Raw genomic sequence first — 144,179 nt, 5'->3', positions numbered from 1 at the left:
TCCCTGTTGTGGTGGGGGAAGAGAGGCAGGTCTGAGCTGCGAGCCATATTTGGCTCTTACGTGAGCCGTATATGGCTCGTGAGCAATAGACTGCCGACCCCTGCTCTACAGCATTAACTGAGAAGTAGGTGGTTTTTACCTCAAGCTGTCAAGGCTCATGAACTAAGGTCCAGGGGTCCTAGGTTCTGTTCCACTGGTCAGCATTACACAACACCAAAATAAACCTTAAAAATCTGACCTTATGCCCCTTGGGGAAACCGTACCTTAGGGAATGGGATAATTAACTAATGCTAATTATAAATAACTGTGATAAGTAATAGTTGTGTAATAACCAGAGTTAGTTTTTAAAAGAAAAATAGTGAATTAATCTGTTCACTGAAAGAGAACAAAAAAACTGGCACAAGTACAGTCCAATGCTCCATGTGAATCACAACACCCTTTCCATGCCAGAACCTGGAGGGTATGTCTAGACTGCATTCGTCTGTCGGCAGAGGGTTGCAGATTAGGCAGATCCCTTATGCCTCCTGCAAGGAGGTTTACAGGATCTGTCAAAAAAGGCCTTCTTTCTCCACAGATCTCCCTCTAGACTGCCTCTTTTTGCCGACAAAGTGCAGAGTCAGCAAAAACGGTGGCCATTTTTATGTAAATTAAGCAAGGAATATTTAAATCCCCACTTCATTTGCAATGTCAACCTGCCTAATCTGTATCTCTCTGCCGATAGAAGGATGCAGTCTAGACATACCCAGAGAGAATGTGGAGCAAGTGTAACCACCGCCAGGTGGATCTGAACCTGGACTTCTAGAGCTTAGTGTAGGAACCTCTACAGCTTGTACTATAAAGCTAACTAGCTCTCAAGCGCCGTTGTTCTTATTTCTTACTGAAAGTGGTCTAAATGCCACTACATGGGACAGTGAACCACACAAGGGGTATGGCTAGACTGTGGGGGCGGGTGGGGGGAGTTGAGGATTCTAGAGGTATCCGGAAAAAACTCCATCACATCCAGGTAATGCATTTCCTCTTCCACTTTTTTTTGCAGAAGAGCAAACATGTTCTTTCGGAAGCCCCTGTATTCCTACTTCCATAAGGAAGAAGGGGGCTTTTGAAAGAGAGTTTTTTCCAAAATTTGGCCAAGTCTAGATGGGCCAAATTTTGGAAAAAGCCTCTTCCTACAAAAGTATCAGAAGAAGATATGCAAAATACAGTCTAGCCGTACCCTAGGTGTGTGGGTTACACGAGATGAGGCTGGAGTTTTAGCTCAGCTTGTAAAGATTCATGCTCTCAGCTCTAAAGGTGCGTGGCTTGATGCCTGGTGTGGTCTTGATCATTTTGCCATGTGTCCAGTGGTGATGTTCATCTAAGCACAATTCAGGCAAATCTGCTATGGGTCTGTCTGTTTGCATACAAAAGATTTACTACTTTACTTCAAATGGGAGAGTGGTAGCAGTATATCTCCCGGAGCATGGCTGCAGTTACACTAGTGTGAAGGTGCTTTGGGATATAAGGGAGAGGCAATATGATTGACATATAAGTCTGCACTATGAACTGTAGCAGCAAAATGAGGTACGTAAAATAAATTAGAACATTAACAACAACAATAATAACAATGACAATGAATATATTAATAAACAACCCACGCCCAACCTCAATAATATAAAACCAGGCGTAAACAAGGCATAGATCCATCAAACAGCTTTCAGCTTCACATCAACTTGAAACCCATGAATAATTCCCTTGACTTCACTTTCATGGCACTGGAAACGCTCACAAACTTGATGATCTGCCCAACTGCTTCACTGAATTAGGACTTAAAACATTTGAATAAATATTTGTCAAATCTTTTATAATGTTTGCCCAGCAATAGCATGTGCCACATTCATTTCTGCTTGAAGCAGGCACAATAAAGTTAGAGCCAGTGGAGTTGTCTGTCTCAATGCCAGTAGTGAATTCACACTTAATTCCCTTTGAGTAAATTTATTTTCTTTCAGAAATGAAATAACTGATAACTGGCATATTGCATCCAATTCTGGGTCCCTTGTTACAGAAAGGATATTGGGGAAAGTCCAGCGGAGGGCAACCAAAATGATTTGGGGCCTAGAGCACATGACTTATGAGGAGAGGCTGGGGGAACTAGGCGTCTTTAGTCTACAGAAGAGAAGAATGAAGGGGAATTTGATAGCAGCCTTCAACTAACTAAAGGAGGGTCCAAAGAGGATGAAGAGAGGCTGTTCTCAGTAGTGGCAGAAACAGAATGAGGAGCAATGGTCTCAAGTTGCAGTGGGGGAGGTCGAGGTTGGATATTAAGAAAAACTATTTCCCTAGGAGGGTGGTGAAGCATTGGAATGGGTTCCCTAGAGAGGTGGTGGAATCTCCATCCCTAAAGGTTTTAATGTCCCAGCTTGACAAAGCCCTGGCTGGCACGATTTTGTTGGGGTTGGTGCTGCTTTGGGCAGGGAGTCCGACTTGGTGACCTCCTGAGGTCTCTTCCAACCCCAGGATTAAATGATTCTATGATTTATCTTCACATTATGCAGGGGAAGGATTTTTAAAGAAGATAGGAGCTCAGTTGTATGCCTAGTGCATACCTCAATGACCTGCATTGCAATGGAAGAATGGCTAGCCATCATCACTGACGTACAAATAATTACTTTATTTACACACTCTACTGAATACTGAATAGGATACTTTTGTAAAGTAACATCCTGTGTGTAATGCAATAAGAGCTGGATTCGGGACTTCTATGCTGCCATTCAGAATGCATGAGAGTCATTCAATACCTCCATGGCAGGGAAGGGAATGGACATACAGGGTGTGTCTAGACTACAGGGTTTTGTTGACAAAACTGAACTTTTGTCGACAAAACTGTACCTGCATCTACACTACCACTGAGTTCTGTCAACAGAACTCGGCAGTTTTGTCGATGGCGGTAAACCTCATTCTACGAGGAATAACGCCTTTTGTCGAAAGAGTTCTGTCGACAGAAGGCATTATTGCACCTACACTGTCCTTTGCAACTACAATCTCATGCCAACAAAGCGGCTTCCTTTGTCGACAGAACTGGCTGTAGTCTAGATGCTCTTTGTTGCTCTTTGTTGTCAGTATCTGTCGACAAAAGCCTGTAGTCTAGACGTAACCGCAGATACATACTGTCGTTGGCTGAAGCTTATGTCTCCCTCAGAGCTGGCTAACCCTGCCTGGTGGAGGAGGACAGAACTGCAAAGCCCCCTTACCTTCTACCTACTGTGGAAGAACCTCAGGGACAATATCTTTAATCCTTTCCCATTCTAATGCACACCTACATGAGGAATGAACAAGGCCTAGGTGGAAAGTTGGCATCCAGCTCCCATTGTCTTTCTGGGTGAGTGCGGTTTCCTAATTATTTTTAAAAAGATCCCATCTCCCCCCATCTATTTTAGAAGTCTCTGAACTTCTGAACATTGTAAAAAAATGCACATTGGAAAAAATAATCCCAACTATACATACAATATGATGGGGATTAATTTGGCCACAACTACTGAAGAGAGAGATCTTGGAGTCATTGTGGATAGTTCTCTGAAAACATCCACTCCGTGTGCAGCGGCGGTCAAAAAAGCAAATAGAATGATTTAAAATAATTTCATGAGAGAATAACACAGAAAATATCTTATTGCCTCTGTATAAAACCATGGTACATCTTGAATACTGCATACAGATGTAGCCACCTCATCTCAAAAAAGATATATTGGCATTGGAAAAGGTTCAGAAAAAGAAAACAAAAATGATTAGGGATTTGGAATGGGTCCCATATGAAGAGAGATGAAAAAGATTTGGGCTTTTCAGCTAAGAAAAGAGGAGACTCAAAGGGAATATGATAAAGGTCTATAAAATCATGACCGGTGTGGAAAAAGTGGATAAGGAAAAGTTATTTACTTATTCCCACAATATAACTAGGGGTCACCGAATGAAATTAATAGGCAGAAAGTTTAAAACAAATAAAAGGAAGTTTTTCTTCACTCAGCACACAGTCAACCTGTGGAACTCCTTGCCAGAGGATGTGGAGAAGGCTAGGATTTTAACATGGTTCAAAAAAAGGCTACATAGATTCATGGAGGTTAGGTCTATCAATGGTTATTTGCTAGGATGGGTAGTAATGGTATCCCTAGGCTCCGTTTTTCTGGAAATGGGTGACAGGGGAGGGATCACATGAGTATTACCTTTTGTGTTCCCTCCCTCTGGGGCATCTGGTATTGGCCACTGTTGGCAAACAGGATACCAGGCTAGATGGACTGTTGCTCTGACCCAGTATGGCTGTTCTTTCTTATGTTCTTATGCTCTCAGATTCAGCAAAGATGAACCACCTGAATTTTTATATTTTGATTTTTTCCAGTCTTCAGGGTGTGCTTCTGGTCTAATGTTATTTTCATGAGAAATTCATTATTCAGTAATTCTTTGCATTTCTGTGTTTTTCTTGTTGAAGATGGATCTTAAAAGAGAGATCTGTTTCTGAGATATGTAATTGCTTTAGTATCTTATCCACTGGTATATTTATTCTTACTATTTGGCTAGCAGGATCTCATTGGGGGGCATGGATCAACGATTGTGTTTCCTCCCCAGCATACCTGGCCTGGACTGCTAATAATCCAACCAGTAGACCAAATTCGGTGATGAATCCTTGTCACGTGCTACCCAAGGCTTGTTGTGCATATACGAAGAAGAGAAGTAATTCATTCTGCATTTTGTTTCCCTTATTATCTTCCTACAAGCCTTATCTGATTTTCTCTCTCTTAAATGCATTGCTGGGTTATTATAGGATAACTTGATTTCTTTCACTAGTGGACAAGATATTAATGAGATTCACACAACTCTGCTGGAGAAGGTTGAAGGTGGATAAAATGAGTGTGGGAATCTGATTTCAACAGCATAAGGAAAATGGCCAGTTGCTATACAGATAAACCTTTTTTGATTTCTGAAGAACCAGGTAATGGTGAGACACTAGAAAAAACGTATGATTGGTCTGATCCAGTATTTCTAATCCCAGTATTTCAAATCCAATATTTCAAACAGAAAAGAGTTTTTTTAAAAGATGACTTGGTTGAACAAATGAATCATTTATGGTTGAATTCAAAAGGCAAAATGTTCTGTCTTTCCTTATAAACAACGAGAAGTCCTGTGGCACCTTATAGACTAAGGGTATGTCTACACTGCCACCCTAGTTCAAACTAGGGTGGCTAATGTAGGCATTCAAACTTGAAAATGAAGCTCGAGATTTAAATATCCCAGGCTTCATTTGCATGTTCCCGGGTGCCGCCATTTTTAAATGCTCCGTAGTTCAAACTACCTGCCCGCGGCTACACACGACACGGACTAGGTAGTTCGAATTAAAGCTCCTAATTCGAACTACCATTTAACTTCCTTGCAGGTTGTTGTTTATACAGATTCAGACTAACACGGTTACCCCTCTGATGCCTGTTTTACTTTGTACTCATGCAAAGAGGAACAATCCTGAATCGAGAGCAGTTTGAATTCTCCATCAGCTGTGACTAGCCTAAAGCTTCATTCCTCTCTCTCCATTCTCATAAACTATTTTCTTATACAGACACAGTTGTAGTCACAGCTCTCTTTAACATGGGTCCTTTCTCAGAAGGGCTTCCCGTTGTTTTCAGTCAACCTTTATTCCCCTTCTGGGCCATGACAAGGAGACTGAGCTCTGGTGACAGAGAATATGCCCAGAGTTAATGTCAGAAAGTTTGGAACTGCTGACTATAGGTGCCAGAAATAAAATCAAATCTACCCACAGAGCCAGAGCATGGCACATTTAATTTAGTAAACAGAAGAACTAGGGTCTATAGAAGTGCATAGCATTTGACTTCTGCTGTAGATGACTTTCATGACAGAGCAAGGTGATGGAGACAACTGGAGCGAGTCTAAACGGAAGGCTATTTCTCTTTGAAAAATGATATTATCAACTGAATTTAATGTTTGTGACAGGGACTTGATTGACAGCCCTGGAGACTGAAATCCTCTGATAACCTCAAGTCCAACTACTCTTCTAATGCTGAAATTTCAAGAAAAGCTGTTATAAGTTTTTCTGAACCTTTGTAACTGAGGGCTTGTCTACCTACTATAGATAGGTCGGCCTACTGCAGGTGGACATTTGTAGATACACTTCTTCCAACTTCTTCAACCTTGTCCACCTGGTCTATGCTGCATGGAGGTCAGCCTATCAATGTCACTTAGGGGTGTGAACAATTTATACCTCTGAGGCTATATCTAGACTATGGGAATTAATCAGCTCTTCCAACTTTTTTTTCAGAAAAGCAGACACGTGCTTTCAGAAGCCCTGTCTTCCTCATTTCACGAGGAAAAAGGGCTCTTCCAAAAGAGGAAGTTTTTCCGAAATTTGGCCCAATGTAGATAGGCCAAATTTCAGAAAAGCCTCTTCCAAAAAAACAATTGGAAAAAGGTATGCAAATTGTGAAGCAAAATTTGCATACCTTTTTCCAAAAAAGAAAATGTAGTGTAGACATAGCCCAAGAGCCAACCTAACTCCCGGGGTAGACAGAGTCAGGTTGATGGGAGAATTCTCCCATCAACCTAGCTACTGCCTCCAGGGGAGGTTGATGAAGTACAGTGACAAGAGAACCCCTCCCATTGCTGTGGGGAGTGCCTATACGGAAGGGCTACAGTGAGAGATAGGGCGGAAGCCACAACGCTCCTATCAAACATTCCCACTGTGTGGAGTTTTGCTGCGGAACCACCATGCCTCCTCGTGAAGAGTTTGGACCAGAGTGCAGTTTAAAACAGAAAACTTTTGCTACAAAAGGATGTGCCTGTTTTCAAAAACTGAGATTTCACTTTTATCAGACAAAGACTTATTTTGTACCATCAGAAAAAGGCACTAACATGATTCCATTCTCCAATCATTAATCGGAATGGCAAAGACAGGAACTTCCTTGAAGTCCATATCTGAATCCTCTCCTACTGAGTTCTTGTTCATTAGAAGTACAGGAATTAAAAAAAAAAAAGATAAGGGGTTGATTCTGATCTCAGGTATCTAATTGATGTCAAAGCAAAGTCAAGACCAACCTATTATTTCACCAAAGGTAGCCTAAAATTCCAGCTGGAAGAACATTACCAGGTGAAGCCCACAGACTGCATCCTATTTCATCCCTTCACAGAAACAGATTTAAGTTTTATGATAGCTATCCTCATAAACTAAGACCCTCTACATGTTGGCACATGACCTGGCTCTTCCAAATATTAAATACAATGTAGTCGTGTCTTTAATGTCACTCTCTGAATCACAAGCTTGGGAAGCTGGCACATCTCTTCTTTTATTCATTCTAATTACAATTGCCCTGTCACTGAGATGCCAGCCTGACTAAGAGCAAATCAGGTAGCATCTCCCCAGGGTCTTCTTCGTAACAGGAAGGTTGTCTCCAGTGGCTTCAAAATGACAATTTCCTCTCTTCTGTTTTAAAGTGGCATGTTTCCCCTGGACAATTTCACATCTGATTATTTTCACTCGCCTCTCTGTCTTGAGTTTCTTGATTAGCATCGCAGTCACCTAAGAAATTAGACTAAAGTTTGTGATTGTAAAAAAGAAAGATTGAGGGGGGAAAAGTGAAAAATTATGCTTCCTGCACGGGAACATAGGTGATGAGATACAAGAACGAAGCTCTGGCAGATTCCCATCCCTAGGACTCATCTAGACCATGCTAGAATTTGAATATCTTCTTCCAATCTCACTTTCAAAAGCGGAGGTTTTTTCAGAAGCCCCCCTCCCTTTTTTGAAAAGCTGCGTAAACCTCATTTTTTGAGGACGAGTGGCTTTTCAAAAAAAGGGGGGGGGGGGTTGCCGGAAAAACCACATCCAGACTACTTTCCCTTTCAAAAGCTCCACTTTGGAAAGTGAGATCGGAAGATGATCCTCTTTTGACACTTCAGTGTAGTCTAGATGAGCCCTTAAAGTCCCATTCCTATGGCAGGAAGGCAGTGACCTTTTTTCAGGAAATTCATGATATTCAGTGGTATTTCCTCAATAGGGTAGGAATTCCCCTGTGGGAATTTTAAAGGGAGAGCACCATTTTAAAATTCTTCTCCTTGATCTTACTCTCTCTTCATCCCTACACCCCAGTGAAATCATTGGGAGCTGTGAGTCTGGCAGTAGCCCACTTCTGCAGATGCATAAATATGGATGTAGGTACCTATCTTTAATCTCAGGGATAGCAGGACATTCCGAACATGGCCCACGTGCAAACACATCGACTCTGATGGTGCAGGGAATGGTCATCCTTGCCTTGCAGAGGAGGGCTGGGCTTCACCCACTGGGTGTGTCTAGACTACATGCCTCCGTCAACGGAGGCATGTAGATTAGCCAGATCGGCAGAGGGAAATGAAGCCGCGATTAAAATAATCGCGGCTTCATTTAAATTTAAATGGCTGCCCCGCTCTGCCGATCAGCTGTTTGTCGGCAGATCGGGGCAGTCTGGACGCGCCGCGCCGACAAAGAAGCCTTTCTTGATCGGCACAGGTAAGCCTTGTGAAACCAGGTTTACCTGTGCCGATCAAGAAAGGCTTCTTTGTCGGCGCGTCGCGTCCAGACTGCCCCGATCTGCCAACAAACAGCTGATCGGCAGAGCGGGGCAGCCATTTAAATTTAAATGAAGCCGCGATTATTTTAATCGCGGCTTCATTTTCTTCTGCCGATCTGGCTAATCTACATGCCTCCGTCGACGGAGGCATGTAGTTTAGACGTACCCACTGTGTCCCCAGGGATAACTGACCACTTCTGTTTCTCTACAGCCATATCAGCTGCGCGTGCAGGGTACACCACCCTGCCCGGGACATACTCCTGCACCCGAGGGATCCACAAGCCCACCCATGCCGTGGAGGGATACCAACAGCAGCACCTGGGGGCACTGCGAGCCCTGCAACACACCCTCCAGAACTGGGTGCAAGAAGACCTGCAGATCCAGTGGGAGCAGCTTGCTCAGGTCCGTGCCATTTGCCAGCACCTGCAGACCCTGGTGCTGAGCGTGCTGCCGCCTGCCTCTTCAGCGCCTGCTGTCTTCCCATCTACCGCTCCTCCTCCCACTCCTTCTCCCCCTTCCGCTTCTCTCTCCACCTCCTCCCCATCCCCCCGTGGATGCTGAGGCCCCTGCACCAACGGTGCTGGGAGACAGTTGACCTGGCGAGACACCAAACTGTGAGCCCTGAGCTTCCATTCCCCCTTCTTCCCCTTGCTTCCTCCTTCCAGCTCCCTCCTCCCAGGTTTCCCCCTCCCCTCTCCCACCCTCTCTCTCCCTTCTCCTGCCTCCTTTCCCCAGTCTCACCAGAGTGTCATTCTTCCTCTCCCCCATTTTGTTAAATAAAGAGAGTTTGTATTTATGAAAATATGTGTATTTTATTTTACACCAGGAAGGGGGTTCGAGAGGGATAAGTGGAAGGACGTGAAGGAGGAATGAGGCACATGCCCCCAGTGGGGCAGACCAGGGAGACTGTTAGGGTATGTCTACACTACCCTCCTATTTCGAAGTAGGAGGGTAATGTAGGCATACCGCACTTGCAAATGAAGCCCGGGATTTGAATTTCCCGGGCTTCATTTGCATAAGCCGGGCGCCGCCATTTTTAAATCCCGGCTGGTTCGAACCCCGTGCCGCGTGGCTACATGCGGCACGAACTAGGTAGTTCGAACTAGGCTTCCTAGTTCGAACTACCATTACTCCTCATTCCACGAGGAGTAACGGTAGTTCGAACTAGGCTTCCTAGTTCGAACTACCTAGTTCGTGCCGCATGTAGCCGCGCGGCACGGGGTTCGAACCAGCCGGGATTTAAAAATGGCGGCGCCCGGCTTATGCAAATGAAGCCCGGGAAATTCAAATCCCGGGCTTCATTTGCAAGTGCGGTATGCCTACATTACCCTCCTACTTCGAAATAGGAGGGTAGTGTAGACATACCCTTAGAGCTTCTCAGGGTGGAAACTCTCCCGCAGGGCCTCCTGAATACTGACAGCCTCCCCCTCCCCCCCCCGATGAACCTCCTGAATGGCAGCCAGGCTCACATCAATGCATCCAAGAGGAGCACCAGAGCACCCAGGGACATCTCTGGCTCCATGTTGCAGAGTGCTGTGAGGTCCCAAGTGAGGGCAACCAGAGCACTCCGAGACAAAAATGCTTTGCTGTCCTTCATTGAGGAGATAATCAGGGAAACCTGAGAACTGGCTGTCTGGGCTGGGGGGGCTTTAAGCACAGACCTCAGTTATCCTCAGGCAGCAGCCCTGCACAGTAAGACCTGACCTGGTGCCCTGCCGGAACTGGTTCCGGCCAGCCTTAAATGCAATTCATAGTCCACTCTGTGTGGATGAGCTATTTCAAAATGCATTTTGTGTGTAGACACGTTATTTCGAAATAAGGTATTTTGAAAAAGCTATTTCAAAATAAGATATTTCGAAATAACGCTGTAGTGTAGACATACCCTATCTCTGTGGATGAAATCGTACCTGTGAAGTGAAGCCAAAGCAACATGTCTGGGCTTGATCTAAAGCCAAGTGAAGTCAAAAGGCTCCATTTACTTTGGTAGGCATGGGATCAAATTTCTACAGAGTGCCTAGAGCTTCAGTGTTTTAAGATCTCATCTAAAAGAGCTATACTCCCTTTCGGAGAGAACTCACTGGGTTCTCTCTCTCTCTCTCTCTGTAACCTGGGTTGGTACAAGACCATAAATATCTCCTGGTCAGATGTGGCCCGTGGCAAAATATAACCCCTAGCCCACGATGCTCAGGTAAGCTACACCGAGCTCAGTCTATCAACCTCAGGCCATGTCAACCCTACAGAGGTACAAACCGGTGGTTCTGCCTAATTGATGGGTAATGCCTTGTTGGTGTTTCTATGCTTGTTACCTTGACTCCTCTGTGCCAAATACAAGAATTGCGGTAGCACTGCTGTTGCTCAAAGATATAGCAAACAATTTACTCCTCGGAGATTCTCTAGTATTGCTGCATTCTTTCGGTTTGCCTTTGTTGCATTTTTCTCTCACTTAGCACAGCCATGAAACAGCAAAATTCCTGGGTGTATGTGTCTGAAGCTGACCTTATTTTAATGACCATCTGGCTAGGGTTAAGTTTAGCATCCAATCCTAGACTTATTATAGTTAACAGGCGTTGAACCAGTTCTTTATATAATTTGTACAGTGTTCCAGGGTGTCTTGTTATTTCATCTCTCCAGCCAAAAAACCTAAAGAACAAAAATGGAAGAAGTTATTATTTAATCCCTCCCTAAATCCTGACGTGAGAGCTAGGATAATTTAGTGTCCAGTTACACTTGATCAAATGATTAATGCTATTCCATCTGTTTTCTAAATATTCCCAGCTTTCACTAATTCCTCTGAAATGTGCTATTTCAGTCAAACTGGAATTTATTACTGCCCACTTATCCTGATCTGCTTGTGAAATGATTTGCATGGGTTCCGTCAATGCTATTTGCATGCTTTTTTTTTTTTATTTTAAATGCCGTTCATTTCAGGGCAGATTTGATGGATGAGTGTTTGGCACGGGGGCACCATTATTTAGTTTTCATTTCTGATTTATGCTGGGGGAAAAGAATACACTGCTTGATCTTGCTCTCATAGTTCAGTTATATATCCAGGCTGGTAATGCTTAGATAAGAAACTTTTCTGTTTTTTTGCCTTTTAAGGCTGAATTCATCTCGAACGCAAATAATTATAGGTTTGGTTAGGCATTTATAATAAATCAGAATCAATCTCTTTCACTCAGCTAGATGAAAATACCGGCATAGAACTGTTAAAGGGAAAACATAATTGTTGAAACACATGGGCTACGTCTACACTGGCCCCTTTTCCGGAAGGGGCATGTAAATTTCTCTAGTCGTCGTAGGGAAATCCGCGGGGGATTTAAATATCCCCCGCGGCATTTAAATAAAAATGTCCGCCGCTTTTTTCCGGCTTTTAAAAAAGCCGGAAAAGAGCGTCTAGACTGGCCCCGATCCTCCGGAAAAAGTGCCCTTTTCCGGAGGCTCTTATTCTTACTTCAAAGTAGGAATAAGACCCTCCGGAAAAGGGCACTTTTTCCGGAGGATCGGGGCCAGTCTAGACACTCTTTTCCGGCTTTTTTAAAAGCCGGAAAAAAGCGGCGGACATTTTTATTTAAATGCCGCGGGGGATATTTAAATCCCCCGCGGATTTCCCTACGACGACTCGTGAAATTTACATGCCCCTTCCGGAAGAGGGGCCAGTGTAGACGTAGCCATGTTGGGAAGAGAAGGGAAAATGACAACAGGAAATAAACCACCATTTCTGCTGTTGTGAGATCTTGCTCCTAGCTGAGGAGATATACTATGTGGCTTCATGCACACACAGAGCAGCATGCTTTATGGTGCTCCCTTTGGCTCAGGAAATCCAGAACTACTTCCATTTTAAAGCCCTGGTTCTCCTTGACTTTGTAATGCAGGATAGCTGGACAATATTGCAGGAGGCAAGTTGATAGTGTTTTGCTAATCATGCAACTGCATGTTCATTCCTTCTCAAACGCCAATATCCTTCTCTGCGAATCTTTCGTTATCACCCGTGTCTCACAACTGTACAACATTCTGCTAAATACACACGTTTTCAACATGTGTTCGAGAGGCGTTGTTATAGAAAGATCCTGAGAATACGATGCAGAAGGTCACCAATGAGGAATTATATAGGAAGATACGGCCGAACGAGAACTACTGCAGAAGGTTATACAATGGAAGTTACGGCTTTTCGGGCATATCTGCAGAATGAACGACGAGTGAAAAGCTAAGACTCTGGTATTCGGCATAATGGATGGTCCGAATAGGAGAGCAGACCCCACAGAGAATAGGTAGATGATATAGTAGATTGGGATGGAGCTAGTCTACAGAAACTATGCCACTCAGCATTGGACAGGGAAAGATGGAAGGAAATAGCGAAGGAGACATCGGACACCAACGGGCGTTGAGCCCATGGTTGTTGTTGTTGTTGATGATGATGTTCATTCCTTCCCTCTCCAGAGAGCCCCAGTTAGCCCCTCCCCCACTGGACAAGTGGATGCATTTCACAGGACAGCAACCTATTTCTACACGTCACTAAACAGAGATGGCCTCAAGACCCAACATTAGGGCTCAGAAGCTGATTTCAAGGACCACAGAGCAGAGGGAGACAATATCTAGACTAGGAAATTATTTCAAAATAACTATATTTGAAATAATAACTCCCAAAATAACAAAATTGAAATAGCGTGTCCCCAGTATGAGGGAGCCTCGAAATTAGTCCGAGGCAGGCTCTGTTATTGCGGATGTGCTACCTCAACTTAGAGCCCCAGGAAGCACTGGGGAATAATTACTTCAAATTACTCTGGGGAATAACTATTTTAAAATAGCAGCCGCGGTACATCCACAATAATGCTATTTAGAAATAACTGTTTTGAAATAGTGATAGAAATGTAGCCGTGTTATTCTGGTGTAGCTGAAACAAAATACAGGACTATGTAGCACTTTAAAGACTAACAAGATGGTTTATTAGATGATGAGCTTTTGTGGGCCAGATCCACTTCTTCAGATGGAAGTGGGTCTGGCCCACGAAAGCTCATCATCTAATAAACCATCTTGTTAGTCTTTAAAGTGCTACATAGTCCTGTATTTTGTTTTGAAATAAGCGTTTTTCCCCAAGAGGTACAGATTTTAAAATAACCAGCCCATTATTTCAAAATAATGGGTGTGGTAGTGTGGGGTTGGGGTCTCCCTATATTTCTAAACCATTTGTCATTGCAAGAAACAGCACACTTCCCACAATATGTGCTGTATGTAGCCTGTCTATGAACACTCCTATCTACAGTATGCTGTCCTATTCACATGTAGGAAAATGGGTGGGCTGCTTTCCAAACTCATCCATAGCCAGGTACAGTGTCATTCAAAAGCACGAGGATCTCATTTTTTAAAAGGTAATTTTCTAGCCCTGATGGTTGCCTAGAAAAGCTTGCACATGTGAACTCTTCAGGCTGGAAACCCAGAAGGCAAATAAAAAGACACTCAAATGTATTTTTTTACTTAAAGCCCATGGGTTTGGCTGCAGATTTGGTAATTGTCAGAGAATAATGCCAACATCCGAGCCAAGATAGCTGCAGGTGCCAGGGAAGTCCTGAGGATTTATGGGGCTCTACATAGTACTATTAAACTGGTGCTCCTATAAACTAGGCAAATATAACTTAGATAGGGCCACGATAAGGTGGGTGCATAATTGGCTGGATAACCGTAGTCAGAGAGTTGTTGTTAACGGTTCTAAATCCTGCTGGAAAGGGATAACAAGTGGAGTTCCTCAAGGGTCTGTTTTGGGACCCGTACTATTCAATATCTTCATCAATGATGTAGATATTGGGATAGAGAGTACTCTTATTAAGTTTGCAGATGATACCAAACTGGGTGGGGTTGCGACTTCTTTGGAGGATAGGGACATAATTCAAAATGACCTTAGCAAGTTAGAGAAATGGTCAGAGGTAAACAGGATGAGGTTTAATAAAGAGAAATGCAAAGTGCTCCACTTAGGAAGGAACAATCAGTTCCATACATACAAGATGGGAAGCGACTGTCTAGGAAGGAGCATGGCGGAAAGGGATCTAGGGGTCATAGTGGACCACAAGTTGAATATGAGTCAACAGTGTGATGCTGTTGCCAAAAAAGCAAATATGATTCTAGGTTGTATCAACAGGTGTGTTGTAAGCAAAACTCGTGAAGTCATTCTGCTGCTCTATTCTGCACTAGTTAGGCCTCAGCTGGAGTACTGTGTCCAGTTCTGGGCGCCACATTTCAAGAAAGATGTGGAGAAATTGGAAAGGGTACAGAGAAGAGCGACAAGAATGATTAAAGGTTTAGAGAACATGACCTATGAAGCCAGGCTTCATGAACTGGGCTTGTTTAGTTTGGAAAAAAGAAGATTAAGGGGGGACATGATAGCGGTTTTCAAATATCTAAAAGGGTGTCACAAGGAGGAAGGCGAAAATTTGTTCCTCTTGGTTTCTGAGGACAGGACAAGGAGTAATGGGCTTAAAGTGCAGCAGGGGAGGTTTAGATTGGACATTAGGAAAAAATTCCTAACTGTCAGGGTGGTCAAATATTGGAATAAATTGCCAAGGGAGGTGGTGGAATCTCCCTCTCTGGAGATATTTAAGAACAGGTTAGATAGACATCTGTCAGGGATGGTGTAGACGGAGCTTGATCCTGCCTTGAGGGCGGGGGGCTGGACTCGATGACCTCTCGAGGTCCCTTCCAGTCCTATTATTCTATGATTCTATGATTCTATGCCCAAAAGCAGCCTGAGGTGAAAGGAGCATGATGACGGTTTTGGAGGTGTGATTTTATAATCGTCAGCAACACACAAATTAAATATTTGTTAAGGAGATTTGTTGTAGTCCTGTTGACTAACACGGTAAATTCAGGACCTGACAGTATATACCTGAGACTGGAAAATGCCTGTTGAATGGTTCTTTCACAGGTTTCATATACTAATAGGTATAGCCAGCTTTTTCACTTTTAAGCTAATTAGATCATCTCCTGAGTAAGAGGAGCCACAGAACAGGGAGAGGTGCGTGGGTGGACATTAGGACCCAGGGGTGCCCCAAATTTTTTGGTGCCCTACACAACAGTGTATTCTGTGTCTGGGTAAGGATGGCCCTGCCAGGAGTCTACTGAAACACATCACTAAAACAACTGGACAAAAAGGAATTTCCCTACAGGATCAGACCCTGGTACTTTTAGTCCAATCTCCAGCAGGTGTCCGCATCAAATTATCAGAGGATCGTTCAAGAACCTGCAGTTGGCAAATGTGGAATAATCTACATGAATGTCTCAACCTAACCTCAGTTAGCTGAAGCCCTGAAACATGACTTAAAAAAAATCCCTTCCAAGGCTCTTGGTTTGCATTTTAATGACACTGGTTAATTTTGTTATCCAAGAGCATGGGGGGAAATGGTTTTATTCTTACTAAAAGGAAGATGTGACTGTGACACGTTGTGCCAATTTTGAGTGTGTTCTATGTATTGCAATACCTTCTGACTGAGGCCAAAAGTTATGACAGTTGAAATGTGTTTCCATTTTGCTTTAATATAGTGGGACAAATACGGCAGCCCTTGATCTGACAAAACTTTTATCTGTCCCTTAAGACAGATGCTTGATCAAAGTACGTTGTTTGATCATCAAAGTATGTTGTTGCTTGATCAAAGCATGTTGCATTTTATAATCCGCCCTATCACAATAGTATCTGAACCCATGAAAATCCGTCGTGGATTTTGTGCTCTCATCTGTCCTGTGGGGTAGGAAAAAACGTCATCATGGTCATCATTGTGTGGCTAAGGACTTGTAACAGAGATTTGTCCAAAGTCACATTGTGGACCGATGGCTGAACTGGAATTAATCTGAGTTCAGTGGTCTCGTCATGAAACAATCCCACCTACCATCTACAAAACTCACCTCTGCCATACAACCTCCATAACACTACCGTCTGGAAAAAGTGGGACCAGTGTAAATTGGGATCAAAGCCCATCTTGATAAGTCATGGCTGTTTCTCTACTGCCTCATCTTCTACTCCCCCCCCCCACCATTGTGGTCCCTAGATAATCTGTGTCACCTAGATAGTAGCCTCACTGGGACAAGTTATGTCTTTTCACTACGTGTGTGTGCAGTGTCTAGAATTTGGAGATTTACTGTAATAATCCTAATGAAAAGGCACAGATGGAAGCTACTGCTAACTTGCTGAAATCAATGGGCATTTTGCCTACAGCAGGAGTGCAGGATTAAACCCACAATTAAACCCAAATCCATCTCCATTTAAAGATTAAATGAGGATATTGCAATAAAGTTGCTTGTCACACTTTGGGCTTTTAGTCCATTCATTTTAGAATAACACTGTGGAAATTCTTCACTCTCATTAGCTGGTCCCTACATCGTTAACACACTATAGAACCCCCATAATGTCCCATTATACTGCACTTTCAAGCTTTTGGTTGTTAATTAAGCATGGAACATTCTCACTGATTACAGGGCTGAAATTAAGGGAAGGAAAACTTAAATTATGAATAATACTGTTAAAAATAATAATAGGATTACTGGATATGCAACAATGTACATAATTAAGCTAATTCTTGGAAAGGGTGATGGTGAATATTTTATCAAGACCCCACAGCATAATTACAGACCTATTTGTTCAATGTTTAGTGTGTGCTATTCATTATATTACACGAACAATTGAGTGTCAGGGATTTCTTGGAAATGCACGTCCTTAAAACCTGCTTTTAAAAATGGAATATATACATCTATTATACATATTCCATGTTTAAAACCTCAGAGAAACAATGAGTGATGTTGCTTTCTTTCCATGGTGAAAGTAAAATGAATTTCTTCCTGGTACGGGCAGGAGCACAACAGATAAGGGGAGCAAGGATCATGTGACCTTCTCATGTGACTCTCCATGTGACACTGCCCGGCCCCCATTTCAGGGCCTCCATGCTCTTCCCCTTCATGTTACCTGGTGAAGTTGGTACAACAGTCAGAGGAGCTGTGGGTGTTCTGCTCCATTCCCCACGTACTGCTTCCCCTCACAATGGGGAAAGGAGTTACCCCCTACACTTCCACAGAGCTGTGTCTCCTTCGGCTCTGTACAGCAGCTGCCCTGCCATAGGACAGGGCTATGAATGGCAACAGCGCATGGGGAAAGGAGAACGCCAGCAGCTACTCCAGCTGCTGTACTGCTCCTAGCAACCCCTACCCCTAGCCCTGTTCTCCTGAGATTCAGCTCTGTGGAGGGGTTGGGGTTGGTACGGTGTCTTTCCAGTGGCTATAAATAACTTTCTTGGGGTATGTCTACACTAGCCAACCTAGTTCGAACTAGGATGGCTAATGTAGTCATTCGAACCTGGAAATGAAGCCTGGGATTAAAATATCCCGGGCTTTATTTGCATGTTCCCAGGCGTCACCATTTTTAAATACTCGGTAGATCGGACTCCCTAACCGCAGCTACACGCAGTGCGGGCTAGGTAGTTCGAACTAAAGCCCCTAATTTGGACTACCGTTACTCCTCCTGCAATGAGGAGTTTTTAATCCCGGGCTTCATTTGCAAATTCGAATGACTACATTAGCCACCCTAGTTCGAACTAGGGTGGCTAGTGTAGACATATCCTTGTACAGCGTACCTGACTTTACTGGCCTCCTTGCACAGTTTTGGGCCACTTTCTTAGTGGCAGGCTGTACCAACCCATACAGACTGTACCGACCCATACTTCCACCCTGCTTTCTCCTTAAATGCACCAAAATAGCTTCCTGCACCACCCTTGTGTGATGGGCCAATGTGACTAATGGCTCAATTCTGAAAGCTGCTGAAAGCATGCTGGCCCTGATCCAGAAAAACATATCAGCACATGCTGAACTTCAAGCACTAGCAGCCCCACTGAAGTCAAGGGAATTATACTTAAAGTTAATCACGTTTCCACTGTTTGAGGCACTGAGACTAGAGTGCTTGGTGCTTTGCAGATCAAGCTCCATGTGCCCTGCTTTTACCAGTTTTCCCACAGTTTTCTGCTGTCCTGAGAACTTCTGTCACAGTACGTAACAAGACCCAGTTGCTCATTCTGTCAACTAGGATGTTTGCTTTTTCTGAATAAAGGTTGAGTCTCTTTCGTCTGTCACTCTCTGCTCCAGTGACCTCCGTGGTCCAGCATGATTTTGCTTAGCCAGATGTCCACTTATCATGGATGTGGCCAAGTTTCCTGCAGTCCCATAAAGTTTGTTTACAGCCACCAGTCCTGGCTCTCACTGATCAATGCTGTTATTTACCCCTAAATGTCTTCTCAGCTCCCAATAAGCAGTGGAAGTATTGGTAATGCTGCTAGACAACATTGATCTTCTGTGGTTCTACAAATTCTCTGGTTCGGCACCAGTCCCAAAGGTGCCGGACTAGAGATGTTCAGCCTGTAGCTGCAAAATGCTTGCTTGAGGGGCATGGATCTACTAACCAGTTTTTGCTTCATATGGACCAGGAACAGTCTGCTTGGAGCAAATATTCTGTGTAAAGTGCCCGCATGCAGCAGTGCCCACTGGAACACCTTTGGACACATTTTCCAGCCCTGATAACACAATGCTCTTCTCTTTGGAGCTGTCTCTGCTATGGAGCTAGTTGCATCATTCTCTCCCCCGTTGGGAGTCTCGGAGTTCAGCTCTTAGAAGTGTCACACCTTTTACCCCTATCTGTGTCTCAAGGTAGAATTTTCTGCTCTGAGGCTTTGTCTGGATCAGAAAAGCTTTGCTAGCAAACCCACCTTGACTTCTACTAGCCATAGAGTACTCTTGCCTCTACAGCAGTTCCCTGAATGAAATGAGCTCCATGGACCAACTCATATTCTGGCTGATATAACTGTATTTAACTGAGGTGCTTTGCCTCTCTAGAAATAGTATTTTAAAAAATTACACTCCTAACTCACATTACTACAGTGGCAGAAATGTCTGTTAACCACAACTTGGGACTCCAGGACATGTCACCCTGTGCACCAACTACTTACCATGGTACAGGCCCCTCACAATCTGCACACCTGTGGTTTTCCCTCTGAGAGACTGTGACTATGACCATGACCTATTGTCCTTTAACTGTGTCCTGGACAGGCTTGGCTTCTTCCATTGCCTCCATGGATTCCTGTGTGTGAGTGTGTCTTCTGGTCTCCTTTGTGCTTAATTTCCCTTGAGAGACTCTTTGTCTTTCCATCAAGGATCCTTCCTACTATGCTCCTCAGGGTTCTTTCTCAAATATGGGCAGCTCCTGATATCACCCTGATGTGACCAATTCAGGGGTTGCCTAGGAAAGCAGCCTAGATCAATCTAGTCTATTGCTTTGTCATTGTCTCTTCAGGACCTTTAAGTGGAAGCTGTAAGATGACTATTAGAGAGGGTCTTCTCCTTCTTGCTCTGGGCTCTGTTACCTGAACAAGCCCTTCCATGTCCCTGTATATGATACAGAAACACCATTCCAATGAGAGAGCCACACTCAGTGATAGCTATTTATGAGCACCCACATATTTGTCACAATCGGAGCTGAGGTCTTTGGAAAATCTAGTCCTTAATGCTTTTCCTCTCAAGGCGGTAGATATAAGGCATGGTGTGTCTGTATATGCTGCTCAAGAGTATTGTCTTTCTTTATTGCCATATCACATTGCAAGGTCACATCCAATTTATTAACTGCTATCATCCCAAGATACTCTTCAATATTACTTCCAAGATACCCTTACAAGATTCTCCCTCCTACTGAATATGTGTTTAGTATTTTTTTCCTTTTTGTGTTAGTAGTTGCAATTTCCAAACTACATTATATAGTATTATTTTCAGCCCATATTTGTAAACCTTGGAGGTACCTCTGCTTTGTGTTTTGGAGTACGTCTATACTGCAATGATATTTTGGGATACCAGAGGTATCCTGAAATAGCTACCCCACGTCTTTTGAATGTGTCCGCCATTGCAAAATATAGCAGATGCACTATTTCGGCATATCTGTAAACCTCGTTGCACGAGGGATAAGGGCTGTCTCCAAATAGTGTGTTATTTTGAAATTTGGTGCTGTTTAGATGCGCCAAATTTCAAAATAGCCTAATTGAAGTAAGATACAGAATTCGAAATAGAATTGAAGTAAGATATGCAATTTGGATGGCGCAAATTACATATCTTATTTTGAGCTAAGGTTGCAGTGTAGATGCACCCTAATTTTTCAATTTTTTTTGCACCTCTGCATTATTTCTCAGTTTTCACTTTTTTTGCACTCCCCAACCCCCAGTTTAATCCCATCTAATTCAGGATCTCAAGGTCTCCACCCCCACCTCAGTACAGCAGCCTTTTAAACCAGGATAATATTGTTTGATTAAGAAGAGATTCAAGTTCTAAGCTTTGTTCGTGTGTAGTAACAACTATGTATAGTTAACATTAATGTTTTGGTATATTCATTATTATTAGCGCTGCTGTATTTCCGTGCCCTGAAAATAAATGATGTTACAAAATGCAGTTTATTTGCAGATTAAAATTCTGCACTCTTAATTCTTTGAAGAGAGCAGTAGGGGGAATATATATCAGCAACCAAAACATCCATTTAAATTCATTCAATCGGTCTAAAAGTGCCAAAATTAATAGCGCCATTCAGACCCTTCTTTTATTTATCATGATAATAGCAGTCACTTATTTTTTTATGGAATTGTGTTCCATGAAACAATGTATATTAAATAGGACAATAATCCTTGTCCTAATTTTTGTAACAGTTCAAACCATTCTTTCAAGGAATATAAAGTGTCTTCTCTTTTTATTGCCTCTATTTTCACCTCCCTCCTTCAACCTTTCTCTATACCCATTGGCTGTGTCTATATTGGCACCCTTTTCCAGAAAAGGGATGCTAATGAGACAAGTCTGAATTGCAAATGCGGCGGGGGATTTAAATATCCCCTGCGGCATTTGCATGAACATGACTGCCGCTTTTTTCCGGCTCGGGGCTTTGCCGGAGAAAACCGCCAGTCTAGACGGGATCTTTCGGAAAATAAAGCCTTTTCCGGAAGATCCCTTATTCCTCTTAAAATCAGGAATAAGGGATCTTCTGGAAAAGGCTTTATTTTCTGAAAGATCCCGTCTAGACTGGCGCTTTTCTCCGGCAAAGCCCCGAGCTGGAAAAAAGCGGCAGCCACGTTCATGCAAATGCCACGGGGGATATTTAAATCCCCCGCGGCATTTGCAATTCCGACTTGTCTCATTAGCATCCCTTTTTCGGAAAAGGGTGCCAATGTAGACACAGCCCACCTCTAAAGACTTCTCTGTTTTTGGCATTCAGTGACAGGTGTCCCTGCTGTTCCAGTTTTTCAGTACCAATGGCTTTTTTAAACACCAAAGCGGGTTTCCCTCTGAAATCAGTGCCACTGAATTCTTCTTCTGGCTATGGGGTCACTGATTTTCATGAAGAGGAGCCCCCTCATCTGGAAGTACTGGACTAAAAAAAAATATTTTCCCCAGCTGGAAATCTCCTGCACACAGTGATGGCACTGATTGTATAGTACAGTATCTGAGAGCAGGAAATTATATGCAATCAACAAGGGATGCCAGTCACTGATCTTGGAAATAAAGCATCTCTTGTTTAGGGGTGCTCACTCCCAAAAGAAGCTGATGGTCCATGTATAACCCCTCCTATCATATTCTGTCACAAGCCGTGCTATCAAGTCACACAACATCTCCCCAAAAAGCAATGCTCCCACAGTCTACCATTGGTCAACTGATCTATCAGTAAAATCAACTGGGTACCTGATTTTGGACCCTGTGGAGAAAAATATCCAAATGTTTCCTGATAGGTGCTGAGTTCCATTCGTTTACATTTAAGTCAATGGAAACTGAGGACACTGCTGTGGTTTATTAAACAATAATGTTCCTGAAAGCTTCCCACAGCTAGTGCTAAATAGGTCCCTTGGGAGACTTCAAATTTAAGTCCTTAATCATAACACAGGAGGTCCCAAACATTCTGTCTTACTTGCCTTGATCATGGAGAATTGCCAGTCAGAGAACTGAATTTTTTTTCAAACTCTCTTCATGCAATTCACTGAGTTATAACAAGAATTGGAAGCTCACTCAGGGTGTGTCTACAAAGCAGAGCTTAACCAGAAATAATCTATGCAATTTGAGCTATGTCAATTGCATATATTATTTCAAAATAGTTTATTTTGAAACCAGGAGCATCTACACAGCACTTATTTCGAAATAGAGCACGCTTTCTCTGACTCCCAAGGAACATGTCTGCTTTTCTGCAAAAAAAATCGGAAAAGTGGATCCGTTTTTTACCATCCCTGTAAACCTCATTCTATGAGGCATAAGGGATTGTCAAAAGAGGAGGTTTTTCCAAAATATGGCCCCGCATATATGGGCCAAATTTTGGAAAAAGCCACTTCCGAAATAAAAGCAGAAAAAGATACGCAAATTGTGGTTTGCAATTTGCGTATCTTTTTCTGACTGTTCTTTGCAGTCTAAACATAGCCATAACCTCACAAGCCTCAAGTTGAGAGAAAGCAGCGGCACTAGGCATGACTGCCCCTTTCGTCTGGAGTTAGATAGTGGTTGGAGGGTGACTGTCATGCTCTTCTATCAAGGTGATTCATCCCTGGACTGTAAACACATTCTCAAGCTCATCCCAAGCATGAATTCTGTTTTGCATCACATCTTTACATAAGAAGGTGGGGGACAGCAGCTTTCTCTCCTCAAAATATAATTCCATTCTGCACATTCAGCTAATTCTTCATTTGAAAATATGGTCCTGTTCCTGAGAGGAGTCTGGAGTTTCCTGGCAACCTTGTAGGCTTGCTCTCCTGACTGTCTGTCATTGGATGCCCCTTTCTATAAAATCTTTGATTTCCATCAGTGGCTCTTTTGAAACTGATCTAAAGTGCAGTATGTTAATAGAGTTACAGTCCTGACGGCCTTCCCTCACCTTCCTTGTAGAAGATGGGTATCTACAAACTGTGTGGGGTGTTAAATAACTGCCGCACTTGTCATGGGCAGTGTCTAATCTCTGCTGAGGAGAAGCGTCGACATCAACATCTACTACTATCTCCTTAGAGAACTAAGAAGCAGAGGCAGAAGGTTTGTCCAATTTTAGGTGGTGCTCAGAGCAAGCACAAGTCCCGCCCCCACACACATACCTTGTCAAGTTATGGGCGGTGAGGACTCTGGGGATGCGTCTAGACTACAGGCTTTTGTTGACAGAGGCTTTGTCGACGAATACTGTCAACAAAGCCTCTGTCGACAAAGAGCGTCTAGACTACAGCCAGTTCGGTCAACAAAGCAATCTGGTTTTTCAACAGAGAGTCTAGATGCTCTCCTTTGAAAAAGCACAGTGTGGATGCAATAGCACCTTTTGTCGACAGAACTCTGTCAACAAAAGGAGTTATTCCTCATAGAATGAGGTTTACCGCTGTAGACAAAACTGCCATTTTCTGTCGACTTACTGTCGACAGAACTCGATGGTAGTGTAGATGCAGGTAGAGTTTTGTTGACAAAAGTCCACTTTTGTCGACAAACCCCTGTAGTCTAGACATACCCTGGCTGTGGGATGAAGCCAGGGATAAGGGATTTGGGGCATGGGAGGTTATCAGGGCTGGGGCACAGGGTTAGGGTGCGGGCTCCAGGGTGTGGATGAGGGGTTTGGAGTATGTGATGGGCTCTGGGATCTAGCCAAGGGAACCGCCACCCTACAGTGCTGGGCTTTTCTCTCTTCCCTGAACTGCTTTTGAGAACACCTGGTTTCCCTCTTTGCACTGAATGTGTTAGCTTCCATATCCTACCCTCTCCTCCCAGGAACTGAGTGCCCTTTACTGAAAAACGAAAGAACGAATGAACGAAAGAACGAAAGAAAGAAAGAAAGAAAATTATTAAAAGGAATCAAACACATGCATTAATTGCAAAGTTCTTGTTCAGGCTTGTAGCAGAGGTGGAACAATGTGCTGTCTGAAATGAAGTCTGTGGAATGCACCTGCTGTTAGGATGGGTCATCATTCCTTTCCAACTACTGTTCATAGCAAAGTCGTTCCCAAGGTGAGAAGCTGGATCGAAGGAAAAATGGAGAAAGCTTCAGCACACTTTTTGCATTCTTGGAAATGTGGCGGGAGTCCCATTGTTCTCTGTGGGAAACACACTGCTACAAAATGGAGTTTGTCACATGAACACATGAACTGTCCGTGTATGATTTTACAGGCAGACACCATGGCTTCCATTCCAGATTGAAGGTTTGCAGGAAAGCCCATTCAGTGTAATTGGATGCCTTCCATGCTTCATTTTCTCCCCCTAGACCTCCCGGCCCTCATAGGGCTTTAACAGCACAGTGGCCAAGAGCTGGGGAGGTTTTGGAATAGGCGTACAACTTACCTTGCCTAGTGGCAGGCAAGATGGTAAGTATCAGACCTTCTGGCCGCTCTCTTGGTGGTACAGCTGCCCTCTGCAGGTTCACAGACCCCAGTGGCCACTCTGCAGTATAGCTCTTCTCTGTGCTCACTGCCCCCAATGGCTACTCTCGGTATTGCATCCCTCCTTTCTCTCTGCCTCCTTCCTTTCCATATTATGGAAAACAGTTCCATTCCCGGAACCTCCCATTTTCTTGGCACAACCAACCTCTGACCTTGCTTTAAGTTAGGATAAGAGGAAGTTGCCTACCTAATATGTCCTAGCTCTTACCATTTAGGAGGAGTTCTTCAACAGATAGATAGATAGATAGATAGATAGATAGATAGATAGATAGATAGATAGATAGATAGATAGATAGATAGATAGATAGATAGATAGATAGATAGATAGAGTCAAAATGATGCAATTCAACTTTCTAGAACTGAAACGTTTCAATAATTTTTCATTGAAAGTGTCAATAGGTGTGATACTGGCCTGCAAAATATTCTGAGTTCCCCCAATCAGTCTCTTGCAACAGGAAAACTGTTCCCTGCACAGATTTTCAACATTCTCTTGAATAGTCCATGCTCTCATGATTACTCCTTCAGAACACAAAGGGATTCCAGAACACAAAAGTTCCGTCCTATCAATCGAGTTTGTTGTATTGGACCCAACACCCTCCTCTCTGCACATACCCTTCTATTCTCTCCTGCTAGCATTGTGCTGCATGATTTATAAAACCCCCACATATGAATTGTCAATGTGGTGGTAAGATGCCACAATTGCCTGGCTGGGTCTGTGTGTGTCCCTGAAGCTGCTTGAAACATCATTAAGTTTTTTCAAGCCTTGGTACGAATTCGCAATGAACTTCCACTTACAGAGTTTACAATCTTAACTGTCTGTTTTATGTTATTGGAAGGAGGCAGAGAAAGGACGGAATTTATGTAACAATACATTTCTTATATAGACAGTCACCCATGGACAAGAGAATGATTTTTACACAACCTCCTTGTCTTTTTCATTGAATACAATTCTCTCCCGGCTTTATTAAATAGCATCCTCTGATAGGCAACCAGTTTTCCTTTTTCTTACATTTTTTACTTTTACTTACAGAAGTGTACTTAAGGCAGGTTTCATTGTACACTATAGGCCCTTGAGATGCTTTCTGTAGCTTTTACTGTTAGGTAAGGGATTACCAAAATGAGCAGATATTTCCTGAATTATTGATGGGGGAAAACCATTGTTATCCCTTCTTTAATTGGTGGAGGGGAATAAGAAAATAATTTTTTAGGACTTGTCCACACTACAGAAAAGATTGAAGCTGTCTCAGTCAATCTTGTGGGGTTCAGATTACCAGGTCTAGAGAAGACACACTGATTTGAACTGAGAGAACACTCCCATTGGAGGCGGTAGTCCGGCTCCTCTGAGGAGTAAGGGAAGTCGAAGGGAGAGTGTGCTCCCATCGACCTACTGATGTGTGTACAGCGAGAAGATGTGATTTAAGATACTTCAACTCCAGCTACATTGTTAATATAGCTGGAGTTGTGTATCTTAATTTGAACTTATCCCCTAGTGTAGACCTAGCCTTAAAGGCATGCAGCTCCTACCAAAGAAGGATCACAAAAGATAGCATGAAACACTAATTAATACTCAGAATGCCACTATAAAGCATGTAATTGCTTTTATTTTCATCTTATCAATTGTTCACCTGACACAAAAAATATCCTCTTACCTAAGATTGCACAAGACAGGAATGGAACAGAGGTGTTTTGATGCACAGTTGCATTGTCTAACCAGAAGCGACCACTCCTCTAACCACAAAGGACCAGATTCCTAAACCCTTCAACCCTCTTAGGCCATGTCTACACTAGGAAACTATTTCAAAATAACTAAAATCGATTTAATAACTCCCAAAATAACAAAATCAAAATAGGGTGTCCACACTATGGGGAAGCCTCGAACTTAGTCCAAGGCAGACTCTGTGAATGTGGAAGTGCTACTTCCACTTAAAGCCCCAGGAAGCAATGGGGAATAGTTATTTTAAAATAGTGGCCCCAGAGCATCCACACTGCCATTATTTCAAAATAACTATTTTGGAATTAGCCTTATTCCTGATGAAAAGTTGGAATGTAGATTTTTAATTCTGCAGCAGGTTATTTCAAAATAACGGGTTTGGTAGTTTGGACACTCCACTTATAAATTTGACATTGGGTGGGGGAGAGGATATTTCAAAATAAAGTTCTAGTGTAGACCAAGGCCATGTGACACACAATGCAATATATTATATATGTGACCATATGTACATCTCAATGTGCTGGTTATTACTTAGTAACTTGTCCTTTTGGACAAGAGTTATGTCTTCATACAAAACTATAGTAACTGTGCTGAATAAATAATAATGACTATCCCACACTTCCCCATTCCTGACACTTTACGCAGGAAGTTTTTTTTAAAAAAAGAAAAAGAAATTGCATTTTCGACGAAGAACAGGTTCATACTAATAGGGGAAGAGTTAGCCCTGGAAATGCATACATACATAACTCCTTGTGTGGCTCAACGGAGTATCAATGAAGTTAGATAGAATATGCTTCATTATTAAAGTCTTGCTTCAGAAACCACACAATGACAGCTAAAACTTTTTTATTATTATTATTTGAATGCTCGGAAGTGATAAGAAAAGCGCAAGAAGAACAGATGTGTTAGAAGTGTGAAATGGATTAACATCAAAGTCCCCTGGGAAAATCTGAAACATGAAATGAAGACCCCTGAATGACAAGAGCTATTCAGAATGCATTAAGAGCTCCGCAGTGAATTTCTCTGCTGTCTGTGTGAGCCTCGCAAGGCCCTGTGTGTTAAGGGAGAGATGCTGATAAGAAAAACTCTGTGAACTTCAGGGAAACGCGGTGCATGGCTGAGAACTCACCTTGTGCCATCATTCAAATGAGATGGAAAAGGAACCCAGACTGATGATTGCCAATGTTTGTCACCTTCAATGATACGAAAGGAAGACACAATTCAGAGGTGGAATTAACGAGGCAACAGGTGAGCCAGTAACGATTCAAAAATAGAACCCTTCTGAGTTATATATTCACAGAGTGTTTAAGTCTCTATATTAATACTAATCAGCCGATGGTTTGGATATCGATGGCATATTCCGAGAACCACATAAACCAAAGGCCAGATACTGAGACCACTCCGCATCTTTGTGTTTCTATCCCATTGGTCCTTTTTAAGCAGCTCTCTACTGACCTAGTTACATTTGCATTCACCAAGGGCCTCCTGATGGCATGTACCACTAGCTATATTGTAATCAGTCCCAGGGACCCACTGGTAGTTGTAAAGTGAACCTCAAGGCCTGCAATATTATTCCCATGTTTGCCTCCATCAAATCTCACCGAAACAAAAGGAAGTTTGCATGTGTCCAAATGAAAAGACTTCAGCATTAAACTCCAGGTCTTAGATTAACTTAATTAACTACTGTTTCTGAGTATAAATCTCTGATCATTTTTTGTACCAATGGCATAAAATTCCCCACCCTCCAGTTTTCTATGAGTGTGGGCCACCGGTGGTTGGGTCAGGGGCAACTGAGGGACTGAGAGTCAGCCACTGACAGAGTGGTCCCAATTGAAGTCCCAATGTCATGGCGGCAGGAGAGCACATGGTCATTTAAGGCAGGCCACCTCTTGTGGTAATTATACTAGCAACCTGCAATAATTGAACTAAGGATTACAGGGTCTACAAGTAGGAGATCCTTCTACTTGACCTAAAAAGAAGGCCTTCAGGTCTTCGAAGAGTAAGCCAACCTCATTCAGCCCTTGTCATGTTGTCATGCATGTGAAGAAGGCTTTGGATGAACCAGTGTATTATGATTAGTTAAGAGCCTCTGGGCTAGTACAGTTCGAGCCTGAGTCTGTGAGCTACTGATCTCCTTCCAATTTCTATTGAATCCTATTCAATGGGATGTGAAGGCATTAGGGATGTAAAATCCCAGTTAACTAGTTAACCAGTTAAATGTTAGGTTTAATTGATTAACTGTTTAAATGGCAGCTGGAGTGGGACCTGCCATGGACGGGGGCTGCTCCGGCAAGGCCGGAACACCCTACCCCTCTGGCTAACAATAATCAGTAACCATCACCCTGTAAGAGTTATGCTTCCCAGTTAACTGGTTAATCATTCACATCCCTAGAAGACACATAGCTTTTTGCATAGTGCTAATCCATTCCTAGAAGTTCAGGTGCTATTCTATTTATGAGCCACATGCCTTTTTTATGAGAGGAGTCTCTTTGGCCATGTCTACACTATGCAAAAGATGGAGGCTGCCTCAGTCAATCTTCTGGGGTTCGATTTAGCAGGTCTAGTGAAGATCCACTAATTTGAACTGAGAGGGTACCTCCATCAGCACCAGTAGTCCTGCTCCTCATAAGGAGTAAGGGAAGCCAACGGGATAGTTTGCTCCTGTCAACTTCCCACTGTCTGTTGGAAGTAGTTGGAAAAAACACGATTTAAGATACGTTGACTCCAGCTATGTAATTAACGTAGCTGGAGTTGCTTATCTTAAGTTGATCTTCCCTTTTAGTGTAGACATAACTTTTAGGCTCAGAAATAATTGTATAAATCACTTCATAACCCAGCTGGTACGCTTCATACAAATTACTGCAGCAAAATTCTGCCAACCAGGAATATGTTGGTAGGCACACACTCAGTTTCTTATTTGGCAAAGTTTTTATCTATTTATTTGAGTTGGAAAGTTTCTGCCCATATTGATTCCTGCCATTCTCAGGAGTATCAACGTTTGACATAAGTGAATGTATGAAACAGACTATTTCAATTTTTTTGTACCTAGCTGGTAGTGAAGTTCATAAATTGTCCAAAATATGTCATGAGCTTTACAGACTTTCCAACTTAGTCTTATAGTCTGTCAACAAAGCGCATGACTCATAGATTGGGACACATCCAGTGCCATGTCCATAAAGGTAATTGACTGATTCTTTTTAGCTTCTTTTTCTACCTCTTTAAACAGCCAAAGCTTATCTTGAAATTACATAACCTTCCTCTCTTCTAGAATGGGAGGGCTTGTGAAAAATCTAACTTTGAGTTCTGTTTCTTTTCATTCTTTTTAAAGGAAATACAGAACATCTTCCAGGCTGAAAGTTTTGTAGTCGGAAGAATCTATTAGAACAGAATCTATTAGTTTGTAAATCAATATGCCCTCTTGATTAATTTCATGATGAAAAATGCATATGCCTCTAGGCTCTGTTCCACTTAGAGTCTGGCTTCATTATTGCACTAAATAGCATGGGCTTGACTTTGCCAGCCTTCCTTATGTTCTCTACTACTTACACACATAAATATTTCCATAGAAATTAATGTTTCTCCTGGAGGGGGGCAAGACACTGTTCAGTGTAAAAGTGATGGAGCTTGACGATGTGAGTAAACATTCCAGCACAGAAAATGTTTGGTAAGATTTGCAGAGACCCACACATGATTTGGACAACTGGTATCCAGCAATGTTAAGGGGACGTGAGCTTGCCAGTCCCATAAGCAATGTTGTTAAGTCCAGGCTGGTTGCATATGTAATAAAAAATATCCCCCCGTCCTCCGCAATCCCTTAAAATACTTTCAGCGATGTTCTAAGAAGATTGTGGATCATTGGTGAGGCCTGGGATAAAGAGTGTGATCCTGCACAGCTGATGGCAGGGTGCTGCATGATTTATCTGTGGATACAAAATGATAAGCAGCACAGGAGAAAGTTATCCACTGCTACAGCTCTGCCATGTGGCTGACATGTGATGATTTCCTAATTGCAGGAGTTAGGCCTAAGTGCATATCGAAGTGCCTCATTAGCATGCTAGGGGGCATATATTAGCCCTTGACTCCATAGACACCCCCATACGCATTTTACTTATGTGAGCAGGCGAGTGCACACAGAGAGGTGTTGAGATTTACGAGCGCCGAGCATGGAGGATTTTACCTGTGTTTAACTTTCTTTTCTTCGTTAGTTTCTACTGGCTCTTGTGCTGGGGTAAGAAAAACATGTTTGGCCGGTTGTGTGTCATGTCAAAACTCATTGGTTAAGGGCGTGGGTGGTGGGTGATGGTAGGGCTGAGGGAGGCAAGCCCCCGCCCCCACCCAGTCGGCTGAGGTCCCACAATCAAGGGAGCCAAGCCTCCCCCTCGCTTCTTCTCCCTCCATGGGGAGGTGGAGTAGCATTCCATGATAGTGCATCCCTCCAGGATGGGGCAGACATACATGAATGCACAGGCCCAACCTCTCTGGCTCCACAGCATGGGGATGGCAGGCGGCATGCAGCCCCAGCCTCCCTGGCCCCAGTGCATGGGGAGAGTGGGCACTCAGATGCAAGAACACTCCATCCCCAGTGCATCTACAATAGATGTTCTGGGGGTGGAGTCTTGGCAAGCCAAGCTGGCAGTTTGGGGAAGATAGTGCCTTCCCCTGCCTAGCATACCAGCCATCCGTGGATCAAGGAAAAAGAATGGATCAAATATCAACCCCTATGAGAGCTACCCGTTATTGTTCAAGTTTAAATATTTTCACAAGTGTCTAATAATTTACAGTCTCTCTGTTTTTAGATGCCCAAGTAGATCCCCCTACAAGGGATCTTTGCTGCGGAAAAATGTTCAAAGTCTGGTGCTTCAGCTTGTGGCTTTCTTCCGAAAATCTTGGTCCACTTGCGTCAAACACATCAACCAGTGGAGAGCTGAAGAAATTATAAGGAACCAAATGCAGTTTGGATAAATTATGAAATAAATAGTCATAGTGCAGCTTAAATAATGTGTAAAAAACTTTAATTAAGACTTCTAATTGGTAGTTGAAAGATTAATTAATCAATAATTATAACTATGATTATAGGGTGTAATTGTGCTTAATTGAAGGGGCTGATTAATGATCAGAATAAACCTTTCAAAGTTTCCAACTTGAAAGGAAGTGATGGATTCCAGTCCACAGATTTAACAAGGAATCCTGGAATCATCGAAGATGAGTATGCAGCTGCTTAGTCACAAAGGGCAAAACGTGATTGAAGTGGAAGAAAAGATTCCATTGTTAGGCATATAAATGATTGTATTACTAATCCGTGAACGTTTTTGATTAGTACAGGAAAATATTCACCTGAAGAAGCTGGCAATCCTGCTTCTGAAATAAGACTTTATATCAGGTATAATGGTTTAAGGAGACATTTTGGATCTGACCATTCCTCAAACTTTTGATGGTCAGGAGTAAAGGAGACCGGCCATTATTCTAAGCACAAGTCTGGAGCTGTATTTTGAAAAGAGTCCCTTATTTTTATAGTAGGCAGAATCAACCCCTTTGTTTTTCCCCACCACTTCCCCCCCAGAATTTAAGATCAAAATGAAGATCCAGGTCACAAGTATCTAGTGCTCAATTTGAAGGCCAGTCCATAGAAAAAGTTTCAAGACCCAGACAATGAAAAGCCAAGTTTTCTGAATCAGAACCTGGTGTTAAATTGGCCTCCTTCCTGATCGGATGCATATGGAACATCTCCACTGAGGGATGAAATGACTGGGAGGAGCGTCAGAAGAGACTTTCAAAAGGCATATCTCCGAATCTGGACACATTCAATAATAAATGCAGAGCCTGTAGCTACAGCTACACAGCAACCGGAGGTGTTACTGCAGCCTGTGTGGAGATACTTGAGCTAGTTTTGATCTAGTTAGATCACACCTCCAGGCTGCAATGCAGACAGACTCTCATCTGCTTAAGCATGGCTCCCATTACCAACATCTGGGCACCTCCACACCTATAAAGTATTTATACTCACAACGGGGGGAACGTGCTATCATCCTTCCTTTACATGCACACACAAAATGCTGTTCCCAAGATGGTAGTAAATCAGTGAAACTAACCAAAGGTTGCCTTAGCCATGAATCCAGCCACTTCAGAGTCTATTTCTAGCCTCTGAAGGGCATTCGGTTTTCCATGGAAAATGAGATGGGTAGTTTCCATCCAGTCTCTATTGGACAGAAATCCATATCACAAATAGAAACCTTTTCAGCACTCACAACAGAGCGGGAAAATAATTAAATAAGGAGGAACCCAGGACTCTCCAATTTGTCTCTAGAGGTTGTCAGCCTGGGTCATGCTAAAGACATGGCTTAGGCAAGGGATGAGCAGTGTCTTCTTACTTTTGAACCAGACACTGTTTGTTCTACTTTTATCATATCTTTTCCATCCAGTCCTACTGTGTTTGCTTCATTTGTCTATTGTATTCTATCCTATGGATTGTGAGTCCAATGAAGTGGGACTGCCTTCTTTGTTACGGTGTCTCCCACAACTGCTCCCTGATTCACAGCTCCTGGGCAATACCGTAATATCAACAGCAACTCTCCTTGTTGTTGTCATACAAGGGGCAACGCCAAGAAAGCTCGCCTTGCCGCTGCTTATGTTCTGCCTTGCTTTGACAACAGATGAAGCACTGTGGCCTTCAGAGCTGTCATTCACAAGCCGTTTACATTTACATAAGTACCTTTCTACAAGCTTTCAATGTAATTGTCAATGCAACATGGACTTTACAATGATGAACCCAGAATCATAATACATGCTTACTCACCCTGCAGTACACAATCAATTTCAGCTCTCCCTTGGTAAAGATCATAGGCCTAGTTCCTTCTAGCTCCATCTTGCAAGGAGAGGAGACGAGAACTCTGGTTTTGCCCCGGCAAAGTAATTAATCGCATGCTTAAATTTGACCATGTGAATGGTCCCATTGACTCCAATGCAGCTATGCCTGTTTACACCAGCAAATAGCATGGCCCACTGTATTGAGACTTGGGCTGCTCAGGAAAAAAAAAGGCCTCTGGTCCTTAATACAAAGCATGTCAATGTGAAGGTGGGAAATATGTTTCTTAAAAGCACACTGGTGTAATCTCACTATGCCGAAAGGACCCCACTCCCATCATATGAGCAGCATGCATGGGCACCAATGTTTACATTGAGGCTGGGTCAGGGGATGGAATTCACAGATGACTACTGAAAAAAGTTAAATCATATCTGGAAATATTTCCAACTAGTCTCCATTGAGGTGAACTGTCCAGTTCCTGACAGAAGCCGTTTTAATAGTAATTCCCACAGGAAGCACCTCCTGCTGGCCTGTGTCAAGATAGGCAGGTCAGAGCTGCAGCAGGAGACCTAGCGAACCAAAGAACATTTCTGCAGCAAATGTTCCTCGTTATTTTTGCGATATTTTTCCAGAATGCAAGAGAAAAGCTGGGAGAAAGTACTGTCCCTCAGGAACAATTCTGTCTGAAATACCTAGAATTCCCCCTCGGGAAAACTGGGAAGAACTGGTACTTCCTCTACTTCTGGAGAAGACTTACCAAAAAGTTTGTTCTGGATTTAGCCAGCTGTGATTGTGATTACAAGAGGGTAGGATTATGGCTATACCTTCACCTAGCTGCTCCCTGACCGCTTTCAGATAGGTAACACACCCGGTCCACTAGCAGGAAGCAGTGCCAATGTTCAGCAACGGAATTCTATCTGTGCTGTACATGGGGCTCAAGGAGAAACAAGTTATCACCTTGCAGCCTACTTCCTGTATCCACCCCTTAGCAGAGGCCAGTCAAAATCTACCCCTTATCCTAAAATGAAGGGCGATCTTGTGGTTAAGGGACAGGAAACCTTCATTCAGTTCTTGGCTTTGAAACACAATTCCTGTTTGACTGGTGGCCAATGACTGGGCCTCCCTTCCACATCTATAATACTAAGCCATGCCCAGTCCCTATGGCACCCTGTCTCCTTTATGAAGGCTAGACTTAATTTGCTGTCTTTCATCCTTTATTCAGAGGTGAAAGGAAGCAAGTGTGCATTGGTGTACTGCTCCACCAAGAGCTAAGGCAAAAACCAACAGGAAACTTACTTAAAAAGTTGGCAGAGGCTCAGGCTGCAATAGGACAGTACCTGTAAGAAATGTTAAGTTGCATTCACCACTGCCTTTATTTATTAACACGATAAGTCATTGAGGACAAGGCTGTCTCTTACTAACTGTATATGGAGCTCCTCATCAGTGAAATTATGAGCCCATTTGGGGCCCCTACATGTGAGATGTGTAGCACTAGGGAACTGATAAATAAATGTGTCATCAAAGAGAACATGGACAACAGGTGAAGAATAGGCAGGCAAAGCAGATTAAATCTTAACATGAAGGATCTTTTCTGTCCTCCAAGCCTTTTGGAAATTTTCTCCACCATGTTTTAGCAGCTCCTCTACAAGCTTCAACTTTTTTGTCTTCTTTACATAAACATCTTTAAATTAATGCAGATTGCCTATCTCTTAGAACGAACCTTGAAAGGTCATCAAGTCCAGTCCCCTACCTTCACAGCAAGACCAAGCACCACCGCTGACAAATTTTGCCCTAAATGGCTTCCACAACAATTGAACTCACAACCCTGGGTTTAGCAGGCCAATGCTCAAACCACTGAGCTATCCCTATTGGTAAAGCTCATGGCAGTGAAAGACAAGGGGGTTGACAATCTGGACCTTTTCCTTGTGTCCATAGAAGAGAAAACATGTATCTGGAGCATCTCATCCAGTGAAGTTCTGATCACAATCGGGGCCTAGGCGGAATAGATGCAGGTTTCTTCTACACCGAGATATTGGTGCCTTTGTTTTGTCCAAGAAGGACATCTCCAAGAAAGGAGGGCTGTTCAGACTAATCCATTTCCATTTTACAATCATGAACTTAAAGTTGGGATATCAACATGGAGGTTGTCTTGTTGTGGTACGTTGGCTTATGTATGAAATGGCCATTTGTTCCTTAAACACTGTGCTGAGGCTACACAACTGATTTCACAAAGCCCAGTGCACAGCCCTCATCTTATTATCTCTTCCAGAGTGCAATTTTAGCTTGATTCTCAATTGATGGAAGAACCCATAGGAGATAGTAGCCTCTGAACAATTCCTCCCCATTCCTTCCAGGAGACCCACCATTCTATAGCACTGATGACTTGCCATACCATGGCTGCTGTGCCATATTTTGGAAGCCTCACAGAAGAGGTGCTTCACAAGGGTCAGTAGCCCTCTCTGTTGTCGCTGTAATACGGCCACTACATTACCAAAGACAATAGTACCACACATCATCTCAGATGTGCATCAGGCAGTAGAATGATCCCATAATCAAAAAACGAGGTCTTTGAGGACGAGTTTAATTACTTTAATCTATACAGCCTGGAAAACATAATGGTTAATGGGGTAATCTACAGAAGCATTTGGAATTTTAAATGGTATAGACTGTGCCCTGTATGAGACAACTCTCAGCACAGCAGAGATGATAAAACCAGGAGCATAAATGGTGACAGAAGAAAGCCTTAGTTGTTCATAAATCAATAATTGATAAAACGTACTCTGGTGTAACTAAGTAGAATTTTATGTGGCAGGTAGAATAAACTGATTACATGATACTATGGTGCTCAGTGGAATTATGGAATGAGCTTCATTCATTCACTCTAATTGCTACATATTTGTATACAAAGAGCTTAACTGGGTCGATCAGTTTTGTAGGCTATAAACCTGCAAGCAATGCCTCCCTTTGTGTCCCAACAGTACCCAATGCCGTGCTACTGGGCAAGCTGCAGAACAACAAACACGCATAGAAACTGGTGTTCTCCATACTTCTGGTCATTACACAGTCCGAAACAATTGTCTCTTTCCTAGTCAATTTCCAATGTAGGTCTCAGATCACCAGGGATATGTGGGAATTTAAGAATGACATGAGCAAGCTGCTAAAATATGTACTCTACCATTAACACGATGTACTGGAGGTGTTATATCTGTCTTGAAAAAGGAATCAGCGGTGAGCCATGCATGGTACTACAGACCACTGATGCTCATCTCAGCAAATGGATGAAAACAATATTAAAAATAGGATTATAAACCACCTGGACGATCGCAAAATGTTAGAGACAAACCCATTAGGTTTCGGTGAAGAAAAATTATGCCTCTTTAATTTACTACCTCTCTTTGAGAATGGAGGTTCAATATGGATTAAAGAACCAGTTGACATAATCTTTTGGGACTTTCGAAAAGCTTTTGGGAAATTCTCCCACAAGTGGTTGTTAAGGAAATGAACTTATCTGGCAATAAAAGGCACCACAGCACAATGGAGGAGAAACTGCCTAAGAAATAGCAAGCAAAGATGGGAATAAAATCACAATTTTCAAAATGGCATGGGAAAGCTGGATAAATATTGCCTTTCAGGTGAAATGGAAATTTGTCTTTAAATGTCTGTTTTTATCAAAGTTGTAGGGTTTCTGTTAAAAATTTAAAACCAGATTCTCCCTCCACCCCAGGTATATGACAATGAAAATGAAAATAAATTTAAAATAAAACACTTCTTGATGGTTGAAAACTGAAACACAATTTTCCCACAGAAAGCTCAACAAAATATATAAACACACATACCTTGTATTTAGACGAAAATAAAAACAAATGTTGGGTTTTTTTTAAAAAAAATAGGAAATAAAAATTTTCTGGACACCTCTTTTTACTAACAAAGCCCTTAATATTGCAAAGTTGAGGCATCTGTTAATCTCCTTAATAAATATATACGGTTATGGACAATAAAGGGTTTCAAAGAGTATGCCCCTTTGATAATACGGATTGGTCCCTTGTTGTATAGTACCAAGTTCTTGGTATGAAAGGTTTAATGAATTGAATCCTACAGTTTTGTTTCATAGAAACATCCGCACAATGGAGAGGTGGAATAGGCTGCTAAATTGGCTATTGTCATACTAGGTCAGAAGATGTAAGTTCCAGACACAGGTCAACCTCTGGGCCATATATACAAACTAAGTCAACGTGATTTACAAAACTAAGTCAACATGTGCCGTGATTCCAAACAATTTTTTTTATTGTGATCAGTTCTACTATCAAGTATAAAGTACTCCTTTCTGAAAGGCATTGATTTGTCTTGGTAAATGGTTCCACTGCTGTTTACATTCAGAATCACATGTATGCAGCTGTGTTGCTCAGATTCTCTCTGGTCTTGTGGAGTTCTTTTCCATACACTTTTTGCAGAATGGCTTGCGTTGTGCTTCCGATTTTGCTCTATGCTTTTGTTTTCCTGAGACAATTGTAGTCATTCCCATACTGAAAGTCTGCTGAGAACAGGACGGGGAGAATAACATGGTCTCTGTGGCTCTAGACAGAAAACATTCCGGTGAGCTTTTTCACACCTTGTAGAATTTCAATGTTCCCTTCAAAATGTGGATTAAACAACGTAGCCAAAAAACATATGCTTCTCTGTCAAACATTTCACTTACTTGGGCGTCTAGGGGCAGCTGGAGAGCTCTCACTGCCAGAATAACTTCAGCAATTGACTTTCTTGTTTTTAATTGGAATCATGTTTGTTCCAGGAATAGGTGCGGCTAACTGGGATGTGGCAGTGCTAATTTCCCCAGTCAGTCAATGCACACACTTCCTAAGTGACCATTTTTAAAGAGCTGGAAGAAAATAACCAAAAGGAGCTGCCAAACTGGCCTGTATTCATACTGATCCATAATAGCTGCCATTCTACAGATTTTTAAATGCTAAGTAGAGACATGGTGAGATGGGAGACCACCAAGAAATACAATGAGGCATCCCATGAAAGAGGGTCCCTTCTGGCCAGTGTACCTATGTGTACCTATGAAGTCAGCACTAAACCAGGATGTCCGGGGGGTTGATGTGCTCATGGATGAGATTTCTATGAAATTTGACACCGAGGCCCTTACCGTGTGTACTCTAAAACATCTATGCAAGTCTCCAACACGTGGCATTGACCATGCTCAGCCCAAACTCCTAATCACGCTTTTGCTAGAACATAATAAAATAATGATGAATTACTATTAGTTTGAACCTCCAGCCTCTCCCCACAAATATGCGTTGATAACAGTCATGCCCCTTTTTATTGACTCGTGATCCCATTCCCTCTTGATTATTACGGCCATTGTCCTGTATTGGGCTACCCATCACTCTGCTTTAAAACATCTTAAAAATATCAGAAATACTACACCAGATCCACCTCGTCTAGCTTCTTCAACAATGGCCAGCCACCCTGCTATGATGAGGCATTCTGTTCTCAAGGGAAGGATCCACCTTATCTCCAATAGCTTGAGGGAAGAAGGACAATCCAAGGAACTACAGACCAGTCAGCCTCAGTCCCCAGAAAAATCATGGAGGGGATCCTCAAGGAATCCATTTTGAAGCACTTGGAAAAAGGGAAAGTGATCAGGAAAAGTTAACATGGATTCATGAAGGGCAAGTCATGCCTGACCAATCTGATTAGCTTCTATGATGAGGTAACTGGCTCTGTGGACATGGGAAAGTCAGTGGATGTGATATATCTTGACTTTAGCAAAGCTTTTGATATGGTCTCCCACAATATTCTTGCCAACAAGTAAGAGACTATGGATTGGATAAATGAACTGTAAAATGGATAGAAAGCTGGCAAGACTGTTGGGCCCAACGGGTAGTGATCAATAGCTCGATGTCAGGTTGGCGGTCGGTTTATAGTGGAGTGCACCAAGGATCTGTTCTAGGACCGGTTTGGTTCAACATCTTTATTAATGACCTGGATGAGGGGATGGATTGCACCTGCAGCAAGTTCACAGATGACACTAAGATAGGGGGAGAGGCAGACACGCTGGAGGGCAGGGATAGGGTACAGAGTGACCCGGACAGATTAGAGGATTGGGCCAAAAGAAATCTGATGAGGTTCAACAAGGACAAGTGTAGAATCCTGCACTTGGGACAGAAGAATCCCAAGTATTGTTACAGGCTGGGGACTGACTAGCTAAGTAGCAATTCTGCAGAAAAGGACCTGGGGATTCCAGTGGATGAGAAGCTGGATATGAGTCAACAGGACGCCCTTGTAGCCAAGAAGGCTAATGTCATATTAGGGTGCACTAGGAGGAGCATTGCCAGCAGATCCAGAGAAGTGATTATTCCCCTTTATTCAGCTCTGGTGAGGCCACATCTGGAGTATTGTGTCCAGTTCTGGGCTCCTCCCCCCACTATAGAAAGGATGTGGACATATTGGAGAGGGTCCAGCAGAAGGAAACCAAAATGATTAGGGGGCTGCAGCGCATGGCTTATGAGGAGAGACTGGGGGATTTGGGTTTGTTTAGTCTGCAGAAGAAAAGAGCAAGGGGGGATTTGATAGCAGCCTTCAACTTCCTGAAGGGAAGTTCCAAAGAGGATAGAGAGAGGCTGTTCTCAGTGGTGACAGATGGCAGAACAAGGAGCAATGGTCTCAAGATATAGTGGAGAGGTCTAGGTTGGATATTAGGAAAAACTATTTCACTAGGGCTATGTCTAGACTGCAAGCCTCTTTCGAAAGAGGCTCTTTCGAAAGATACTTTCGAAAGAGCCTCTTTTGAAAGAGAGCGTCTAGACTGCACACGGAATTTCGAAAAAGCAAGCCGCTTTTTCGAAAGAAAGCATCCAGTGAGTCTGGATGCTCTCTTTCTAAAAAGCCTGTTTGCTTTCAAGAACGCCTTCTTTCGAAAGAGCACTTTCAAAAGAAGGCGTTCTTCCTCGTGGAATTAGGTTTACCACCGTCGAAAGAAAAGCCGCATTCTTTCGATTTAATTTCGAAAGAACGCGGCTGCAGTCTAGACGCAGGTGAATTTTTTTCAAAAAAAGGCTACTTTTTTTGAAAAAACCCCTGAGTCTGGACACAGCCTAGGAGGGTGGTGAAGCACTGGAATGGGTTACGTAGGGAGGTGGTGAAATCTCCATCCCAAGAGGTTTTTACGTCTCGGCTTGACAAAGCCCTGGCTGGGTTGATTTCGTTGGGATTGGTCCTTCCTTGGGTGCAGGGCTGGACTTGATGACCTCCTGAGGTCTCTTCCAGATCTGTGATTCTATGATTAAATCCTGAGGGATAGGGAACTCACATGAATTTTGGCAGACAGAACACGCTCCTTTTCCTATGGAGCTATGTATGTTGGAACCCCTATACTAGAACTATTCAACACATGGCCCATGGCCCGTTTGTTTGCTGTCCACAATGCGGTTTGGGTTTACGTGGGGCTCAACATGTGGTCTACAGGTGGGATCTTTTGAACACGGCCTCCACTGGGAACATGCTCCACAATGGCGAGTCAATATCATGGTGTTCTGTTGATATGCGTTTTGGTAGTTAAATTCCTGGACTGTCATTGATCATTAAAAGTGCTGTCAAATGGGTGGAAATTGGGTAAATATTGCATTTTATTCATATCAGCATAATTGACTTAAATGGGCTCTGTTTGTTGTGTAGCCATGCCTTAAAGTTTGTATTCATGCCCGTTAATGTGAAAGAAGCTATTTGCATATATTTGCATACAGATTTGTATGGGTATGCAACCATACTTAAATTCTGGCCCTCGGCATGTGCTTTGAGTGTCATTGCGGCTCCTGGGGCTTTCAAAGTTATGTAGTGTTGCTCTACACTGAGGTCTGGGGGGGAGGGGATATCTCAGAGGGACAAGTTGCCATTGGGGGGCAGATGGTCCTGCAGAACTGGCCATGCAGGTGAGGTTTGACATAAGGATGTGCATGGAATGCCATTACCCTGGCTTTCCTTCCAGATACCCATAAGCAGAGCCCTAGTATACGGCTTATTATTCAGCGATGTCCTCTTGGTTGCTGGACCATAACAGAAGCATCCCACAGAAGTGCATGTTGATTGACTTTCTGTCACTGGGTTTCTATGTCACTCTTGCCTCCGTGCATAGCCTCCCATGCATCATCCTTTCTTTGTGCTGTGTCTGCTACACAATTTGGTTTTCCTGCCTTCTTTCGGATGCTTGCATGCTTGCTGGGCTTTGTGTCATAGGTGTTGATTGAGCCCTGAACTTTACTGGCCTGAATAGTTTATTGTAATTTGTTTATCCAATATCCAAAGCGTGAGGAGCTGTTTACACAAGGATAAAAGACACAGCCCACAAGCCAATGAGTTTGTTGTCTAAACAGCTGCAAGACATATCCAGGGAAAAGAAAAAAAAAGCCGAGGGATTGAGCAGGGAGACTTGGAGGGCAAAGAATGCAAACACAGGATCATATGTCGATTCTGCAAACTCTACAGGGTTTTAGTTCTGTTTTGAATGTTATGCTTCTGATACTACCAGTGAGCAGGTTTCCACGGCCCTCCTCTGTTATTTGCTGCTCTGAGCAAAACCAGGTTCAATTGCCTTTTAATAAGCCACAATGATTGAGCTGGTGAATGCTCTGGTTCTTCTTTACCCTTCAAAAAAAAAAAAAGCATCTTGCCTAATCTCACGTTATTACAGATGGGTAGGAAATGATTTTCCCATCTTGTGAAAAATAAATTGGGATTTCATTTTCTTTTCTCCATCCTGAATCAGGATGACAAGTAACCAACCTCACAAATGTTCACAAACTGGAAATCGAGGAGGGAGGGGACAAGATTCAGGTCTGCCAGAATATTTTCTTCTCCGTCTCCTTCTTTTTAAAGATAACTCATTTTGTTTTGAAATGAAAAGACATTTTGGACTGGAACTCAGAAATGTTAGTTTAAAACCCCTGAGTTGGGATATTTCAACAATTTCTAAACCTTTATCCCCAATGAAGAAATTCATTTGAACTGATCCTTTCACTCTCTCTCTCTCTCTCTCTCTCTCTCTCTCTCTCTCTTTCTCTCTTTCTTTCTCACACACACACACACACACACACACAGACATACACACACACACACACGTTTTGTTGGTTATGATGAATTAACATTTTTCTATTTTACATTGAAAAATACTCACTCACTCACTCACTCACTCACTCACTCACTCACTCACTCACTCAGGGTATGTCTACACTGAAAAGTTAATTTGAAGTAACAGCCATTATTTCGAATTAACTTTAATAGCATCTATACGTGCAAACCGCTATTTCGAAATTAATTTGAAATAGCAGAGTGCTTAATTCGAATTTGGTAAACCTCATTCTACAAGGAGTAATGCCAAATTCAAAATAGCTATTTCGAATTAAGTGCTGTGTAAACACTTAATTCGAAATAGGGGGCCTCCAGCCTTTCTCAAGGAGCCCTGGTGGCCACTCTGGGCACAACCAGGAAAACTTACTCTCCTCTCCCCCAGCCCCGGAGACATTAAAGGGGTAGACTCTGGCCACAGTGCCTGTGCCAGCTCCAAGTCTGCCAGCCCAGAGTCAGCAGTGGCCTCTGGGGCCCCTGACCCAGTGACCCCAAAATATGAGGCAGCAAACCACTGTCAGCCAGACCTCCACTGCTCCCCAGAAGCAGTCTGCCAGCTCCCAGGAGCCTACCAGGGGCTGGAGAAGGTGGGCACCTTCCTGGTCCAGGGTGGAGATCATGGACCTTATTCAGGTTTGGGGGGGATGCCCCCAATGTTCATGATCTCTGCACTAGACAGAGGAATGCAGCCGTCTATGGCAGGATAGCTGCCAGCCTGGCCACCAAAAGCCAAATGCAAACCCAGGAGCAGGTTTGCATGACAATCAAGTTGGTCCAGCGAGACCCCCAAGCCTGGGCCCTGAGCTTCCCCTCCCTCTTCTTTCCCTTGCTTCCCCCTTTCAGCTTCCTCCTCCCAGGTTTCCCCCTCCTTTCTCCCACCCTCTCTCTTCTCCTCTCCCACCTTCTTTTCCCAGTCTCCCCAGAGGTTCATCCTCCCCCCAGTTTTGTTCAATAAACCCAGTTTCTATTTTTGAACATACGTCTCTTTTATTTGACATCAGGAAGGGGGGCTAGGGAGGGGTAAGTGGAAGGATGTGAGGGAGGCATGAGCCCCCAGTGGGGAGGACCAGGGTGGCTCTGAGGGCTCCTCGGGGTGGATGCTCTCCTGAAGGGCCTCCTGGATCCTGACAGCCCTCCGATGGATGGCAGCCCACAGCAAGTGCATCCAGGCTGATAGCAACGATCCCATGAGACACACCAGCCTGCCCAGGGGCATCTCTGGCTCCATATGGCCGAGTACTGTGGTGTCCCACGTGTGGGTATTCAGGGCACTCCAAGACAGGACTGCTTTGCTGTTCTTCATTGAGGTAGACAAGTAAGCGGGGAACACTGAGAACTGTCTGGCCAGGGTGGAGGAGGGGGGGGGGGTCTATCACACTAAAAACAGAGCTTAGCCATAGCCATAGAAAGGGCAGTGGGAAAGACCACCTCTCAGAGTACATCCCTAGCATCTCAGACAGATACATAGCTGGAGTCAGTAGCTCCTGCAATGGCTGCACTTTATTTTTAGAATACTAGCTCAATCAGAGCTAGCGTGGTATATCTCCTTAAGCCGGGACCTACCCCTTCCAGCTTGAAGTGTAGACATACCCTAGGTATACACTGTAATACTCCAGGGTTTGAATTCAGGCTCCTGCCTAACCCCCCTTCCATCTACACACAAATTGCACTAATGAAGAATCCCAGGATCCCCTGGGGATCGTGAGTCCAAGCCTGAGTCAAGCTGGGACCCCAGGTTTAAACCCTTTTGCCTTTCTGTGCAGACGCAGCCACATTGGACTTGTGCTCTGGGACTCTGCCAGACGGATTCCACAATCCCATGGGACAACTGTCTTTGTCCTCTGGACACTCGAGTTTGGTGGACTGTTGAGTTTTCACAAATTACTCCATGAATGAATAGCTAGAGCTCTCCCATTCTGGAAGGGCACGTGGAAGTCCGGGCTTTGAGTAGTAAGGCTTGGCTTTCCAAATGAATGCAAATGCTCAAGCCCTGGTAATTTGACTCCTACTAACTCTGAGGTTACACAGCAGTGTACATATACTCATAAGAGTGAGTGAGTGATGTAGAACTCAGTGGACCCAGGAAAATAAACATCACACGTATAGCAGCTACCAGAGTTCTCCTTTATGAGGGGGGCAATATATGACTCCCTTTCTCAATTGTTTTGCCTATCCAATGCTCATCAATAGGGGAACGTGTTCTGCTTCATGGCAGTCACGATCTATGTAGCTTTCATTGGTGGTGCTGCACTGTGAATGACAAACAATGGCTGTCCAGATCAGGACTGACGTGATCCAGAACTGTCTCCCCATTGATGAGCGACAGATATGCCCTGGGCTGCAGCCCACCCACTTAATATCCTGGCCCAACCCCCCTCTCATCCCAGTCCTGGCTCTGCTCCTGCCCGAATGCTTGCCACCCACCGCCCACCCAGGGCTCCAGCTGGGGACTGCAAGCCCCTGACTCCCTCCTTCCCCATAGCCAGAGCAGGACAAGCCCACGTGTCAGGAGCACTGGGCAGGCAGAGTGGGGCGAGCATCTGGGCCCCAATCCCATTCCCAGGAAGGAGCCCTGGGCAGAGCAAGGCGACCCCTCATGCCTTGATCACGTTCCCAAGCAGGACTGAGGATGTCCCCACATTTCCATCCCTCTCCTTGGGGGGAGCACTGGGTGGGAAGAGTGGGTCAAGCCCCAAGCATGGAACAGGTTGGGGTGCAGAGGTGCACATATTTACAGGGACCCCCATTTTTCTGGGAATGCCTGGCCCCAGCATCTATTGTTCCTACTTAGAATCATAGAATCCTAGAGCTTGAAGAGACCTCAGGAGTCATCGAGTCCAACCCCCTGCCCAAAGCAGGACCAAGCCCAACTCTATCATCCCAGCCAGGGCTTTGTCAAGCTGGGACATAAAAACATCTAGGGATGGTGATTCCACCACCTCTCTAGGTAACCCATTCCAGTGCTCCACCCCCTCCTCAGGAAATATTTTCCCTAATATCCAACCTAGACCTCTCCCACTGCAACTGGAGACCACTGTTCCTCATTCTGTCCCTCGCTCTGTCATCTGTCATATTTCTCTGCCCCTACCCCGCCATTGCCCACCCATGCAGCACTCACCCAAGGGTCCCCTCCTGCCTATGCCACTGCTGTACCAGCAATTCCCCGGTATATGTCCTTTCGGTGTCAGTCGCCCTTTTCAGGAACACAGCCCCTACGTAAGCCAGGATCTCTCTACTTCACGTCACATAGGGGCACGCATTTGGGGAGGAGAAGGACCATCTGGATTTTAGGCCCAGCTTTCCAGGCTTGTGCGTGTGAGATTTACCTCAGTTTGCATCAGTGCTGCTGCCGGCTGCTCTTGAACTAGTCACTAGGTTCCTCCCTCCAATGGCTGCCAGCTTCCCGCTGCGACAAGCCTTCCCTTTCTTCCTTTAAAAGCCTCCGTGGGCGGCCATTCAGCTGCATGTCACACAGCTGAGATGGACTTGCTTGGTAACAGGCCTCCGAGCAATCATCAGGGCCACATCCCAGAACGTCAATCCACCTAGTTTTAGCTAGTCTGGGATGTGACGCCCGCTGGGCAGTGAGAATTCGCCAAAAGTTTATTCTTAGCTCTTCCTCTCAGCAACATGTTGAACAGCTTTTGCTTTTCGTAAGGCTTCCTTCCGTCACCATGGCAACCACTAAAACCTAAGGGGTGTGTATGACTCGCACACACGTAATGCTGCTAGCAAAAAGAAACCTAGCCTGTACTGCTGCCAGTTCCTATTGATTTTAAGGCCCTAAGTATGCTGAGAAGGCAACCAGAACAAGCCTTTGCCAAGTACATGGGCCGCAAGATTTGACTGGTGTGATTCGCTGTTCTAAACAGGTTGAAACTCTAATCTGTCTAGCTAGCTAGTCATTCAAACTAGGGTACAGGAATGATTACTTCTGATTGAGTTACTCCTCCCTGAGATACACTAAACCATATTTGTCAGAAACGGTATGTATCCCTAGCCTGTTAAACTCTATCTGAAGCAGACACTCAAATACTATAATAATGCGGGCTATATAAATACTGCCGATAAACAGCTTCCCCATGATTTTGTCCGGAGAATTGCACAAGATTGCACCAAATGGCATATCCAGGTGCCATTTCTCCTCTGAGAGTTTTGTCTCCCACCCATGAAAATCATTCACATTCAGCACAGGAGACTGGCTTTCCATTCAGTTATCACAGTTTAGTGCTGGAATAACCCTGTAGTGTTGCATCCATGTAAAACTGTTGTAACAGAGCGGGAAAACAGATGCTGAACTCCAACTGAATCTCTTATTGTGAAGTCAGGTCTCTTCCAATCGCCCCAGACAACCTCACTGTGAATCCAGTTCTGCAGTAGCTAATACTGCTCTTATGGAAAAATCCTATAGAATGTAATAGTGTTGAAACATATAGGCTGTGTCTAGACTGGCAAGTTTTTCCGCAAAATCACACGATTTTGCGGAAAAACTTGCCAGCTGTCTACACTGGCCGCTTGAATTTCCAGAAAAGCACTGACGTTCTCCTGTAAAATCATCAGTGCTTTTCCGGAAATACTATGCTGCTCCCGTTCGGGCAAAAGTCTTTTTACGAAAGACTTTTGCGCAAAAGGGCCAGTGTAGACAGCATAGTACTGTTTTCTGCAAAAAAGCCTCAATGGTGAAAATGGCGATCGGGACTTTTTTGCAGAAAACCGCATCTAGATTCGCCATGGACTCTTTTCCACAAAAAGTGCTTTTGCGGAAAAGCATCCTGCCAATCTAGACGGGCTTTTCCGAAAATGCTTTTAACGGAAAACTTGCCAGTGTAGACGTAGCCATAGGGTACTACAGTAATTATATTGGAGTATGTCTAGACTACATTGTTTTTTCGAAAAAACGGATCTTTTTTCAAAAAAAAACCTTTACCTGGATCCACACTACAATCATGTTGTTTTGAAATTAAATTGAAAGAAAGCGGTGGGGGGGGGAGGGGGTCGACATTGGTAAACCTCAAATTACGAGAAAGAATGCCTTTTTTGAAAAAAAGCATATGTGGATGCAAAACAAGGACATTTTTCTAAAGAAGAGGCAATCGAGGCAAATCTGTGAATAGCAATGAGGGCTTTCTTTCAAGACAGTGTCTATGTAGTCTAGATGCTCTGTTCTGAAAAAGCAGATCACTTTTTCAATCTGATTTTGAGGTGAGAAATGCTCACTTTCGAAAGAAGCCTGCAGTCTAGACGTACCCTTGGAGTCTATAGTGACGCCTCCAAGGGCGTATCTAGACTACGCTAGACTTTCGAAAGAGGATATGCAAATTCCACGGGAATTTGCATATCGTCTTTCAAGCTCACTTTCGAAAGCGGCACTTCAAAAGTGAAAGTAATTAAGATGAGGTTTTGTCGGCAAACCCTCCCGTTTGTCAACAAGCCGTGTAAACCTCATTTTTTAAGGAAAAGCGGCTTGTCGACAAATGGAAGGGTTCGCCGACAAAACCGCATCTTAATTACTTTCACTTTTGAAAGTGCCGCTTTCAAAAGTGAGCTCGAAAGAAGATATGCAAATTCCTACGAAATGTGCATATCCTCTTTCGAAAGTCTAGTGTAGTCTAGATATGCCTTAAATATCCACATAATTGACTATGGAATGCAACTATTTCACACCATCCTATAGCTATTGATGGATAATCATATCCCTGCAGTTAAGAGTTATCTAGATCAGCTTAAAAATTCTTTTGCTAATTTACCACTCTCGGAAACACTAGGCATTTTCACAGATCTCAAAGCACTCCACAAAATGACACAGGATTATGATCTCCATTTTACAGGTGGGTAAAAAGGGTATAAACAGGCCAGGAACATCCAATAATCTTGCAGCACTATGTGCCTTGGAAAATAAATCCAGATTGCCCTGTGTTGTGAGGTCACCCTTTCATATATGCTTTGCTAAAGCCGTTCCTTGCCATTTGGAAAGGACTCATCCTTCTCATGACAGGGGCCTTGTAGGCATTTCCTGTTTCTTTTTTGACCACGACTTCAGTCTGACACTATATCCTAGAACCAACAGAGATTAGATCCAAATTATGCTCCCGTATAAAATCAGCCTCAGTCTTTGTACGTCAAAAATCTTGTTTAGTGTACTACTATTACAAAAACACATAGATGTTCAAAACCAGTCTCAAACAAATGTGTTCCCACCTGTACTTCAGTTTATTTGTGTTTTCAGGTGCCGACTAGAGCTGGTTTGCGTTATTTTCAGATAGGCATATTCAGCTGCTTTATAGTTGGCAGATAATAATGTGTCCCATTAGCTTTCGAATTGTGCAGATTTTTGCCTGCTTGCAATGATCTGCCAGTTACAGAGAAGCAATGGTTAGGCAGTGTTTCGCTTTTTATTTTCTGTTGCAGATATAATGTATGCAAGATTGAGGAAGCTGCAGGTAAAAATTCAGAGATAATGTGGGTGAGTAATAACTTTATTGGACCGCCTTCTGTGGGTGAGAGAGAGAAGTTTTTCAGCTGCACAGACCTGAAGAAGTGCTTTGTGGCTTTCTCACCACCAGAAATTAGTGCAGTAAAAGATATTTCCGCTCCCCTCCCCACCATCTCTTTACTATCCTGTGGCCTACAGAGTTACAACTACAGCACAGCACTCATTGCTTCTAGCTTTAGATATTCTAAGGCCGAGTTTTGCCTCTTCACGTCAGCATAGCCTGGGCTTTGATAGTGTTACTTCCATGTGCATCAGCTCAGGGGTCCGGCCCTTTCTTTTTCAGTTCTGATCATCTTTATGGAACACAAAGGAGTGCCAGGGCAGAAGTTGTGCAGAACACAAAGCGGCGTGAAGAGAGTACAATATGTACCCTACTGTCCCATAGCCAAGTGCTCTGATCATCACGTTTGAAGGGTTTCCTCAGCACTTGAAAGCTATGGGAACTAATCCGGGCTGGGATTCAGCCTTGGAACTGTTGACAGCAACATTATAAAGGCACAGAGGCATCTGTAGTAAGGACAAATGCCAACCATTTCTGCCTGGGAGGCAGGATTGAGAGAATAGGCTGCCGGCAAACAAGACACCTGTAACAATCATATTTTAATGAAATCTTCCAAGGATTGCACCCCCTCTCCTTGAAAACACCCCAGCCATCCCCTCCCAGGAACAGAGGTCAGGTTCTGAGAAAAAATTACACTGAACACCCCGTATAAAATGGATAGGTCCACGTTCTCCTGCCTTGCACCCCTGTAGAAATGAAAAACAAAAACTCGCTGTACTAGAGCGTGAGCATAAAATCCTGTTGATATGGGCAGGTTATTCTGTAGGGGTGAGTCTAGACTACATTCCTCTTTTGGAAGAGGAATGCAAATGAGGGAAATTGAAAATGCAAATGAAGTACAGATTTACAAATCTCGTACTTCATTTTCATAATTGTGTCCGATTGCTTTTTCGAAAAAGGTTTTTTTGAAAAAAAAGCAGTCTGGGTGTGGTTCTTTCAGGAAAAAAAACCTTATTCCTGTAACAATGAAGTTTGCAGGGTTCATTCAGAAAAGGGTGTTTTTTTTAAAGAACCGTGTCTAGACTGCTTTTTTTTGTCCAAAAACCATTTTCCAAAAGGCAATCGGATGCAATTATGCAAATGAAGCGCGAGATTTGTAAATCTGCACTTCATTTGCATTTTCAATTTCCCTCATTTGCATTCCTCTTTCGAAAGAGGAATGTAGTCTAGATGCAGCCTAACGATCCATTATATGATTTCATAAATGTTCCTCTGAAGCATCTGTCACTGGCCACCATCAGGGACCTGATGTTTTCTTAGGGTTTTCCACTACTTCTTATCACCATAGTATCCAAGTACCTGGACTGGATGGACTGAGCCCTGATTCAGTAAGGCAATGCTGGTCATCATATCTCCCTAGAGAGATGCAGGGAGAGAAAAAGAAGACATGACATGTTGGGGGACAAATATTTGCTCCCAGTACCTCAGGTTGCAATTTCACTGCCTTACTGGTCCATCTGGGCCTCTCTGTCTGAAAGGCCTAAAGTCACAGGACACAGGACGCTTGGGCCTGGTCTACATTAGACCTGGAAGGGCGACTTAACATATGCAACTCCATATGGAGTACCTAGCAGGTGTCATCTTAACTTAAACCGAGAAAACGCTCCCATCGGCCTCCCTTACTCCTCACGACTGCCAGGAGTGCAGGTGCTGGCTGGAGCGACCTTCAGTGTTCAATTTACGTGTCTATACCAGACCCGCTAAATCGAACACCAGAACATCACTCTCCAGTGCGGCGAGTGCAGACTGTAATCCACCTCTGATTATGCTCTGCACCACTGGAGACCATTTCTACCTAATCTCATCCAGAGGAAACCTGAGGATTGGGTGCTCTTCTATTGAGTAGCCTAGCTAGCGGAACGGCACAGTGTTCCTGCAGCTATTCTAAGACATCCTGACATTTAGGGGTAATGTAACCAACCAGACTCCTTTATGGATGGTGCACAATAGCTCTGCATTTATTTTTCTTGGTTTGTCTTGACTTCTTCCCCCGGGCACCCCTGCAGAGCTGCTATTTTGAGACTAGTTCAATAGTAGTAACTGGAGAAGTCCTAAATTTGAGACTTGATCTTGAAAGTCAGTGGGCATTAGAGTTGGTGAATGCCTGTCAGTACCAGTTCCTTACAGTGCAAGCTTTACAAAGGCAAAAGTATTTTTGGAGTTGATGCCTGAGTAAGATGAGGATGGTTGTTCTTGTTTTGTTTTGTTTTAAATCCAAGAGTAACACAACCCGGACATCCTGTCATCAGAGAAAAGAGGAGCCACCTTAAAACCTTGACAATCCCAAGAATCGTAAGTTTAGATGCCCAGCTGCTGTAAATCTAGTAACAAGAGTAGCTAGCATTTATAGAACACCATGAGGCTATACATGTCTTTATCATGTTTTCAGCTGCATGCTGCCAAGCAAGAGAATATGGATGGAAGTTGCATGGGTTAGAAAGCAAGCTATCTAGACTACACTGAAGTCAATGAGACTATGTCTGAGATCTGACCAATGGGGGAAAAAAGGTAGTAGTAGCTTTCTTTGGACAAGAAGGCAGTGTAAGTATAAGGAGACAGTCAGAAGCCAGGAAATTCTGCAGTCTAATTATGGTTCTGCTACCGCCTGCCTATGTGGTCTTTAAGCAAGTTGCACCCCCTTTTAAGCTCAGTTTTCCCAACTGCAAATTCTATGCTAGAGTGACACCTGGCAGGGTAAGGAGGAAGATGAGGGTTACTCAGGGAAGTAGTTCTGATTCTATGATTTTGAGGGCGGGGCCTGATACTAATTATTGCTTCTTCTGGGCAGTTCTCTTATGGACCATTTGCCAGTAAAGCAAAACCACATGTGGTATGCCTCCCACACTAGAAGAAAGTAAGGTAAGATGTTCCGGCAAGAAGTTCCCCTACACCAGGGATTTTCTGCTGGCAATTTGCATCAGCATTATGGCCCATTTACTTTCCCCAGATGGTCCAAAGGGTCTTAAAACCAGACTTGGGAAGCAAACTCATTTGCAAAGTGTTAGTTAGTTATTGTCTGTCCACTGCATTGGGCATGCAAAATGCATCTCAAAATGCTAATTGCAGTTATTGAACCCCCTATGTTTTCCAGTGCTGCAATAACTCGTACAAAGCTTCCAACTTACAAGTATGCATGCTGCAATTGTGTATCTTCCTCAAGGGATATTTATCTTCACAGCATGATTGCCAAGATAAATGCTAAAGTTTGAAATTCAGAAGTGCTTACTGCAGGGCATTACGACAAGACAAAAAAAAATAAACTTGACAGACAAAAAGCTTACACACATAAATTATTTAGCCTTTTAATTGAAATATATTTCATAATAGATTTCATAGCCAGCAGATTATTTTTTTTCAAGGCAGGATTTTTTTTTCTGAAATAATAATTTTTAAAAGGCACTTTGGGGCTCCCTGTAGCTTTACAGAAATATAGACAAAATTCTTGAACAGCAGAGTGATGCAATTTGAACAATAACAGTCAACATAACAATTAGAACAGTTTGTTACAGGGACGGGGAATAGAACGATCTTCAAGGAATATGCTACAGACAGAGCCATTGAGTCACTAGCATTCCTAGCTGCTTTTCTTCATCTGAAGGAGAGCAATGCCACACAGCAGCTACTGCAGGAATAGCAGCCAAAAGAGGCATTGTATTGAGCAGCAAGAAGTGAGGCTGAAATGATTTTCTTTTGTCCTTTTTTTTTTCTTTTCAATTTTCAGAAGCCCCATGGATGAGCTTTAAATTCTCACTGGCTCCCTCCTCTTGAAAGAAAAGTTTTGGAAGCGTTTGATGATAATGCAGTCCCAATTGCCCCCTAATCACACCCTCCTCTGTTGTCACAGGTCACTCAAAAGAAAAGATTCACCTGTAGTCTCAGAGGCAGCAAAAAAGCTGCAGCCACTAAGATTTCTTTTAGAAACTTAAGTGAAGAGCATTTTGCATTGGAGTTGACTGCTCACAGTTTTTCCAGAGGTGTTATTTAATCTTATTAAATTTGCGCTACACAAATTGCATATCTTATTTGGAATCTATTTTCCGCAAGTGATCTAGCAAATTGACACTGTTCCAAATTTCAAAATAACAGGCTATTTCGAGCCTTCCCTTATCTCTCGTGCAACGACGTTTACCAGGATGGTGAAATAGTGCGCCTGTTATTTTGAAAAATATTACTGAGTGGCTTGTGTAGACGCAGGATAGTTTTTTTGGCATACTTCCAGTATCCCAAAATAGCTGTGCAGTGTATATATACCCTGAGTTACATTTGCTGTTCTAATGAATGTGGGTATGTCTTTTTGTTGTTTTTGTTTCATTTTTTGTTTAGTACCTTTGCACAGGAGACTCTTTAGAAAATATTCTTATTCTTATTCTTAAGCACGATAGGCCAACTCCTGATTTGGGTTAGATCACCGTAGGTTTGTAATGACTGCAGCAGGGAAATTTTATCTTTGCAATGATGTCACTGAGAGCCAAGTTCAGCTTAGTGTATTTGTAGACACTTGATGTTTGGGAAGCATTCTCTAAGATTTAGTCGTACTCTTATTTCTACCGAGCAGCCAGTTTGTTAATTGCAAAAGATTCTTTTATATTAATTTTTCATAGCAAAACCGTGCTACTTGAGCTTATTGTGTAGTGTCGCAGTGTTACACACTTATACTTGGTGTCTTCCATTGGACATTTATAGCATTTTAACATGTGCTGCTTCCTAAAATAAAATTGCTATCCTCTGCATGGTCTTGGTATAAGGAAATAGGTAGCACAATGTATGTACTGAATATAACCAAGAGCCCAATGACTTTTGAAAGTATTTTATTCATTCTATGTGAAGAATAAATTCTTAGATCCAATCCTCAGCTCGTATATACAGGCAGTCCCTGAGTTACGCGGATCCGACTTATGTCGGATCTGCAGTTATGAACGGGGTTTTTCTCGCCCCGGAGGACGGGAGTGGCGGAATGCCCAGATGCGCCGCGGTCCCGCTGCCCGCATCCTCCGGAGTGAGAAAAGCTGCTCCGCGTCTCCCTGGTCTACTGGGGGGGGGGAGCCCCCCCCCAGCAGACCAGGGAGACGCTGAGCATGAATGCAAAGCACTTCCCACAATTCCCCAGTGCTCCTGGCATCTCCTGGGGGGGGGGGGCTAGAAACACCAACACCGTGTACCTGTTTGTTCCAGCCAGCCCATCTGCTTGTGTCTTTCAATGCTCACCCCGCCTGGGAGACACCTCGCCGTTGTCGAGCGTGTTCCCAGTGGAGGCCATGTTCAAAGGATCCCACCCGTGGGCCACATATTGAGCCCTGCGTAAACCCAAACCGCACCACAGGCCATGTGTTGAGTAGACCTGAACTAGATCATCCCTGACAGGTGTCTGTCCAACCTGCTCTTCAATATCTCCAGATATGGAGATTCCACACCCTCCCTAGGCAATTTATTCCAGTGTTTAACTATCCTGACACGTAGGAAGTTTTTCCTAATGTCCAACCTGAACCTCCTTTGCGGCAATTTTAGCCCTATTCTCAGAGGTTAAGAATATTTTTTCCCCATGCCAGAGGTAGGGATCAGGAATCCTCAGAAAGTCAGGAGCCAGGACAAGATAGGACAGCGGGGTTCAGGAGTCAGTCAAAACGGCAGGGTCTGGTGGAACCGCCAGCTAGGAACTCATCCACTCAACAACTTCCTGTGTGTCTTTCCGATTTAAACTGCACAACCAGCCCAACGAGTGGGACTGGGCTGTCCCGCTGCCGGCGTCCTCTGAGGCTTTGCTCCCCATCTCCCTGGTCTGCTGGTCTCCAACAGACCAGCAGACCAGGGAGATGCAGAGCAAAGCCGCGGAGGACCCGGGCGGCGGGACCGCAGTGCGTCTCGGTCCGCCGCCCGCGTCTCCCTGGTCTGCTGGGGGGGGCAGCTAGTGCGCCCCCTCCAGCAGACCAGGCTTTTCTCTGGACGCCTGCGGTAGAGCAGCTGGGGCGCTGCCGGTTGGTCCCGCAGCGCCGCTCTGGGCGCTACTGGACCAACCTGGCAGCACCCCAGCTGCTCTGCCACAGGTGTCCTGATTCAGCCGCTGCTGGTCAGTTTCAGCAGCGGTTGAATCAGGACGCCTGGGGCAGAGCAGCTTGGGTGCTGCTGGGTTGGTCCAGTAGCGCTGAGGAGCGGCACTACTGGAGCAACCCAGCAGCACCCCAGCTGCTCTGCCCCAGGCATCCCCACGTCAGCCACTGCTGAAACTGATCAGCGGCTGATTCCAGGAAGCCCGGGGCAGAGCAACTCTGCCTCGGGCTTCCTGTAGTCAGTGCTGGTCAGTTTCAGCAGCGGCTGACGTCGGGACGCCTGGGGTTCTTAAGTTGAATCTGTATGTAAGTCGGAACTGGCGTCCAGATTCAGCCACTGCTGAAACCGACCAGCGGCTGACTTCAGGAAACCTGAGACAGAGTTGCTCTGCCCCGGGTTTCCTGGAATCAGCTGCTGATCAGTTTCAACAGGCTGAATCTGGACGCCAGTTCTGACTTACATACAGATTCAACTTAAGAACAAACCTACAGTCCCTATCTTGTACGTAACCCGGGGACTGCCTGTATTGGGATAGCCACCTACAAATCTATGCTGGCTGAAGATCTGACCTTGTCTATACTGACATCCTCACACCAGAAAACATGAGACAAAACTTCATCTTTGTTTCATCAGTATAAATCCAGATTGGATCAAATCCTCAATTTCTGTAAATTGGTCTAATTCCATTATGGAACTATACAGGTTGAACCTCTCTAGTCCAGCACTCTGTGGTCCGGCATGATTTTAGTGAACTGGATGTCCACTTATCATGGCAGTAGCCAAGTTTCCCCAAATCCCATAAAGTTTGTTTACAGCCACCTGGCTTTCAATGCTCTTATTTAGCTCTAATTGACCCCTAAGAGTCTCCTCAAGAGCCCAGTAGGCAGCAGAAGTGTTGGTAATGCTTCTAGACAATATTGATCCCCTGTGGTCTGGCAAATTTTCTGGCTCACATCAGTGAAGTCCCGAGGGTGCCAGACAAGAGGGCTGTGTCTAGACTGGCCAGTTTTTCTGGAAAATCATCCGCTTTTCCGGAAAAACTTGCCAGCTCTCTACACTGGCCACTTGAATTTCCGCAAAAGCACTGACTTCCTACTGTAAGAAATCAGTGCTTTTTGTGGAAATACTATGCTGCTCCCGTTTGGGCAAAAGTCCCTTTTGTGCAAAACTTTTGCACAAAAGGGCCAGTGTGGACAGCTGAGATTTGTTTTGCGCAAAAAAGCCCTGATTGCGAAAATGGCGATCAGGGATTTTTTGCGCAAAAGCGCGTCTAGATTGGCTACGGATGCTTTTCCGCAAAAAGTGCATTTGCGGAAAAACGTCTGTGCCAATCTAGATGCTCTTTTTTTTTTAAATGCTTTTAACGGAAAACTTTTCCATTAAAAGCATTTCTGGAAAATCATGCCAGTCTAGACGTAGCCGAGAGGATTAACCTGTACCAATTTGTTTTAGCTGAAGCTTTGGTGCATCAACTTCACTAGGCTTGCTCCAGATTTACACCAGGGAAACTCCCATCATAATCTTGTCCACACTTCTTTCAGTTGTAGAACAAGTTGCACTTTTTCAGTAGTTCTGCCCATTGCTATTCCTATTTACACTCCTGCCTGAAAGCATAATGAAAAAAATGCTGATGAGAGTCTTCCACCTTTCCCAATGGCAGCACTATTCCTGAGATTCATAAAAGAAGATGGGGGTGATGGTGGCATTGGTAAAAGTAGAGAAGAAGCAATCTATTCAATCTAGAGGCCATATCTTCAAGTCTCAACTGAAGAATTCATTCTTCCCAAAATCCCACAAACCTTGTTATACAGGGATTTGGTGTAACCTTTTTCCCCCCTGAGTCACAAAGGACAAATTCAGCAACAAAGCTCTTAATATCAGCAAGCAGTACATAAAGATGCATGTGGCAAAGGTCTATTTAGTTATTAAAATCTGTAGATAGGCAGAGATTTTCCAACAGAGACTGGATGATCTGAAAGATCTGAAAGAGGCTGAGATGTTTGTTCAGGGAAATGGTTGTAGCAGAAGTGAAAAACAAAACAAAACCAAAGGTTGCATTTGGAATGACTTCATTATAATTCTCAGTTTGAATCTCACCACCTATATTGGGGAGGCTTTACTGCCAATAGAAATGCATATTTTGATTTTGAGAAGTATATGCAGCCCCTGTTGTTTTATAATAATAAGGATGTATAACGTCTACGTTAGGTTTTCAAATGTAATTTATGGTGATAAGACTTTTAGTCCGTGGCTGGGTGTTCTGATGGATGAAATTTGTACTTGTAGCTCATGTAATGACTCTGCCATGTTGTGCATTAGGTGGTAATATTAGTATGAAAAATAATAAAAACTACAGAATGCAGGGAGGGAAATTTCCCAAATGGAAGATTGAGTTGCAATTGCCAGCTGTATTCTGCCTGCAAGATTACACAACTGTAGAACTCAAGCTTTGGGTGCAGTACTTACACTTATGCTCAAGCACAATGCTTTAAACGACATTAACAGTCTTTTTTAGATCCTTGCACAATCCTCCTTCAGGATGTTATCCAGCTTGGTGGGAGCAGAGACCAATGTTCCCGCTACATTTTATTTCATCCATGTATGGAATACATTTTCTTCTGTGCACCATGGCATGTGTAGATGTGCACCACAAATAGAAACATATGCTGTTGACAGTGGGTGCTGTGGTTGCTCTGCTAATCAGCTGGGCGGTATTTGAATCTCTCCTGGGTGGCCACCCAAGTGCACAGATTACGGGGAACTCTGTTAGGGCAGATGCTTGGGACAGACGAAACAAAGCTGGCTCTGAAAGAGGTGAAAGTTTCACATCCCTTGCACCAGTAAATGCCTCGGAGCTGGAGGAAGAATTCATCCTACAGGGTAAACAGCACTACTGATACCATTCCCACATGGGGTTGGCCAGAGAGGCATAGAGCTCTAAAAGAGCTAAATCAATGGAGTCTCTTGATTCATCCTCTTTTTGGCCATGCAACCCACTTCTCTGCACTGACCCGTTGTGCCCATTGCATCTGAAGAGCACTTGTGGCTGCAGTTCAGTTCCCGATGGTTACAGCTATCCGAGGAGTCACCACAACGTAAACGAGCTAGTCGTGAATCAGGCCTTTTCCTTTTTGCTGTTGTAGCTCACCGATCATCACCTGAGGGCTGTGCTTTTGAACCTGTGGTCTGCAGACCCCCAGGGTTCCTCAGACTATGTCTAAGATTTCCAAAAATGCCCACACTGCATTCAAAATTGGTTAGGTGTCCTCAAATGAAAAGAAAAAAAGTGGACAATTACAGTTCTACAGTTTAAGCTAGGGATGTAGACGGAGTAAAGGTTGAACTTCTCTAATCTAGCACTCGCTAGTCCTGCATGATTTTAGTTAGCCCGATGTCCACTTATCATGTGTATGGCCAACTTTCCTGTGGTCCCATAAAGTTGGTTTACAGCTACCAGTCCTGACTCTCAGAATTCTATACTGTTATTTAGCTCTAATTAACCCCTAAATGTCTTCTAAGCACCCAGTAAGCAGTGGAAGTGTTGGTAATGCTGCTAGACAATTTTGACTTCCTGTGCTTAGGCAAATTCTCTGGTTTGGCACCGGTTAGGTCCCGAGGGTGCCGGACTAGAGGGGATCAACCTGCATTGGGACCTTTATGAAATGTTAGAAAAGGGCTTTGTGGAGGACAGAGTCATATCCATGTTAAGGATTAGTGTGAGTGACATTTATTTAAGAACATGTTCTGAGCAGCGGAATCACATCAGTTAAGATTAAATTAGCATTATGAATCCTGCATATGTAACCTACACACCTAGCGTGGTTACTGAGCAATGCAAGTGGTACCTAGACCCGGGGCGGCCCGTGAGCCTAGGCGAGCTAGGCAGCTGCTTAGGGCGTCGCTGGCCCAGGTGCCCAATGATGACATCACGGGGTCCCAGGGCACCCCATGATGATGTCACAGCCATTGATGGCTGTTCAGGCAGGGGCGCCGATTGCACCACCCCGCCTAGGGCACCAGCTGCTGCAGCCAGCCTCAGACTGCTCCTGCCTAGACCACAGCTAAGCTCAAGAGTCCTCTGTAGCATGGGCTGGGAGCCAGCTGGCTTTTAGCTCAGAGGGTAGAGACTCCTATACTCTGCTCCAGAGGTCCCAAGTTCAAATGTGCCCAGTGGTGGTTTCACTTGCATTGCCACAGGTCCCTTTGCTCTATTTCTGTAATGCATGGAGTCACGTAGTTTCTCTCTTTCTCCCTCCATCACCAGAAGAGCCCAGTGTTTGAACTGGTGGAACAGGGACCGGATTATCCCTCTTACACCTACAGAAAGTTGGATCCCTTTGGGTTGGGTATTGTAAGCTTGGCCAGAGCACATGCTGTAGACCAGGGCTGGGCAGGTTGTGGCCCAGGGGCTGGATGCGGCCCTCCTAACACTTAGATCCATCCTGTGGACTGCATCTGGCCACTCTCTATTTATGTCCTACTTCCCATGCCATTGATTTCCAGGAAGTGGCTCAGGCAGCAGGATCCTATTTAAATTGCTCAACCTCTTCAGTGTCAGCTCCTAGTCGTGGTGCTACCCCAGCAGGGGCTGGAGCTGCGAGGCCTTTAAATAGCTGCAGCACCCCCAGGAAGAGGCCAGGCAATGTGGTAGCAACAGAGCTGGGAGCCGCGAGCCCTTTGCTGTGTCTTTAATTCAAAATCTCCGGTCCCAGACAACTCTTGAGAACCCCAGCCTTGCCCCTTCTGGGGGTAAGGAGCTGGCCCGTGACTACCAAAATTCATGAAGTGGCCCCCTGCAAAAATCATTGCCCACCCCTGCTATAGACTCATCTTCCCTCTCCTGCCAGCTGTGCAAGCACAGATTGTCAGTATGCTTACTGCGATCCTTGCTTAGGAAAAACTGCCCGTGGACTCAGTGGGTAAGGGGCTGCTGAATTTTGTTTCAAAAGATTTGGGTTCACTCTACCCTCCTCATTGGAATTGAAATTCCAGCAGGAGTGAATACAGCTGGGAATGCTCACCTCGCTGCAGCTTCCGCGGAGTGTCACAGTGAGTGACCCCAGCCAACGGCAGTCTGCTGTCACACACACACACACAGCCACACAAAGGATGTGTGTGCGATCATCATGAATAAGAAAGAGGATGTCAGCTGTTCTTTCCTCTGCACTCATTACAATTTTGCTTTTGATTGCATCATTCTTAAGGAGGGAGTATATTGTAGGATCAAATGACTTTTCAGAGCCTTTTTATCTTTCCAGTTCTGATTTGCTTTCTTTTCCATGTATAGAGCATATTTACAGTTCACTGGATCTCTTCTTTACATTGTTCTGGTTTTTTTCACTTGGCGGCATATGGTTATTAGTTGCTCTTAAATAAAACAGCAAACCTTCAGACTAACAGTAGCTTATTGCCACTCCTCATCACTGTTTCAAGCAAAGGTATAGAAATAAATAGATTGTGTCCATGCTTATAATAGCATCAGGAAGGTTGTTTAGGGGTATAGCTCAGTGGCAGAGTGCTTAACTGTAGCTGAAGCAGTCCGTGGCTTGAATCCAATGCTCCTGTAAAAAGCTGTCCTTTTAATGGAAACATTTGCCAACCTGGCTTTGGCCACTGTCAGAAAATAGGATACTGGGCTAGATGGACATTTTGTCTGACCGAGCATAAATGTTCTTATGTTATGTTAATGTTTCCTACCCCGTACAGGAATGATTAGACAGGAGCAGACCTTATTTCCATGCATTTGGAGGTAAACATAGCGTTTCACTTTATTGCGTCACATAGTAGTATAGGATGGACTTGCTTTTTCCCCTTTTTCAATGCCTTTTCTTTTAAAAACTGATGTTTGATTTGCTGGCCCAGAAACTGCTGTACTCCGTGTCTCTATTTCTTCAACTGTTGACAGCACTGTTACTTTCGTCTCCATTGCAGACTTAACTCCAGTAAGGCAAATGAAGCAATTTTGAGCTGTGCCTGGAGATGGCACCCCAAATTGTTTTCTGCAGACTTCCCTATACATTGTCCTGCAGTTTCACCTGGTCTGTTTGCACTCACTTTCCACAAGTGATCTAGCAAATGGGCTTTACTTAGAGCTAAGACTTTTGCATTTGTTGCATCAAACACAAGCTTACTGACCTAGAGATGAAAAACCTTACAATTTACTTTGCTTACACATATTATTTTATCCCACATTTGTTTTGCAGTGAGAGCCAGTATTAATCACTTATTTTCTTCCCATTCAGGCACCTTTGCATTTTGTCCCATGTCTTCCCATGGGGAAAAATATCACCGTCAAATCTGTAAAGCTACAATTTTGTGCTGTTACAAGTCCCTCCTTAAAACTCACTTCTGCTGCAGTGCATACTGAAAATGAGCAGACTGCAAGGAGACAAATGGCAAGTCGGGTTGGCCCTATAGATTGACTGCAAATTTTGCACACAGCTAATGCATGATAAAACTTTGTACTATTGTTGTTACCCTGAAGAGTTACTGTGCAGTTCTTACCAGTAGGGAGCCACATTTCAGTGGTGGATGTGACTCTTGTGTGTACTTTGCAGAGCAATTTCAGTTTTTTGGGATGAAAGAAGCTGTATGCCGATACTATCACAATGACAACGATTCTCAATTCAATTTCATTGGAAATTTTGTTTTCCACTTGCACAGAGAATTTAAACTTTTCATTAAAAACCTGAATTAAAAAAATGCGTAATGCTAATATTCTGTTTCATTCTCCTGGTCTGCACAATAGGCTGATCAGACTACATCTGTCATGATGCAGTTTGTCATTCCTTATCGTGAGGGGAAGTATTGCATCATGGAAATGCCTGGCCATGGTGCATCATGGGAGATATAGTCCAACCAGGGAGTCTAGCCTATGCAGGAGAAATGAAATAGGATACATGTGAACTACAAATCCCATGAAGTACCATAGCAGCAGTTTTCAAGTGTTCATGTTTTAATGAAAAATCTAAATGTCTTTTTGAAAGCCAACATTGTTTGTGAAAAAATCTTCATTTAGTGAAAAAAATCCCACAATTTTCAGGTTGGGAAACAATCTCAACTTCCTGAAGAGCTCTCTTCTCTCATAGCTTCAGCACAAAGAGGATGCCTTCTGAAGACTTTATGCATATAATGCAAAGTTAAAGATTTCTGGTGGGGTCTGGCTGTGAAATTTGACCCTTTCTCCAACTAGTGTCCGGGAGTCTGTGGAGTACCAAATCCTGCATTATTGTTCTTGGCTTGTCCTGCCTCCTTTCTGCTAAAAGTACACATGGCTTCAGTTTGCACAGAGCAGGATTACACGGGATCTTGCATTGGGGCTCCCTGGACAATATGAAAGATTGGACATTAAGAAAAACTTCCTACCTGTCAGAGTGATTAAATGCTGGAATAAATTGCTAGGGAGCTAGTGGAATCTCCATCACTGGGGATATTTAAGAGCTGGTTGGATAGACATCTACCAGGGACAATCTAGATGGTGCTTGGTCCTGCCATTAGGGCAGGGAGCTGGACCTGATGACCTCCTGAGGTCCCTTCCAGTTCTAGTAGTCTGTGATTCTATGACTTATTGTTGGTGCAGTTGATCAAGGAAGGAGGAAATTTGCATCAGCCTGGAGACTCATTTTCAGTGAAATACTCTTCTGGAACTGGAGTTAAATCTTAGCCCATTGAAATGAGGGTGATGGAAAAATATTAAACTATCTGTTATACATATATTAAACTTTTACAAACTTTTTAGGTATGTATCCTTAATAGAGAGTGTGAGTAACACATTTGAAACTTTAATATTAAATTTATTTATAGGTAATAATTATTATCCAGTACAAACAGCTATTTGGTTCCAGTGGTACGAAGACCATCTAGTGTAAAACCTGGGGAGGGGACACATATTAATTAATTAGCTTTTCTCTCCCAGTTTTTGTATGCAAATAACTGTCCACCTGTCTAGGTTTTTATACCTTGTCCCTTACCTTTATATGTGAGCACTTGTGTGCTAAATGGATGGATACTGGCTAAAAGAAAATGGTACCTGTGGTCAAGTGTCCTCTTTGAAATTAAATGGGAAATCTCAGTCCACTTCATATTAAAAAATATTCTCCACCACAACTGGTGCCTATATTGGCCAGGTATCCCAGGAAAGAAGGCACCGGAAAGAAGGCCATCGAGACAGAACTAATGTGTTCCTATGTTAGTGAACCTGCCAGATTAGAAGTGAAGCCCATTTACATGGGAGAAGTTTTCTGGCTTGGTGGTAGGACCTGGATTCAGACCCATCTCTGCCATGAACTTGTGTGACCTTAGGCAAATCCCCTACCCTCTCTGTGCCTTGTTTTCCTTCTATAAAATGGCATTAATGCCACTTCCTTACTGTACAAGTATATATTGAAGGTTGAACACATAAAAGATTGTGCGGTGCTCAGATACCTCAGCAAAGGAGGATGATATAAATGCCTGATGTCTGGTCTATACTAGATCAAGATGGTCAGCTAAGGTACGCAACTCCAGCTACACAAAATGTGTAGCCAGAGTCAGCTTACCTTAAGTCAAACAGTGGTGGTGTCCACACAGCGGGAGACTGTTGAGAGTAAATGCTACCATCCGCTTTTTTATTTCTCACAGAACTAGGAGAACTGGATACTGGCAGGAGTTGTCCAGTAGATTCGATTTAGAAGGTCTATACTAGACCTGCTAAATCGAACGCTAGTAGATCAACCTCTGGAGCTTCAATTTTATCGTATAGATGTGCCCTTAGATAGGTTGATATCTTCCAATCTTATAGCTCTTCTGTAGACAGACTTCTCTCTCTGAACCTGGTAATCTGGTATATTGTGTCCAGCTCTGCCCCCCCCCCCCCCACCCAAAGTATGGGGATGCATTGGAGAGGGTCCAGCGGAGGGCAACCAAAAGGATTACGGCACTGGAGCACATGACTTATGAGGAAAGGCTGAGAAATTTGGGCTTATTTAGTCTGCAAAAGAGAAGAGTGAGGGGGGATTTGAATGCAGCCTTCAACTTCCTGATGGGAGGTTCCAAAGAGGATGGAGAGAGGCTGTTCTCAGTAGTGACAGATGGCAGAACAAGGAGTAATGGTCTCAAGTTGCAGTGGGGGAGGTCTAGGTTGGATATTAGAAAAAACTATTTCCCTAGGAGGGTGGGGAAGCACTGGAATGGATTACCTCGAGAGGTGGTGAAATCTCCATCCCTGGAGGTTTTAAGTCGCAGCTTGACAAATCCCTGGCTTGTTTGATTTAGTTGGGGTTGTTCCTTCTTTGGGCAGTGGCTGGACTTGTTGACCTCTTGAGGTCTCTTTCAGCCCTAGGATTCTAGGATTCGATGAACCTGTCCTTTCACTAGCACTACATTAATTGAATATGTTTGTAAAGATATTAATGATGAACAGTATATATTTCTCAAGTATAAAATTGCCTCAAAGAAAAGGAATATGACAAGGCAGGTCAACCACTCCTGATCTTCTTCCCCACCTTAGGGCCAAATACTCTGTTAGTGTAACTCCACTGGCTTCCAGGGAGTTCTGTCAACAGAGAGTTTCACCCTTACATTCAAAATCCTTGAATTATTCACTTATTATTTTCACATACAGTACTCTATACTTATAAAAAATGTTGCATTTTTGCCACACCTGGAATGAACACAATTCCTTTTCCTGCCTATAATACATAAATGCTCAATTGTGAGACTGTCCTTGGGGAAAGTTTGTTTGTTTTTTAAAAAGAAGAGGCAGAGAAATAAATGGTTATTGCAATTGTACTTGTTTTGCTCTAATACGCAAAATTTAATATGACTGGGTGGTGTTTGTAGACGGATATTCATGGCAAGAAAGAAGGCTTGAAAAGAGGTTCTATTTGGAATGGTATTCTGTTGCTAGTGCAAGAGGTATTCCTTTATATCGTGTGTTCGTTTGGTGCACATATGTGAGATTGTTTTGTTTATTTGCTGAGAAAAAAATAAAGCTATTGTCATTTACATGATTTCATTTTCTCCGAGCAGTGGTCCTTGTTGTACTAAATACTGTACAAACATGTAGTGAGACACGACGGCTACCCTGAAGAGCTCTTAGCCGAAAAAGGCAAAGGCTGGGAGGGGAAAGAGCGAGGAAAATGACTAAGCCAAGGTCACACGGTAGGTCAGAGGCAGAAATGAAAATAGATCCCAAATCTCTTGAGTCCTCATCTAGGGCCCTATCCACTGGACTCTGTTGCCTTTCAGAATGGGGAGATGTAGCATACAGACTATTAACTGGATCACAGATCTGATCATGGCTATTTCTGATATTACCTGGCAAACACTCAGCTTTTGTTCCAGCTGAGAGTTCTCATTACAAATAAATATAAGGTGATCCTGACTGGCATTCATGGGCAGCTAGTGTTCGAGGCGGGGGGAGGCATTGCCTTCCCAAACCACCAGCCTAACGCTCCCACACTCCACCCCCCAGAATGCCCACTGTAGGGGGTGGAGTGTTGCTGCCCCCAAGTGCCTGCCCTCCCCCATTTCTGGGGAGGCTGGGGCCACATGCTCTCCTCCGTCCCCATGCTCTAAGATTGGTGAGGCTGGGGCCATGCACTGCCCACCCTTCCTGTGCTCCAGCCCAGCTGTGGTGCAGGGGTGGGGGAGGAGGAGGCAGCTTGGCTCCTGTGGGCTGCGAGGCCTCGGCAGAAGGGACAGGGACAGGGGGTGGGGTTGGGGGTTGCCTCTGCCAGCCCTACCTTCATCCACTGCCCATGCTGGCACTCACGAGAATGGAGGAAGGGAAGGGAAGGAGCCAGGAGCCTTTTCCCTCCACCCCTGTACAACTGGGTGAGACAGTATTGTAACCCCTGCATCCCGTCGCACAGGACGTGTTCCATCTTTGATCGTGCAAAAACATGGCAGAGAAGAATATTCAATGGGGTGAAACTGGTATAGCATGGCAACTCAGAAATACCGCACGAGGAAGGGTAGATGCAAGTGGGGTCTCATTCCTCAGGGATGTGGAGAGGCAGAATTCTGCCACTTACCCCCCATCTTCTCTTGAGTTTGTGCATTTCTAACAGTCATGATTCTGCACTTCACAACAGAGTATCAAGTGAGACTATTGAGAGTGGTTTTATAGCCTACGTGGGTTTCTTCCAGACCTGCACATGCAGTCATCTCCAGCACGCAACTTGCTACCAGAGAATAATCAGGGATGCGGAGGAAGAAACGATCCAGGTCCAAAAAGAATCAGATAAACAAGCAGAGATAAGTCAAGAAAATGGTAGATATTTGGGGAAAGGGAATCAGAAAAAAGAGACAGGGGAGGGGATCGGACAGAGAAGGAAGAGAGCATGCTGTAGCACATCCATATGGGAAATCATTTTGCCACCTTTCAAATGCAGCTGCTTGAGGATGGAACGCAGCAGCTGTAGAACAGCACACAATAGCTAAATGCAAACGTTTAAGAGGACTTTCACAAAGGTGGGCCAAAGCTTCAAACACGAGCACCTGAAATCAGACCCCTACATTCACATTTAGGCTTGTAAGGGTAAGTCTACATAGCAATGTTACTTTGGAATGACTGCAAAAGCAACGAGGAGTCATGTGGCACCTTATAGACTAACAGGTGTATTGGAGCATAAGCTTTCATGGGCAAAGACCCACTTCATCTTTGTACGGGGGGTACTTATGCACCAATAAACCTATTAGTCTGTAAGGTACCACAGGACTCCTCGTCGCTTTTGCAGATTCAGACTAACACGGCTACCCCTCTGATACTTGGAATGACTGATGTTATTCCGACATAACATAATATGCATCTATACTGCCAGCCTTTATTGTGAAAAAATGTTGAGTTGGAGGACTTCTTATTCTGACTCCTGTAACCCTCATTTTATGAGGAGTAAGGGAAGTTGAAGGAAGAGAGTTCTTCTTTCGACTTCTTGCTGTGTAGACAGCATCAAAAGCGGAATTAAGCTATTTCAGCTTCAGCTACACAATTGACCTAGCTCGAGTTATGTAGCTTAATTCGACTTTTGCCCTTCTGTGTAGACGTACCCTAAGTGAAAACAGCCTGATATTCACAGACACCGAGCAACTCACGCGTCCATTGATTTCATAATCAGGCCACTTAGTACTTTGAAAATTAGGGTGTTCTTATTTTAGACTAATTTTATACTGGAGCTAAATAGAAGGAAAGAATTGGCAACCTCTTCCATTTTATTATTGTTCCAGCACATGTAATATTTAAGCCTCTTTAAATATACAGTAAAAAACAAAGTATTGGCAATCAAATTAAAAATTAATCATCATAAAATAAAAGGGGGTAATGACAAACATTTATTCTAATAAGCACATTGTTTAAGCCAGTAAAATAAAAAGAATTAATTGCTGTTCTTCAAGTTGATTACAAGTGGGGTGGCTTCACTACTCAAAAAAAAAATAAATAAAAAGGAAAAGGAAATTGTAATGCTAGAAAAATCTAATGTCAATGCTTTAAAGAAGGAATGGGAAACCTCAGGTCTGGGAGACGGATGTGACCTCTCCTTTCCCCAGATCCGGCCCCCAAAACTTAAGGGTTTGGGGAGCCCTCCCTGTTACCGCACCACTGGGCTGGGACACAGAAAATCTACTAGCCTGGACTCCATGGCTATGTCTAGACTGGCATGATTTTCCGTTAAAAGCATTTGCGGAAAAGAGCATCTAGATTGGCACGGACGCTTTTCTGCAAAAGCACTTTTTGTGGAAAAGCGTCCGTGCCAGTCTAGACGCAGTTTTGCACAAGAAACCCCAACTGCTATTTTCGCGATCAGGGCTTTTTTGCGCAAAACAATACCGCGTTGTCTACACTGGACCTCTTGCCCAAATGGGAGCAGCATAGCATTTCCGCAAGAACGCTGACAATCTTACATGAGATCGTCAGTGTTCTTGCGGAAATTCAAGCGGCCAGTGTGGACAGCTGGCAAATTTTTCCGCAAAAGCTCTTGCTTTTGCGGAAAAACTTGCCAGTCTAGATGTAGCCCTTTAGACTATGGTGTGTCAGGGGAATATGGGGAGTGTCTTTCTCCTTCTCATTCAGGGATCACATCAGTGAGGGTTTGTTTTGTTTTTCTTTTTTGTTGTTGTTGTGCTGCTCACATGTGTGCGGCCCCCGACTGATTTTTCTGTGGGGCAGCAGCCCCTGACCCAAAAACGGTTCCCCATTCTTGTGTAAATCAAATGCACACACATTATAGCTGGAGCATGCTTTGCCATTAATACAGTGTAAGAACAAAAAATAACCCATCCCCCAATTATGTTTTTCTGATGCTTGTCTGCATTTCTGATACATTGTTTAAATGGGTTTCGTCTGCCTTAATAAGGCACATCATTTGAACAGAAACCTCTCAGTGTGGTAACAGACAACACACAGGGAAAAAAAAGTGCCTCAAGGTTTTTTTCCTTGCTATATTTGGCTGTCTGGCCTAAGTCGATTTGAGTTGGGGCTGATTATAATAAGCCAGAAAGTCACTATGAACTAATTATTTTCTGTTCATTTGTGTGATTAATGGTGAAAACTTGGATAACTTTTACATATCTTGAGTCCCATATAATTAATCATGTTGAACTTTCAAAAAAAAATAAAAAATCTCAAGGTGCCCCTGGACTTTCTTCACAGCACTGGATTATCACCAGCATTAGTTCATGCGACCGACCAAATCCAGGGAGGTTTTACCGATAACTCTCATGTTTCTAGAAGTTCTCAAAGGCCTCGTTAAATCCATTTGGCCACCAAAAGAGAAAGGGAATAATGATATGAAGTAGTACATTAAGCCGCTGGGGTAGCCACTAGCCACATTCAAAATAAACCACCTCTCCTCCAGAAAGATGACACATTGCTGAGGATTTGTTAACAACAGGACACAGAGTCTTTCACCACTGGATCAACATGGGGGAGGGATAGCTCAGTGGTTTGAGCATTAGCCTGCTAAGTTCTGCAGTTGTGAGTTCAATCTTTGAGGAGGTAATTTAGGGATCTGAGGCAAAATCTTCCAAGGATAGTATTTGGTCCTGCTGTGAAGGCAGTGGGCTGGACTCCCTGACCTTTCAAGATCCCTTCCAGTTCTAGGAGATAGGTATTTCCATTCTTTAATGGACAAAAGTTGAAAAAGACCTGAATCCCTGTGAATGGTCTGTGGAGACAGGTTGAGAAGACTGAAATAGCCTACTTAAGCATTCAGGATGTGTATTCTCTTGCCTCTCATAGCCTGCAAGCAGACCCATGAGTGTCACTTGAGTGGCATGCCTCCAGTGCGAATGCACCCAATTCAAGTGACTTCCTTGTTCAACTAACCAGATCAGTTCTACAGTCTGGAGAGCTCCTGCTTCTAAATGCAGGGGGAGGACATTGGATTTGGCACCTTAGAAATTTGCATCAGTTGCCTAAGCACCCATTTACGGCGCAACAAACAAAATGCAGGCTTTCCAGGTTACCAAAGGGAGGCAGTATAATCTCCATCCCTAGAGGTTTTTATGTCTGGGATGATTTAGTTGGGTTGGTCCTGCTCTGGGAAGGGGATTGGACTCAATGACCTCCTGAGATCACTTCCAGTCCTAGGAGTCTATGATTCAAAGGGACCTGTACTACAAGCACTGTTCCATAACAGGACAGCTCAATGTTAGGTTTTGCATTTGCTCTGAAACTTGCTACATCCCAACATGGAGGAGACCAAGTTCCAGTTACGCATGTGGTCTCCTGCCTTCCACAGAGAGCTCAGCGCCCGCAGCCAACAAAACAATCCAGCAGAGACCTCATGAGAAGATGTAGGACTCTCAGATGCCAGCTTACTCTCTGGGGGTATGTCTACACTAGAAAGTTAGTTCGAACTAACGGACGTTAGTTCGAACTAACTTTAATAGGTGCTACACTAGCGCTCCGCTAGTTCGAATTTGAATCGAACTAGCGGAGCGCTTAGTTCGAACTAGGTAAACCTCATTTTACGAGGACTAACGCCTAGTTCGAACTAGCTAGTTCGAACTAAGGGCTGTGTAGCCCTTTAGTTCGAACTAGTGGGAGGCTAGCCCTTCCCAGGTTCCCCCTGGTGGCCTCTCTGGGCACAACCAGGAAAACTCTTCTCCTCTCCCCCAGCCCCGGGCCCTTAAAGGGGTAGACTCTGGCCAGACGGCACTTGAGACAGCCAGCCCTGCCAGGAGTCTCTGCCCCGAAGCAGTGGCCCCACCATGAGCCAGGCAGCCAGTGGGAGTGACATGTCCCCTGCCCAGTCCCCCAGCACCCAGGGGCCAGCCAGGGGCCGTAGACGGCGCGCGGCCTCCTGGACTAGTGCGGAGGTCATGGACCTCATTGAGGTTTGGGGGCAGGCCCCCAACGTCCATGATCTCCGCACTAGGAGGAGGAATGCGGCCGTCTATGGGCGCATAGCAGCCGCCATGGCCACCAGGGGACACAGGCGCACCCAGGAGCAGGTGCGCATTAAAATTAAAAAGCTGCGCCAGGCGTACGCCAGGGCCACTAGGGGTGGCGCCACAGCAGGGGCTGCCACCTGCCCCTACTTCTCTGCCCTCAACCGACTCTTGGGGGGCAGGGCGGTCCGTGCCAGCCTGGGGGACAGCGAGCCGGGACTGGAGGGCCCTGACCCGGGCACACCGGAGGGGCCACCGCAGGATGTCCCAGCACCGGAGTCGGCAGGGTCGTCCAGGGAGACCGTACCGGGTAAGTAGTTTGAATTAAGTAGTTCGGGGGGGGAGGTGGCAGGGAGACCAGGGACCGCGCGCGTGGGCCATGCCTTCCACGGATCACGCAGACACCTGTACACGTGCGAGCACGTGCCATGCCACCCTTGGGCAGGTGGCTCCAGCTGCGTGACACCCAGGGGCCATTGCCCAATAGGCACATGCTTGTGCAAAGAGACGTGACATGCTCCCGACCCCGGGGCAGGACCCAGCAGGATGATTTCCCTTCACATGTCCCCTCTACACGGAGGCAGGGGACATCTCCCCTTTCCCCCCACCGCCCCGGCCACACTATACATGGCACAGGGACATGGGTGCGGTCTTGGGGCAGCTTCCAGTCCCGGGGAGAGCCAGACATCCTGACCATGGCCTCTGTACAAGCACAGCGGCTGTGACGGTGCAGGACATGGTCACCCTCACGTTGCGGAGTTGGGGAGGGGGCTGGGCATCATCCTCTGCGTCCCCAGGGAGAACTGACCCCTTCTCTTCTTTCTCTACAGCTGCACCAGCTGCTCGTGCAGGGCGCACCACCCCGCCTGGGACATGCTCCCGCACCCGCGGCCTGCTCCGGACTGCCAGCACGGAGCAGGAATACTGGGACCAGCACCTTGGGGCCCTGCAAGCCGTGCACCGCACACTGCGGTCATGGATGCAGGAAGACCTGCAGGTCCGCCACGAGCTGCTGTCTGAGGTCCGAGGGCTGAGCACCAACCTGCAGCTCCTGCTGCAGAGCATGGTGCCCCGTGCTGATCCTGCACCAGCTGTCCCCCCAACTGCTGTCCCTCCTCCCACTCCTGCTCCCCCTCCCACCTCTCCCTCCTCAACCCCCACAACCTCTTCCTCAATGTCCACACCCCCCACCTCAACCTCCGCACCCTCCACCCCATCGCCCCGGGGACGCCGAGGCCCCCTCCCTCGCTGTACTGGGAGGCGGTCGGCCCGGCGAGACCCCCACCCCTGATCCTTCAGTTTCCCCACCCCCTCCTTTCCCTTGCTTCCCCCTTTCAGCTCCCTCCTCCCAGTTTTCCCCCTCCCCTCTCCCAGCCTCTCTCTTCCCCTCTCCCACCTCCTTTTCCCAGTTTCCCCGAGTTTTGTTAAATAAACAGAGTTTCTATTTTTGAACACATGTGTCCTTTATTTTGTACATCAATAAGAAGGGGGGCTAGGGAAGGGTAAGTGGAAGAAGGTGAGGGAGGAATGGGGCACGAGCCCCCGATGGCGAGGACTGGGCTGGCTCTGCGGGCTTCTGGGGGTGGAAGCTCTCCTGCTGCCCCCCAATTACCCCCTCTCCCCAGATGGCAGCCTGTGGCAAGTGCAGCCGGGGTGATGGCCGAGTGGTGTGATGTGCTCAGTGTGGGCACTCAGGGCACTCCAAGCCAGAACTTCTTTGCAAGCGGGGCACCCCTGAGAACTGTGTGTCCGGGGTGGGGGTCGGGACCCTTTAAGCGCAGCCCTCGGCTAGCCTGAGACAGCATCTCCATGCTCTAAGTCCTCCTTTTATGCCCTGCCGGCACTGCTTCCGGCCAGCCTTAAGCCCTGTTCAGAGTCCACTCAATGTGGACTTACTAGTTCGAACTAGCAAAACGCTAGTTCGAACTAGTTTTTAGTTCTAGATGCGTTAGTTCGAACTAGCTTAGTTCGAATTAACTAATTCGAACTAAGTTAGTTCGAACTAGCGCTGTAGTGTAGACGTACCCTGGGAGAGGGGAGGGCTTGTTTTCTGAGAGGTGGGCTTAGTAAATGTGTATCCAGTGAGTGGTCTTCTGAAAGCGTCAGCTGCTGGAGTCATAGGACTCAATGAGACTCTCAGCTTTCTTAAAAAAATAAATAAATCCTACATGACGAGCCTCCAAGGTTGCAAAGAAAAAGGGTCCAAATATTAAGCCCTAAAGCCCCTCAAAACAGGAGGCAAATGGTCCTGCCTTGAGGGCAGGGGGCTGGACTCGATGACCTCTTAAGGTCCCTTCCAGCTCTATGAGATGTGTATATCTCCATATTTAACCCCACATGTTTTATTTTATGAAAACCCTTTGTTCTTAAGCCAATCTTATGAATTTAGGGGGGCTGACTATAAGGACTAGCATCTTTTGCCACTGTCCCAGCAAATAGGCAATGGAGATTCCACTCACCTCACCTTCACCAGGCAACTCACTGGTCAGCATGTGTTACAGGGCTCCCTCTGTGCCAACATATACATGACTCAAGTTTGTTAGGAAGTCTTAGCTAAGCTGTAGTCGCTTGTACTTTGAGCGCTGGAAGTCCCTGGTTCAATGGCTAGTAGATCACCCAAGATGGCCGCTGTTACAATTGCTCCAGCCCAGGTCAAGATGAGAGGCACAGACATTGCTGTGGACTTTTGAGGAAATGTACGTTACAGTCCCTGTTCTCTGAATAGAGTAAATGTTTCTCTGGATTTATCCACAGGGCACCATTCACCTCCTCTACTGCACTGCCATAGGCTTTGTAAGTGGGCAGGCGGATCTGGGGATCTGTGTGAAAGTTGACTGTCATTTCATATGTTTAAAATAGAGATGTCCGAACTGCCTGTGTCAAGCAGCACCATGCTCAATGACATGGCTGTATCTGCGTCTGTTAATGGCCGTTCGGCATTGATTATTATGTGCTCTATTATTTAGATGATAAGGTACATATTGTTCCACACCGGACTGTAATCTCTCACATAATTTCAGCAAAGAAAGAGAAAAGAAAAGGTGGCACGCCGGCTCCTTGACAAATGGCTCCTTTTGTCAGAGTCCATATCTTCTCTAAGGAAGGGAAGAAAAAAGAAAACCAAGTGAGAGCGCTGGGAGATAAGCATGAAGTGACAGTAATTACTTGAAGGGGGCCTCACAGAAATTCTCTGAGATCATACTCCTGTAGGGAATACACTGGAGGATTTCTGTATTGTGCTGTAATTACTACACCCTTCCCAGTCATTCCCTTTGCTTCACAGCTGCATGAGTGAAAAGTGACATCCTTTTGTTTAAAAAGCACAGGGAGGCAGTGTGGCTAAGGGTTAGGGTAGGGGAGTTTCAAGATGAGGTCATTTTACCCTGGGCATTAATCAAACCTCTGATCCAAAGCCTGTGGAAATTGACAGCTCCTATTGACTTCAACTAGCATTGGCTCAGACTTTATGGCCTGGTCTACACTAGACCAGGTAGGTCAGCTTAAGGTACACCATCCAGCTACCCAAAATGCATAGCTGGATTCAGCTTACCTTAAGCTGAGCCACCACACTGTGTCTACACTGTAGGAGGGTGGTGTGTCTACACTGTGGGAGGGTGATGGAAGTACATGCTACCATCAACTTCCCATACTCCTCACAGATGGAGGAGTACAGGACTCCAATGGGGGCTGCCCTCAGCATCAGATTTGGGGCGGTCTACACTAGACCCGCTAAAACGAATACCAGAAGATCGAACTCTGGAGGGGAGATGTTCTCCGTTGTGTAGACATGCCCTAAGTGACCTGAAGCAAGTTAAGCATTGAAACATGAAGACAAGCACAGTTTGGGAAAGCATCTCCATATGTGGCAAATTTGATTCCCATTTGACTTCAACGGGTTTTAAACACGTGCTTTAAACCCCTTTCTGAATGGGGTTTTCAAAGCTGCCCAATTGTCATTCATTTTAAAACCTGTGTCTCAGGGGTGTTGTGAGGATTAAATAATTCAGGCCTTTATTCAGCAAAGCATTCATGTGCTTCAAGTTAACCACGCCTTTAAGTTCTCTGCCGAATTGGCACCCGAGTGCTTCCAAAGCTTTGTGAGTTCCTCGCATGAGAAGAGCTATATAACTACACAGTGCTTTCAGCTTCAGAATGTCATCTCTGCGTTTTATTTATATTCTATAACAAATGACCACAGAGAAAGACACACCTTTCAAACACTTTACAGATGTAGGCCCAGAGTCTCCGCGCACACCAGTGTAAAAAAGGAATAAATCAATAGAGTTACACTGCTGAATATGTGGTTCAAAAGCGCCTGTCAATTTCCTGCTGTGTGGATGGGGATTTAAGACACGTCGACTCCAGCTATGTAATTTATGTAGTTTAAGTTGTACATCTTACTTTGACCTTTGATCTTTGACCAGGCCACAGATACAACAGAGATGGACATCAGTACAAACCCCTAATCTAACTGGGTACATTACCAATGTTCCCTCTTTTCCATCCACGTGACGATTTTTTTCAGTTGTGTGTGGAATATCTTTATGTGCACTGAGGCATGAGTAAATGTGCGCCACGGGTAGAAACACAAAATCTAGTTGTGGGCACTCTGCTAATCATCTGGGTAGCATTTGAACCTCTCCTGAGCAGTCACACAAGTGCACAGCTTACAGGGAACACTTCATCAGCCATTTCATGGTGTTAACAACAAAAAGGGCTGGGTTCACTTTCCTACAAGTTCCTTCTGAAAGCTTCAGTAGCACCAGCTTCAATAACCCTCTTCGCAGAACATAAAGAAACACCCCCTGCGGTGTCCCAGTAGTCAACACAGCCCCTCTCGCAAGCACCAAGTCCAAAGCTTTAATACAAAAATAATTTTGCTGAAGGGAGGAAGGCCACCAAACAGAGTGACCTTAAACAAGTCAGCAATCAGCAAATTAGCAGTATATTTTAGGTAAGACTCCATGCCCCAGGATGCCTTATGGGAAGTCCCTGCCTCAGTCCTCCTCTTGCATTCATGAGTGGTTAATACAGTCTATTCACTTTCCTCTTCCTCTTCCCAAGCTCCCACACTGCTTTTCTGGAAGAGGATATACAAATGGCAGTCTCATATGCATATCGTCTTTTGATTCTTTTTGCAGAAGAGGTTTTTGCACAAAAAAGCCACATATAGACGGCACCCTTTTGCTCAAAAATCCTTTCTGCACAAGATCTCTTCTTCCTCAAAAACTGAGGTGTACAGGATCTTGAGCAAAAGGGTTTTTTGCACAAAATGGCGTTGTCTACACGGGGCTTTTTTGTGCAAAAACCTCTTCCGCAAAAAGAATCAGAAGAAGATATGCAAATGAGTGCACCATGGCTGTGTCTAAACTGGCAAGTTTTTCTGCAAAAGCACCTGCTTTTGTGGAAAAACTTGCCAGCTGTCTACACTGGCTTGAATTTCCGCAAGAACACTGACTTCCTACTGTCTGAAATCAGTTCTTCTTGCGGAAATACAATGCTGCTCCTATTCGGGCAAAAGTCCTTTTGCGCAAAGCTTTTGCTCAAAAGGGCAGGTGTAGACAGCTCAGATTTGTTTTCCGCAAAAAAGCCCCGATCGCGAAAATGGTGATCGGGGCTTTTTTGCGGAAAAGCGCGTCTAGATTGGCCATGGATGCTTTTGCGCAAAAGCGTTTTTACGCAAAAGCATCCATGCCAATCTAGACGCGCTTTTCCGCAAATGCTTTTAATGGAAAAGTTTTCCGTTAAAAGCATTTGCGGAAAATCATGCCAGTCTAGAGGTAGCCATATATATCCTCTTCCGGAAAAGCATGGCAATGTAGCTGTAGCCTGAGTTTGTTGTCCTGTGTTGGGGGAATACAAGGAGTCTGCCAGCTTAGTGTAACCCACACACCTACTACGTCTAACCTGCAGGCTTCTTGCACAAGGCTTCTTGCTGCAAAAAGTTCTTGAACAAGAGCGTATCCACACTGCCATGTGCTTTTGCACAAGAGTTGTGCTTTTGCACACTGCCATGGACACTCTTGTGCAAGAAAGCTCTGATGGGCATTCGCAGAATGGCCATCAGAGCACCTGTGCTTTTTCCGATTGGGGTTTCTTGCGCAAGAGGAATAACTCTTGGGTAAAAAGCCCTGTCTTCTGATAATCTACCATACTTTTTCTTGCACTAAAACTCTTCAGTGTAGACAGAGCTCTAGTGTGGTTCACTGACCACAGCAAGCAATAAGCACAAGAGACCTCTACAGCATAGGCTGAGAGCCAGCTGGCTTTTAGCTCAAAGGGTAGAGGCTCCTTTATTAAGCTCCAGATGTCCTAGGTTCAAATCCTGCTGGTGGTTGCTGACTTGTTCAAAGTCATCTGATCCAAGTAAAATGATGTCAGCTTTGATTTCAGATAGGGAGGCTAAACTAAAGCAGCATGCTGCCCTCTGCAGCTCCAGCCCAAACTTCCTCAGCATTACTGATGCCCCTGCACTATCTGTCTCCCCTACCTCTATATTCATTTGTAAGTGCCTGGGACAGGGTGAAGCAGCCCCGCACTGAACTTGCAGGGATACCTGGCTGAAGAGGCCCTGCCCCCGCAGCCCTACTGAGCATGCCCGGGCTGCAGCTCAGCTATAAAGGCCTGGGAAGAGGCTCAGTCTAGACTGGCAGCCAGAGCAGGACCTAGAAAAGGAGCATCTGACCGGCTCCCGAGACCCCAGGAGAAGCTAATGGAGGTACCTGGGCCAGTTGGAACATCGCTGGGGCTGTCCACGGAGGAGGAGTCACCCCAGTGAACGTGGCGGACTCTGCAATTTTGTGAGAAGAGGCCCCATCAGACCAGGTAGGAAGTGCCCCAGGGCAGGGGTGGGACCAGTCTCTCCCACTCTGGGAACCTTCGCCTGTTTTGGTGGGATTTCCCTGTCGAGGGAGTCGTGGGCTGTCCTGCCACTCACAGGGCCCTGGGCTGGGACCTCATGGAGTAGGGTGGGCCTGGGTCCCCAACCAGGGTTGTGGCCCCACTTCCAGTGGGTCTTGGCTTAAAGGGCCAGCCAATGACTTTACTTATTGACTCGGGGTCTTGTCCCCGCCCACCGGGGAGGAGAAACTGCCCCATGACAGTGCCTCAGCTCAGCCATACACCGGACCCTAAACTGAATCCCCACCAAGAGGCGCAGGCCCTCCCATGAAAAGATTAGAACCCTTAAAAAGAGCTAGATAGATTCATGGAGGTTAGGTCCATCAATGGCTATTAGCCCGGAAGGGTCGGAATGGCGTCTCTGGCCTCTGTTTGTCAGAGGCTGGAAATGGGTGACAGGGGAGGGATCACTTGATGATTCCCTGTTCTGTTCCCTCCCTCTGGGGCATCTGGCACTGGCCACTGTTGGGAGACAGGGCACTGGGCTAGGTGGACCTTTGGTCAGATCCAGTGTGGCTGTTTTTATGTTCCCATGCTCTCTCCAGTGCTGGGAGGAAGGGAGCAGGAACAGGGGGCAAATCAGCAGATTAATGATGCTCCAAAAGTGCTGGGAGGGAGGGAGAGAAGGGTAAGAGGAGGAAGTGTGGTGCTCCCATGCCCCAGTGTGTGAGTTGTAGAGGAAGGGGGAAGAACAGAGTGTGAGGGCCACAGGAGGAACGCCACTGGGCCGCAGGTGGCAGGTTGCCCACCATGGGGCCAACTGAGATGAAAGAGGGGCTGCATTCATGCAGCCTCTCACTTGTCTTGGTTGCCTGTCACTTGCTTTGTCTCTTCTCTCCCCTCTCTGGTTCCAGGCTCCCTTGTCCAGTGGGGCCTCCCTGTGTGGTCCAGTCAGGATGGGCCCTCAGCCTTTGCACATTTGGTGCCGTTCTTCCACTGCTTGTGACAGGACATCTGCCCTGCGCTGGCCCTTTAAGGCGTTAAAACCCAGCCTTGAGTGAGGGCTGGAGCCATGAGCAAGCAGCTGCAGCAGATTAGGGCCCAGCTGAGGGGAATATAAATAAAGGCTCGTGGAGCAGAGCAGAGACATGCTTGCTGGGGAGAGGAGAGACCTAGGTGCTAGGGAAGTGAGAGGTTTCCTGATTTAGAGCTGGGCTGGGGAAGCTCTGGCCAGGCAAGCTCCCAGGCTGCAGGGCCTGAAGCAAGGCCTCAGGGTACTAGGGCTGCAGGGAGGCAACCAGGGCAGCCAAAAGCAGCAGGTCCACACCCCCTTGCCAATGAGTGGCCATTTCAGACTGCATTTCTGAACGAAAACTGGCAGTGGGTCACTGAGGCAGGGTGGGCAGAGGGGGAGGACTCCAGAGTACGGGGGCACTGTGGTAGGGCAATGCCCAGGTAGGAGGGTGCCACCGTCTGGGAGATGTGGACCCTGGCATAGAGTGGTGGAGAATAACAAGTAACAGCGGGGAGACACCAGCCAGAAGGGGTCACTCCAGCACCACTATGCTAATTCCCTGAGTGACCAGCAGGGGGCGCTCTTGGGGGTGAGGCCTGCCATGTTACCATGCTGCTGGGAAAGGAAGGGACTTCAGCCATTTATTGCCCCAAACTCAAAACCTCAGTAGGTTTTTAACCAAAATGCCCCAAATGGTCACACAGCTGAAATGCAAATGAGGTCCACCCAACCTGTTGTGGTATTTCTCCCTGTCACCAATAGATACAAAGAGAGACCTTCTCCCTCCCCAATGCACCTCTGTCTCTGCTGTGTTCCCAAGCAGCCTGTCTCCTCCTATTGTACCAAAGGTGTTAAGAGTGAGCTCCCTCCTCCTGAGGACTTCAGACCCGAGGGCTATTGAAGACAGAGAAAATTGGAGGCAGAAAGGGCAAGTGACTATACTAGAGAAGTGGGAGATTAGATGACTCCTCTAATACTAATTTGCTGGTCTCTCCTGGGTATCAGTCCCGTGCTCACACTACTAAATCCTGAAAAAATGACTTTCTCAAACACAGCAAAAGCAGTAGAGTTTTCTAGGAAATATTCAGTTTGATTACTGAAGAAGTAGGGGAGAGACCCTGGAGGTTTTTCGCCTTCCTCTGTGGCATGGGGCACAGATCACAGCTGGAGGATTCTGTGCATCTTGGGGCCTTCAAAGTATTTGAAGGCTTCAATATCTGAGATATAGGTGAGAGGATTATTTTAAGAGGGGTGGGTGAGATTCTGTGGCCTGCACTGTGCAGCGGGTCAGACTAGATGATCATAATGGTTCCTTCTGACCTTAAAGTCTATGAGCAGAACTCTCGTAAGCTTCATTTGTTTCTCCTGAGAAGGAAATGAGGGAAAGAGGAGTCTCAGATCACCGGCCCCTCACGGTGATTAAACCAGTTTCATTAGAAAGGTCATACCACATATAGAGGAATCATGAAATAAAGAAAAAACCACCCTGAAGAGTCACTGTGATTGCTACTATGGATAGATCCTGTGTGTTATCGTTGCCAGAAATCTAGTGAGGAGGCCTCTCATGGTTTCCTAGGCAGCAGCTCTTTCAGGGTACGTCTACACATCAATTGCGTTGCTTAAATTGAAATAGCTTATTTCGGCTTTTGGCGCTGTCCACACAGCCGTAAGAGCACTCTTCCTCCGATTTCCCTTACTCCTTGTACAATGAGGGTTACAGAAGCTGGAGTTAGAAGTCTGTCAGCTCGATCTTATTTTGACATTATGTCAAAATAACTGCTTGCTGTGTAGACGTGGAGTGTGTTTCAGAATAACGCTGTTGTGTAGACATAGCCTTAGATATCCCCATTAAGCCAAGTCAGCAGGAGTTTCCATAGCCCACCTCAGTTACCATACTGTAGCTGAAAAAACTTTAAAAACAGCAAGTAGTCCTTAGAGACTAAGAAAAAAATGTAGATGGTATCATGAGCTTTCGTGGCCGCAGCCTACTGTAGCTGTTACACAAGGCAGTAGTCTTGGGATGATGAGACATGTTGATGTTCAACTGAATTCAAGTTTCTCTTTAAGGAGTTCAGTTTTTAACGTGTGTCAGCCCTCTTCTCTTTGGCTATGTCTACACTACAAGATTTTTGCTCAAAACCAGCGGAGCATCCACACCTCAAGTGCATTTTTGCACCAAAAAAATACAGTAAATCGACAGGACAGAGGTCTTTTGCCAGTAGAGTTATTCCTGTGGACACTCCACAGGGGTTTCTTGCGCAAAAAGAGCCTATGAGAAAAAACACAGGTGCTCTGATGGCCATTCTGTTATTGGCAATTAGCGCTTTCGTGCACAAGAGTGTCCGTACATGTCGACGCTCCCTTGCGCGAAAGCACATCACTTTTGCGATGCACTTTTGAGGTGTGGACACGCTTTTGTGCAAGAAGTTTTTGCAGAAGATCTCTTCCGCAAAAAGCTTCTTCCACAAAAACCCTGCAGTGTAGACAAAGCCTTTCAGATTTGTTTGCAGCATTGACAAATAAAATGATCTACATACATATAGGCCTTTTTCTCTAATTGGTTATACGAATCATACACTGGCGTAACTCCAGCAACAGCAAAGAAAATAAGCTGGCATTAAAAAAAAAATCCACCTCATGAAAAGAATCAGGACTATTACTTAAATTTGTAAGGTGCCAGTATAATCCGTATACTCTCATTGAAGTCAAAGGCAATATTGATTTACACTTGCTGAAGATCTGGCCTTCTATTTATTGGCTTATTGCCTCTTCACCCCCTGCAAGGAAAACAGCAGGAAATGCCAATGTATCATGCATACACTCCATTTGGTATTTATTGGGACTGTGATTTTATTGGTTTTGTAAATTTCAAAATACCAATAAAAACAAAATGTGAAGAAAGTTGGGTTGCCATCAAATTGTTCTTTGGCAGCACTGATTTTGCAATAAGATTGGATTGTACATTAATGTTTAATTTGGCTTTTATTGTATTTTTAATTGCCTTTTTATTGTATGTATATTTATTATTGTGAAGTGCCTTGGGACGGCTTTTCATGAAAGGTGCTATATAAACAAAATGGTATTGATCTGATGATAAGTGGAACAACAATCAAAGAAGTGAGATATTTCCTAATAAACTTTCATGTTGCTATAAGCCCTTAATGTACACTTTTTTTCCTTCATATTTTTATTGGCTGAAAGTTATGTTGGCTACCAATTACTACTCGCTGTTGGATCTTTGATTGACAACTTTACTTCCATTGGCCTTCTTCTGCAAAGTACTGTAAGTTTAATTATGTTTGCAATTAATTGGATTTTAATCAGACTATATAAAAGAAATTGCAGAAGGTTAAAAGAAAACCCTCTTGTACCATATTGCTAGGGAGGCAAAATATTAAATGCTACAACATTTTGAATGGTGAATTAAAATGCATTCATGACTCAATAGAAAACTGGGTAGATTAGTTAGCATTTGAAGAACAATTTCATATTTTCCATAGGAAAAAAATAAAAGGAAGCTTGGTTTATTTTAAACTGAATGTCTGTCTTCCTGAATTGAACTCTCAAGAAAGGTATCTCCCCAGCCCTTTAAATTGCTAGCATTGAAACTTGTAAACATTCGTTAATAACATTCTACAGGAAATAAATTTCTTCCCCTTTTGCACAACACTGAAGCATCTATTGAAATAATATTTGCCATTATCAGAAAGATAAATCCTAATAAGGAATGCAATTAAAGCCAAGGGGAGAAACAAAAAGTTCCTTAATGTTATCTCTAAGTACCAACTGGTAATGAATTGAATGCAGAAATCTATGTGGGAGTTCAGTCTTTTTCAGCATCTTTGGAATGAGGATGAGCAGGCTGGTCCTCATTCCCCAATTCACTACTTGCCTGCTTTTTTCATCTCCCAAGTCCGCCCTAAATATGGGTCGGAAGTGTTTTATGAATTCAAAAAGGCTGACCTAAGACTTTAACACAGCTGGGAAGAGAGAAACTTTGCCTGCTCCAGTAATGACTATTTCAAGCCATTAAAATGGAGAAGAAAAAGTGAGACACAGCTGAGCATATGAAGTTGCTTCAATGGACACAAGGGGATGGGGGGAGAATGCTAAAGCAGCTGCTCAGATGTTCCCCCTTTTACAGTTCCAGTTTGTCCAGACAAGTTTTATATTAGACACACTGATTACATGAAGCTCTAAAAGAAAGGCTAAGAGGGGGATTGCTTTATGGGTTTCCCCTATGAATTCACCTGATACTGATTTCATGCTGGGGATGGTCAGGGCTTGTCTACATGTCACAGCTGCATTAGTTTAGCTGAATTTAAACCAGTTTATTTCAATCCTGTGTACACACTGACTTCTCTTTTACAGTGGAGATTGTTGCTTGTTTGTTAATTTAATTGGAAACCATTTTCCGCTAAACCCAAAGAAGGCACTAATCCATGAAGCAAGGGCGTGGACAATGGAAAAACCAAATCAGTGTAATCACTAGTGCAGCCACAATGTGATATTGTCTGTGACATTTACACTCTTAACATAAAACAACAGGCTACAGTCTCCTCCCCACTTAAAAATATATATCTCCTTAATAAAGCTGTGATGTTCTCTGTTGCCTACATAATGGGCCAAACTGAAAACCCAGCAACCAGGCCAAAGAGCTGGTCCAAGAGCTGAGCAGATATAAAAGTGGGTGAAAGGAGGCATCGTCTGTATCATAGTCGTCAACAATGACGTGATTCATAGCAACTGAGGATCCAGTCAAGGACTCTGATTTCACAGATTTTAGGAGGTAGAACTTCTAGGAAGACAATTCCAGGTCAGATAGTGATTGGTGCAAGAATAAACAATTTGCCAAGGTGTGATGAATTCCCTTTTAGCCAAATGGTGTCTTCCAGCAAGTTTGCCCAAGTTCAAAAGTTCTTCTTGAAGTTTTGTGCTCTTGCTTCCATGCCATTACCTGTCACCTCCACTGCAAAGAAAGAATGACTCTTCTCAGACACATCTCTGGTCATGTGTACTGTCAGGTCACCCAGGGAAGAGTTCGTTGTACATTAAGTTATACCTTGCTGATAACAAGATGGATGTAGAAAGTGATGAGAAATGGCAGGGTAAACATGTACCTTAAAGCAGATGACAGGAAGTTGAAAACATTACTGTAACTTATTAAACATTGATTTTCCAGGCATTCCTTGATATTGTTTGACAAAAACAAATGTAAACTGTAACAAAAGCTGAAACCCTTGGAAGGGAGAGTGGTCTAGGGGAGTGAGAGGAGAGATTAGAGGGGATGAGAGAAGACCACGTGACAGATGCTAGGCCCGTTGCGTGACACACGAGCAGAAGGTGCACTGTTACTGCAGGAGGGCTGGTGACAGATGTCACGGGCTCTGGGAAATGTAGGAGGCTTGGCTCCAGCCCCCCAGAAGAGGCAGGGTCTCAGGCAGAAGGGATAAGGCTAGAGGACATCAGCCCTCTGCATTTCCTGGACTGTGCCTCGCTTCTTCCATACCACACAGGGCTCTGACAACAATTTAAAAGGCCCAGGGCCAGTGCTACCAGGGCAACCCCCCATATTTTCTGCCTTTCCCACCCTTCAGCATCCCTGTTGATGAGAATGGTATAACAACCTATATGGAATAAAAAGGGCTCCTAGATCTGTTCTCAGAACAGCCACTGTCTGGCTGAATGACCTTAAGAAAAATTGTAGTGCCTCCTGTGCTCTGCCTGTACCATCATGGCTTAGTCTCCTGAAGGCTGCAATTCTTTCATCTAGCCCTGGTGGTTGGGCTCCGAAATAGAGGTAGCCAGGCTGTGTAGCCTCTTCAGGCTCTCATCTCTATGACTAAAAGTGAAAAAATGGTTCAAATGCCTCTGTTTTAAATAGGCACCCCCAAATCACCAGGCAGTGTTGATTGCAAGTGAATCTACCTTTGTTTGAAAATGTGTTCCAATATTTGCTGTGAGTATTAAAGAACTGAGGGCCACATCTGAAAAAACAGCTCCAAATAATCCCTTTCCTCACAGGAGTAGCCTCAGCCTTAATTACATTGTGCCACCTCTACTCACGTGTGACTTCTGCTGGGCAAAGTTGGCACTGCCACACCCTTTTCTGCAGGAAAAAAAAAATCTGCCTCCCTCAGAGAAGAATTCTGTATATGCTGAAAACTCCACTGAAGGGGAGGGGAACAACATGCCAGAAGCAGTGTGTGAGTGTCTCATCGAAGGGTGGAGTAGACCAGAAGGCTCCACATTCCTGAAAACTCCCAGCCCATGTAGCCAGCAGTAGGACAGCAAAACAGCCCAAAATACAACTCGCAACTGCTAAAAAAAAAAGGCACCCCAGCAACTGACAACTAAAAATAGCCCAATTGGCATAGTTGGCAACCTCTGCCCCGAGAACACCAGTACCCCGGCCATGTGTCAGATTGGAAATCCAGCCCTCGTGGAGTATAGCATTTATCTCAGGAAGCAGCCCCTGCCAAGGATCACTCCAGCGCTGTGGCAATTTCAGTCAGTGACTCAGTCCTTTCGTTGGGTGAACCTCTTACGTCCACTTTTCTGGGGTCATAATTGTCCAAACGAAGAGTCCCAGGAGCGTCTTACATTAACAAATCTCTCCCCTTTTTCTGGAGCTGCCTCTTAGCCTGTTTTCAACTCAATCTGTAGCCTTCTTGCTGGCCTCAATAACCCTTTTGGGGGGCTTGGAGGCCCCCAATCCTTGGGATCAAGCAGGGAACGCTTCTTCCGCAAAAAGGATCAGACGAGGATATGCAAATGAGAGCACATGATATGCAAATGAGAGCTTCATTTGCATACCTTCTGCCAGAAAAAAAACACGCAGTGTAGACATAACCTCACATTACTGCAACCATCATTTGCTCTTCATGGGGCGTTAGCCTGACTCCCCTCAGCCAGGGTTCATTCTGTCATCATGTTGGATTAGCCCCAAGCTCTCCAGCCCATGGACCTACTATTAAAGATTCTGTCCATGGCAGTGGTTCCCAGTCATGGGTCTGGAGCCTGCTGGGGAGGAGCATGATTAGGTTGCAGGGGTCTACCCAAATAAACCAGAGAGGAGTCAAATTCACTGGGGCCCAGGGCAGAAAAATGGAGCCCGAGTTCCACCGCCAACGGCTGAACCCAAAGCCCAATCAACTTTGGCAGCCGTAAGGCTTTTAATCTACCAGCTATGCAGAACAACCAGTTGCTGTGGCATGGGCAGGCCGTATGTTGGGGGGAGGATAGGCACCACATGAAAAAAAATTGAGACTCCTTGGTTCAAGGAACCATGCATCATTTCCAGTTCACCTCAAAGCCCCTTTCATACATTACTGAAGTAAGCCTTACCCACCAATTAAATACAGTGAATTATATATTGTTTTGTTGTGGAGGCAGCTTGTATCCAAAGAAGTTAATGACCAGAGTCATTAAACGAATTCTAGACTCCAGTTTTCCTGATTCTCTGAGGCCCATAATGCTTTCCATTCAGTCCCCCTGCTTCCACATTGATAGGGAATAAATATTGCCATAGCTACTCCACCAAAGCCATCAACCACATCCTGCTATTTCTAAGTTTTTCTCAAGCCCTAGCCTAGAGCTAATTTAGACACACTGACCCTTATCTCTTCACGACAAGGTGTTTGCGCAAAGCTAGCACAAGAGGTAAACTTGCAGCAATAATAATTCATGCAGGTTGAACCAAGTGGTATAGGGATGAGCTTTCCATATAGAATAGTTCTTCCTAGGAAAGGCCAACTAACATTTTAAAAGTGTCAGAGGGGTAGCCGAGTTAGTCCGTAACAAGAAAAACTTTAAAAAACAACAAATAATCTAGTAGCACCTTAAAGAGTAACAAAACATGTAGCTGGTATCATGAGCGTTCATGGGCAAAATCGAAGAAGTGGGTTTTGCAAATGAAAGCTGATGATACCATTTTAAAAGTGGTCAGTTTTGGTTCTACCAACTCCTTCTCAGATGCCTACTGTTGTGAGTTGTTGATTAATCTGCATAACTAATGAAGGTATGCAGCTATACTTTTTATGCTAATAATACATATAGGCTGTGTCTACAATGGCATGAATTTCTGGAGCTGCTTAAAATGGAATACTATTCCGTTTTCAGTTTTTCCGGAAAAGGAGCGTCTACATTGGCAGGCTGCTTTTCCGGAAGAGCCCTTTTTCCGGAAAAGCGTCTGTGGCCAATGTAGACGCGCTTTTCCAGAAAAGAGCCCCGATCGCCATTTTCGCGATCGGGGCTTTTTTCCGGAAAAAACTACTGGGCTGTTTACACTGGCCCTTTTCCGGAACAGTGTTCCGGAATAAGGAATAGTGATAGAAATGTAGCCGTGTTAGTCTGGGGTAGCTGAAGCAAAATGCAGGACAATGTAGCACTTTAAAGACTAACAAGATGGCTTATTAGATGATGAGCTTTCATGGGCCAGACCCATCTGATATTTAAATCCCAGGCTTCATTTGCAACTCCACTTGTCCTAATTACCCTACCTAGGTTGAACTAACAAGCTAGTGTAGACATACCCTCATAGAGCTGGAAGGGACCTTGAGAGGTCATAGAGTCCAGCCCCCTGTCTTCACAGCAGGACCAAGTACCATCCCTGACAGATTTGCTCCAGATCCCTAAATGTCCCCCTTCAAGGGCTGAACTCATTATTGTGGGTTTAGCAGGACAATGCTCAAACCATTGAGCTATCCCTCTCCCTGTAAATGCAGATGTATTAGGCTGGGTGACATGCTCAATGTGAAGGCAGGTGTCTCAGGGCATGTCTACACTAGAAAATTATTTTGAAATAACTAAAATCAAAATAATAACTCCCAAAATAACAAAATCAAAATAGCATGTTTCCACTATGGGGGAACCTCAAAATTAGTCCGAGGCAGGCTCCGTTAATGTGGACATGGTACCTCAATTTAGGGCTCCAGGAAACACTGGGGAGTAATTACTTCAAACGACTCTGAGGAGTAGTTTTCTTGTAATAGCAATAGTGGAGCATCCACACTACCGCTATTTCAAAATACCGGGCCTGATAGTGTGGACGCTCTGCTTCTTATTTTGAAATAAGGGGATTATTTAAAAATAACTCCCTAGTATAGACCAGGGCTTACAGTTGAAACCCAGCATGGCTCAGTACAGATCACTTTTAACTCTAAGGAGTAATGTCTTGGGCTCATGAAAGCAAGTGGGAGAGGGAGCCATACAATTAACAGGCACATTTCAGTGGAGGAAAAGGGAGAGGGTGCTGCATAGTTAACAGAGCTGCTTTGGGGGTCCTGATTTAGCAAAATATTTAAACCCAAGCTTAAATCCATGTTTATGTGGCAACACACATAGGCACATGCTTGGGGATGGGTTATCAATTCTAGGTCTGGGAAAGTATCTTTAGCTGTTGTGAAGTGGAAGAAGTTAGTTTAAGTGCTGTGACAGCATTAACAAAATAGAACCCTTGAGCCAGACAGTCTTACAGCCAAAGCAGTGTATGAGTTGGTTTTGAATACTTAATAGTTATTCCAACAGCCTCCTGTACACATTGTCATTGTGCTATTAGTATCACTGCTTTCGAGAACTCTTTGAGCAACTTTCCAACTGAAAGTCTATTGTCTATTTTAGCCTGTAAAATCTTGAGGTAATTAACACTGGCCCTGTTTGGAGAAAAACAAATAGTCCTGTGGCATCTTAGGGTATGTCTAGACTACATGCCTCTGACGCCAGAGGCATGTAGATTAGGCTACCAGACATAGGAAAATGAAGCAGCGATTTAAATTATCTCCGCTTCATTTAAATTTACATGGCTGCCGCACTGAGCCGACAAACAGCTGATAAACTATTTGTCGGCTCAGTGCGATAGTCTGGATGCACGGGTGTCGACACCAAAGGTATTTGTTGACCACCCAGGTATGCCTCCTGGGTTGAGGTATACCTGGGTGGTCGACAAATACCTTTGATGTCGCCACCCGCGTGTCCAGACTATCGCGCTGAGCCGACAAACAGCTGATCAGCTGTTTGTCGGCTCAGCGCGGCAGCCATGTAAATTTAAATGAAGCGGCGATAATTTAAATCGACGCTTCATTTTCCTATGTCTGGTAGCCTAATCTACATGCCTCTGACGACAGAGGCATGTAGTCTAGATGTACCCATAGAGACTAAAATAGGATCATGAGCTTTCATGAGTAAAACCCACTTCATCAGATGAGTTGGAGTGGAAATAACTGATATAGATATAGATATACAGGCAGTCCCCGGGTTACATGGATCCGACTTACATCGGATCCCTACTTACAAACGGGGTGAGGCAACCCCACACTAGCTGCTTCCCCCCAGCAGACCAGGGAGACACAGAGCGGCTTTTCTCAGCAGACACCTCAGCTTGAGAATAAAGGACTGAGGGAAGTGAGGTGTGGGAGAATAAAACTGAGCTCTGGAGAAATGTTTGGCTAGAGTTTCCCCTACAATATGTACCAGTTCCGACTTACATACAAATTCAACTTAAGAACAAACCTACAGTCCCTATCTTGAACGTAACCCGGGGACTGCCTGTACTGTGAAAGCTTTGTTATCTGGCACTCTGTTAACCCGAAAACTTTGTTAACCAGCAAACTTTGTTAACAAGCATTGTCCCCAGCCACAATATTGTCACATCTTCAGGTGCATAGGCCTGGCTTGGTTTACCATGATTGGCTTAACAATTTTTTATTTAAGAAGTACTAATAAACTTTAACTCAAAATAGAAATGTGAGACCAACTGCCTCACACTACAAAACTACCAATATTAAAAACTTGAGTTTTACTATTATTGTCCATTGGTTTTTCATAGGTTGATGGGACTCTCAAATAACCGGAATTTTTAGATAACCGGAACACCCTAATCCCCAAGCTTTCCGGATAACACAGATTTTACTGAAGATATAGATATAGATGTAACAGCAGAAGAGGTACCTGTTAATTGTCAGACCCTTGTTAATAAAGCTAATTAAGTGGGCTGAATATGTGCCATTCATTGTTTTTTATCCAAAAATATGAATGTCAAAGGCAGGCTTTGTAATGCATTAACCTGTGAATATCTTTATTCGAGCCCAGGCAAACAGAGTCAAATTTGTAAATGAATTCCAGCTCTGCATGTTCTCTCTGTAATTGGGTAGAAAAATTCCTTGTAGAAGAATGGCTACTTTTAAATCCATGACTGAGTGTTCAAGTAGGTTGTTGTCAGTTTGAGTGGCTAACCTGCAATAGCACTGCAAGATGGTATTTGATCAGAAGTTCAGATTGACAACAATTCAGAGATTCATAAATGCCTTCTCCTAGCAACACCCCAAGCCACTAGAGTTACGGGAAACAGAGATAACCCAGCTGGTGCTACTTGTTTCCAGGGCTATCACCCTAATATAATCCAAGGGGAGAAAGCAAGAGAGATTTGTTACTTGTATTGGACTCATCTTCAACCACAGGCAAAATTCTATGAAGCTGATGCCAAGGAGACACAGGCTGTCCAAACAAACAAACCACAGCCTGCAATATGCAAGGGAATTCCTGAAAATTGTTTCCTTTTTTGTTAGTAAAGTGTCCCTCATGGCTGCTAGTACTGCTGCAAGACCATCTGCTAATTGCATTTCTGCCCTCACAAAGCAATTGACAGTCATGTAAAACAAGTATTAGAAGAATTAGAAAAACCAGCCATTTCCAAGGTAATTTTATAAAGCAAGTTTACCAACCCAATTCTTCTCTTTTCCAAACCATTGAATGTTTCTATAGACACCTCACCAGGCACACTTTGTACAAGGCTTGGTAGAACCCCCCTGCAGAGGTGGCTGAGCCTGGGATGTCCCCCGAGTCGAACCACCTGCCGAGCAGAGGCAGGTGCCTCCATCCTTAAGGTGAAAGTGCAGTACCCAGCTCAGCCACAAAACTGCAGCTGGAGATTGCCCGTGCCAGCACTGGATCTCTCCAGCTGTCAGGGGCAGCCCCCAAGTAGAGGAAGGAGAACCCAGCTCAGCCCAAAAGGAGAACACTTCCAGCCTTCATCTGGGTTGCTTCGACACAGTCTTTCCCTAGCTTCTGGCAGGCTCAAAGTGTCCCTCCCTGGGAGACAAAGATGCAGGCCCTGGATTCAACATACTAGTATCCGAGGGCTGTAAAAAAGGAGGGATTTCTGGGGGCACTTATGGAAGGGTCAGTTTATGGCAAGTTGCTTAATGACAGGTCTACTTACAGACTGGATATCCTACACTATCAGGAACACCGAACAATCACAAAGAGCACTTCTGCATAGCTAACATGGCAAGCTATTGTGTTGCAATAAAGATTTGTGTGTTCATACCACAGTGCAATAGCATCACAATGGTATGCAGAGAGACTGTTACCTAGGCTATTGTGGCAAGATAGGAGTATCATTTAGAGATGAAGTGTTACAGGTCGGTCAGTCTTGGGCCAAAGTTTCTGAGGCATGATGAGGAGCAGGAATGATAAAGGTAGCAGCAGGATTCCTGCTCATCTGGGAATTCTAACAGAGACATCTCTTCTGCCCATAGCAAGGCCCATCTAAGGTTGGCTTATTGACCTAGGAGCATGCTTCTTGCTTTGGGTGTTGAGCGATCCTGGTTTCCAAGCCCTGGGTGTTCTTTCTGTGCTGCTGTACTTTACATTCAGTGCACTGCATATTGCTGCTCTTCCTTCCTATGGCTTAGTGTGTGGGAATTATCCACTCATGATCACATGATCCCTCCTTTGGCCTGGTGTTGGGCATTTGTGGGGTTGGGCTGACGCCACAACCCGGGGTTAGACACAGTCAGTTTGTCCTCTGTAGCCCCTTTCTTGATCTCTGGAGCTGCAGCTCTCCTCTTGGTGATTCAGCCCTCCGGCTAGGTCACCATGACCATGTCTACACTAGGAAACTATTTAGAAATTAGTAATTTGGACATAATAACTCCTGATTTAACAAAATTGAACTAGCGTGTCCACACTACGGGGAAGTCTCAAAATTATTCTGAGGCAGGCTCCATTAATAGATGTGCCACCTTGGACTTAGAGACACAGGAAGCACCGGGGAGCAATAAGTTGGAATTACTCTGGGGAGTAGTTATTTCAAAATAGTGGCACCAGCACATCCACATTACAGTTATTTCTAAATAACTATTTTGTAATTAGTGTTACTCCTGATGAGAAGCAAGAGTATAGATTTTGAATTAATCGGCCCATTATTTAAAAAAAGACAGACTTGGTAGTGTGGACGCTCTGCTTATAAATTCGGTGTCAGGGTGGGTTATTTCTAAATAAAGCCCTAATGTAGACCAGGACTGTCTGTACTACTTGCAAATATAGTCCAGCAAGGTTATGCTCCCCGGTATGAAACACCGGAGAAGGTTTAATACTCCAGCTATAGCAAAAGGAAGGGACGTTCTCTAATGGGCATACCAAGGATGTATACCCGCTAAATCAAATGCTGAGGATTTCCACATTGACTCTGGAATTCCTCACTGTTGTGAGAAGAGAAGTTGTTGGGAGAGTTTCTTTCCTTAATTTCGCACTGTGGGGCCTCCAGAGAGATTTTTCTTAAGGTACATTGACTCCAGCTACATTACTTATGTAGATGGAGTTGCCCTGATAAATCAGTTTAATACCTCCATGGTAGTATCTCATTCCTATTAGGTCTCCCCCTTACCATGCAAGTACTAAAATGTGTGCCCAGATAGCCTGGAGAGGCACGGACTAGGTAGTTCGAATTAAAGGTCCTAATTTGAACTACTGTTAAACCTCCTTGCAGGAGAAATATCCCGGGCTTTATTTGCATCTTCCCGTCTGGGAACATCATGAGGTTAATACGTGCTATCAGTCAATAAGGCTACATCTAGACTACATGGCTCCGTCGACGGAGTCATATCAAATAGTTTATTCAGCATAGTCAAAGAAGCGGGGATTTAAATAATCCCTGCTTCTTTAAAATAAAAATGGCCACCGCGCTGTGCCGACGATAAACCCATACCGATAAACCCATACTGGAGCAGTCGACAAAGGCTTCCGCATCTAGACTTCTGCGCTGTGCCGGATCAGCTGATCATCGGCAGAGCGCAGTGGCCATTTTTATTTTAAAGAAGCAGGGATTATTTAAATCCCTGATTCTTTGACTATGCCGAATAAACTATTTTACATGGCTCCATCTATGGAGCCATGTAGTCTAAACGTAGCCTAAAGGAGGTACAATACATTAACAGATCAAAGACTCAAAGCCTCAGTATAGTATATGTTGTTTACTATATAGATATATCAAGGACAGGCAATATGTTTTATCTTCACAGTATGTAGATAAAAGTTATGGACACATTGAGAATATAGTTTTCCATTTCACAGCTGTATACATTTTGAAAAAAAAATAAACAGAGAAATTATATAAAATGGCCTAGAGAGATGAGAAATATGGACAAAAAAACACCACCATGAGATTCAACTTGGAATATTCAAGCTAGTATATCTGGGGACAAAATAAACCTGAAACATAGATCCTTAGTGGGAGAAAAATACCCGATAAGCATTCATGCTGAAAAAGACTTACAGGTAAAAGTGGAAAGCAAATGAACCATGAGTTTGCAATAAAACATGTCAGGCAGTCAATAAATAAAATAGTCAATGCAGCTAAGGCATGTAAGTACAGGCATAATTTCATAAAGGTAGGTAGGAAGTTTCCTACCTGTTCAGTCTAGTGAAATTTCATCTGCCCATCACTCTGTGCAGTGCTGGTTGAAAAAAATGCACCCAACAGAAAACTTTTTGTTGGAATCCTCCCTCCCCCACAGGAAAATTTAAAAATGAAAATATTATTTATTTTCAAATGCAATGTGATTTCTAAGGGTGCATCTACATAGCACCCTAAACTCGAAATAAGATGCACAATTTGCACTACACCAATTGCATATCTTATTTTGAATCTTTCAAAATAGCTTTTTTTGAAATTTTGCATGTCTACACAACACCAAATTTCAAAATAATGTGCTATTTCAAGAAATCTCTTAATTATGGGGATGCCGAAATAGCATGGCCATTATTTCAAAAAAAAAAATTTGAAATAATGGGTGGCTTGTGTAGATGCAGGATAGCTATTTTGGGATACCTCCAGTATCTTGGAATAGCCATGCAGTACAGATGTACCCTAACTGAGTTTTTGGCAACTGAAAAAAAATGGATTTTTATTTTCACACCTTTCTCTCACTCTTTTCCTTCTTTACTACAGGAGCCAATAGAATGAATGCAAGACTTGTTTGTTTTTCCCTTCACTTCTCTTTCCTCCCCACCCTGCTCCATCCACTCCATGACTTTTATAAATCCCCCTGCTTTGGAAAAGTCACAAAGTGGCAAATGGAAAAATGAAATAGGGAACATTTGTCAATCATTGATCAAAATGTCTATAATTATCGAGTGGAAAATTTGTATTTTTTTTTCCCACTCTGTTTTTTGACAAAGCCAGAAAAGTTATGAAAAGCTATAGAGTGGAAAAAAGTAAAAGGAACAAGTGAAGGGAAGGACAGAAAGGATGGAATTAAATCTTAGAAAACTGAAATTTCAAAATTGTTTTGCTTTCAAAAACCAAACCAAAAATTTTACGTCAAAAGAATGCAAACTGAAGGAGCTTCATTTAATTTTTTATTTTTTCATCAAAAATGAAATGTGCCTTTAGAAATTACATTTGCTCAAGACAAACGTGCTTAAAAAAATTTCCACCAGTCCTACAACTGAACTGCCAGAAAAATACAACAAAGAAGGCCCAAAGAGCATTAGTTTGTGAGGAGAATTTTAAAGAGTTACACATCGTCCAACTGATTTCTATAGAAGGAGAAGAACTTATTATAAAAGTGGGTGGTGGCACATACTAGTGATGAGACAGAAAAGGGAAAATTAAGTTTCAATATGAATTTTTAGGTCAGTTCTCCCCTTTTTAAGTCAGTTTTCTCTTGACTGCATTTCTGTCATTTAGCATCTAATCCATCTCCTACGGAGGTTAACAGAAAGACTCACTTGAATTTAATGGGAGTTGGAGCAAGCCATTTGATTATTACATCTCTTGACTGTGTCTTTTTTTTTCTGTCTCTGTCTTACTAGCAGATGTACCCAGCATTACTCAGGCATTTAAGTGAAGTAAGGCTTTTTGGAGGCAATTTTTGGAAAATAAAAGGAAAACATACATGCTTTATTTAAATGGTCGTACCTTTTCAAAAAATGAAGGGAAAAAGAAGTTTGTATTAGTAAAAGACAAAAAGTGATTCAAACATTAGAGCTTGTTGACAGTATATTCACAGGGTTTTTTTTCCTTTTGTTAGAATAAAAAGGGGAGGGGTGCGGGAGTAAGGACAGGAGGCTGAGAGAGTTTGGAGGGTCACAGGGCAGCAGGTGGAGGGTGCTGAAGAGCAGGGGATGAGGAACTGAGGGCACAGGATTCAGTGAAGGGGGCTCAGGGCAAGGGGTGGGGGAGTGAAGAAGCCAGATCAGGGGTTTTCAAAAAAGCAAGCAGTTTAGACACGGTTCTTTCGAAAAAAAATACCCTTTTTTTGAAAGAACCTGTAAACCTCAATTTTTGAGGAAGAAGTTTCTTTCGAAAAAAGAGTTTTTTTTTTTTTTTTTTTTTTTGAAAGAACCACGTCTAAACTGCTTGCTTTTTCGGGGAAAAAAAAAACCCTCTTTTGAAAAAGCGAACAGAAGAAAATATGCAAATTACTGCCAAATTTGCATATCTTCTTTCGAAAGTGAAAGTAAGTCTAGACATACCCAAAGTGTAGACATAAGAGGGACAAATGAAAGGTTCACAGACCATCTTAATTCTGTTATTCCCTGCCTTTTTAAGTACCTGACTTGCAATATTAACCATTTTAATGTAGGTTTTTATGAATGTTTATATAATGAGAATTTCAAAGCTGAATTTGGGACTTAAGATATGCCTGCATTTTGAGCTCAGGGTATGCTACACTCAGTTTTTTGCATGCTAGCTTTATCAGGCCTAAAACAAGTAGCTCTGTGTGAGCTGGGAATTATAGCCCAGTTCCAGATGTAGACATAACTTCCACTACAATTAATAGAAGTACTGTATACCCTAGTTACCTTTGAAAAATCTCTCAGGGATGTAGGCAGATATAGATGTCATTGCTGTTAGCAGTTCCGCTGCAATGGATAAAGGGTTGTACTCCACCAAGATGTAACTTGGTGCCACATCAAATAGTCCAGACGTGATGGGTTCTAGACACAGATTTAGTTCTGAGACTTGATGTTAAGATCTCCCTTTAGATGTCACAGTCAAAAGTCTAATGTCAGCCATAAGGGCAAGGAGGAAAGTAACATTTCATGGCTCCATAGTCACCAGTGGGAAATAAATCATCATAATACATTAAAACCCCCACATTCTCTGTAACTGTATTAAGTATCCCTGTCTTCAGTTGGGAGATTATAAAGTGCTCTTATGAGCCGTGGCGGAACAATATTTAAACTGCATGAATAGCTCACTGATGTGGGGGTAACACCTGAACTGGGGTGACATTTTGCTCAGGATCCAAACTTCACACCTGATGCTTTGTATGGGTTAGGCCAAACCAAAGCCTGGATCCAAACATTTTAGAAGATGTGCCTTTCTTTCTTTCTTTCTTTCTTTCTTTCTTTCTTTCTTTCTTTCTTTCTTTCTTTCTTTCTTTCTTTCTTTCTTTCTTTCTTTCTTTCTTTCTCTTTTAGTTGATTCATACTGTATTCTTCAAGTCATTGGAAGGGAAAATTTTAAAGGGCCAGGACTGTAATCTATGGGTTTGGGATCATTACAGTTAAATGGCTGTTTAGCCAATCAGATCACAATGTGCAAATGAACTCGTGTAACATATTGTTCAACGTTCTCTCACTTCATAACACAATCTCTCAACAATGGGCTGTTCTATGAATGCCTTAACCAACCTATCTTCTTGATTCTTCTTTCAGTTATGCCAGTGCAAACCTACCTATGCTGAGCAGGTTTGTGCTCAGCAAAATAAGCATCATGGAAAGTTTTACCCTTTTTACTCTGTGATGTTATTAAATTCTGATGTGAACATGCAAAATACTGTTGCAACCAAGGTGTATGATTACGTTTATACTATTCATATGCATGTATTGCTTTTATATGTGAGGTTATGAGTATTGGCTATGTACTTGCATTTCATATGTTTGCTTCTGGGAAATAACAAATAGGCTTGACAATATTATTGTGAAAGGGTTATGAGTGAAGTGAGCAGAAGTACTTGACTGACAATGCTCCTCAGGTTGTGCCAATCCATATCTGATGAGCTATGCGGTGACTGTTCAGACCAGCATGTAAGCAACAGCTGCTTGCTTAAAAAACGACTGAGCCATGTATGGACAGGTGATTTGCTCATGTGATAAACTACATTTGGGAGTTACTTTCACATAGCGAGAACAATGGAATTCCCTCCACATGGGCAAGAGTATAAAGAGGGCTCTGGGGATTCCTCCATCTTGGTCTTCATTTCTGTCTTCATTTCAACTCATCACTTGAGAGCTTTTTTCCAGTGAACTTAGTCCAGAAGGACTGATAACCCATACTAACAAAAAGACTTTTAAGATAGCAGTTTATTTAATCAGTTTATTTAAACAGCAGCAAGGGAGGTTTAGGTTGGACATTAGGAAAAAGTTCCTAACCGTCAGGGTGGTTAAACCCTGGAATAAATTGCCCAGGGAGGTGGTAGATAAATGTCTGGAGATAAATGTCTGTCAAGGATGATCTAGACAGTACTGGGTCCTGCCATGATGACAGGGGACTGGACTTGATGACCTCTTGAGGTCTCTTCCAGTCCTAGTATTCGATGATTATATGATTCATCTCTGCTACAAGTCTGTACCAGGAAGTTTGCATTGGTGTATGTAATTTGATTTCTTTCTTTCTTTCTTCATCTTGATTTGATCCTCTCAGTGATACCCCAGTAATCCTGCTGTATTACATACCCCAAGAGAAAATATTTCACTGAATAGGATATTGCACAATAAATAAACACCTGTAAACAGGCTGGAGGCCAAAAGAACATGTTTTTATTTATATGATTTTAATAAAAGATATGTTTTGAGTTAAATCCCTGGGTGAGCTATCTAACTGAAAATGCAGTGCAAGAAAGTGATGAATGAGTCTATACACAAGAGCTTTGCCAAACTTGGTGCTTTCAAAAGTCTCAGGAGGTAGCCGTGTTAGTCTGTAACTTAAAAATACAAGGAGCAGTCCTGTGGCACCTCAGAGACTAACAAATATATTATATCATGAGCTTTTGTGAGTAAAACCTACTTCATCAGTTGAGTTGGAGTGGAAGTTAGGGTATGTCTACACTGCAAAGTTAATTTGAAATAACAGCCATTATTTCGAATTAACTTTAATAGCATCTATACATGCAAACTGCTATTTCGAAATTAATTCGAAATAGCGGCGTGCTTAATTCGAATTTGGTAAACCTCATTCTACAAGGACTAACGCCAAATTTGAAATAGCTATTTAGAACTAAGTGCTGTGTAGACACTTAATTCGCAATAGGGGGCCTCCAGCCATTCCCAGGGAGCCCTGGTGGCCACTCTGGGCACAACCAGGAAAACTTACTCTCCTCTCCCCCAGCCCCGGAGACATTAAAGGGGTAGACTCTGACCACAGTGCCTGTGCCAGCTCCAAGCCTGCCAGCCCAGAGCCAGCAGTGGCCACCGGGGCCCTTGAGCCAGTGACTCCAAAGCATGAGCCAGCAAGCCACGGACAGCCAGCCCTCCACCGCTCCCAAGGAGAAATCTGCCAGCTTCCAGGAGCCTGACAGGGGCTGGAGAAGGTGGGCGCCTTCCTGCTCCAGGGTGGAGATCATGGACCTTATTCAGGTTTGGGGGGGATGTCCCCAATGTCCATGATCTCCGCACTAGATGGAGGAATACGGATGTCTATGGCAGGATAGCTACCAGCCTGGCCACCGAAGGCCATGTGTGAACCCAGGAGCAGGTTTGCATGTAAATCAAGTTGGTTTGGCGAGACCCCCAACCCTGGGCCCTGAGCTTCCCCTCCCTCTTCTTCCCCTTGCTTCCCCCTTCCAGCTCCCTCCTCCCAGGTTTCCCCCTCCCCTCTCCCATGCTCTCTTTTCCCCTCTCCCTGCTACTTTTTCCAGTCTCCCCAGAGGTTCATCCTCCCCCCAGTTTTGTTCAATAAACCCAGTTTCTATTTTTGAACATACGTGTCTTTTGTTTGACATCAGGAAGGGGGGCTAGGGAGGGGTAAGTGGAAGGAGGTGAGGGAGCAATAGGATAGAAAATAAAAATGGTTTTATTAAGTTGAAGCAGTAGGATTTAAGTAGTAATAAGAGAAAGTAGCAGAGCAAAGTAGGTTACAAATCAAAAGAAACAAAACTGCTTGGCTAATTCTCCACTGAAATCTCAGTGCAAACTTAATCTCACCCTAAAAACTCTTTTCCAGCTGCCACTCTAAACCAGGGCTGTCTCCCTACTCTGGGGTCCCTGACCCCTTCCTTAGGTGCAGTCCAGCCAAAAAGACACAGGCCTCTCCTTTCCTATTCCTTTTGTTAAGGAGTTGAGGCCACTCCCTACCAACCACTGCTCAGACTTAAGGACAAAAGGATGTTTAACAATGGCTCATCTAGAAGTTGCAGGAAACACCCTCCATGTCTCCCATTCACACATTTGAAACTCACAAAGTATTCCCCACTCCATGTGTCTAATTTTATACACACAAATGTTACATACAACAGAGTAAGATAAGCAGAACCAGCAGATCATGACATGAAGATCGATGGGTTACTTGAAATAATTTTCTCCAATCACCTTTGAGTTATGTGTATTCATGTCCATGAATCCATTTAATAAAGCATGGGGGAGGGAGATCCATCACAATACTTTTATCATATCCCTTCTTATTCATCTCTTTTCTGAGGTCCCTTTCTAATCTCTCTGGGTACGTCTAGACTACATGGCTCCGTCGACGGAGCCATATAGATTTGTCTGTTCGGCAAAGGGAAATGAAGCCGCGATTTAAATAATAGTGGCTTCATTTAAATTTAAATGGCTGCCCCGCTCTGCTGATCGGCTGTTTGTCGGCATATTGGGGCAGTTTGGACGCTCCCCTGTCGACATGAAAGTCCTTTATCGACCTCCCTAGTAAACCTCATCCTACAAGGCATAACAGGGAGATCGATAAAGGGCTTTCAGGTCGGCGCGGGAGCATCCAGACTAGCGCGCTGAGCCGACAAACAGATGATCAGCTGTTTGTTGGCTCAGCGCGGCAGCCATTTAAATTTAAATGAAGCCGCGATTATTTAAATTGCGGCTTCATTTCCCTCTGCCGGTCAGCCTAATCTACATGGCTCCATCGACGGAGCCATGTAGTTTAGACACACCCTCTTTGTATAAGAGTTTAGCTAAAATCCGCGATCATTCCTGTCATCTTTCTCTGAACCCTTTGTAACATCCTTTTTTTGCCATGGGGTGTGTGTGTGTGTGTGAGACTGATGCTGTGTACAACATTTCAGGGGAAGACCAACTTTTCATTTTTCTCCATATTTTTCTTTGATTTTTCCCCATTTTTCTAACAAATATAGGTACTTGAATAATTGAAAATGGAAAGTTCCATTTAACCCAAACCCTAATTTCACAGAAAGAATTTGTTTTTTTTCCCAAATAAAAATAAGGGGGTACGATATTTTGCAACTTGAAATATAGCAAGAGCCAGTATCTTCCCACCAATTCCAGGCAGACGTTTCCTTGGGATCACCTGCTATGTAAAGTGTTTCATTTGCTCTGTGATACAAACAGAAGCCTCATCAAAACTGTGAATTTCAGATAAGCTTTTATCAGACTTTTGCTGTAACCATCTCGGAAATGAACTGTCATCAGCAAGTTTAATCTTTCTGGCTGTTTTAATTGTTAGCACCTTCCCTGCCAAATCTTTGATGGGGAAAGTTTTGTGAAGACTTTTAATTTAGCCAAAAGAGATTGCACTTTTTTTCCCCCTTTCATATTTACAACCGACACAATTAAACCTGCAGAGAACCTTGATTGAAGACCTGAATTATGGAAACACAGCTGTGTGCATGCTATTTTAATAGTCAGGCCACAGTTTGCAGCTGTGACAGCTTTGGGAAAGCCCCACAAAATTAAGCTCTTGGGGATATTTTATTTTTATTTGGCATGGGAAAGGCATCTGAACAGAAAGGGGTTGATTATCTCTGATCTTGGGTGTCCTAGAATGTTATTGGTTTTCTTCCCAAAATTGCAATCCTAGCCCCAACCTTCAGCACCTACAGCAGTGGGGAAAATGGGCTTGGGGTCAGGACTGCTGCGCGGGGGGTGCGGAGTGACGGATTCCAATTTTACCTCTGCTATACACATCCCATCTGATCTTGGACAAGTGACTTATGGCAAGATCCACAAAGATATTTAGGCATTGCAATGCTCATGGAGCTTGGTCCTGCCTTGAGGGCGGGGGGCTGGACTCGATGACCTCTCGAGGTCCCTTCCAGTCCTATTATTCTATGATTCTATGATTCTATGTTTCAGCGCCTGGGTACCCGTCCAACTGGGGGAATCCACAGAAAAGTTCAGCACTTCACTAGCTTTGTGGATCTTGTCTTTAGGTGCCTGATCTTACTTCACGGAAGCAAATGGGAAATTTACAATTTACTTTGATCAATGAAGCAGGCTTCAGCCCTTTATCTCTCTACAACTTATTAGTCTCCTATAATATGAGGAACTGAGGCCAAGAGAGATTCCTTTCTTCCCAGGGATGATGTGAGGGTAAATTCAGAAGTTTTTGTATTACACTCAGTTCTGCTTTTATAGTTGACTGCGTAAACAATGGTCAGTTTTCTCATATCTATTTCTGAGAGCCCATAGACAACCTGTATCTCAGCAAGGTGTGGTTGTGTATTCATTTGAGGAAAAAGAAGAAATGAATGAATGAATGAATGAATGAATGAATGAATGAATGAATGAATGAATGAATGAAAGTTGTTTTCTGTATTGTGCTTCTTTGAATTCAATATTCAAAACTGTGGGGAAACTTCATTGCTATGCCTATTTTCCTACACTAAGGTATCCCAGAAAAGCAATGCTGCATCCAAGGAACACATCCTCTTTTTCGGAAAAAAATTCGAAAAAGCAGATGTGCTCTTTTGCCATCCTTGTGAACTTTGTTTTACAAGGAATAAGGGATGTGCTGAAAGAGCACTTTTTTCTGAAATTTGGTGCTGTGTAGATGCACCAAATTTTGGAAAAGCCTCTTTCGACAGTAAAGTGGAAAAAAATATACAATTTGCATACCACAAATTGTGTTTCTTTTTTCAAATTACCATTGCAGTATAGACCTATCCTTTGATCTTTCAAATAGTTTAGTGCAAGTGTGAATATCACAAGTTGTGTTGCTTTGGTTCATTATGTCAATCAAGTGATATTATCTCTCTCCCCTGAATGTATGGATTATAGTAGTGGCTAATACAGCACAAATGGCTAATTTAGAATGAACATAAAATTTGAAGTTATTTGAGCAAATATTTGGGAATCCAAGGTTAAAATGTGCCTTTTCACTGATAGTACTAAAGTACTAATGCATGAACACTTAAGGAAAGTGGGTACAAAAAGGAAGTAGACACGGTCTAACCACAATTATCTTTTTGTTCTGAATGATTATGAAGACTCTGTTCCACATTTACTTACCTTTTTTCAAAAGGGGTTATGCGTAGGGCTGGTTTTAAAATAATGAAAAATAGCTTTTCAAATAAACCAAATTGCATTCCAATTTTTTTATTTATTTTATTTTATTTTTGAATTACATCAAAATATTTTTCTTCTTCCTGAATGAAAATATTTCCCCTTTGTTTTATTCTTTATAAAGGGTTTAGTATAGAAAATGAAATTTAAAAAATAATTTATATTTGAACTGATGTGAATTGGAAGGTTTATTCCAAATCATATTGGCTACGTCTAGACTACATCCCTTTTTCGTAAAAGGGATGTAAATTAGACGTATCGCAATTGCTAATGAAGTGGGGATTTAAATTCCCCCCGCTTCATTAGCATAAAAATGGCTGCCGCTTTTTTTCGGCATGGAGCTTTGCCGGAAAAAAGCGCCAATCTAGACGCGGATCTTGCGGAAAATAAAGCCTTTTCCAAAAGATCCCTTAAATAAGGGATAAAGGATCTTTTGGAAAAGGCTTTATTTTCCTCAAGATCCGCATCTAGACTGGCACTTTTTTCCGGCAAAGCTCCATGCCGAAAAAAAGCGGCAGCCTTTTTTTTTGCTAATGAAGCGGGGGAAATTTAAATCCCCGCTTCATTAGCAATTGCGATATGTCTAATTTACATCCCTTTTACTAAAAAGGTTTGTAGTCTAGACATAGCCATTAGGTTTGATTCTTTGTTTTAACAATTCCAAGATTTTTTTTCCCAGTGAACTAAAGCTTATTGTTATTGGAATTTTTTCACAGAAAATGTTTTCAAAAGCCTATTTTGTACCACTAAATCAATAGGAATTCTGCTGTTGGGTCCAGAGGGGGCTAACAAGCTAACTAGTTTTAAGATGGATCTTCATACTTTAATGAACAGGATTACATCATAAGGCCAGTTGCCTGCTATCACATGGAGTTCCAATTCCCCTTGGGAACACTTCCAGTTCTGTAACCTATTGGCTCAAGGGTTGGTCCTTGATGATACAAATTGGAAAGTGTGGAATTTGGTGTCCAACAGAAATATTGTGTTATCTATAACTAGGACATACTGTCCTTTAGTGATTGGAAACATATGTCACCAAATGTTTGGATGCCTGGTGTGATGGATGGGAGGAGTGCTGTCCTTTTCTAAACGTTCCAGTATTCAGTAACTCAAGGGTTAAATTGAGAGAATCAGAGAATCCCTGAAAAAATCCAGGAAGCGTTGACAGGGAGCCCGGAGAACCAATCAGAAGAAAATGTTGAAATTTGAATTGAACGGGAATCTGCTTGTTTTCTTTTTCTTCTTTTTTTTGGTGGGGGGAGGGAAGGGACGGGGAGTTATAACCAGAAGTTGAGTGTGAAAGATGAACCACAAGAATATCCATGCTGAGAAAAGAAATACTCATGCCTAGAAATGGATTGGATCTTGAAGATATAAGCTTCTAAGTGGTAGGGAATGTTTATTTAGATGCAAATTAGGTTATTTCCTTTGTTTTGTTGTTTGGTTAAATTCCTCTGTGCGGCGTGCATGTACCCACCCTCCCCTCCCCCCAACACTGTAACTAAGCTGAATCCCAGACTATGTCTACACAGCAACGTTATTTTGGAATAACTGATGTTAATCTGAAATAACAAAGTCCACATCTACACAGCAAGCAGTTATTTCAACATAATGTTAGGGTGGAGGGCTTCTTACTTTGACTCCTGTAACCCTCATTGTACAGGAGTAAGGGAAGTCGGAGGAAGAGTGCTCTTTGTCAGACTTCCTGCTGTGTAGACAGTGCCAAAAGCCGAAATAAGGTATTTCGACTTAAGCTACGCAATTGACGTAGCACAAGTTGCGTAGCCTATTTCAGCTTCAGCCCTGCTGTGTAGACATGTCCCCCGGGAAGCAATTCTTTGTGCTTTTATCTGTTTTTTTCTAAGTTGCTTTATAGGACCTAGCAACCAAGTATACTTTACCAAATATATCTTTTTGTTTTGTTAATAAAATCACCCTTTTTAAGGCTATGATTTGATACTTACATCCTTCAAGGTAATAGGAGGTCTGTGCATGCATGTCTAAGACTGGAAAGTCAGCTATCAGAGATTACCATTTGTCTTCTTTTGTTTTTCAAGCTCTCTTGTGGTAAAAAAAGCTTGGGGTTCCCCCCTGGAAGAAGTTCACAAGAGATTTCTTCCTAGGTTCAAGAAGAAAGTTTTGGGGTTTTTTTCACTTGGGTGGTGACAAGATTCCCAAGGTCCATGCCTATGACAGGAAGTGGCTTAGGAGAGTTTTTAAGCAGAAACCTCTGGAGGCAAGGTATTTTTAAGGCCTCTTGTGGGCCCCCACCTTCTGCTCTAGAAATGTCAAAGTGGGGAATAGCCTTGACTCCTGAAATATAATAGAATCCTTCAGTGTTTGCAATAAGGAATAAAAAACCCAACAAACTATATAAAATATATGACTCCATGAATAAGTCACTGGTTTATAAATATGGTGACATGCTACTTTGTTTCTGGGTATGTATCAACATTGAGAGACACAATTTGGGCAAACCAAGGCATTGTAGACTCAGCTGGGAGATTGAAATAAAGTCCAGTACAAAATTTCATGGAATCTTGGAAGCATCAATGACTAATAGAGTCCCAAAGGCAGTAAAGTCAAACTAGCATTTTTAGTTTGACCCAATAGAGTCCCAACGGCAGTATAGTCAAACTAGCATTAAAATCAAACTAGCATTTTAAAGCAGTAAAGTCAAACTAGCATTTTTAACGAAATTCCCAGGGTTTCTATGGACTGGCTCCAGCTGGGCACTGCTTATCTCAAGTGGCACTTGGGTGGTGGTGCAGTGGGGCTAAGGCTGGATTGCCCCTACCCTGGCCCTGCCCCACTCTCCAAAGCAGCCAGTAAACTCCCTCCATCCCAAGCCCTGTTGTCCCCCCATTTGTTCTGTGGAGAAATAATACAGGTGGGAGGAAGGCATCCTGATATCAGCACCCCCTCCTCTCCCTTTCCTGCTCTGCAGAGAAAGCAGGAGGCTCGGGGGTGGGCGAGAGCTCCAAGGCAAAGGGTGGGAGATGCACAGCAGTGGCGAGAGGGGCTTGATAGCCTCTTGGCCAAACCAGTCAAGATCACCTGTCAGAGGCTCCAAGATCTACCAGTAGATCCCGATGGACTGGTGAGTGACCACTGCCCTAAAGACTCATTCTCTTGCTTCTTAGATGGTATTGAAAATAAGGGAGAGTGAAAAGAAATAAACCCAAATAGAAGCAATTATTTGACAGTAATTTTGATATAAAATATTAATCTAAGAATTTCATTTCTCCGTGTTTATAGACCTCCTGGATGTGTTTGATTTATTCCCCATAACAAACAGCTCTTAGTGTTTTACTTCTATTCTTTTCTTTCTTAAATACCATCTTCTAGGAATTTTTTTTGCTCTAGACAATTCAACTCAAAAGTTTTTGTGTGTCTCCTTGACAGATGCAAACATTATTCCCATTGTGTCCTCTTTGAATGAAAAATTTAAAGTGCAGGGCTGGCACAAGGATGATAGACTGGATTCTAAATGAACGTTCTGATACTAATGTAAATCTGGAGGGAACAGAGACCAGTAATGAAGTGAAATGCAAGGTTAAGTATTGGAAACCAATTAGCTAGTTCATCAGTGACAGCCCTTTGATGGCCTGAACTGCTTCCAGAAAGATAAGGGTATATTGTTTAAAAGAACAATTAAAGCTCCACTCAGACTTGCATAAAATTATTTCATATTCACATGCAAATCCAAAGGGATAGATACATTCAAAACGCCAGATTATATATGTGCACTGCTACGTAGAGTGTGAGTCTCCTCTTGCATGCCTACTGAAAATTGGGAGTAAGTTCACTGGTGTCCACATGGAAGTGTGAATGAAAGGAAAACCAGGCCCTCCCTCACTCTCCTCATGACTATCTCACATTGGTTTTACACCAGCATGTCTTCTGATTTACATTGATGTAGATGAGACACCAATCAGGCCCAGAAGCCATGTGAACAAAAGAGCATAAGACAGCCTGTCATGGGTCAGGCCGCCCCTCAGGCTTACAGCCCTGTCATCATCGGGGCATATCTGCCTGCCCCTCCCCTTCACCCATGTCCTTTTACCCCAAATCCCCACTGTTCCATGTCACTATACAAGGTCCGGAGCTTGTTCAGGGGCTCCTATAGTCTCGGTCTCCCGGGAAGCTGTGGAACGCCCGTAAGGAAGGAGGACCCTAAAGGCAGCGGCGCTAGGTCGCTGCCCAGTTGGCGGGGGCTCCCCTGTAACTCACCAACCGCCCGGGTAGGGTTGAGGCGCTGAAACCGCTTGCCGTCCCCATCCTGGGTCACTTCCTCTTTCTCACTGTCTGATCCGCCTCGGCGAAGGTCTCCCCTGGGCCAGCGGAACCCGCTCCGCTCTCCCTCTGAATCCGGCTTCCCTCTCACCCGGCCAGAGCGTCATTCCTTGTTTTCTCTCCCCGGGCATCTTTTAAAATGCCCGCCTCCGTTGGCCCTGCCCCCCTCGTCTGGGCGCGGAGCGATGACATCACCTGGGGAGGGGAATCCCCTCCGGGTGCCATCTGCGTCCCTGGCTATCCCCGTACAGACGGGGCACATGAGCCGGGGCGCCATCCGTGAGCGTCCGCACTCGCGGTTTCCGGGGCGACCAAACGCCATGGGTTGCGCTCCCCCTTGCCCACCCACAGGCTCAGGAGTGCGGGGTGCCGTCGGTTCCGGCGCGGCCGGGACCGGTGCCCCGTCACACAGCCATACTGGGTCAGACCAAAGGTCCATCTAGCCCAGTATCCTGTCTGCCAACCGTGGCCAATTCCAGATGGGCCAGAGGGAGTGAAGAGAACAGGGAATCATCACATGATCTCTCCCGTGTCACCCATTCCCATCTTCTCTCAAACAGAGGCTAGGGACACCATCCCTGTCCACACTGGCTAATAGCCATTGATGAATTGAATTTATCTAGAAAAGCAGGGAAGGGGTCCATTTTAATAGCTGGTCTTCTGGCTTTTTAGCCCATGGCAGATGGGATCTTAAGTGTTCAGCCATCATGGCCAGTACCACTTGAGTTTCTTGGGTGACTAATCAATTCTTTAGTCTGCTTATGCCTATCACTGTGGCTGGTTGTGGTGCTGCTCTGGCTTCCCTTGTGGAATGTGAGCATAGAAGTCCCGCATTTCTTCAGCTGGTCTATTGCTGTACTTGCCCAACCTCTTCTCCATCCTCCTGCCCCGTGCGTAGGAGAGACAATATGTTCAGATGTCTCCATGTGGGAGTATGTCTAGAGTATGTTATCAGTATGGTTAGCTGGGCAGTTGAACTCTGCAGTGGAGAGCTGCTATGTACGCCCACCATGCTGGACAATCAGGAAAACGCATTTCAAAAATTTGCAGGGTTGAAAGGGCTGTGTGTGGAGTTGGTAGCTTCCATGTCCCCTGTCAATGAAGTTTAAAATTGTGGGTACAATGAGTACCATGTATTATGGAACAGCTGATGGATCACTGTCTGGTCAATATAGGTAGTGCATGTTTATATTTGCTCTATGTTGAACTTCGTACATTGACCATGGTTCAATGTCACTCACTGAAGTTGTGTCACTGTGGAGGTGTAGAATCATAGAATTATAGAATACTAGGACTGGAAGGGACCTCGAGAGGTCATCGAGTCCAGTCCCCTGACCTCATTGCAGGACCAAATACTGTCTAGACCATTCCTGATAGACATTTATCTAACCTACTCTTAAATATCTCCAGAAATGGGGATTCCACAACCTCCTGGGCAATTTATTCCAGTGTTTGACCACCTTGACAGTTAAGAACTTTTTCCTAATGTCCAACCTAAACCTCCCTTGCTGCAGTTTAAACCCATTGGAGAGCTTATGTTGTTTGGAAAGAAATTTGAGTGTAGCTACAAGAACAGTGAGGTTGATGCAAGGTGGCGTACATCAATACAACTTTGTAATATAAACCAGGCACAAGTCTCAGCAACTCAAAGAGCAAACCCCTGAGCTTGTTCAATATTTACCCCACTCCTTGTTCAGAGCTGGTTCTAATGTCACACTGAAGTTATAAGTGGGTTGCAGGGGATGATGATGAATCTAATTCTAGCCCATTTTTCTCCTGTTGTGTCATACTTACTTCATAAAAAGCCTCACAAGAAAAGATAGTGAAATCGGGCACCAACTTTTTGAATTTTCGCTGTAAGACGTCATCTCAGGCAACCACAGTAGGCTTCGAGGCCCTCTCAGTTGTCTAACCTTTCTAGAATATTTCAGTACACTGATCAATAGATTTTTTTTACCTCCTCTCCCTAATCACAGAAGATATACAAGGTGAAAAAATGTCACTGAATTAATATTTATTTTGCAACATAAAAGAGCCCAGCAGTACCCACGTATAGCCTAATTAATTGGGATTAATTTCATGTGTAAAGTTTGGCTCTGCAGGTGTTGATGGAGTAATACATCAAAGAGGCTTCACCTCTGTGCAAAATCAATGCTAAAATAACCTTGATTACTGTCGCTGTTGATGTCCCATATACCACTAATCAGTCATGGTTTGGACTGAACATTATTATGAACAAATATTATTTGTTCTCTTATTGGCATTTTTCAAGAGCCTGGGGTAATATTCACTGCAGTTCTCTAAGAGAAGGTTTTTACCCTTGGGAAATTGTACAGGCTGCCTGAGAGCACACAGGAATGGTCAAACAGGAAAGTTTCTTGAGACTGAGAATAAAAAGTAAAGGGAATTACATTAAAATGGAAGTAGCAGGTTTTTTCTCCACTGGATTTAGAACTGGAAAATACATTTTAAACAATGTCAGATTTCTAGAGGGAATGCTTTACAATAGAGGAGTGTAATCTCTTGAGATAGTTGGGTCTGAAATACCTGACCTGTGAGGTACCCAAAATACCTGACCTAGGAGGTACGTTGCCAAACAAAACCTCCACGTGAAAGCACCCGACTCACCTTTAATAAAGCTCTCTATCGATTTCTGTGATTGCTGCTTTTATTCAGAGTGAATAAACACCAGCCACACTGGTCAGGTTGCCTCATGGCCTTTCTACTTTGTTTTTAATGTTGTTACCAGAGTGGTAGACAGAATTGCCAGCCCCCCTGGGCAAGATGGGGGTGGGGGGCAGCTCTATGCTCCCGGAAAGGGTGGGGCTTTGGGCAGAATGAGTGAGGGGTGAGGCAGCCAGCCCTGAACACCACCCAGACCGTGTTGCACTTCCCACAGCCAGCTCTTAGCACCAGCCTGAACATCCTGCCTTGTACTCCTGAGGTAATTAAAGGTGCCTGGGGCAACCTGCCATCATTACTGCAGCAGCGATGGCAGAGGCTGGGAGCCCCAAGCCCTTTTGAATCATCGGTCCCTGGTGCACTTTGTTCCCCCCTTCCTGCATCAGTGGGCCTGGTTGATGCTTGAGGATCTTAGAACCCAATCCTGCTGTTATCAATGTAAATAACTCTCATTAATTCCAGCAAGAGCTTTGGCCCTGACCTTAACACCTGCTGAAATGAATGGGAATGATTCCATTGGTATCAAAGGCCTTTGGAGCAAGCCCTCAGACACTATGATGTCAAAATACTGTCAAGCTGGAGGACTTCTTACTGTGACTTCTGTAACCCTCATTGTACGAGGAGTAAAGGAAGTCAGAGGAAGAGTGCTCTGTTTCGAAATAAGTGCTGTGTACACAGCACCAAACTCAAAATAAGCTATTTTGAAATAAGCCACTCAATTGGCATAGCTCAATTTGCATAGCTTATTTCGAGTTAAACCCTGCTGTGTAGACACATGCAGAAGGAGTAAGCAGATAAAAATCACAATATATTCCTATGCAAAACATAGTTTAGTTTTTTGTTGACAACAGATAAATTCAAAACCATTCTTTTTCAGAGAATCCTTCCCCCCTGGGAAGCAAAAACAGGAAAAACTGGAGTCAGCTCCAAAACATAACCCTGATCTAGAAGGATGTAGTCTTTAAAATACAACACTATTCTGATCCTAACTATATGGGCATGCCTACACTAGGAAATTATTTTGAAACAACTAAATTCAACATTATAACTCCCGATATAGCAAAAGGAAATAGTGTGTCCCCACTATGGGGAAGTATCGAAATTAGTCAGAATTGTTTTGAAACAGCATATCCACACTGACTGGCGCGTGCCTCAGACTTAGTTCCCCTGGAAGCAGGGCCAGCCGAAGCCCTTTTGGCATGCGTGGGCCCACCCCCGGGGCGTACCGCACACGCACAGCCTGGCCATGTCTGCTGGCACGCAGCCCAGGGCCCGCCCCTGGAGCGCACGGCACATGCGCGGGCTGGCCATGGCCACTGGTGCACGGCACATGCACTGCCCAGCCCGGCTTGGCCAGCGCTGCTGACGCGTGCACCGGGCCATGCAGGGCCCTGCAGCCGTGGGGGCAAGGGTGCTGCTGGCCGGCGCTGCGGGAGCCGGGTGCACAGCGCCTCATGGCAGCTGTAAGGGACTTCCTGTGGCTGCTTGGTCAGGCAAGCTGTGATGTGTGCTTTTAGGGGTTCCTTTCAACAGCCGCATCTCACTCGCTACTCCTCCACTGCCTCCCCCCTCATGGGACACAAAAGGGGCGCCATTTGTTCTGGTTGCCCAGGCGGATTCCAGAGCCCTTACAGCATAGAGCCAGAGCTGCTGCAAAGCAGTGCTTGGCTCATGGCCTCAGGATGCACCTCATGGCGCAGTTCATCCAGACTGCCCTCATGCTGCTCCAGCAAGAGGAGGACCAGCCTGGACCACAGGTCCTGATCACTCAGGTCCTTAGCACATCTTCACTAGACCCGCTAAATCAAATACCGGATGATTGATCACAGCAGCGTCAATCATCTTCATAGTTTAGACCTGGTTATCATGCTTTACTGTAGGCTTCAAGAACGAACTCAACATCAAGGAGTTTCTTCACATTAAATTTAAAGGAACTTTGTATCACACCCCACGTTAATAAAGTTGTCCTGAAGGGCTCAGTCTTTATTCAGGCTGCCATGAACCTAGATATCTAAGGGTATGTCTACACTACCCCACTAGTTCAAACTGGGGGGGGAATGTAGTCATACGGAGTTGCAAATGAAGCCCGGGATTTGAATTTCCCGGGCTTCATTTGCATGAAGCCGGCCGGCGCCATTTTTAAATGCCGGCTAATTCGGACTCCGTGCCTCGCAGCTACACGCGGCATGGGCTAGCTAGTTCGGATTAGGTACTCCTCGAGGTGTACAGCTAGTTCGGATTAGGAAGCCTATTCCGAACTAGCTAGTCCGTGCCGCGTGTACCGCGCGGCACGGAGTCCGAACTAGCCAGCATTTAAAAATGGCGCCGGCCGGCTTCATGCAAATGAAGCCCGGGAAATTAAAATCCCGGGCTTCATTTGCAACTCCGTATGACTACATTACCCCCCCTAGTTCGAACTAGGGAAGTAGTGTAGACATACCTTTATAGTGTGAGTGATTACACCTGTTGTGCAGTTGAGTATAAAACAAATGAAATAAGCTGGAATTTTTCTGCCATTAGAGAAACATCTTTGTTTTCAATGAGTTTCTGTTTACACAACTGAATGGAGCTACCTGTCCTTAGATTTTGCTGTATTTGGAGAGATTTTTTTTTGGTTGCACATGGAAGTAAGTGCAGTCTGAGATCCATCTTTTCCTTGCATATACAAACCTATTTTATCCCATTACTACCAGACCTGAATTAAGGCCACATTCCTTTGAGCCAAAAAAGGTCTCAATTGAACTTCCATGGAAGCTCAATGACCAGATGGAGAATTCATTGTTAGACAAATGAAATGTTCCCTTCCCTGAACCACTAAGCCTATGACCCTGCAATGCGATGTTGGGCCTCTAGAAATGAAAGTATGAGTTGCCACAACTTGAAATAAAGCTGTTTAGGTGGAGACTGTACTGGATTTGTACCCTCTGCAGATCAGCAGAGAAGGGGGCATGTAACACACAACTCATCAGTGGGTTACAGGCAAATATCACACACTAGAAGCATTGGACTCCCTAATGACTAAAAGATCATGCCTGTAGCTTGATATAACCCTTCTCTCCAGTATAATTCATAGCTAGAGATTCTTCTGAAGCTTTATTTGCTGGTATTTTTCCATTGCACTTGGTTGGTAGGAGTGGAAAGTCAGTGAAATGTCTTCCTTTCCAGATAGAATACCATATGGGATTAGGGAGTCTCCTGCTCGGATATCTTTTGCAATAGCATAAACAAGGACCTTTACTATTGTAAAGGCTATGTAGAAACAAAAAGCAACCTTTCAAATTCCAGTTTCGTAAAGAAAAAGGATCATATTGTTCTAAATAGTAGATTTATTGTTATAAGTGTTTATATATAGATCAAAGATTAGTACTAAAAGGAAATTAAAAGATATTATGCAAGATTTACATGTTCATCATTCCTACAGCAACCGTAATTTATATCCTTGAGTAAAGACAATGAGAAATTCCTTACCTGCAGAGTAAGGGTTCTTAATGAGACCACCTCCTGCTTTCTCCCCTGCTGCAGCCATTTAGATGTATCAATTGTTTGTTTTCCAGAGAGTGCTGTGCAAGAATCAAGGAAGACATGTCATCCCAGTGTTGAGATTTCCAGATGTACTGAGATTTTCAGATGGAGATTTACTGAAAAGTATCTGGGTGCTCATAGTACTAGAGCATCGGAGAGAGTGCCAAATTCTCAGCTATTATGAATTGGCATCACCGTGTTGACTTTAATAGAGCTACATTGATATACACTAGATGAGACCATATGGTCATTTTTTTCCCAAAGACATTTAGGCACCTGAAGATGCAGATGGATGCTTAATGAGATTTCAGAAATACCTAGGCACCTAACAACAACAACACATGTACATGATGGAAGTCTGTAGTACTAAGTATCCATGATCACACCCTACAGATTTATTCCAGGTGTTTAAACACCACCTAGATTATTACGGCTCTGGTGCCGCCAAGTTATTCATGGATGACTGCGTGATCATTGTCAATCCATGATCATAATCCTGATCTTGAATCCAGTCTTCAATGAGATACATGCTAGGACTTTGTTTCTGAGATGGAGAAAATTACCAAACTACACCAATCAGTGGTGGCCATTGATGATGTCAGGCCCCCAAAAAATGACCATATGGTCTCATCTAGTTTATGTCAATGTAGCTCTATTAAAATCAACACGGTGATGCCAATTCATAATAGCTGAGAATTTGGCACTCTCTCCGATGCTCTAGTACTATTAGCACCTTGACACCATTTCTTAGAATCAGAGGACAGGAAGGGACTTCAAGATGTCATCTAGTTCAGTGACCTGCACTCATCTCAGGACTTAGTATTATTTAGACCATCCCTGACAGGTGTCTTTCTTAAGTGATATCCATGTTTCAGATCCCTATGAAAGGATCAGACGTATGCGGGTTTGATAATCCATGCTTTCATATATAGTTTCACTTTCTTTTGGCTCCAGACTCTATACAGGCCCCTCATGGCTGCAGTTGCTTTAACTGCTTCTCCTTAAGATGTCTGTCTGGTGGCAACCATTTGATGACAGTTTACTGCCTAGACAGACAAACTCATCTACCACTTCCATGGTTTATGTAGAAGCACAGATGTCGTAGATCAACAAAGTCCGCACCCTGGTTTTTGGTTTTGCGCAAGGATCCCTTATCCCAATAGCAGTTGCCTTGTATTAGAAACTCTCTAGTGCAATGTTTCTGAAAGTGTTCTGTGGAATAGGCTGCAAAGGACAAAACGGAGCCAATGGGAGCCACGAGGCTCCATGGCTGCAGCACCAGTAAATACACAAATTGGGGCGGCCAGTTTATGTGTTTCTAGGAGTGATTCCACAGAACACTTTCAGAAACACTGCTCTAGTGTACCTTTGAGATTGAGGTCAATAAAATAAGTTGAACCAACAGTTATATCAATATGTATCAATTGCCCAGAGAGGTTGTGGAATCTCCATCTCTGGAGATATTTAAGAGCAGGTTAGATAAATGTCTATCAGGGATGGTCTAGACAGTATTTGGTCCTGCCATGAGGGCAGGAGACTGGACTCGATAACCTCTCGAGGTCCCTTTCAGTCCTAGTATTCTATGATTCTATATGTGGAGGTATTTTGTAAGAGTCAATCCATTGCACAAGAGAACAGTGCTGGGATTTGGAGATATTCCTGCTTCAACTAGCTCCCACTGAATTATATCTAACAGCTTTAATGCTTTTGAAAATTTCAGCAGGAGCCCACCTCTATCTTTAAATGTCTAGTGATAGAAATGTAGCCGTGTTAGTCTGGTGTAACTGAAACAAAATACAGGACTATGTAGCACTTTAAAGACTAACAAGATGGTTTATTAGATGATGAGCTTTCGTGGGCCAGACCTACTTCCTCAGATCAAATAGTGGAAGAAAATAGTCACAACCATATATACCAAAGGATACAATTAAAAAAAATGAACACATATGAAAAGGACAAATCACATTTCAGAACAGAAGGGGGATGCGGGGGGGGGGAGTAAGGTAAATGTCTGAGAGTTAATGATATTAGAGGTGGGGAAAGGTAGATGTCTGTGAGCTAATGGTATTAGAGGTGATAATTGGGGAAGCTATCTTTGTAATTGGTAAGGTAGTTGGTGTCTTTGTTGAGCCCCCCGCGGTGAGTGTCGAATTTTAGCATGAATGACAGTTCAGAGGATTCCCTTTCAAGTGCAGATTTGAAAGTCTTCTGGAGTAGGATGCAGGTGATTAGGACATTTGATCTGAGGAAGTGGGTCTGGCCCACGAAAGCTCATCATCTAATAAACCATCTTGTTAGTCTTTAAAGTGCTACATAGTCCTGTATTTTGTTTTAAATGTCTAAATATCTTTGAAAATTGGGCTCTAGGTGATTTGGCCAAAGCCACACAGCAATGTTCAGGAAACTCCAAGATGACCCATGCGTCCCAAATCCCAGTCGAGTGCTTTAACCATTACATTGTCCTTCCTCCCAGCTTGAGAGATAAAAACTGGTTCTAAAATAATAAGAACATAAAAACATAAAAATGGCAGTACTGGATCAGACTAATGATCCATTTAGTCCGCCATCCTATTTTCTGATGCTATCCAGGGTGAGAAACTTCAGGGGGGGATGAACAGAACAGGTTTGTATAAAAAATGATTGATCCCCTATCATTTAGAGATTAGAAATTTACGTACACCCAGATCAAGGAGTTGCATCTCAGAGCACCTTGAAAAACATCTTTCATGAACTTTGAGAATTGTAGAACACTAGAATTGGAAGGGACCTCGAGAGGTCATCAGGTCCAGTCCCCTACCTATGATTTTTTCTAATTCATTCTTGAACCCAGTTATATTTTTTACCTTTATAATAACCACATGCAAAAAGTTTCCCAGGTTGACTGGACTACGTGAAAAAGTACTTCCTTTTGCCTTTTTTAAAATCCTGCTTCCTGTTGATTTCATTTGGTCACTTGTGATTCGTGTGTGATGTGAAGGAGTAAATAACACTTTCTTATTCACTTTCTCCACACCATTCATGGTTTTATAGACCTCTATCAGATTCCTGCTTAGTCGTCTGTTTTCTAAAATAAACAGTCTTTAATACTTTAAGGCTGTGTCTACATCGGCACCCTTTTCCGGAAAAGGGATGCTAATGAGACAATTCGGAATTGCAAATGCCGTGGGGGATTTAAATATCCCCCACGGCATTTGCATGAACATGGCTGCTGCTTTTTTTCTGGCTTGGGGCTTTGCCGGAGAAAGGCACCAGTCTAGATGGGATCTTTTGGAAAATAAAGCCTTTTCCGGAAAATCCCTTATTCCTCTTAAAATCAGGAACTATTTTTATATAGAATCTGTGATTTTAAGAGAAAATTATTCTGATACAATTTTCATTATATATTCTATTTTGTTTTGGTTTTCAACAAGCTTTGATCTGGTTGAAGGTTTTTTTTAAAAAAATGTGTTGAAATGTCAAGCTTTTTCAGTTAAATTAATTTCAATTAAATTAATTTCAATTAAATAAATAAGCTGTTGAAAAACACTCACAAAATTTTGCTTTGCATTTCAAACAGCTTTAGCCATTATTCTGCATTCAGTTGTAAACAATCAATTGACTAAAAGTCAGATTACCCCCAAATGAACGTGGAACTGAGATAAAGTTTGCTTTAAAGCCCGACAGAGTTGAGAGATATTGTTTCAGGATTTGTACACTGGAAAAATGCAATTGTACTGTAACAGAACTGATATTAGTTCAAAGTTCCTCATTAACAAAAACCTGTTTTGACAGAGTGGATGGAGTGCAGAGAAGAACAACAAAAACAGTAATGAAATGGTTTATCGGGATTGAATAACTAAATGTGTAGACCTCAGATAAGCAACAACTAAGGGTGAAGGTGGGGAAAAATTTACAGTCTATAAACATGGGCAGAATGTAAATACCAGAGGAATTATTGAGGCTGGAATGGGTGATTGTGTCTAGGCTAGAGGGGTGGAATTAAAGGAAAAACTGAAGCTGGATTTTAGGAAGAAATGCATTGTCAGTGAAATATACGCAGAATGGTGTCTCATAAGGACTGGTGGAAGCTGCATTTTCTAGGGCTTGCTTCCAAAATTAAGTCAGGAAGAACAGTAGAAAACAAAATATAGGGAAAAATCCTGCAGTGGAAGAGTGATGACAAAATAAAATAAATCATATAAAATATAGTTCTTATCAAGAGCTTTTTTTATCAGTATATACCCAAGCTCTTTAGAAAGGACACAAGTATCATTATCTTTGAAATGTATCTTGTAAGACAGGATTCTAGAAGCCACGGTTCCTACATTCCAGTGCCACCTTATTTCTCCTCGTAGTTTACAGATCACTCTGTGTTGTGTTCTCCTGACCGATGACCTCTTCTGTGCCCTTCTTTCTCTGACAAATATACACCAGAGAGAAAATAGAGCAGGAAAATAGCCTTCAGTCTTTTATCTTGCTCTCAAGAAAAATATCCACCTGCCACAAAATAGTCCTGGCAGTAAAGAGACGTTAGACTCGGACAGCACTGATTGTATTCTGCAGTGCATATTGTCATCTGTAATAATTAATAATAAAACACTTAATTGCTTAAGAACTTATATTCTTTCCTCTTCCAATGTAAGTGAAGGGGAAGTTTAGTCACTTTATTTTTATGCCCACCTTTGAACCACTGGTGATTTATATAGCAGATTGTATGCTGTGTTTACAGAATATGGGGAAATAATTATTTAAGTTGCAAAGTCCAGCACTCAAAAGTTAGAAAATGCCACAATTAATTTTACCCATTAAACCATATTTTTCCTTGCACATGTACATCATAATTCAAATTTTAATTACATAATCACTTAGGATATTTCCACACAGCCCACAGCTTTCTCAATAGACACAAAAAAGCACTGCTCACTGTAGGAACAGCTATTCAATATTTCTTTTCATTACCACTAATCAATGCAAGGGCCCAGGTTTTATTTGATCCACACAATCAAAACCCAGCTCTAAACACAGAATTACTAATTTGCTCATAGGCTTTTCTCTGGTGCTTATCACTATAATATCAAAGTCACAACCTCAACAAGCAGGAAGGGAAAGGGTAGCAAACTTTATCAAGCAGAAGAAATAGTGCCATTCTTTGCTATTCTATAGTAACCCTTACCAAGGTCATTATTTAACCCTTACATACCCCCAAAACAAACATTACCGAATTTATCTTTGCAACACCCCTTTGAGGTAGTTCATTATCTGAAAACACCATTGCTTAAGTGACAGGACGATGAAGACCAAAATTTACAAGTCTTGACTAATGTTGCCGTGACTGGACACTCAATGCCAGAGCCCTAGGTCCCGTTACTGAAGAAAGCAGCTGGGCAACAGGTGCAGATAAAAACAGTTCATGTATTTTACTAGCCAGCCTTTTACTAGCTCTACAGAGCAAAACACAGAGGGGTAAATGGTGAATTTTAACAGCTGATGACTCAGCCAAATCTGAATGGATTTTCAATGGGACAGCAAAATGCACTTACCAGACGCCAGGGCTGCCTGACAATTTTCAGGGTTCTGCAACAAATCACAGAGCCGAAATAACAAAGAGCTAATTCTACCTAAGCAATGCAATTGACATAGCTGATGTTGCGTAGCTTAAGTTGATTTTAGCCCTGTTGTGTAGACATGCCCTAACTGATCTCAGCCTGGAAACCTGTAAGCTCTTATTTGTCTCTAGCAGATATTGGGGAGCCCTAACTCTCTGTTCATCAGTCACCTCTTCCCACTCCTCCCATCAGTCCAAATAGGAGCCATTGTTATTTTACTTTAAATGGCCCCAGTTTAAGCCTTTTCTCCTAGACTACTTCTAAACGACACCCCTCTGTCTGCAGAAGGATGTAAATTAGATGTATCAAAAGTGAAAATGAAGCGGGGATTTAAATATCCCGTGCTTCATTTGCATATCACATCTGGGTGCTGTTTCGAACAAGCGCCATTTCAAAACTGAAACCGTGCTCTTTTGAAAAAGCCCAGTTTGTGGTCAAGAACGCCTTTTTTTTGAAAGAGCTCTTTCAAAAAAAGGCGCTCTTCCTTGAAAAATGAGGTTTACTGCTGTCAAAAAACCCGCCATGTTCTTTCAATTTAATTTCGAAAGAACGCGATGGCAGTCTAAATGCAGGTGAAGTTTTTTTGAAAAAAGGCTACTTTTTTCAAAAACAAATCTGTAGTCTAGACATAGCCTGAGTGAGCAGATGAGACTGGCCCCAGGTACCTTGCCTTTAAGAGATGAGCCACTCAGTTACAACGTGCTAGGTGAGTGACAAATGAAGCACATATTCAGTGAAGCATCTTACTTCAGGAGAGCACTAAGGGTATGTCTTCACTAGAGAGACAACCAAAACTGCCACTATCGATCTTCCAGGGTTTTAATTAGCGTGTCTAGTGAAGACACAGAATTCGAACTGAGATGGGCACTCTAGTTGATGCTGGTAGTCCTGCTTCCACAAGGAGTAAAGGAAGTCAAAGGGAGAATGTTCTCCCTTTGACTTCCTGCACTGTGGACAGCGTCAAAAGTTGAATTAAAGTACTTCAACTTCAGCTACGCAATTAACATAGCTGAAGTTGCGTAGCTTAATTCGACCTTATCCTGTAGTGTAGACGTACCCTTAACGAGATGAACTTAAAATGTGTGCTTAAGTCCCATTGACTTCATTGCTACTTAACATAAGAGCAGCCGTACTGGGTTAGACCAAAGGTCCATCTAGCCCAGTATCTTGTCTGCCAACAGTGGCCAAAGCCCCAGAGGGAGTGATGAGAACAGGGAATCATCAAGTCATACCTCTCCTGTCACCCATTTCCAGCCTCTGACAGACCTAGGCTAGGTACTCCATTCCTACCCATCCTGGCTTATAACCATTGATGGACCCAACCTCCATGAATTTAGCTAGTTTCTTAAAACCCTGTTCAAGTCCTGGTCTTCACAAGTGTAAACCCATGATTGCAGTTCAGCATGTTTCTCAGGGTTTTCATGGGTAAGAATGGACTTATACATGTGATGGAGAGGCTTTTGGGACCAAAGTCTTCATCTTGCTTGTGTCTGAGGCTGGGGTGGGAGTAAATGAATGTTTGGTGCTTTTGTTGTCAAAAGATACAACCAGTCCCAAGACCCTAACTTAAATGCCAAGGTGAGAAGCACCTCAGAACGCCTAAGTTACAGACTGTGGTGGTGATGGATGGCTCTGTCCTAGTGTGTGAAAAATAAACACATTAGAAACACCTCCATGTCCCAGGCCGCGGTGACATTTCAAGCAGTAACAGCATGCTTCCCTGGCTACAGGCAAATCAGACACCCAACCCCATTCCGCAGCACATCGGTCAGACACGTGACCCTTGACCTCCTTTAAAGCTACAGAGACATGACATTTTAACACCAGCAAGCAAGCCATCCATACACAATGAGCACCGTGACAACTGTCTGCCAAAGCAGGCGCCGGGGAATATGCGACGCGCATCACCTCGATAGACATCATTGCTTAGCAAAGCAACTATTCTTCTGAGACTGTCAGGGCTTCTGTGTAACTTTAAAAGCACTGCCTTGGCAAGGAACAACATGATTTGCCTAACTTGGTGGATGCCAACAGAATGCTGGCAAGATCAGGAGCATAAGGATGTGATGAAAGAAAAATGTTGATCCTTATTAGTATTGAAATCACAGATGGAAGCTGAAAAGAAGTTAAAAATCCAATTCCGTTCTCATTATTTATACTGTTTTGGTTCTTTTTTTTTTCTACTAAAACTTGGACAGTGAAAACAGACCTGGAAGTTTGGCTTTTTGTTTTCTAGTCTGAGTCTTGACACTAGCAGGATGCCTGTTTTGGCTTCCAAAAATACAGGTTCCAACCTTAGAAATTTGCACACCTATTTATAAAAGTATAACTGGGTTCAAAAAATAATTTGATAAGTTCATGGTGGATAAGTGCATCATTGGCTACCAGCAGGAGGGGCCACCTCTAATAGAGATAAGTATGTTGTTCCTTCTTATGCTGGGATAAATCTGGCAAAGATCTCACATAAGTAAAGATAAGCCCACCCATAAGTGTTTGTAGTAGCTGGGCCCTAAAAGCTATTTTTAAAATTAAAATAAAGGATTTCACTACATTGAAGCATAGGGGCTATGTCTAGACTGCAAGCCTTTTTCAACAGAAGCTTTTTCGACAGTATCTTTTGAAAAAGCCTCTGTCGAAAAAGAGCATCCAGACAACAAGACAATTTTTCAAAAAAGCATCTCACTTTTTCAAAAGACAGTCTAGACACTCTCTTTAAAAAAAGGCATGTTTTCATGCAATAGCACCTTTTTTCTAAAGATGAGTATTGAAAAAAGGCGTTATTCCGTATAGAATGAGGTTTACCGCCGTTGACAAAACCACTGCGTTCTGTCGATTTACTGTCAACAGAATGCGGAGGTAGTCTAGATGCAGGTATAGTTTTTTTGAAAAAAGTCCACTTTTTTCAAAAAAAATCCTATGGTTTTGATACACCCAGAGAGAGAGAGAAAAAGTGTGAGAGAGAGATACACACCCTACCTTCAGGACCTAAAATTTCCTAAGGATGGCCCTTTAAGGATTTCTCTTTGCTTTCTTGCTGACAGTAGATACATTGCATGGTTTTCATTGCTAAATTTAAATTCAGCATTTTTTGTGTAATATGATTATTCCTTTGCCACCAAGTAATTATCTAAAAAACAAAAAAGAACAATAAAATCTATGAATTATAGTGGAGAACTCATGGCAGCTGCTCTCACTTCTGCAAGTTTCTTTTTATTTAGTCATTTTCATTTCTCAGCGGTTTTTTTAAGTAATTTTTTTTTATTTTGTTGGCTTGAGCTGCTAGTTGCACATATTTTAGGGACGTAGCTGGTAACTGGTTTATGGGAACTCAGTATTATGGGAATTCACCTTATAGAACTATAAATCCTGTAAAGGAGAGGCAGAATTTTAAGTTCTTTGAGATGTAACTTTTATTATAGGAATTACAGAGCACCTGAAAATATTGATATACTATGGCTAGCTAGTTCTCTCTTAATTATCACCAGATTTATAGGTTCAAGAAATTTTACCAGTATATCTAGTGTCTGTGCTGGTGAAAGTGCAGTCAGTAACAATAAAAGAAAAGTAATCTTTATTCAGCCTAATAAAAAGCCTGATTCATTTCAACTTATGTCAATGGAAAAACAACAATTGACTTCAATAACCTCAGGCCCACAATGAGGCTCTGTCTAGACTGCAGGCTTCTTTCGGAAGAAGCTTGTCTGGAAAAGATCTTCTGGAAACATTTCTTCTGAAAGAGAGCATCCGCACTGCAAAAGTGAATTGAAAAAGCAATCTGTTTTTTTGAAAGATAGTGTTCACACTGAATACATGCTATTTCACATTAAAGCTGTGATTACTATGGATTGAGTGGCCACCAGGGCACTTGTGTTTTTTCTTCTTTCCTCTTCTTTCAAGAGAACTTCCTCTTCACCATCCACACATGCCTTTTTCTGAAAGAGCTATTTCGTATAAAGGCTTCTTCCTTGTAGAATGAGGTTTACCAATGTTAGAAAAAAAACCTCTGTTCTTTCTATTTTCTTTCGGAAGAATTCAATTGCAGTGTGGACGCAATTGAAGGTTTTTTTGAAAAACAGCTGTTTTTCCAAAAAAAAAAAACCCTTTGTAGTGTAGACCTACCCTGAAGGCCTGACCCGAAAAAGCTCTTTACTATGTACATAATATTAAGCATACAAATAGATACAATGAAGTTCAAGGAACTTCTCATGTTTAAAGTTACACGTGCTCAAATGCTAGGCTGGATGACAGCCATTCAAACTGTATTGACACAGGAAAAATGCACATTGAATGAAAATGTTTCCCACTTACAGGAACTAAGTGTGATAATTTTTTGTCACTCTATGTTTCCTTGGGCAGAGACGTGTTTTGCTTGTGTACTGAACAATCTAGTGATCTAATTTTGAATTTCTTTAACATGCTTAATATTTGTTAAAGATAGTGAATGTGTTGCAAAGAGGGACAAGAATAAACCAGCTGTCTAACTAGTTTTCAAATACCTTGTTAGCACCCGTCATTGCTTTTATTAACCTCTTAAACAGACTGACATCGTGGATCTGGATCTTTACTGAATATTACTATCACTTACACCCTTGTGCAAGGAGTGCAAAGTGGGGGTGATATACTGCTTAATCATCATGTCATATTTCACACCCATTTTGCACAAGTACAAATGACACCATATAGTGCAAAGCAGTGGATTAGACCCAATGGTGATGTCACAGATGTAACTAAAGGCATCCCACTCTCTTAACAACCTCCATTATGCACTATTGCCATTTTCTGTCTGCGCCGCACAGCAGAATAGGTTACAAATGGATTTTGCCATTTGATTTCAACATGCTATTTGCAAAAGTAGAATGGCCGGTACAAATCAGAAGGAAGCGTTTACAAATATGATATCCTCATTTAACGCATTGCCAGCAGCTTCTCCATTATTTACTTCTGCAAGGTGCTCCCAAAATAGCCAAGTCCATTCTTTCCACCACATGCTAGAATAATCTGCAGAGCAGTCACTATTCACAACATCCGCTATTTTTTTTCCTCTCTCTCTCCTTTCTTTATACAAAGCCACACTTGGTGGATTTCAGCTGCTATCCAGCTACTTGGCAAAAGGATGTGAGAAACCAGCTTCTTATGGGCTTTCAATATGTATGGGATAGAGGGAGCACAGCAGTTCTTCGTTTTTTCCAAGAGAGCTGCTACTGCAGCAGCTCCAACAACAAAAATGCACAGTCGGCGGTTTCTTTATTTTCATCTTTGCAGCAGTCTTGGCACCGAGCTCTGGAATGGATAAATTAAAATGGTATCTGCCTAATCCCTCCGAGAGATTTGATTGCAACTTAGACGTTAGTATTTTCCTTGAACAAGCTTTAAAACATGGTGTCTTTTAAAGCCTGATCGTCGTTTTGGCATAATCAATTTTAATCTGTAACATTTGGAATGTGTTCTTTAATCTCTCAGGCACGGTTTGTGCAGCAAAGAAGGAAAGTCATTGCTGGTCCATACAGGAATGTGCATCAAAGGATTTTTCTTCTCTTGTGAGTCCTTTTAATAGGATCACTGAAATGCGCATAGGAAATACACTGTATTATATAGGTCTACAAAAACGAGCTTTTATTTTTAAGTGAAAGGTGTTCCATTGTGCCTCAGCTTGAAATATATTTCATAATAAAATGTATCAAATAGTCAGGCCTGGGGAATAATGTTCTCTTATATGCAGAACAGATACAATGGTAGGTAACGGTTGCACAAGCTTTTCATCTGAAACCCTGCCATTTTGCAGTTAGCCCCATCCAGGACTGATCACCTCCAAAATTTGAAAGGCAAATTCCATGTTTCTAGGTAAACACAGTTCTTGAGACTTCAGTGAAAGAGCCAATTCTGTACCTTTAAAAAAAATGGCATGGAACCTCTCCAGTACAAACTGAACTGAGACTACCAAACCATCTAAACAATAAAAAGGCTCTCAGGTGGAAGAAGTTTCAGACACTACATCCAGAAATTTCAAAAGCAGGGGAATGATTATGCCCATGAGACATTTAAGCGTCTCCAGTCGGGCACCCAAATAGTGCGACATGAAAACTCAGTGGCCGCATTGGGAAACTGGATTTGTTTCGAATCAATGATAATGATGCTTTGCATCTCACTGGTCCAACATGTCTGAGCATGCCTCGACTTTTTGTCGGAAAACATCTTGGCACTCTAGAAGACTTGTCTTCTTCAGATGATCATATGGACACATCTATCACAGAAAAGGATAAGGAGAAAATGCTCATTGCATACAGCCAACTTCCGACAGATTGGTAGCCCTAGCTCAGGAATTACAAAATAGTAAGACATATTGCTCATCTCTTAATCTAACCAACTCTTGCCATCCATTAAAGGAATCAAGAAAGAAGTCTAGAAAATGGTCTTATTGGGACATTTATGATTTCCAGAGCTCCCCTACCTCTGTAACACGCCTTAATTTTCTTTTCCCACATACTACCCTGCCAGCATACTTCTGACTTCTATAATGAATATTCTTCCAAAATTAGTCAGTCCTCCATGTTTGCTTATGAGAGCATGCTCACACCAGGAAATTCTCTCAAAATAACTTATTTCAAAATAACAACTCCCAAAATAGCTGTTTTGAAATAAGCTTTTTCTCCAAGGAAAGCAGAAGTTATTATTTTTAAGTAACCAGCCCCTTAGTTTGAAATAACGGGCTTGATCGCATGGACACACTGCTTGTTATTTCAAAATAAGGGTGTAGACCAGTGCTGAGATTGCTCACATGGTTCCAGTCAGTACTACTGTGTAATGCATGTGCTGACCAGTCCATTGTCAATGCCTTAAGTAATGGGACACAGAGCCAGTCTTAGAGGAGGGTGAGCCAGGTGGTCACCCGGGGATGCCATTTTCAAGGGGCTGCTAACAGAGCCCAACGGAAGCCTGCTCAGGACGTGGCAATTAAAGGGGCAAGACCGCATTCTGGCCCTTTTTTTTGCTCGACAAATTTTCCCCGGAGGTTGCCCAGGGCCACCAATTGGTTAGGACCAGCCCTGATGGGACATCTATAAGTTCCTTATAACAGAGGAGGGATCACATGAGAATTACCTGTTGTGTTCCCTCCCTCTGGGGCATCTGGTATTGGCCACTGTTGGCAGACAGAATACTGGGCTGGATGGACCGTTGGTCTGACCCAGTTTGGCCATTCTTATGTTCTTATGGAAACATACCGCAGTATCTAATTGACCTCAGTATCATACAACCTCAATTTTTCTTTGTTTAATTGCATCCCATAGTTGTATCCCTTTAAAATGGCAAAGGTTCTATGAATGTATTTGGATGAGTCTGGAAGAACAACAGAATTGACCTAAGGTTTTTCAGAGAGAAAATCTTGTAGAATGTGTCTTATAAAGGTTCTATTGACAATATCCTCACACGCAAAAGAGCTGCAGACCTGGTAAGATGTTTGTGATGGACCACTCTAATACTGTGGTTAGAGAAGAAGACAACAACTCTCATATCAGGCCCTCTGATCTTGACTTTCCTCCTGAATTGTTGTATGAAACCCTGGAAAAGTCTTTTAATAGGCATAGTCCAAACAAAAGGGACATGTAGATTTGGCGATTAAAAAAAATCATCCCTCTCTTTAAATTAATTTTTAATATGCTGTTTCAGAAATTACACCGTTTCAACCAGGTCTGTACCATAATAGTCAAGAAGTGAGGGTGGAGAGGAATATTCACTAAAACGTAATTCACATTTTCCCCCCAGTTTTGAAACAGACTGAAAATTGTAAAGTTTGAAAATCTTTGGCCAGCTCAAGCACTAATGTTCTTCTCTTGAACTCAGTGAAGTCAAGAAAAAAAGTCCCAATGACATCAGCAGGCGCATATATGAGATGCCTATTCTTCCTGCCCCTCAGTTCACACATCTGTAAAGTGGGTAGAAAAAAAGACAACACTTCCCCTGTGGCCATCTTGAGGTCTGACAAGTGCATGTGAAAAGTGTGTCCCATTTGGAAACTACTGGCATACCACCACAGGCATTCCATACACTTGCCATGAGATCAAAATAGTTGTTGTTTTTTTAACCCTCAGGTTCATCTTCCCTGCGAGAGTAGAAATCACCGTAGATTATTCTTGGCTAACCCATCTATGAACAGATCATCTTTCCAATATGCTGCTGACATATATATTCACAGGTTATCTATAATGCATTTATTAAAGCGACTTAAACCAACAATGGATGGGATTACCTGCCAGAATGACCAAGGAGTCTCTATTAATATTACTGAGTGCTGATGAGTTCAGTTGATATGCATTTTATTTTACTTTTTATCCTAGTGGGTAGAATGGCCTACACTGCTTTGCACTGGGTTAACTCCTTGAGTGCTGGTGCTCTGGACTGTGGCTATATCTAGACTGCAGGCTTCTTTCAGAAGAAGCTTTTCCAGAAGAGATCTTCTGAAAAAACTTCTTCCGAAAGAGAGCGTCCACACTGAGAAAAGTGCATCGAAAATGCAATCTGCTTTTTCAACAGATAGTGTCCACAGTATCTAGCATTTAAGCTGTGATTTCTATGGATGGAATGGTCACCAGGGCAACTGTGCTTTTTCTTCTTTCCTTTTCTTCCAAAAAAACACCCTCTTCCCCATCCACACATGCCTTTTTCCAAAAGAGCTCTTCCAATGTCAGAAGAAAACCTCTTCTTTCGATTTTTTTTCGAAAGAACGCAATTGCAGTGTGAACATAATTCAAGTTTTTTTCAGAAAAACTCTATATTTTAGACATACTTTGTGATACTGCTGGGAGCAGAATTCCCACCATTGGCTGCTTCACACACAAAAGGTAACTTTAGGGTTACGTCTACACTGCAAGGTTTTTGCACAAAAATGGTCATTTTTGCACAAAAAAGCCTGCGGAGCATCCACACCTCAAATGCGCTTTTGCGCAAGTTAATCAGCAGTAAAATGGCAGACTAGAGGGCTTTTGCTGAAGTAGGGAAACCTCCTTCTATGAGGCATAACTCCCTTTTGTGCTACAGCTATTGCACAAAAAGGCAAGTGTGGACACTTGCACAAGAAACCCCTATCAGCAAAAGCACAGGTGCTCTGATAGTGCTTTGTGCTCTTGCACAAAAGCACATCACTTTTGCGATGCACTTAAAGATGTAGATGTGCTCTTGTGCAAAACGTTTTGTGCAAAAACTCTTGCACAAAAGGCTTCTTGCACAAGAAGCCTGCAGTGTAGACGTAGTCAATAGGGCTTGATCCAAACCCGTTGAGAGACTTAACATTGTTTTGGATTAAATCTGTACTGTGTGACCGATAAACATTTACTTCAGATTAAGGAAGAAGAAGTGTAGAGGTAAACTGAGGCAGTCCATTATTCCCTACAACAAGTAAAGAGGTAAATTACAATGGGCATGAGAGAAGGGAGAGAAAGAGAGATTCTGGTCCTAAGCTTCATCGAGGTCTTTTTGTGTCATTACAGTGTCACAAAGCGGCTCAGAAGTAGGTATAGCCACAGCAACACCACAGTATGTACAACACTATCCAGTGGTGTGCAGCAATTACTATCATTCTTGGCTGAAAAAATAGAGAGCCTGATGAAATGAATAGATGGGGTTCCCCCTATCCTGAGGGTTCTCTGGCTTCGAAAATCTGCCCATTGGGCCATTGGTAGACAGTGTGAGTTATGAAGATGGACTAAAATGGCACACAAGCATCGTGGCATTGGAAAGATAGAAAGGCAGCTTTCTGCATATATCCAGGCCCACACCTGCCTTATGTGCTGGGTATGGTCTTTAACTTCAGAGCCAGAGAGAACAATATATGACTCTCTGTGTAATATCTCCCCTTAGAACTCTCTTCTGCAGCATTTAAAACTGACTTTCTAACACCAGCCTAGTAAAGAGGCATAGAACTTTGAGCCCAACTTCTAATATGTGTGTATTTTTTTCTGTTCCTGCTTAGTTGTGCTCATGTTTACATTATTTCTGTCTGTTTACAAATTGCTTTTTAAGACAATACAGGAGTTAGCCTTATTACATTATTTCTGGTTTTGGGAGGTGGGAAAGAGCATTACAGGAGACCCAAATTTCATGTCATTTGTGGGTCCCTGGTACTTAAAAATAAGTGTGGGTATGTCTACACTTGCTCCCTAGTTCGAGCTAGGGATGTAAATGTAGGCAACCAAAATTGCTAATGAAGTTGGTATTTAAAGATCCTGTGCTTCATTAGCATGATCTCACGGCGCATTACTCCACGCAACAGCTGATTCAAACCAGGAAGTGCACGCTGGGACGCATTCGAACTAATGCTAATTTTTTGAGGAGTAATGTTAGTTCGAACCAAGGGGTTTGGTTCGAACTAACGTGTCCCGTCGTGCACTTCCGGCGAGATCATGCTAATGAAACGTGGGATATTTAAATACCCACTTCATTAGCAATTTCGGTCTCCTACATTTGCATCCTTAGCTAAAACTAGGGAGCAAATGTAGACGTACCCTTAGTGAATAAAAAAGCAAAATACAAATACCAGGGTGTAGTTATGTATTCCTGGTCAAACAGTGTACTCACCACTGTACAGAGCAAGAGAGAGGTTGAATTTATACTCTAAGGTCATGTCTACACTACAAAGAAGATCAATACAATAGCAGTTGACCTTCTAGGTTCAATTTAGTGGGTCTAGTGAAGACCCGCTAAATCAAACTCAGAGGTCATCTCCATCAGTGCTGGTACTCCTGCTCTTCATGAAGAATAAGGAAAGCTGATGGGAGTGTTTGCTCCCATTGACTTCCCGCTGTGTGGACGGTGATTTAAAAATACGTCGACTCCAGCTACGTAATTAATGTAGCTGGAGTTGCGTATCTTATGTTGCTTCACAACAGCACATGCTTTTTTACAGCCACTGGGTCATGACATCACAAAGCAGTATCATCATAGTACCAGTTGTTTACATCACAGAATACTCGGTCACCTCTTACCATGCCCTAGCTAAATACACTGGCCATTTTTTTCAGGGACTATTTATTGGTCTTGTTGACAAAATTTGGTTTGGCCCCATTGAAACTGCACTGAGCCCATAAAATACATGATAGGATTTCAGCCTCAGTGTGCAACCATTACAGGGTATCCCCGCAGAGCACTGAAAGAAGTTAGGCTTAGTGACTGTTGCATTCTGCAAATACACAGACTGACAATAAAAAAGTGAGGTTGGCAATAACACGCCGATCCTTTGTTCCGTCAACCACCGACACAAAATCACAGTGGATTCTGTGCTGAACACTTCCTTTCTTTCAATGCTAATTTTTTCTTACACACACACACACACACACACACACACACACACACACACACACACACACACTAACTTAGCAGATGCTGCAGTGTTAGTGTCGCTTGATATGCAAAAACCATATGTTCCCTAAAAGCTGTTTGCTCAGCTTCAGAGATTTTGCTGGTGAGATAAGTGGATAGGCATATTTGTTTTTGTTTACTTCCTGGCCCCTCTTTTTCCTTCCTCAGATGCAAGTGGTCAGCAACACCAATGGAAGCTGAAAGAGCTTCAGCCATGTGAGCAGAGGGGAAGGCAAGGGAAGAAGAAGGATTATTGTAGATTCCCACTGGAAGACAGACTCTGCTGTGGCTCTGAAGTACAACCCACGTGGCCCAGCATGGGGTGTAAATAATGCATGCTAGTAAGAGACATCAGATGGAATTTTTCTCTCTGAATGAATAACTTCTAAAACAAAAACCTCCTTTGCATCCATTATATAGGTTTCAATAAAGAAAAGAAAATTCAGCGCTAACACATGGTTCACGCCCTGCACAAATTCCCCTCCCTCGCCTAAAGATGCTTTGCCACAAGAATAAAATTAACCCAGCAACTAATTAAGAGCAAGGCTGGATTGAACAAATAACCCTTAAACCTGGATTTGAGTGAGACCTGTGTATGTCAGTAAATAAAGCTGGTGAATTACTAACGTTTAGCAAGCCTATATATAGATTCCAGGACTCCATATTCCATTTATGGAAAAACACAGAACAAAACAGGAGGAACACACAAAGGCTATGTCTACACTGCACAGTTATTTTGGATGAAGGTGCCAAATTGTAGGCAATTATTTTGGAATAACAGCTGAGCATCTACACTTCAATTCCGTTATCACAAAATAATTTCAAAATAATGGACGGCTTATTCCGACTTCTGTAAACCTCGTTCTATGAAGAATAACTCCTATCCCAAAATAGCTATTTTGAAATAAAGCGTGTGTAGATGCTCCACTACTGCTATTTCGAAATAGCCCCTCACCAGGCCCATTTTAAGTTATTCTTCCTGGGGCTCTAAATCGAGATAGCACATCTACATTAGGGAAGCCTGTATTGGACTAATTTTCAGACTTCCCTGCACTGGTAGATGTGCTATTTTGAAACAGGCTATTTCAGAATAACTATTCTGGAATAGCTTATTCTGAAATAACTATGCAGTGTAGACATAGCCAAAGGGAAAATTTCTAAGAGTGTCTGTGTCTATATATGGCTAGCTCACTTGTGAGCCTTTGAAAATCCCCCTCATAAAAAGACAATAATCGCAATGCAGTTTCCTAACATCAGTGAATTCAGACAGCTTCATAGGTATCTGGGTACCTAAGTATCTAATTAGATAATTTTCTTTTAAGTGGGGGTGTCTACAGTTTGGCACCTAAATCCATATTCCGGAATCTAAACCAGTTTGCATGATACCACATGACACCTTTTAGATACAGTTTAAATGACAATAATGTGATGGGATCGTGAAAGTGTTCCTGATGTCCTTTGAGGTATGGTGTGCCATCTGGCAGTTGGCACTGATGAACTGCCAGAGTCACAGCCAGCTCCATTTTGACTGAATAACATGTTTATATGATAGTTCTGCTACCGCCATATGCAATCTTTATTTTGGTGATCTAAATTAAAAGAATTTTTAGTTTCATTCCAGCTGTTAATGGTCACCGCCTATATCACAACATGACCATTGAAATGTGTCATGTTGGGTTTCCTACGGAAGTGGTGAAAACTCTAATCTTAGACAGTTTAAGGCCTGACTTGACAAAGCCCTGGCTGGGATGAGTTAGTTGGAATTGGTCCAGGGTCAAACAGGGGGTTGAAGTAGATGACCTCCTGAGGTCTCTTCCATCCCTAATCACCTATGTTTTTATGGTCTTTTAGGCATCTTCAGGAGAGAGGCCCAAGACTGAACTGAGTTGGAAAACCAAGTATCTCATCCCTCCAAGTCAGTTCAAAGCTTTGGGTGGGTCAATAAGAAGGTCAGTACCTGTGCTGAATAGAGGACTTCAGTCTTTAGAACTGTATGAATCCAGCGCTAAGCACTGTACAATGCTACAGATTTGAAATACCAGAACTTCAAAAAGGGCTCCAAATGTCCCCCCACATCGGACCTGTCCATTCCTGTCTTTTCTTTTCTCTCCCTAAAACTCTGTGATAATATTGCTGTCTTTTACCTCCTCCCTCTTGATTTTAAATTAATAAAATCAAATGTATACAGAGCTCTGGTATATATATAATTTTGCTGGCCATGCCAGCCAAGTACTACAATGTATTATCCAAAGAACTTGGGCTGTGAAGCTACCGAATAGTGATGATTTTCCCTTCTGCATTTAGTGGTGCTTCAGCATTACCGCTGCAGACTTCCTCAGGGGAACTACAGTTGTTGTTTTTTTTTTGTTGTTTTTTAAAGAGAAAGAGAGAGAAAGAATAAAGACAGAAAGAAATAATCATTGAAGAATGTCCTGGGAGAACAGAGAAGTGAAAAAGTCAAAGAAAGAAGAAGTTTAGACTTCCTTGACTATTGGAACACCTCATACGAAAATAAAATAATCACTTTTTAGGGTAACGGGATTTATATCATTTGAAATTGTGTATACACAATCAGCATTTTGTCTGCTTTTAGGACAAAGGAAGTCTATTCTATCCGAGCAAGCTATTCTTTTGCTAGAGGAAAACAGACAGCGGGTAGAAAATATAGAATTGGTGCACAATCTGGAGTTAAGACATCACTATTATAAATAAAACAGAACATAAACAGAAAGGCTCCTGAAATATATGTATGTACACATCCAGGCCACTTAATTAGCTTCATTAACACAGGTGCTTGAATTGACAGATATTTCTTCTGCTATTTTAGATAGATAGATAGACAGATATTCTGTTATTTCCACTCCAATTCATCTGATGAAGAAGGTTTTACTCATGAAAGCTCATGATTAGTCACTAAGGTGCCATGGGACCACTCATTTTTAAAGTAACAGACTAAGGGCACATTTACACTGCGGAGCAAAAGTCAAATTAAGCTATGCAATTTCAGCTACATCAATTGTATAGCTGAAGTTGAAATCGCTTAATTTGGCTTTTTGGCTCTATCTACACAGCAGGAAGTTGAAGGAAGGAGACTCTTCATTCGACTTCCCTTACTCCTTGTGAAATGATGGTTACAGAAGTCGGAGTAAGAAGTCCACCATCTTGAGATGATTTTGAAATAATGGGCTTGCTGTGTAGACACCTACCCGGTTATTTCAAAATAACGCTGCAGTGTAGATGTGACTTAATATGGCTTTCTGAGATTCTTAAATGGGGGCATTAATAGTTCTTCTCTCCCACTGTTTGCCTGACTTACCTACTGAGATTGTAAAGCGTTTTGTGACAGGGACTTCCTCTCATTATGGGTCTAGACAATGCTTTGGACAATTGGGCTCGATTTCAAGGGAGCCGTTAAGCACTGTTGTCATGAGAACAAGATGAAAGACTCATACTCCATCCTGAAAATCTTATTGGTCGCATAAACAGACAACAAAACTTAAACAAACATTCAGACACATTTTCAATATAGTTTAGACAAGTGCCAAAGTGTCCAAGCCACTTTTGAATATGGGATTTAAACTCTTAAGTCACCCTGGGCATTTTGGAAAGATGTCACTCTGTCGCTAAGCGCAGTGATACTAAGAGTACTTTGCGTACTAAGCATGCTCAGTGTTCTTGCGGTGGTGTGTAAGGTACCGAAACTGTCAACTCAGCTAGCATGGGTATAAATGGCATTGTAGAGGGTGAGGCACTGCTAAGGTGGGTAGAGTAAAGACACATCAGAACCAGGGTTGTAGACCCTACATGGGTCTTTCCATACCTAGGCACTTCCACCCCACACTTCTGCACTTCTATTAATAGCAGTGTAGCAGCCCACTGCTCTGTTGCTGGACCCTTTCCCTGCTGCAGTGAATGAGGAAAAGGTCTGACAACGGAGACCCTGCTGCCTTTCCTCTGCCAGAGATTTTCACTGCCCTGTGCAGCTACAAACCACAGCGAACAAGAACACAGCTTGCCTTTGAATGCGGCATGTAAAAACATGGTACCGTCACACCACCTCAAGCGTAGACAGGGCCTACGCAAGATGGAACATTAAGCCAAATGTGTCTTTCACTCCGAGCGAGCTTGCCACATTGTATCACTACAGCTGGGGAGAGAGAATAGCAGCTTGCGAGCTAGGCTTTTAAGCTGAAGAAAAGTTACTGGTGTCAAGGCCACCACAGGGATCAATGTTGGTTGGAGCTGCAGCTTTTCAGTACCTGGAATGACTCAGAGCACATGATTTAAACTAAAAAATGTCTGGTGTGCCGATGATGCTAAATTGGGAGGAAAGGTCACCCATGAGAAACAATACAGTCAGGTAGGGAAGGATTTAGATCATTTAAGTACTTGAGCTAATAGATAGCGAATTCAATGCAGAATAATGAGTCTCGGAGAATGTAATAAAAGGACATAATATCTGCTTAATGGGAAGGTACTACAGCATATTGACCTGCAGAGAGATATGAGAGTTATTTTAATAATAAAAAAGCCCTATATTAAAGCTTTCAGCTCAATTATTGTTAAGGAAATACAGTGTATTTTGTTAGGACCTCACCCAAAGTACAGCATTCGGCACTAATCACTAGACAGTTCAGGAAGCATATTTAGAATGGGTCTTTCAGGGGTGATTTGTAGAGCAATCTAATGAAAGCACATTTTGGAGATACAAGTTTTGAGGACATTACAGAGAAGATTGACTGTATCCTCGCCAGAAAGTCAGAGCCTTTAGAGGTGACTGTCTAAGACATTCACTGCTAACGTAATGAATATTTGGCAGTGAAAGGGGCAGGGTTGAGGTGCTCGTTACTTTAACCCCTCAATTGCATTAGGCTAAGGGCATCAGGACGTTATGGAGCAGATTCGGATCCAGATTTGGGCCAGTGCAAGTCCACTGAAATCAAAGCCAGATTTACACCAGGGTAACTCAGCACAAAAAATCTGGCCTCAAATCTCCCAGGGAACACGGGCACAGTGCAGGTCTCCCTCTTTGTATCTGATGTTATTTCATTTGGCATAGCAATATCACAGGCAGGCTTTGTACATCGAGACTTACAGAGTCTAATGGGGAGAGGTTCTGCTTAAAAAGGCTGTGAACCAGTGATGCCTAAAAAAGAAAGAAATGAAAGAATGTCACATGGAGACGGGAAGCTGCTTTCTGTCTGAGTGGCAGAAAAATGACTGACTACAGCGAGGATTTGGTGGGCAAAATCCCGTTTGCTTTCTTCTGTTCTCTGCAAAGGCAAGGTCATCACACTGCCTGGTTTACACTAGGGCTTTATTCAAAATTAACCCCTTTAAGTCAAATTGATAAGTGGAGCGTCCACAATACCAAGTACAGGCTGCTTATTTCAAAATATCTACTCCTGCTTTCCTTGAGACATAACACTCATTTCAAAATAGCCGCAGCGTGGACGCTCAGGTGATGCTATTTCAAAAGTATGACTCCTGAGAGTAATCCAGACTAATTACTCCCCAGTGCTTCCTGGGGCTCTCAGTGGAGGTAGCATGTCCATATTAATAGAGCCTGTCTCAGACTAAAGTCAAGACTTCCACATAGTGAGGTCATGCTATTTCAATTTTGTTAATTCAGGAATTATTAAATCAATTTGAGTTGTTTTGAAATAGTTTCCTAATGTAAACATGCCCCTAGAGCTCTAATTTAGGTTATGTCTACACTATCATGTAGAAGAGTGATTCCCCTGGCTGAATACACATATCTCTCATTGAGCTAGCGTGAGTACAAATAGTCATGTATACACAGCAGCACTAGAAGACACAACAGAGGCATAGCTGAGAGATGCCAAGTTTGAATCTCAGGGAACGTCTACACTGCAAGGTACTGCTACCCTGTAGCTACACAAGCCGCCCATTATTTTAAAATATTTTTCAAAATAACGGGGGCATTATTTCACCATCCTGGTAAACTTTGTTGCACGAGGGATAAGGGATGGTTTGAAATAGTGCTTTATTTTGAAATTTAGATGCACCAAATTTCAAAATAAGCTATTTTAAAATAAAATCAAAATAAGATAGGCAATTTGCATAGTGCAAATTGTGAATCTTATTTTGAGTTTAAGGTGCAGTGGAGATGCATCCCAGACTGGTGGGCATATAATTGGCATGTATACATCCTGCCTCTCTTCTCCCCCCCTGCAATGTACATTCAGAAGAACTCAATGAGAGCTAACATGAGTCATATATACACAATCATGGAAATCACACCCCTCACTCATACTATAGACCTAGCCATAAGGAATATAGGTGAGGTTCTCATGAAGTAGACCTCTAGTGCTTTGTGTTTTCCTTTTCAAGAGCGTGACAAAAGTCATTGCTATCTCCAAGACCTTGGTTGGAGTAAACTGGCATAGCTCCACTGACATCAAGAGAGCTACTACGTAACTGATGCTGTGGCCTGAGATATCTAGCTACACCAAGAGTCAAGCCCTTTTTGACTGTAGATTTCTATTTTATTTGACCATTACTAGGTGGCTTTGTTCACCATCTGTGCCTCCTCTCAAGTGGGCCTTCTCCAGCTGCTCTCAGGATCAGAGCACAAATGGAAGCTTGCAAGTGCCGGAAAATGGGAGCCTCTCTCTCCCTGTGGGCTTATCTAGACGATGTGAAAAAGTAGAAAGAAGATTCTTCTGAATGCACTTTCGAAAGCTCTGCTTTTGAAAGTGAAAGTAGACGCAGCTTTTTCAGCTAACCCCCCTTTATTGAAAACCTGCTTTTCCTCAAAAATGAGATTTACGCAGCTTTTCGACAAAGGGAGGGGGTCGCCGAAAAAGCCACATCTAAACTACTTTCACTTTCAAAAGCTCTGCTTTTGAAAGTGCAGTCAGAAGAAGATATGCAAATTTCCGTGGAATTTGCATATCCTCTTTCGACTGTTCCGCATAGTCTAGATAAGCCCTGAATCTGTGTGGCCAACTCAGGTGGCATGATTCACAAATTTCAGGCTCTCTCAAAGTCTTGTGTTTGAACTCAGGGAAATTAATGTCTGCCACTTGCAAGTCTATTCACTCGGGTCACTTTTTTCCTCTCCCTTTTTGAATGACACAAAATGCATCTATGTGTTCCGTGCTGTTGTTTTGTAGCTAGGCAGTAAAATGTTGCAGCAACAATGTGGATTAAACCAGACAATCACCAGCTCTTAAATGAACTCATACAAGAAAAGACAAGCACCTCCTATCACCTTTGGGTGAATACTTTTCACAAGGTTATCACTCTATTTCTGACCTATCAGTCCTCACCCTCAAAGGAAACCTGCACAAAATTTTCAAAACAGTTCAAAATCATAACCTTGCTAGATGCTAAAAATCATACACTCAAAGACACTGGATTTATGGTTTATTATTAGCACAATCTATAATCCACTAACAATCTTCTCAGCTGCCTTTCTGCTCCCCTTTCTTTCTCCCCTATGAGTGGAGGGGGTGTTAACAGGTCTATTCACATTAAATGGTCCCTTGGAATATAGCTACTTATGCAAAACAATCTGTTCCACCTTGTACTTAGCTGGGATGTTCCAAGAACTTTTCCTGGACCTGAAGAAGAGCTCTGTATAAATTTGAAAGTTTTTATCTTTCAATAACAGAAATTCATCCAATAGCAGATATTACCTCACGCACCTTGTCTCATATAATGCTACTAATTCAGATTGGGGGAGCGAGTCCTTTGAAAGCATAATTGAGTGGGTGCTTTTTGTGATGGGGTACTGTCACAGAAATCTCCTGGGGCTCGTTTACATTGGCCCCTTTTCCGGAAGGGGCATGGTAATTTTTGAAATCGCAATAGGGAAATGCGCGGGGGATTTAAATATCCCCCGCGGCATTTAAATAAAAATGTCTGCCGCTTTTTTCCGGCTTTTAGAAAAGCCGGAAAAGAGCGTCTACACTGGCCCCGATCCTCCGGAAAAAGCGCCCTTTTCCGGAGGATCTTATTCCTACTTCGAATTTCAAAAATTACCATGCCCCTTCCGGAAAAGGGGCCAATGTAGACATAGCCCTTGGGATTGTTTCCCAGTGTGCAGATTATGCCACTCACATCCACCTTCTTGCCTTCTGGGGCTCCCCACCATCGTGTCCTGCTATGCCTGATGCTCTGATTGGCACCAGACAAGGCATGGAATTGGTGTTCCCCCAAAGAACAATGCAGACACTCAACCACTTCTGCTCTGGAAGACTGCATTTCAAGGGCACAGCATCCAGAAAACCAACCTCCAAAAGGTATCAAATCCCAAATAAATCCATATTTATCTGCAAAAATTGTACATAAGGAAAGCTTATGAGGATATTAAAACTCTATATCAATGAAGGAGAGATATGCACACTGGTTGTTTCCACCAGGTAACAATTATTTACATTGGGACTGTTAGTAAGCAAAAGGTTGGTTTCTTTTTGTTAAGTACAAACAGTAGAATTTAAGTGGTTGCAAATGAAAACAGTCAGAATAAAGTTACTAAGTTAAAGTGAAAAGAAAATTCATAGCTAGTTCTAAGTCACTAAAAAAACACTTATTGCAAGCAGATTCTCACCATAAAGAGCTATTCTTATTTTAGGCATAATTTTCAGGTCAGAAACTACTTTACCCTGACTTGGGTCTCTAACCCTTTGTATTCTTTCAGGATTTTGCAGGGCAGCTGAAAACAAAAGAATGATAGCTTCCCATTGCTTAAATAGTCTTTCCGCCAGACCAGGAAGCTTTTGTTTTATGTATTTTGTATTATCTGGATTACCCTTGAAAGGTGTTTGTCTAATTTTCTCTTAAAAATCTCCATTAATGGAGATTCCATAAACTTCCTAGGCAATTTATTTCAATGCTTAACCACCTTGACAGTTAGGAAGTTTTTCCTAATGTCCAACCTAAACCTTCCTTGCTGCTCTTTAAGCCCATTGCTCCTTGTCCTATCCTAAGAGGTGAAGGTAAACAATTCTTCTCCATCTTCCTTGTAAGAGCCTTTTTATGTGCTTGAAAGCTGTTATCATGTCCCCTCTCGGGCTATGTCTGCACTACATATTTCTTGGGCAAGAAGCTTTTTGCGGAAGAGCTCTTCAGCAAAAACTTCTTGCACAAAAGCACGTCCACTCTGCAAAAACACATTGAAAAAGCGATGCACTTTTACGCAAGAGAGTGTCCAGACTGCCTGGATGCTCTCTCATAAGACAGTGATGATAGCTATTCACAGAATGGCCACCAGGGCACCAGTGCTTTTTTTGGTAGGGGTTTTTTTGTGCAAAAAGAGGCAGTTTCCGTCCCCACACACCTTTTTGTGCAAGAGCTCTTGTGCAAAAAGGAATTATTCCTCGTAGAAAGGAATAGTTATTGTGCAAACCCCCTCTCTTCTTTCGATTTTTTTTTTCAGAATCGCACTTGAGGTATGGATGCTCATAGCCGTTTTTCCCTAAAAACTCTGTAGTGTAGACATAGCCTTAGTCTTCTTTTTTCAGGCTAATGAAATCTTTTTTTTTTTTCAATATTCCCTCATAGAGCCATGTTTTCTAGACCTTTAATCGTTGTTGTTCTTCTTCTTTGGACTTTTCTTCTTCCATTTGTTCACAACTTTCCTGAAATGTGGAGCCCAGAACTGAACACAATACTCCAGTTGAGGCCTAATCAGTGCAGAGCAGAAAGGAAGATTTGTGTCTTGTGTTCTGCTCACTACCTTCTTGCTAATAACATCCCAGAATGATGTTTACATTTTTTGCAACAGGATTATACTGACGACTCATATTTAGCTTGTGGTCCACTGCGGCTCCCAGACCCCTTTCCACAGTGCTCCTTCATTTCCCATTTTGTATGTGTGCAGTCAGCTCAAAAGCATTTCAAAAAGAACCCACAAGGGGGCTACTGATCTAATTAGAGCCCGTCCATCATAGCTCCTTGTTACACTACAGAGAGCCTAACAAACAACTATACACGCATGTGTGCACAAGAAATGCTAATAAACTTTCCCTGTATTGTTTTCGTGCATTTCATACGAAGATCCCAAAATGTTTTCCAAAGCTTGCAGAGCATTTTACCCAATACCCTCCTTGATCACATAGGCTTGAACTCACACGAGCCGTAGCTCACAAAAACTGGTTCTTATCATAGCTATAAGAATCATATTCCTTCTGGCAAGTACTTCGGGCACTTCAACTCAACTCTGGTCTACACTAGGATCTTAGTCCAAAATAACCCCCCCAAATTGGAAATAGGATGTGATGCGTCCACACTACCAAGCTTGCTATTCTAGAACACGAGGCCATAGAATTCAAACTTTGTAATCCTGCTTTTCACAAGGAATAATACGATTTCCGAACTTGTACTTTCAAAATAATGTTAGTGTGGATGCTTCGGTGCTGCTAATTGGAATTAATTAGCCTCTGGGAGGCCTCCCTTAGCTCCCCAGAGTGTTTCCTGGGGCTCTGAGTCTGAGGTAAGGTGCCCACATTAACAGAGCCTGCCTCGGACTAATTTCAATGCTTCCCCATAGTAAGAACACACAAGTATGAATCTGATACATCGGGAGTTCTAAAGTTGAATTCAGTAATTTTGAAATAATTTTAGACATGCCCCTAGAGCCATATAGGGATCTAACTTTTGGTGGGCTCTCCCCAGAGTAATGCGCATACTCAGGAGTCACAAAATAAATAGGGCCCTTTACTACCATTCTGACAGCAATAAGAGTACACAGGGAATAGAGAGGATGCAAGATAATTCTGTTCAAGTTGTTAATGTAACAGTCAATAATATTGGGAGGGCAAAATATATTTAACAATTTTAATAACTTCCAGTCACCATTTCCCAATTCCTTTAGCTGGGATCCAGTCCCCATGGGCACAGAGAATACCGAGAATTTGCCCCTTTTGGGTGGGACAGTCTATTCTACATAGGTGTTATCAAATCATTAGGGTTCATCGGTGCTGGACAGCCATTGTGATTTGAGATGCAGACACTTGTACTGGTGAATGCCTGGCAGGAACTCATGGCATCTCCCCAGTCATACCACAATGTGCTTGTACTCCCATGTCACCCCCTGGCCAAATGCATGCGACTGCATTTGCTCTCTGTTTGTGGTGGCTCTTCAGGGACATGGCCTCCAGCCAAGTTACACATAGTCTTTATGAGAAATATAAGTAACCAAACCCCTTCTGGGATACAGGTCCAACAAGGGTATCTTTCAATACCCTTTTTAATGTCTCTCTGTTTTTCCCTACTCTGGGGTAGAGTGGTCCCCCAAGGTCCTTCCCTGAGGGCCACATCTTTGCTCTGACAGGGTCTTTCTGGCCCCAGCTCTTCATTTGGGTAACTATAGTTTAGTTCTACCCTCTGAAGTTCTTCACTGTCCAGGAGACTTCCCCACTGGGGTTAAAGAAGGCTGGAGGAACCCTGGCCTGCTCTCCTCTCTGGGTCCAATCCCAGGGACCCTGTAGATATCAGTTGTCTGCAATGTCCCTTTAAATAACTGCATCACTGCTATAATTCTCTGGACTGCTTCCCAATAGCCCCAGTGCATGCTTCACCCTTACCTCAGGGCCTTGTCCGAGTGGAGTCTCAGCAACTAGCCCAGAGCACCATCTGCTCTTTTCTATCTCTAGCAAGGAACTGTCCTTGTTCGGGTCCTGAAGCTCTTCTTATACTGACCTATTAGGCTCTGATTGGCTGTGTCCCACACAGCCACTCTAGGCAGCTCAGTGGAACTCCCCTGCACTTTTCTGGGGCAGGATCACAAGGCCTCCAGCAGGGGGCCTCAGGGTCTCATCCACCCTGTCACACACTTCACCCCTCAGACTATGTCTACACAACCCTATTCTTCCAGAAAAATCTACACAACTTGTGAACCACAATTTGCATAGCATTTTCCTCTTCTTTTTTACGGAGGAGGCTTTTCTGACATTTGGCCCATCTAAACTGGGCCAAACAGTGGGGAAAAAACCCTTTTTCAGAACATCCTTTTTTCCCTGTAAAATGAGTGTCTGCTCTCTCAGAAAAAATTTGGAAGAGCAGATGTGTTCCCTGGATGCGGCAGAGTTTTTCCAGGATAAAACTATAGTGTAGACATCGCCTCAGATGACAGAGAGGTAGTGCTCTTGCAGGTAATGTGTTTGCTTGCCCAATCTTTTCCCCTAATTTAGCAGGGTATTTACTCTCTCCAACCACTTTGTCTGGAGAGTTCCTTTGCACGTGCCCCCATCTGTGAGTGTTCTCCTTCCCTAGCCTGTCTTACCCAGGGAGCTTTGGTAGTCCTTGCTCTGGTTTCTCAGAGTTTCCCTGCCAGGCCTCTCTGTCTGGAAAGATTTGTCAGTCTGTCACCACAGTGGATGAGAGTCTTCTCCCTCTGGACTTTCCGCCTGGAGAGCTATTGACAGTACTCTCTGCCCTTCCTGTGGTGCAAAGCTGACCTTACTTAGACGATTGAAGCAATCATTAACCAAAGTGTACTCTTGGAAACTGAAACCTTTTGAAATTTAAAGCTGCCATCCCATCATATGATTTGCAGCTGTGTGACTCATTTGTGTGTGTTCAAGAATCCAAAGTAAAGCATTATTGGCATTAAAATTCCAGTCAGCCACTGGCGCTGATGTATGATGATCTGTCTGGTTCTTGGGTGCTAGAATTGAAGATGCAGCCCTCCCCCTGGGAGCAGCAAAACGATTTGTTCAAATAAACAACATTAATTTGCCCTCAATGAGTCTATGATCCTAGCAACACAGGCAGACTGAAGGCAAAGCACTTGGAGAGCCAATCCCTGGAGTTATAATACTTGGAGACTGTTAATTTTTCAGTTACATCATCTCCGATTCATAGATAGCAAGATCACTTGGGTTATACAGTTTGATCTATCTGTCGCTGGCAGGACATCTAAACATTACATTATTCCCATTCCCTTCTTAACTAATTTGTCCCATCTTCTTCTGTGTTTCTTCATTACTAAGCTCACCCCTATGTTGTTTTGTTGACCTCACAGCTGTTACACCTGGGATATTTTTGTGTCTTCATGCTGGGAACCATTCAAAACAAAAGAGCGGAAAAGAGCGTCTAGATTGGCACGGACACTTTTGTGCAAAAGCACTTTTTGTGGAAAAGTGTCCGTGCCAATCTAGACACGGTTTTGCGCAAGAAAGCCCCAATCGCCATTTTCGCCATCAGGGCTTTTTTGCGCAAAACACTTTTTATCTGTTTACACTGGTCCTCTTGTGCAAATACATTTGTGCAAGAGGGCTTTTTCCCAAATGGGAGCAGCATAGTATTTGCGCAAGAACACTGACAATCTTACATTAGATCATCAATGTTCTTGCGCAAATTCAAGCGGCCAGTATAGACAGCTGGCAAGTTTTTCCGCAAAAGCGCTTGCTTTTGCGGAAAAACATGCCAGTCTAGACGCAGCCGTTGTAAATAGAAAAGGTGCAGAAAAAGTTTCCTAAAATATTTATTCCAAGGATTGTGCCCTTTTCTTACTGGGATCAGTAGGGGAGTCAAAGGGAGTAGGCCCCTTTCCAACTCCATGAGTAACAACAAAGAGGGATGTGGAAATCTGTTACCCATCTTCAGATAATCCCCACTATGGGCAAATATGTGGGGTTGGGGGAACTGACGAGATATCCTGGCCTGATCCTCTACTTCCTGGTCATAGTAATTGTAAACACAAAATACTTTCACTCAGCCAGAGAACACAGTACCTCCTGCTGCATGACTTCTTCATCGTATTTCAGAGAGGACTGCCCATCTAATAAGCCACCAACAGCAACTATCTTAGATGGAGGTGAGAAACACAACAGCATCCTTCCAAGATTCCAGTCTATTTACATAAATAGCAGTAGGATGTATTGGCTGCAATCAGTTCAATCACCTGTAAATCCATACCTGGCACTTTCTGGATGAGGAGAGATCAGATACCTTCATTTTTTGAGGAATAAGGGCTCTTGCACAAAAAGGTTTTTTCTTGCTAAATGGACCCGTCTATGCTGCATTTTTTTGCGCAAAAACCTCTTCCACAAAAAGCATCAGAAGAGAATATGTAAATGCAGTGCAAGACATTGCTAATGAGCACTTCATTTACATTTCCTCTTCCACAAGAGGGATGCAGTGTAGACGTAGCGTGTGTGGGTTACATAATAAGAAGAAGCGATAAGGAGTCCTATGGCACCTTATAGACTATCAGATTTATTGGAGCATAAGATTTAGTGGGCAAAGACCCACTTCATCAGATGTATATAGTGGAAATTCCAGGGGCAGGTATAAATATACAGGTATAAGAAAAGAGTACCAATCAAGAGTAAGGCTGGAGATAATGAGATCAATTCAGTCAGGCCCACGTATAGCAGCTGATGTGGAGGTGTGAACACCAAGAGAGGAGAAACTGCTTTTGTATTTGGCTAGCCATTCAGTCTTTGTTTAATCCTAAACTGATGGTATCAAATTTGCAGATGAACTGTAATCAGAAGAGTGTTTCCTGAATCCTTCTCAGACAGGCTTCAAGACAGCACGTGGACTAGAGAT

The 144,179-nt window shown here is 43.3% G+C and overlaps 1 long non-coding RNA gene across 1 annotated transcript; it reads left to right on the top strand.

The window, feature by feature from the left end:
• Positions 1-77,286: 77,286 nt before the first annotated feature.
• On the top strand, positions 77,287-131,897 carry LOC142829776 (uncharacterized). The gene is made up of 4 exons (XR_012904531.1): positions 77,287-77,432; positions 81,664-81,745; positions 129,822-129,994; positions 131,505-131,897. It is a non-coding gene; the product is annotated as an uncharacterized LOC142829776 (long non-coding RNA).
• Positions 131,898-144,179: the final 12,282 nt, after the last annotated feature.

The sequence above is a fragment of the Pelodiscus sinensis genome, chromosome 6 (assembly GCF_049634645.1).
Source record: "Pelodiscus sinensis isolate JC-2024 chromosome 6, ASM4963464v1, whole genome shotgun sequence".
NCBI lineage: Eukaryota > Metazoa > Chordata > Testudines > Trionychidae > Pelodiscus > Pelodiscus sinensis.
Note: the sequence above shows the minus strand (reverse complement) of the source record. Positions and strands in the feature narration are given on the sequence as shown.